The sequence below is a fragment of the Protomyctophum parallelum genome (genome assembly GCF_964188405.1).
Source record: "Protomyctophum parallelum genome assembly, chromosome: 14".
In the NCBI taxonomy this organism is placed as follows: domain Eukaryota; kingdom Metazoa; phylum Chordata; class Actinopteri; order Myctophiformes; family Myctophidae; genus Protomyctophum; species Protomyctophum parallelum.
Window position 1 is genome coordinate 6,384,245 of NC_139709.1, and position 102,500 is coordinate 6,486,744.

A 102,500-nucleotide genomic window follows, 5' to 3' on the forward strand; every position below is an offset into this window, starting at 1 on the left:
GTGCGTGCGCGTGCTAACAGCTTGGTGAGTCATCCCAGCCTGTTGCCACCTGCGTCACCAGAGCCAGTCACAGCGGGGCTGATTTCCCCACAAGGCCTTTTTTTTCCCGCGGCGTGTGAAACGGAGGCGAGAAGCAACACCTTCAGGGTAGAGCCTTTAACGGGAGGCGTGACGAACATGAGACAATGAAATGGAAACCTGATGAACACCACCATGTTCCATCTCTCCCAGTGTGTGTGTGTGTGTGTGTGTGTGTGTGTGTGTGTGTGTGTGTGTGTGGTCAAGGGGAGAGACAGCAAGATCGATCCGTCCGTACGTACGTAGGTCGGTCGGTAGCGACAGATCCTGACCGACCGACGTACGGTACGGTACATTCGATCTCGCGGATAAGTTGACCAGAGTTGATTTTGACGGTCTTTTTAGTCGGCTAAAGTGTATTTTGGCAGGCCTTTATGGCGTCGTAATGTCCATCGTATTTTTATACTTCGTTTGCAGTCCCTCCCTATTTGTTGACGAAACCGTCATACATATTATAGTCTTAGTTTTAGTCATCATATATTAGTTTTAATTTAGTTTTCGTCAGTGAAAAAAGGTAGTTGCCGAGCATTTTTCGTCACAGTTATGGTCAACGGAATTAACACTGAGACGCAAAGAACAACGGCTATGTTCGCTAATATTGACGCACAACAAAAGTACACAATGTGGTTAGGTTAACATATGGATCTGTAGCGCAGCTATAAAGAGCGTGAGCTTCCTGACTGGATGATCATTCCTTCTGCAGAACCTGTAACTCTCTTTCATTTCTTGTCCTGTGCTTTGCTGTTTTCCTCTGACATAAATTAATCCCATTACTGAAGAACAATTCATGCTTTGCGCGAACAACGTGTCGAACACCAAAACTGACGTCAAAACGACAAGTGTTGTGGAGGACGTTTTATTCTCAGAGGGTCAACTCCCGGGGAGACTGCATTCACTTCCTTGTTTACATTATACATGCCGTGGATATAGAGCGCCACAGTCCTGACGTCACTCGCTCATCCCCTGGTTCACGGAGGTTTTTCTCTATGGAGAATAATAACATGGGGTGATTTTAAAATCGTCTCATATAAGAATTGTGATCCGAAAATAAGCAAGCTGTCTCATGCGTTCTTGTCAGGGAGGTGTCTCTGTATCGTTTGCGACAGTCAGTCACTTCTATTTGATACAGTCTGTATCACTAACTAATTCTGGAGCAGTAACATTAGTGTTTTCTCTCAGTCAGTTTTCATATCATATCCATATGAGTGAAACGGCCGGGATATGTTCACTGTTCATATATAAGGCGACGACCTAAAAACAGTACATGAATCCGTCGACTTCTACCGATATTGACATCATACTTCGGTGCTCTATGATGTCGTGGAGTCGTGTGTGAACGCTCAACACTCTGAATGTTGCAAGACACGTAGTGCAACGCGTCGTTTGACACCTGTCGCTCAAAGCATCAATTGACCTTCATAAAGAAGACATCTGTTGTTTTTCTGCCAGTATTGCCCTTTGAGGGTAAATATATACAGTATATATATATTCTTCATACCATTACTTAATTGTAACATTTTGCATTTCATGTTTTCATTTTTAGTTCAAGAACAAGCTTATGTTATTCGCCATAACTGAACACAAATTCACATATACGTGACTCTTTGTTCTGATGTTAAAACAATTAGTAATTAATTACTGGTGGCATCAGTAAATTATTCTCACTTCATTCATCACCTGAACTCGTGAATCAAAACATTCATAAATTATGTATGGATTAACAATGACGGTGAGTCTCTTTTGATTCCTAATGACAGTATGGCTGCTCTTCCATTTCTAAAGCTGTTTCCTCTTACCTTATCTGTTCTTATCTTACCTAATCTTAAGCTTGTAGCTGCTCTGGCCTTTAAAGCTGTTTCCTCTTACCTTATCTTATCTTATCTTACCTAATCTTAAGCTTGTAGCTGCTCTGGCCTTTGCCGGTCTCTCATCATCTTGCAGCTTGCGTTCCTCTAATAGCTGTCTTCCTGTTTTTTTTTCTTTCTACCTGCTTGTCTGTCTGTCTGTCTGTCTGTCTGTCTGTCTGTCTGTCTGTCTGTCTGTCTGTCTGTCTGTCTGTCTGTCTGTCTGTCTGTCTGTCTGTCTGTCTGTCTGTCTGTCTGCCTGTCTGTCTCAAACGTCTCCTCTCCTGCTCCTCTGTCTGTCTGTCTGTCTGTCTGTCTGTCTGTCTGTCTGTCTGTCTGTCTGTCTGTCTGTCTGTCTGTCTGTCTGTCTGTCTGTCTGTCTGTCTGTCTGTCTGTCTGTCTGTCTGTCTGTCTGTCTGTCTGTCTGTCTGTCTGTCTGCCTGTCTGTCTGTCTGTCTGTCTGTCTGTCTGTCTGTCTGTCTGTCTGTCTGTCTCAAAACGTCTCCTCTCCTGCTCCTCTGTCTGTCTGTCTGTCTGTCTGTCTGTCTGTCTGTCTGTCTGTCTGTCTGTCTGTCTGTCTGTCTGTCTGTCTGTCTGTCTGTCTGTCTGTCTGTCTGTCTGTCTGTCTGTCTGTCTGTCTGTCTGTCTCAAACGTCTCCTCTCCTGCTCCTCTGTCTGTCTGTCTGTCTGTCTGTCTGTCTGTCTGTCTGTCTGTCTGTCTGTCTGTCTGTCTGTCTGTCTGTCTGTCTGTCTGTCTGTCTGTCTGTCTGCCTGCCTGCCTGTGGACCCTTTCCGTCCCGTCTCGTCTGTAGATTCAGAACTTAACCCACAAAAAGTTGGACTTCAGCCACATCACGTCCCGCTGTGGCTCCAAGGACAATATGGGATATGTCCCTGGAGGAGGGCACGTAAGTATAAGGGGTGGGGCCGAGACTCTGGTTACGATGGATGGATGGATGGGATACCAAACGACTCGCCCCTTTACCAACTCGCCCCCGCAATCTGTTTTAACCCTCTAACACCCGCATTAATTTCTACTTGCAAAAAATAGATTTCAACCTTACTACTACTTTGCACTACTAGGACTAAGACTAAAAAATATCTTAAAAAAAATAAAAATAAAAAAGTTTGATGAAAAATTTATAATAATTATATAATAATTATATAATAATATAATAAATTTATAATTTACATTTTGGGGATATCTTTCACAATAATGAATAAAACATGTTCTAGACATTCTAATGATCACAAAAAAACATATATTACAATTATTTTACCTACTTTTATTAGGGTAAAGGTCAAAAGTCTTAGGTTAAAAAATGTTCAAAATCGCACAGAGTCCAGACATTTTTTATTTGTGTGAATTTCAGCCTCTGTGGGGGGGGTATTTATATGCCAATATCATGACCAATGGCATTGAAATGGCATTGCAATGAACATCACTGATGACGTTTAGGTGAAAAAAGAACAGAAAAAAAAAAAAAAATTTAGTAATAAAATAAAATAAAATTGTTGCTAAAAAGCAACGCTGGGTCTTAGAGGGTTAATGTAGTTAACAGTTAATCCATTTAGCGCTAGCCACAGTTCCAGACTTCCGGTAGGGAGCTTATTACTGTTTACAATTTGGATCCATGCCAGTGCACTTGGGGGCTCCTCATTGCCGGCTCTGTGCCGTCAAAGAAACGCTGTTTTGACCAAAATGCCACCTGGGACAAGGAATAGGAGATACAGGCGATTGAAAGAAACGGATAGAATGGATTCTTATGGCGACGACGATCTAAGATGGGCGATACAGTGCTGTGCTAACAACACAGCTAGCTAACCGGGTAACGTAAGTAGCATTATGGCTCGATCCATCGAATGCACTATAAAAGCGCAATTGACAAAGGTCTTCGGCAATGGCGTTAAGTGTTAGTATCAAAATTAGGCTTCGGCAATGGCGGTATAAGTGTTTAACCCATTCTGACCGGGCACCCATTTTGGTGTTGGCATCATGTTATGCTTTAGCTATTGAAAAATAGCAGATCTACAAGCTCGTATCGCACCACCGAGTGGCGCGATACGAGCTTGTAGGTCTGCTATTTTTGAAAGATCGAAGACACTTTTAGAATCTGATCTCAGGTCAGAATGGGTTAATAATGAAACTGTCAGGATGTAATAGACATTTTTAGAATCTGATCTCAGGTCAGAATTGGTTAATTTAGTATTTCCCTCCCTCTCTGAAATCTGAAATTATCTTGTATACAGATTTATTTGATAGTATAGTAGTCGATCTCTATACTTTGAAAGAATAACATGACACAGAGAAGGTGACAGCTTAATTAAGTTAATTTAGGACCTTTATAGCAGTTCATTTTGTTTTATTAAACACATTTCTTCCATGTAGCCCCTGTTTTTTTGTAATGGCATCATCATGCCATTATGCCCGTGGATATACAGAGTGAACTTAACAATGACAAATAAATATGATAATACCTTTTATATAATCACCAACATGAATTATGTTTGTTATTTACAGCTAGGTAGAGTAGTGGGGCGAGATGGAAAAGGGGCGACCGTACCTGTTATTCACAGCTAGGTAGAGTAGTGGGGCGAGATGGAAAAGGGGCGACCGTACCTGTTATTCACAGCTAGGTAGAGTAGTGGGGCGAGATGGAAAAGGGGCGACCGTACCTGTTATTCACAGCTAGGTAGAGTAGTGGGGCGAGATGGAAAAGGGGCGACCGTACCTGTTATTCACAGCTAGGTAGAGTAGTGGGGCGAGATGGAAAAGGGGCGACCGTACCTGTTATTCACAGCTAGGTAGAGTAGTGGGGCGAGATGGAAAAGGGGCGACCGTACCTGTTATTCACAGCTAGGTAGAGTAGTGGGGCGAGATGGAAAAGGGGCGACCGTACCTGTTATTCACAGCTAGGTAGAGTAGTGGGGCGAGATGGAAAAGGGGCGACCGTACCTGTTATTTACAGCTATAGGTAGAGTAGTGGGGCGAGATGGAAAAGGGGCGACCGTACCTGTTATTTACAGCTATAGGTAGAGTAGTGGGGCGAGATGGGAAAGGGGCGACCGTACCTGTTATTCACAGCTAGGTAGAGTAGTGGGGCGATATGGAAAAGGGGCGACCGTACCTGTTATTCACAGCTATAGGTAGAGTAGTGGGGCGAGATGGAAAAGGGGCGACCGTACCTGTTATTCACAGCTATAGGTAGAGTAGTGGGGCGAGATGGAAAAGGGGCGACCGTACCTGTTATTTACAGCTATAGGTAGAGTAGTGGGGCGAGATGGAAAAGGGGCGACCGTACCTGTTATTTACAGCTATAGGTAGAGTAGTGGGGCGAGATGGAAAAGGGGCGACCGTACCTGTTATTTACAGCTATAGGTAGAGTAGGGGGGCGAGATGGAAAAGGGGCGACCGTACCTGTTATTTACAGCTAGGTAGAGTAGTGGGGCGAGATGGAAAAGGGGCGACCGTACCTGTTATTTACAGCTAGGTAGAGTAGTGGGGCGAGATGGAAAAGGGGCGACCGTACCTGTTGCCGATGTTGCATGCACGCCACCAGATTCTGACCTTCCTCTTCATACTTGGACACTGGCAAAAAAATGCATATTTTGTAGTTTAGTTTAGTTCAGTTTATTCACACAATAAAAACAGTACAAAAAAGGTATCATCAATAAAAGAGAAATATGTGCAGGTGAGAAAAGAAACCCATGGAGGGCTTTGTGTGTGTGTGTGTGTGTGTGTGTGTGTGTGTGTGTGTGTGTGTGTGTGTGTGTGTGTGTGTGTGTGTGTGTGTGTGTGTGTGTGTGTGTGTGTGTGTGTGTGTGTGTGTGTGTGTGTGTGTGTGCGTGCGTGCGCCCCGCGCGTGCGCACAGTTTCGTAGTGACCGGACACAGACTGTACACAGACGGACGGACAGACACACGGACGGAGTGCATACTCTTCCCTAAGGCCTTCGGCCTGGTGGAGACAATGACAGAATTCCTTCACCCTGTACGGTAGCCCTGGAGAGATGTCTACCTTAAATCGTATATGCTGTGTCCTACAGCGGCTGTCGTTTTTTAGTTGATGCACGTTGCGACAGGAACAGTGTGACTGTGTCGACGAAGCCACACCCCACTGCCACAAACAGAGCATGTACAGCTAATGACATAAATCTGGCAAAAATTGGAATCCCGGCTCCTCCTCCTGTCCACATGTGGAAGTGTCCTTGGGCAAGACACTGAACCCTACGTTGCCTCCAATGAGTGGGTCGGTGTGAGCTCGCCACCATTGGTGAGGACGCTGCCGTCGACTGTTCGCTCGCCGATTGACCTCCCGATTTATGAATGAACCGTTGTAAAGCGCTTTGAGCACTTGGAAAAGCACTATAAAAATGCAATTCATTAAAATGCAAGTCATTATGGTGTGACAATGAATGTCACACGCTGTGTTTTGCTTACGGATTAGAGACAGATTATCCAGGTGGTGTACAAGATAGATAATGGGGCAGCGGCCATGTTTTTGCGGTCTACTATTTTCTAGTTTTTGTGTAGTATTTGTGCCTCAAATCTTTGAATATATATTATTGCAGAGTGAGCATTTTAACTAAAATATTTGCTTCTGCGGAGGTCCCTGGAACAACATATTTTCAGATGGGGGTCAGTGGCCAATTACATATCATTTTTGGGGGTCCTTGACATGAAATATAGAGCACCACTGATACAGAAACATAGGCATTTCAGGAAACTGTCAACACTACAAGATAGATGGACCTTTATTGGTCCTCCATCCATCTTCAACCGCTTATCCATAGTCGGGTCGTGGGGGTAACAGCTCCACCAGAGAGCTCCAGACTAACCTCTCCAGAGCAACATTAGTGACTTCCTCCTGGGGGATTCCGAGACGTTCCAAGGCCAGGGAGTCGATGTATTTCCTCCAACTGCGCCTTGGTCTGCCCCGGGGTCTCCTCTCAGTGGGACGTGCGTCGAGGACCTCCCTAGGGTTGCGCACGAGAGGCATCCTTACCAGATGCCCGAACCACCTCAGCTGACTCCTTTCCAGGCGAAGGAGCAGCGGTTCTACTCCGAGTCTCTCCCGTGTGACTGAACTTATCACCCTATCTCTAAGGGAGATGCCAGCCACCCGTCGAAGAAAGCTATTTTGGCCGCTTGTATTCGCGACCTTATTCTTTCGGTCATGACCCACACTGCATGACCATAGGTGAGAGTAGGAACACTTCATGACCATAGGTGAGAGTAGGAACACTTCATGACCATAGGTGAGAGTAGGAACACTTCATGACCATAGGTGAGAGTAGGAACATTTCATGACCATAGGTGAGAGTAGGAACACTTCATGACCATAGGTGAGAGTAGGAACACTTCATGACCATAGGTGAGAGTAGGAACACTTCATGACCATAGGTGAGAGTAGGAACACTTCATGACCATAGGTGAGAGTAGGAACACTTCATGACCATAGGTGAGAGTAGGAACACTTCATGACCATAGGTGAGAGCAGGAACGAAGATTGCTCGGTAGACCGAGAGCTTTGCCTTCTGGCTCAACTCTCTTTTCGTCACAACAGTGCGGTACAGCTACTGCAATAGCGCCCCTGATGGTATATTGGCCTGATGAGAGGAATGTTGTTGTCACGGCAACGTTCCAGTGAGGATGAAACAAAGTGGTGGACAGGATACGTACAGAATATATGTAGCATATGGTAACACTAATCAAAACAACAGAAAACACTAAAACGACGGAGGAAAAACATTACAAAAGACGACTTCCCATAACATACCAGGCCATCTGCTCCTGGGCTGCATGGCCAGGTTTAAGATAATTAGTAAATAGAAATAGAGGCAAAGTGTGTGCATTCTATCCCCATAAATGTATAGACATATCCACATAACTGTGCCAACATACCAATACAACACAATATTAATAAAGAATAAAAAATAAAGGTAATAATACCGAATTAGATCAAACTAGATAAAGTGCCCCTCGGAGCACAGGTCTCCACCAGGGCAGGTCAGGTTGTGGCCTCCTAGTGGCGCTATAATAGGCCAATGTGAAAAGGGTGCCATTTCTTCTTACACCTTGGATGGTAATTGGATGATTTGTTTTGGCCAATGTGAAAAAGGTGGGATATATTCCCCAGACTAGTAGGGAAGTCCGTGAAAGATTTCACGTAAATTGCACACTGCGTTTATGATTTGAGGCTTTTTGTTCAAAACGGGCCAATCCTGCAAACTTTGAAAGCCAATGTTAGGATGGAATATGAAATATCGGACAGATCCATCTTGAACACGATTTGCGGGATTTTTGGACAGAATCTGGACGAGTAATATTAAAAGAAATGTTTTGTTTTTCAAAAGTCGGCCTCCTGGTAGCGCTATAACAGGCCGTTGTGGAAAATATGGGGCAGAGGTTCATCGTTGGCATCCAGGGAGTGTGCGTGCAAAATTTGGCACCGACCAGGTTAACAGTGCCGGAGATTAGCTGTACACAGAGGACGGACACACAGACACACACACACACACACACACACACACACACACACACACACACACACACACACACACACACGGACGGAGTGCGAAACATACTATGCTTTCGGCCTGGTGGAGACAATAATGAGAATAATAAAAACAGAAACAGTTACTCTTTTGTCTTGTCTTCTCCAGGTGCAGATATTGAATAAGAAGGTGGATCTGAGCAAGGTGACGTCCAAATGTGGCTCCAAAGATAATATCAAGCACAAGCCAGGTCAGAACGAACCTCTTCTCTTCTCTTCTCTTCTCTTCTCTTCTCTTCTCTTCTCTTCTCTTCTCTTCTCTTCTCTTCTCTTCTCTTCTCTTCTCTTCTCTCCTCTCCTCTCCTCTCCTCTCCTCTCCTCTCCTCTCCTCTCCTCTCCTCTCCTCTCCTCTCCTCTCCTCTCCTCTCCTCTCCTCTCCTCTCCTCTCCTCTCCTCTCCTCTCCTGTTTAAAAGTATTTAATTGTATTCCCCCCCCCCCCCGCCCCCAGGTGGTGGAGATGTAAAGATCGACTCCCAGAAGCTGACCATCAAAGCTAAGTCTAAGACAGGATCCATGGACAATGTGGGGCAGGAGTCGGACAACGGACAAGCTAATGGACACAAGGTGGGGCTATAACAGTCTACCATTTAAGAGGCCAGTTAGTTGCTGAGACTGGGAGAGGATGGGAGTTGAAAGTGCTACAGTAATATTAGGTGTTTTTGATTAGACAGTAATGTAAAACAGCAGTACAGTCAAACACTACAGTAAAAGGCATAGCACCAAAAAGAGTGTTTGATTGACTGAATACTTTATTAACTCTTTGATAATTTCAAGTCAAATCAATGTAGTTGATAGACTTCTCTAATTAATTGCGTTTAATTGCGTTTTTTAATGATTTATTGAAAATTATCTGTTGTGACTGTGCGACAACGAAAGACCTTCAGAGAAAGCTTGATTTGTCAAAAAATGAACTGAGTTGATCAAATGTTTAGTTTTTGTGTTGGAAGCCATTTAAAAGAGCCTGCATTTACACTGGGTAGTGTTTCTAGGACAACAAAAAAAGTTATGCCCGGTTGAAGTTTTATTTTCCAAATAACTTTTTTTCTGCTGGGCGTACACACCCATAACATATCTAATTTTAAAGGGTGAGTTGTCTAGTTCAAAAAAGTGTTGTCCACGTGTTTCTTCATGTTCATGTGTTTCTAGGAGGACAAGGCGGACGCCAAGGCGGCGTCGCCCCCTAGTGGCCCCCCCGCAGCAGAGAACGGGCTGAAGGACGCCACGGCCACTCCCTTCGGGGGGGACGGGCTGAGGGAGCCCCTCCTCGCCATGGACAAACGCATCACTGAGACAAGTACGTATGCGCGCACAATTAGATTTGATTTGATTTGATCTCACCTCCTTTGGAGTTCTTGTAGGTATTTGTTGTGTATCATGGATGTCCCATTGTTGTTGTTTATGTGTAATTCTATTCTGCCTCTTGGTCAGTTCTCACTTGAAAAAATAAAATAAAATAAATAAAGACGTTGTCTCAAGGTGTTTTAGCTGGTTAAATAAAACTTAAATAAAACAAATAAAGACGTGTTTTAGCTGGTTAAATAAAAACTTAAATAAAATGTAAAAAATGTCCCTCTGTTTCCTTTCCCTCCGCAGACTGAGTCACAGTGACCCGTAGCTATTGGAGGGAAACGCATGGCGCCCGCCCACCTGCCAATAAACCAACCAACCAACCACAGCGCAGTCATCTCCCTCTGGCCCGGCCCGTCACCTCGCCTGTCGCAGCACCCAAACCGACCCACCGTCGCCTCTCCGTGTTCCTCTGGGGTCTGTCCGACAGCTCCTGACCGCTTCACCTCTTTGGCCTCTTGACAACATTAAGATTAACCCCAATTATACCTTGCCTAATACTTCAAAGCAAAGCACTTCCTGTTTGCTGTGTCTGTGTTTTCTCTGTCTGGGGTGTTTTCCTTTCTTTCTTTCTTTCTTTCTTTCTTTCTTTCTTTCTTTCTTTCTTTCTTTCTTTCTTCCGTTCTTTTTTCCTTTTCGTGAAAAGTCTCCCCCAGTACCTGCTGGCTCTAAAGGAGACCCTGGCCCCACGATTGTTGTAAAGGGTGTATGAAAGTTGTACGGAGCAGTGCATACATTTCCAGCAGTTAATTCTCGGATCCAGCTGCAGGCCTCAATGGTCAAATAATATTAATAATTACCATCCCTGCAATCATCCAAACCCAATTTCCGACCCCAGACATTCGTTTTTCTTTTAAAACTCTGGGCGTATTTCAGAACCTCTGGAGCGATTTTGATTGTCCCGCCTTGTTCCCTGTTAGTTCCTCCAGGGTCCTGTTAGTTCCTCCAGGGTCCTGTTAGTTCCTCCAGGGTCCTGTTAGTTCCTCCAGGGTCCTGTTAGTTCCTCCAGGGTCCTGTTAGTTCCTCCAGGGTCCTGTTAGTTCTTCCAGGGTCCTGTTAGTTCCTCCAGGGTCCTGTTAGTTCCTCCAGGGTCCTGTTAGTTCCTCCAGGGTCCTGTCTTCATCACCAGGCGACGGTCCATGCATGTTCCTTTTAGAGACCCCGGTCCCTTTACACTTTACACTTAGAAGCAGACCACAGGAACCCGCCGAGGGCTAGCTAGTTTCCAGATAGCAGAGGGACAACAAGGACACTTTGAAAAGTTAGCAGAGGGACACTTTGGACACTTTGAAAATCAGCACATTCCAACTTCTCAGCCACCGGTCTTAACCCATTTAGGCCGATTGAAAAAAAAATCCTGACCTAGGTTTTCTGTAAAACGTCAAATATCTATTCAAAAATAAAAACATAAATGTCATGTTGCTCTAATAATACAAACAAGAACCCCAAAAGGGGCTCCTGTCCCGAATGGGTTTCCAATATACTTCACAATAACCTGATCACTATAATATACCCCATTACATCATTATTACAGTGCTCTATTTTCCCCATTATTCATGTTTAAATATGCTATATCTGTGTACAAATATGTCCCATGCAGCTAGCAGTGATGGGCACAGAGGAAGAGGGATATGGTTTGGGTAAGATCACATTGTATGGCCTGATGGAGAGGGGGGGGGGGGGGGGGTAGTACCTATGTTCTGGGTTCAGTGGTTCAGTGGTGTGACCTCCCAATGTGTTGAGGACGGTCCAAAGCTTCATTTATACTCCATGGCAGGACGAGGATGAGGTCGCTTGCTGAAAACAACTGATGTCGTTAGCCAGTGACACCATCGTACTACCGAGTATCAATTGGACTTCATGCCCGTGAAAATATACGCTTGTGTAATCCCCCCCCCCCCCCCCCCCCCCCTCAACGTCTCTGCGTGTCCAAAATGAACGCACGCCTCTAGGTGTGTCAGTCTGAAAAGGCCGATAGGCTAAATAACGTTTCTTCAATCTAGACTGCGACACGGATCACTCTATAGAGAGATGGCCTGGGCTTATAACACACTGATTCAGACATGTCATATAACTTATTGCACGCCACAGTGGATGTATATATACAGTATGACGGACAAAAAACAAACAATACGTGTAAATGTCAGGCTTGGCTCCCGTTGAGTTCCATACATTCCCAAACCATTTTAACCAAACTCTTCTCTATATTTCCAGAGTGATTATAGCGCCCATCCTCACACTCAACCAGACACTTAACAGTATCTAATTTAATCTAACCTAACCTTAATCTATTCTAATAATACTTTAATATTAAATATTAACTTGTCCCGCTCTATAACTGATTACTGCATGATTAACCTTTTATCTTCATCTTTTTGTTTGTTTATACCCAGCTCTCACAACAAGCTCCCAATGCGCCAACGTTTCACCATCTATGCGTCAGAGAGTTAATCCCCAAACGTTCCCCCTAGCTGTCACAGGTCACGCTGGGCCGTAGCTATCATCTGATTGGCCGTCAGAGAGAGATAAGACAGCAGCCGCACCCTTATATGGCTTTTCCTGGGTCACGTGGACAGGATGTGAGGTCACGGAGCCACACCCAAACTTCTCTTAACACCTCCCACTAGCCGACGATGTCATAGACTGCGCTAACTTTATTCTCACACACACACACACACACACACACACGCGCGCACACACATGCACACACATGCACACGCACATACTGTACAAACAAAACGGAAATCTAAACTCCAATAAAATAAACAATAGTCAAATATTTTACAAAACTTTTTTCTGTGTTTTAAAATGAAACCAACCGTGTGTGTTTTCATGGTCTTGCTGACCTTCCATGTTCAAAGCAGTGATGATGTAAAAAAAAACAGAATTAGACATGATTAGGCATGATGATAAACTTATTATGGAAAGGAAAAAGTACAGTGGAGATCGATAAACTTCTATTATTTCAACAGAGAACACAGATTTTCCTTTTGCTCTGAGGTAAAACAACACTGTGATTATAGTTCTGATTGACAGCGCCCGCCCGGCCGGCCGGCGCCCGCAGAGTTGCTATACAGTTAGTAGAGTACGTGTCACTCACAAACCGTAACTTATTGTCATGAATAGAATGGAGACAGTGTCCGCTCTCCCACCACCTCTATATTTAATGTGCTATTATTGTTGTTATTATTATTATTATTATTATGTGACTGGGATGGTTTCAGGTCAAACCGATCGAGGGGCAACAGCGTTTGCAGCCTGTTGCGTTAGCTTGTCAGATGCGTGAAGTGTTGTTACCGGATCCGACCTGTAGAGGGCGCACTTGTAGCCTGTGGAACACTGATAGTCTGGCTTCTTTTTCTTTCTTTTTTTTTTTTTTAGATTTAGACAAAAGCTGACTTTTAAATAATAGAGAATCCCCCGCAGAACATCTTGTTTCCATCTAAACTAGCCTCTACTTCTCAAGGGCCACCGTGTGACGATGTTATTGTGTGTTTAGCAGTGAATTAATACTCAGTATGGCGTGTGTACCGTACAGCTCACCCTTCAAAACATCCAAGACGTCGTACTGTACGTTTCTTTGGTTCGGACACGATCTCGTTCCCCTTTTATGATGCAATAGTGTAACGCAAAGCTGCTTTTACTGTATCTCAGTAAAATATTATCTACCGTGTTTGAATGTGTGTGGCGTGTGGCCAGGATCGAGCAAAACTATTGGTAGTCAAAGCACTGATAATCAAACAGCAAAATGATCGAATGATCAACAAACAAATGTCTATAAAACACGTTATCATCTAAAGTACAGTAAAGTGAATATATATATATAATTCTCCAAGAATGACATGAAAAGCACTTTGAAGGGTCTTATGTAGGATCAGTAGTAGTTTCGATGTGGATCAGCAGATCTTGTACTTCTCCCCCCCCCCCCCCCCCCCCCCCCCGTGACATAGTTTCCTGTCAACTCATTGGTGCAGGTTCGTGGATTTTTAGTGGTTATTGGTGTCGTGCTATTGGCTATGATGGTCTGTCACTCAAACTCTCCGGTCTGCCCTGTCGTTGTGCCTATATTTAGGATTTGCTAAAATTGTTACATTTTCTGGCCAGGGTGCAAAGTCCAAAATCACCGTAACTTCAAAACTTGATCACTTTTTTTCCTCCTCCTCCTTTATCTAAAATGTAGTTTGGGCATTTTAATTTCCCAGTGAGATGACGGTACGGTTAGGTTTGTGATTATACTGGTTGACTAGGGTTAAGTATTAAGACTAGGTTAATAATGTATAACAATCAGGTTAAGCGGGGGTTTGCTTTGCAGCTTGGTCAGAATGTAACAACCGATTCAGTCTAACGTGTTTTCACCACCTTTCAAACCCCAGTTATTGCGCTTCACTAGTCCCTCACACTGTCCCCATGTATATAGACACCACCATGTTTTTATCACTATAAAAGTAACTAAAATAAAATAAATTAAAGAAAACAAGCAAACAAACACACACACACACACAAAAAAGTTACTGACAGGGTAATATGGACATATGAGCCCTGGCGTTCCTAAACCTGTTATCATTATGATTCATATTAGTACTACTATTATTATTGCGATCGAAGATGTAAGGAGTATTGCCTTTTTCCACCAAGAAAAGGGCTGCTGAAGTTTCAAGAATGTTTTTAAAAAAACAATGTATTGTATTAAAGACGCAAGATTATGAGTACTTGTATGAGGTTTGTCTTAAATTTGTTCTGTTTTGGAAGATAGACCACAGAAAGTAAACACTGGCCTCAAGCCGGCGGGGCAGGATCGGGCGATGTGTGTCGGGTTCGTCTCCGTAGGGCGATGTGTGTCGGGTTCGTCTCCGTAGGGCGATGTGTGTCGGGTTCGTCTCCGTAGGGCGATGTGTGTCGGGTTCGTCTCCGTAGGGCGATGTGTGTCGGGTTCGTCTCCGTAGGGCGATGTGTGTCGGGTTCGTCTCCGTAGGGCGATGTGTGTCGGGTTCGTCTCCGTAGGGCGATGTGTGTCGGGTTCGTCTCCGTAGGGCGATGTGTGTCGGGTTCGTCTCCGTAGTCGTCGGGGAATACGAGACTTATTTCCCACGGGCACGCAAGCGATGTTACGTTTTGTGACGCTTGTGACTAAAGTATAAATCAGGCTTGCATTCTCCCTGTGGAGACGACAATGAAAAGATCATCAAACCAAAATGTGTTGCTCTAAATTCCAACTGATCAGACAGTGAGTCACACAGTGCTTCGATAAGCTTCGACGCCACATGGCGCACGCTCAGCGGGGCATAACGGTGCCTGGCACACATGGCCATGCTCCGCCTGCTTGATGCCCTGCCTATGTACCCCTCTCTCTCCCACACACTGTAGATTCAACAGTGACCAGTATCAGTCTTTTTGGCATGTGGTAGCTGCAGGTAGCCAAGGTAATATGTTTTGTATTAGACAGCTCCTATCTATAGACATCTGGACTGGACGTACACCTACCAACACTTGGGACTTTTAATCAAGTGAAAGGATTTGGCACAATTTGACAAAATAAAATAACGATTTCATTATGAGAATTAAGGACACATTGAAATTGTGACGAATGTAACATTCCAAGTCGCGCTCTTTTTAAAGAGACTTAACCAACTAAAATGCTTTAACATTTTACTACATGGAGAAACCCCTGGAACAAACAGGTGGGAGTGTTGGTAGATATATGTGAACATGGAGCCCCCTTTGCTATGCCTCCCACCTACAGAGGCACATTCCAACACCGAAAAGCATGCTCCCTCTGCTCGTCTCCTTGCGACGGAATGGAGACGTACCTACCAAATATCTTGGTGGACTTTAATGTAATGTAACGCGTACTGGAGTTCAGAGGAGGAGACGAGAAGAGGAAGCTACTTCCCAGTGTTGCGTGGCGTGTGTACTATAGCGTACTGTACGTGTATACCGTAGTATTCTGTATATCGTAGTATTCTGTAGGGCACGCCACCTTGGTACGAGCATGCAGAAGACGACACGCCACCTGCTGGTTGTTAGAGGCATCTGATATTTTAGGTAGAGCCCCACCCCCTCTCCCCCTCCCCTGACCTGAGATGAATATTTGGTATGAAAGTGATGTTCATTGTGATTAATTGTTAACCAGTGATGTGAATATTAATCATGAAATAAAAAAGATGAGCAAAAGAAAAGTGCTTGATTGTTTGTTATCAATCGTCTATTTGTTTTTTCTATACTGCTCAGTTGAATCATTATGTATAACTGATCGAAAGTTATATGTTCACTCATTTAAATGGCTGGGTCTCACAGTGGGCTCCGGGAATCCTTGAAGCGTTTCCACAGGGTTCCCAGCTGAATGATAACTCTGTTATGGGTGTCCAAATGGCCCTAATGCATAGTAAAATAAAATAGATTTTTGTAATTTAATTTATTTGAATTAAACATAATTATTTCTATCATGTAGGCTACAGTTTTCTTTACAGAGCTCTACTTTAATCAGATTTGCCTTTTTTGAGTGGTGCAACCACTCCTACAACCAGCAATGTCCGTGTTCACCTATGTATGTATGTATGTATGTATTAATGAGCATGAGTATGACTGAGTACCAGTAGGGGCGCTGTTTGCCAGAAACGGAGAGAGAGAGATAGTATTAGTGCTGCACTGTTTCCTGCTAATGAGAGAGAGAGAGAGGGGGGGGGGGGGGGGGGAGGGGAGTTGCACCACTCAGTTCACATGGGTGTGATTTTTATTTAACATACAGAATGTCAAAATATGAAATGGTTCACTTTGTTACGCATGCATGATGGTCTAGGCCTAGATAGTGATATTGTATGAGGATGCTGTGCAGAAATACAGTAAGTATAGTAAGTAGTAGACAGTAGACACTTTACAGAAGCCAAAGCAAAAGTTATGGAGATATGATGATATATAACATATGATCATCATCATTCTGGACATGTTGATCAGTGTTGTTTTCGTCGACTAAAACTAAGACGAAAAATGTTCGTCGACTACCTTTTTCCACTGACAAAAACAAATGGAAACTAAATTAAAACTAAGCTATGATGACTAAAACTAAGACTAAATATACTGACAATTTCGTCGACAAATAAAAACTAGACTAAAATGTTAGGAAGGGACTAGTGGACAAGAGATCCACTATAAGTCATTTTACACTTGGTTGCATGCTGAAAAAAGCAAGCTCACAAGCTCACAACGCGTCGCAACGAGCTTGTAGATCAGCTATTTTCAGCAAGTGTAAAAACACTCATTACGACGGCATCAAGGCCCGCCAAAATACATTTTAGTTGACTAAATCACCTGTAGATTTAATCGACTAAAATCTATATGTCCTTTAGTCGACCAAAACTAGACTAACACTAAGACATTTCCAGGTGACTAAAATGTGACTAAAACTAAATTAAGTTTCAGTCCAAAGACTATGACTAAACTAAAATAGAAATGTGCTGCCAAAAACAACACTGATGTTGATGACATCACAGTTCTCAAATATGTTTGTGTAAAAATAGCAGATCTACAAGCTTGCGGTGAGGCACAAAGTGACACACTGCATGAGCTTGTAGGTCTGCTAAGCCTGTTTTTGAATAGCCAACATATATGGATATGGACCCCTAGCTGGACTAAAAGGACGTGAAGATCCACTGCTTTACAAGACGAAGAATGTTAACGTTGACTGTCCTAGACCTTAATGTTTTACTTAAGTAAAAGTGTCAGTACTGCAATGTAGAACTATACTCTGTTACAAGTCTAAAAGACCAGAATTAAATTTACTTGAGTAAAAAGGTATTGGCATCAACATGTACTTAAAAGTACCAAAAGTATAAAGTACTCTTTATGCAGATTATGTCTCATTCAAAGTTTTTTCAAATGTAAAAACAATCTTTTTTTCCCTGCTATTTACAAATGGAGTTTATAATTAATCAAAATCTAAGTACCGGTAACTAAAGTTTTAAAATAAATGTTGTGGAGTAAAACAACAATATTTGCCTCTGAGATGTAGTGGAGAAGAAGTAAAATGGCAATATACAATACTTGGAGTAAAGCTCAAATACCTAAGTAAATTATATAGTTACTGTTTACCAGGTTAGCAAAAATGCTACCGTGATTCTAGATTTAACGAGGAAGCTATAAGTAGATACAGTAGTTTAATTTTTTCTTACAAACATTCTTTAATATACAACATTTCCCCTGGACTAAATGGATCCACTGCTTTACAAGACCATGTTAATGTTGACTGCATGTCCTATATGACCACAACACAATTCATCTACAATTCTACAAAACCGAGTAATAGTCACATTAAAAAAATGGGGGGAAAGGTGTCAAAAATACCCTATAAACAAATGGGATTGTTTTTCCAGATAATGCTGTCTGTCTGTCTGTCTGTCCGTCCGTCCGTCCGTCCGTCCGTCCGTCCGTCCGTCCGTATCTTGTGTTTTACATTGAAGACACATTGTGGAGGGGGAAATATGTAAATGTTCACTGGACAATACATCAAATATGTACAGTACTTTCTTTTCTCCAGATGATGGAGACTCGAAGGATGAATGATCAGATCTTTGTACAGGTTCAACAGAAGTGGCTCATGTTCGTCCCAGCAGTTGAGTTCATTGTCTTCCACCGGCCGGGCCTACTCTGTAACGATGCAAGTCAGGAACAATGCACGGCACCACGCCCCACCCGGTTATTTGCACCTCAGGAATTAGCATGACACATGAACCAAGTTCAACATGGCCTCTGGCCTCTTTTGGCAATTTGCCATAGAATGGGCATACATTTTGTCAAAAATATGTGATCTACCATCAGAGTCACACAGTGATGCGTTGTGAGTTTGTAGATCTGGTAGCATACTTGTCATACAATAAAGAATATATGTTTTAAAGCTCTAGCAGTGATTCTCAACCCGTTTAATTTCAAGGACCCCCAGTTTGACGTGCATTAGTCTATGGACCCCCATTTACGGGCATTTCTATCTCATGAAAGGCAAAAGCCAATTTTATTTCAACAAGGCAATTCAATGTGCTTTACACAGAACACCAAGCAAAGGAAACATTTGTGAAATGACATTAGAATACTGAATACAATGCAAACACAAATCACACCCGCGTGAAGTGAGGGGCGCTCTTATCATCATACGTCATACATCTCATTCTGGCCAATCACAATGTATGTCCTCGTCTTCAATGTTTGTGTTAACACAAACACTCAGAACTGGCCATTCGTTGTCAATGGCATTTCATGTTTGTATTCGGACAATGACGTAAAACTGGCCATTCATTGTCAATGGCATTCCATGTTTGTCTGTGACTCTGTGTGATCTTGTAGATTTGCTTGCTATTCTCTAATTTGAAAAAGTGGTTAAAGTTCGTTCTATTAATCAGCATTGCTAGGGGAAAAAATACATTCTGACCCAGAGAATCACAACCTTTCAGATTTACTCCTTTTATGTTGAACTGACATATGCAATACTGGAGAAAGAAAACAGTTTGATCTGCACATCACTGCATTCATTCCATGATGTTAACTTGAGTCCAGCTGTGTGATGCTCCATAAACAAGCTTGTTGTCTCAAAGCCGCCTCACCTAAATATGCACTGCCACCTCTGTCATGAATTCATCCATTACTACAATAATGTACTTTGATATCACTGTTGAGAACAGGTTACATATAAGTAGTTAATTATTGGCCCCATTGATCATGAAACTTAGCTGAATATATATTTAAATAAAGTGTGGGTGGCTCTGAAAAGAATACATATGAAGTAGTGTCCATAAAATACATTCTAGTCTCCATGTTGTCCATAATGTGACACTACAACAAATACTTTTGTATTAATACAAAAGTATAGTCTACTGTACACACTAGTTTAAGTAAAATAATGCATGCCAATATACAACGTTGTTCCAAATGTTCCAAAGTCACATTTGTCTGCTCACATCACATTATTGTTAGTGGTAATGCATTGAAGTAGTTTATGTATAAGTGAAAGTGTAGCCTATGTGTGCCATAACCAAATACACAATGTACCTGCAGTTGATTGAAGATGAAAACACATGTTGATTTCTGTATTTTGATAGCAATACGTTTTTGACCACAAATTATGTATTAGAAGTCTATACATTCTAATCCAGCATTTCTCTCATAGCTAATACATGTCCAAATTGTGCTATACCATGAATCATTTTGGTTCAAATCAACATTGAATAGTGGACAATGAACACATGTGACCAGATTGGACTGAGAGCCTGCAATCGCACGAATAGTTCCAAATCATAAAAGGCCTACATTATCGAAACTGCAGCATGGGAAGATATGAAGTCATCATGGAATGTTATTTATGCTTTCCAAGGGTTTTTACAAATGTTTACATATAAATTATTGTATCAATCTCTTGCATGATAATATTTAATAATAGTATCTCAAACTTTTCTGAGTTGTGAGTACCCAAATACACTTTACAGATGAGGGGCAAGAAGAGGCAACATGTAAAATCAACTTTATTAGGGAGAGAGAAAAGAAATGCCAAGGAATAAAACAAACAAAAAACAGGGAAAGCAATATTGGAGTGCCAAAGATATTGACCAAAAATAACTGCAATTATATGATTATAGAGTTGAATAGCAATATTACTGTAAAAACAAATGGGTGATGTGACCAAGGGGGAGGAGTATGTGTGTGTGTGTGTGTGTGTGTGTAGGGGGGGGGGCGGTGCACATTGGCAGCTCTCTCTGTGCCTGTCCTCCCTTACGTCCTCAGAACACACATAAAAAGGAAAGGCTCTGAGCTCTCAAGTCATTCAATTTTCTATCTTCAACTACATTACTGCTCAAAATGTCAGGTCGAGGAAAGGGAGGAAAAGGTCTTGGAAAAGGTGGCGCCAAGCGCCATCGCAAGGTTCTTCGTGATAACATCCAGGGAATCACAAAGCCCGCTATCCGCCGTCTGGCTCGCCGTGGCGGAGTGAAGCGTATCTCCGGTCTGATCTACGAGGAGACCCGCGGTGTCCTCAAGGTGTTCCTGGAGAACGTGATCCGTGACGCCGTCACCTACACCGAGCACGCCAAGAGAAAGACCGTGACTGCCATGGATGTTGTCTATGCTCTGAAGAGACAGGGACGCACTCTGTACGGCTTCGGAGGTTAAGGATGCTGACTTGATCTAATCTACCAACAACCCAAAGGCTCTTTTAAGAGCCACCCACACCTTCTTTAAAGAGTTTTACCCAATTTTAGACTACCGTTAACTTAGTAGTGTATTGATTACTGTTCAATTATTTGTTAGCGCAGGATCCAGTGGTTAGACTTTGTTGTGGAGCCTCGACCACAAAAGACTTGTTGAACAACGACTTTGGAATAATTTAAAATTTAAACTTACTTTGTGTGGTGTTAAAACACACACACACACACACACACACACACACACACACACACACACACACACACACGCACACAATTGCCCCTGTGGGTGTAACGAATAAAATAGTTTGGATAGATAACATAACAGAAAAAATAATAGCAGACCTACAAGCTGACAGTGCAACACATTGAAGCAGATGCAGGCCTACAGGACATTAAGAGCAGACAGGGTGGAGGAGAACAAGTACAGAGCCAACTCAGTTCAACCTTCCAAATATAGAGGTTAAGAAGACAGTAGCCTCTGACTGAATGTCTCAATCAAATGTTCAAGTTTATTGGTAAACATCATTGCATAACTGAATTTGGATGTTTCTTACAATTCCAGGCAAGAGGACCGCTCTGTATAAAAAAACAAACAAAACATTATCTTTGTCATTGGCGTTTTTAAAACATTGAACTAAAAACAAACATGAATTATCCCTTCATTGTCAATACATGGCGTTTTTAAAACAATTATAAATTATTATAAATTTACCATACATATTAATAATGCATAAAGGGGCTATTATATTTAGCCCCTCACAATGTTACAGGGACAATAGAGCACACGAGCGGGAAAACATAATACAGAAAACAAAGACTCTTTGTGGCAGGATCAGCCAATCATATGCTAGGAGTCCCACGCTTCATTTGGATTGGCTCTGTATAAATAGTGGTACGAGAGCGTCCTCTTACACATTCTTCACTGCAACTGAACTATTCTATTGAATACAATCACGATGCCTGAAGTAGCGAAACCAGCACCCAAGAAGGGCTCCAAGAAGGGCGCCGTCACCAAGACCGCCACGAAGGGTGGCAAGAAGCGCAGAAAGGGAAGGAAGGAGAGCTACGCCATCTACATATACAAGGTCCTGAAGCAGGTCCATCCCGACACCGGTGTCTCTTCCAAGGCCATGGGCATCATGAACTCCTTCGTCAACGACATCTTCGAGCGCATCGCCGGTGAAGCCTCCAAACTGGCTAACTACAACAAGAAACGCACCATCTCATCCAGGGAGATTCAGACCGCCGTCCGCCTGCTGCTCCCCGGTGAGCTGGCCAAGCACGCCGTGTCTGAAGGCACCAAGGCTGTGACCAAGTACACCAGCTCCAAGTAAACTCTTCTGTCTGCTCTAAACACAACGGTCCTTTTAAGGACCACCCATCTTTTCTAAGAAAGGGTTTATCCAAATACTATAAGCAAATGGCCTTTACAGACTGTCTGCTAGTCCAGTCATCTGACGCTGATCTGAATAACTGCTAAAACTAGGCATGTAATTTGCGGCACCTTCAAAACAGCACAGTCGTTGCGGGCATTTGGGCGTTGGTGTGCGTGCAGCCTGTGTATGTAATTCCAAGCCTTGATATATGTACTGTGATGCCTTGTGGAAATTCAATAAAGTACTGTGCATTAATGAGCAACACTTATTGCTGTAAATGCTGTTCAACATTATGAACTTGAAAGAAGTGTCATGTAGATTTCATATTTGCTCCACTACTGCATGATCTAAAAAATAATTTATAATTCTAATTTCTTCATGGTCTTACATCGTTTAAGTGGACATTGGAAAGCAGTGTAATATACCGGTAGGGTAATTTCACCATTACTTAATTAAATAATACTAGGGGAAGTAACTAGGACGTTCAATAGAGCAATTGATGCACTTATATTGTGTTTTAAGGATATTGGACAATACTCTCATATGGAAACAGTGAGTGGCTCTTAAAAGAGCCTTTGTGGGGTTTGGTCAGTCGAAATGAAGCAGGTTTATTTCTTGGCAGCTTTCTCGGTCTTCTTGGGCAGCAGAACAGCCTGGATGTTGGGCAGCACACCGCCCTGAGCGATGGTCACTCCACCCAGCAGTTTGTTGAGCTCCTCGTCGTTGCGGACGGCCAGCTGGAGGTGACGGGGGATGATACGACTCTTCTTGTTGTCGCGGGCAGCGTTTCCAGCCAACTCCAGGATCTCAGCGGTCAGATACTCGAGGACAGCCGCCAGATAGACCGGGGCGCCGGCACCGACTCTCTGGGCATAGTTGCCTTTACGCAGCAGCCTGTGGACACGACCCACGGGGAACTGGAGCCCGGCACGGGATGAGCGGGTCTTAGCCTTCTGCCTGACCTTTCCTCCAGTTTTTCCTCGTCCACTCATTTTGTATTAGGTTAGGTTTATTTCTAGAATGATATGCACTCGAAGAAATGTGCTGGGGTAGAGGCGTGCGAGACTTTTTATATATTCAGCTTAGTAAAGTATAGTGTGGCGTTGTGCGCCCCGCCAATCATAGAGACGGACGAGAGCGCGGGCTGAGTGTGTATGAGTTTCCCACCAATCACTGCTAGTGGTGTGATCGGTTCCTCCCAGTGTAAACTCTGACTCCTCCCAAATTGGGAGGTTCCTGACACACATCTTCAACAACACTGAAAGAGTGTGCTGCACTGCTGCCTCTCAGAGTTACACGTCAGTACAACTGCTTTACAGAGATAAATGTTAAGAACCAAACAGACCACATGTAAATAAGATTAAGAAACCTCAGCTAGCTAGCTGACTGACTGCCTAAGACTATCTTATTCTTGTAAATAAGCATACTTTTATGTACATAATACATTTAGTGTCACAGCATGGATTTCAGTGCCTGCATATAATATTCAAGTCCAAGACACGTTTTAGTTTAGCCGCAATTTGCAACTAGATTTTTTTATAATGGGATGAATCTAGAGTTCCAATACCCTCCATCCCATTATAAAAAAATCTACAGTTGCAAATTGCGGCTAGTTTTAGTTCTAGTCCACAATCATCATTATGTAGTCCAAATAAGTTTGACCACATTAATATGTTGTATGTGAATATGAGTGTTAATTATGTATCAAGACAAGAGATAACTACTTATTTTACACGTGTGTGTGTGCTCTTTCACTGCAACCCAACACTGCCGAAGATGTTGTGGTGATTTTTCAACCTACTGGTGGAGCTATAAAGGGTAGATGTGTACATTTCCAGGCAAAGGTTTTCCCGTGGCCTCTAGGGAGTGTGCATACAAACACAGATCCATGCAGTTAGAGGTGAAAACACTAATCGGCCAGTTATAGCGCCACCATGAGGCTGAGTTGAAAATGTTCCAGTGGTATTTTTTCCTTGGCCTAGTGGGAATGTGCATGCACAATTTCACTGAAATCACAAGATGTCTTCATGATTTGTTGCATTTTGTTTGAAACAGAGCACTCCTGTGAACTTTGAAAGCCAATCTTAGGCAATCAGGATGGATGGAGTCCTAGAAATCTGAAAGACATGTTTCATTGAATGGCTCTAGAGACTGTGTACAAATGTGCATACTGTTTGGACATCTGTAGGTGTACTGTCCAAAAAAAATGTTTTGCACAAAGCGGCCTGGTGGTGGCGCTATAAGAGGCCAATGTGAAAACCTTGGGGCTGAGGTTCAGTGTGTGTGCAGAGTATGGCTGCGATCAAGCCAAGGTGCCGGAGATTAGCTGTCCACAGAGTTTGGCTGCCAGAATTATGTTTTTGTTATTTCTTATTTTCTACCTTCCACTTTGCATTATTTGATATTTTGGTAAAGAGTATTTATTTGTTGCGCCATTTATCTACGTCATTTCCGGTCTCATGACCATATATGGGTTCAAGTCAGCATGGCTGACACGCATTGTACACTTCCTCCTGTGCAGTATGCAGACAGGAGGGTTGTGAAGGCAGTTAAGGTTCTTTTGGTTTCTGTGTCAATATTTTGTGTTTGTCAATATTTAAGTTGTATGTTTTGTTTTGTTATGAGTCTATTTGATCAATTTGTGTTTTTTTCCAGTCTTGATTGTTTTTTATGTTCATATGGGTTCCTTCCTTCATTCCCTTGATCCCTATGTGAAGCCATGAGGTGAATATTGTTTGTACTATATTTTCGTTATGTTTATGTGCGTTATGCTTTGTTCTATTTATCAGTTTTTATGTTGGCTTGTTGATCGAAGTGAGAGAAATAAAGCCACCAGTACCAGAGAAACAACTGACTCGTCAATGGGAGTGACACAGAGGGACACACACACACAAACACATGGACGAACTGAGTGCAAAACATACTCTCCATGCCGTCTGCCTGGTGGAGACAATAATAATAATAATGTAAAGTAGGTTCTGGTTCTTCGAAGATCAATGGGACTGGAATACTAAAGAGAGGGCAGTGATCAAAGCACTCAAAAGGTTAAAATGAGGAGAGTGGATGAATATACATACTTTATTTATAACTTTTATAAATAAAGTACATCTATTTTTATCCACTCTCCTCATTTTTAACCTTTCGAGTGCTCTTGTAGAAATGTTTATTTATTTGCCCCGTGTCATAGAGCAATGTATGTATATTATTTGTTTCAGTTTGCTGGAAACTAGTATTCCATAGTATTTATTAGCTATATTACAGCAGTTCCAGTCAGATTGACGTGTGTCTGCAATGCCCCTGCAATCGGTGCCAGTGATGCATGGTACCTCCCCAAACAAGGAGGTTCCAGAACACTGACCAATCATAGGACGACGGCGTCTCCGTGGCGCTTATAAAAGCAGCAGTTTGCTCTACTTAGTTATTCTATTCTCGACCTCTTTAGAACAGACAATGGCAAGAACAAAGCAGACAGCTCGTAAGTCCACCGGGGGCAAAGCGCCCAGGAAGCAGCTCGCCACCAAGGCAGCTCGTAAGAGCGCGCCGGCCACCGGTGGAGTGAAGAAGCCTCACCGTTACCGTCCCGGTACAGTGGCTCTGAGGGAGATCCGTCGTTACCAGAAATCCACCGAGCTGCTGATCCGCAAGCTGCCCTTCCAGCGCCTGGTGAGGGAGATCGCCCAGGACTTCAAGACCGACCTGCGCTTCCAGAGCTCCGCCGTCATGGCTCTCCAGGAGTCGGCAGAGGCTTATCTGGTCGGTCTGTTTGAAGACACCAACCTGTGCGCCATCCACGCCAAGAGGGTGACAATCATGCCCAAAGACATCCAGCTGGCCCGTCGTATCCGCGGAGAACGTGCTTAAACTCATCTGTCACTGCCACATCCCCAAAACGGCTCTTTTAAGAGCCACCAAATGTGTTATTTAAAGAGCTATTATCCTTTGATATTGACTAGTTATGCACTTTTAACTAACTTCACAATGAGCCTAAAACTACTGAAATTATTCCATTTGGTAATGTGTGCTGAGACATTTGACTAACTCACATGTGCACATTAAAATTCTCTGTTTATTCATCAATGCCATTGCACAATAAAACAATACAAATACTGTATCATTGGAGTTGCATTGTGTGACGGCTATAAGTCATTAAAACTGCTACCTGTGCGTGCTCCTTACTATTAATTATCTCAGACACCCATTCACATGAAATTATTATCATTAGTTTAGCATTAATTTGTAAGTAATAATCACTTTTTGGGGTTACTATGAAAGGCAAAGCCAATTTTATTTCAACAAGGCAATTCAATGTGCTTTACACAGAACACCAAGCAAAGGAAACATATTTGTGAAATGTCATTAGAATACTGAATACAATGCGAACAAATCACACCCGTGTGAAGTGAGGGGCGCTCTTATCATCATACATCTCATTCTGGCCAATCACAATGTATGTCCTCGTCTTCAATGTTTGTGTTAACACAAACACTCAGAACTGGCCATTCATTGTCAATGGCATTTAATGTTTGTGTTTAGGACACACTGTTTACGTGCACACTAATTGCCTTCAGCTCCTAATCCTGTAAATGTTTTAAACCTTTTTGTAATCAGTAGGCTTTTTTGTTGTTTCATGCTCTTTAAATGTTGTAATATTGTATTTTTCTTATATGAAGTATTACTAAACGTTTATTTTAATGTTGTATTTTATGATGTAATTTTTATATGGAAAGCACTTTGGGTCAACTTCTGTTGTTTTTAAATGTGCTATATAAATAAAGGTGACTTGACTTGACTTGACTAAAGGCTCCACATAGATGGGGCTTGTGCCCCACAAATAATAACAATACTGCAAGTCTGTCTGTGACTGTGTGTGATCTGCTATTCTGCTATTAATCAGCATCACTAGGGGGGGGGGGGGAAATACATCCTGACCCAGAGAATCACAACCTTAGATTTACTCCTTTTATGTTGAACTGACACATGCAATACTGGAGAATGAAAACAGTTTGATCTGCACATAACTGCATTCATTTCTTAATGTTAACTTGAGTCCAGCTGTGTGAAGGCTCATACATAGTCTGGATTTACGGTGGTGGGGTGACCACCGAACTACAACATGATGTCACGAGCCGCGGTGAAGAGCAAACCACCGCCACCGCTCCAGCCCTTCTCTCTGTTTTTACTCACCACCGCTCAACGTTATTTCAGCTCCGGTGGTCAGCTCACCACCGGAGCGGTGGTCACCTTACCACCGAAAATCCAGACTATGAATAGGCCTTTAGGCTCCACAACCAACGAACTACAACATGACGTCACGAGGCGCGGTGAAGAGCAAACCACCGCTCCAGCCCTTCCTTCTCTCTGTTTTTAATATGCTGCTTGTCATCATATAAATACATCACATCAAATACATACATGTCATCCAAAACAATCCATTTAGACTAGAGCAAAAACACTTAGACGCCAGAGAGCGTGAGCAAACATCACCATGCTTTGGTGCCATGTGTACTATCCGCACGCACCCCCCAACGTAGCCTGGCTAATAACCCAGACTCAAATCACACGGTCGTGGCAGGCAATTTATTTTGCCAACGGCTGATTCGGTCTGGTTTATTAACCAGGCTACCCCCTAACGCCCAAATGCCTGCACCTGCATGTGCTGTTCTGAAGGTCTCGCCACTCGCCAACAAATAGCACCATGCTTTGGTGCCATGTGTGTCTATCCGCTGGCGTGCAAACAAAACCCTCAGAGCCACACACTCAGTATAAACATTTAAAAGTATAAAACATGTAGACATACCGCGACCGGGAGTCCTCACATCAGAATACTACTCACTGTGGCTGAATAAGGGCAAAAAATATATATACATACGTTACAAAGTACATTTGTCTGGGCTGTGCTAAAATGACTACAGTGCCAAAGTGGGCCAGTGGGGCAGTCTCTTCAGGTCCATTGTTTTTCTCCTTTTAAGTTCAGTTTTAGTTTGTTTAAAAACAGTGTTTGTGTCTATTACCACGTTGTCCATTGCCATTTTGCACCGAGTCTTCCAAATCTTAACAATGGTTACACAAATACAAACCCAAAATATATCAAAATGTTCTTTTCTGCAGTTAAAAATACCGTACAAAATGTTCCTGTGACATGGCACCCTCACGCCTATATCGTGCATCTTGCTCCAGATTGCTTTTGACCTATTGCAGTCTATGAGCAAGTGCCATATGGTCTCCAACTCTTCACAGTCTGGCATGGGGCATGGTCACCTCACCACCGAAATTCCGACTATGAATAGGCCTTAACCAAGCTTGTCTCAGAGTCACCTCACCTACATAATGCACTGCCACCTCTGTCATGACTCCATCCATTACTACTATAATGTACTTTGATATCACTGTTGAGAACGGATTACTTATAAGTAGTTAATTATTGGCCTCATTGATCATGAAATATTCAAAGAAAGTGTGGGTGGCTCTGAAAATAATACATATGAGGTAGTGTCCATAAAATACATCCCTCCATGTTGTCCATAATGTGACATTACAACAAATACTTTTGTATTAATACAAAAGTATACTCTACTGTACACACCCCAGTTTAAGTAAAATAATCCATGCCAATATGTGTCACATGTGTCTGCTTACATCATCACATTATTATCAGTGTTAATGGATGGAGTGTAACAGTGAATGTGTGCCATAACCATAACCAAATATATAATGTACCTGTGTCGTTTTCTGTATTTTGATCACAATACGTTTTTGACCACAAATGGACCAAGTGTTACAACCTCTGTCATTGGAAGTTGGTATCAACTCCACAATGCTGTTGTCAACTGGAGTGTGTTTACTTGTGTCAGAAAACCTTCTGTTTATAGAAAAACGGAAGACAAAGCAAAAGTATAGTTTATGTTATTGCATCGCCATGAATGTCTGCTAAGACGAGTTTGAGTATCATTGTCAATTTATCGTAGTTTAAAATGTTTTATAAGACAAATGATCTAGTAAACACTGGTGTCAGACTGTGGAAGGGTGATGTTTTTAGCACATCACTTAAAAACTAGAGTGCCGTTTTCATATCAGATGTATTGATGTAAGAAAGGAGCATGTGTTTTAACTGATCAGCTCTTTGTTGCATTAAATAATATACCCAGTAGATAGTTATATGATGTTTTAGTCGAGGAGAAAACACAAAAGTGTCACATTAAGATACTGCAGTAGAGCTGCTGTGTGTGTTGAGTCTAGATGGTTCTCATGTGGTGTTTAAGTCCAGCCCCTTCAGAGCGTTCGGCATCACTCTGAGAGTTTACTTTACAGGAGGAACAGCAACCTACTATCCGAGAGAATAATGGCAGAAGTCGCTCCAGCACCAGCTCCGGCCAAGGCCGCTAAGAAGAAGGCAGCTCCCCGACCCAAGAAGACCGGCCCCAGCGTCGCTGAGCTGGTCGTCGAGGCCGTGTCCGCCTCCAAGGAGCGGAGCGGTGTGTCTCTCGCTGCGGTCAAGAAGGCTCTGGCTGCCGGTGGCTACGATGTGGAGAAGAACAAGGTCCGCGTAAAGACCGCCGTCAAGAGCCTGGTCACTAAAGGCACCCTGGTCCAGCTCAAAGGCACCGGCGCGTCTGGTTCTTTCAAGATTAACAAGGCAGAAGCGGTGAAGGTAAAGAAGCCTGCAGTTAAGAAAGCAGTCAAAGCAAAGAAGCCTGCAGCGGCCAAGAAACCCGCAGCGGCTAAGAAATCACCCAAGAAGGCGGTAGCAAAGAAGCCCGTAGCCGCCAAGAAATCACCCAAGAAAGCCAAGAAGCCTGCCGCAAAGAAAGTAGTAGCTAAAAGCCCGAAGAAGGTCACCAAGAGCCCCAAGAAAGTGGCTAAGAAGCCCGCAGCAGCCAAGAAATCTCCAGCCAAGAAGGTTGCCAAGCCCAAGGCAGCAAAGAAGGCAGCTCCCAAAAAGAAGTAAACCGTCTGCTCCATATTTATACCCACAAAAGGCTCTTTTAAGAGCCAACCACATTGTTTTATAAGAGTATCCTATCCTCACTATAATGGTGTTCAACATTGAATAGTGTACAATGACATATGGCAGTTCCAAATAAATAAAAAAAAAGGACTAGGGTTCCCCAATTTGCGGGGCCATCTGCGGAGCGCCCCCTTGTGGCCTGCGGAAGAATCCCCCCCCCCAAATGTTTAAATGTTTATTTATTTTTTGGGGGGGGGTCCCAGCTATACATGGCATTAAATGGGGGTCAGTAGCCTCTGCATGTCAAACTGGGGGTCCTTTTCAAATGGGGTTGCCCTGATCATTAATTTCAGGGCAAGACCTCTACCTTGTGCGTGCCGACTCGGCCCCCAGCCTGGTACCGTAGTCAAAATATGGCCCTTGAGGAAAATTAATTGGGGAACCCTGATAGATGGTTCTGTTATGACTTCTCCTCTGGATGCTGTAGTGTTTAGATGGTTCTGTTATGACTGCATGCTGTAGTGTTTAGATGTTTCTGTTATGACTTATCTTCTGCATGTTGTAGTATTTAGATGGTTCTGTTATGACTTCTCCTCTGGATGTTGTAGTATTTAGATGGTTCTGTTATGACTTCCCCTCTGCATGCTGTAGTATTTAGATGGTTCTGTTATGACTTCTCCTCTGGATGCTGTAGTATTTAGATGGTTCTGTTATGACTGCATGCTGTAGTATTTAGATGGTTCTGTTATGACTTCTCCTCTGCATGCTGTAGTGTTTAGATGGTTCTGTTATGACTTCTCCTCTGCATGCTGTAGTATTTAGATGGTTCTGTTATGACTTCTCCTCTGCATGCTGTAGTGTTTAGATGGTTCTGTTATGACTTCTCCTCTGCATGCTGTAGTATTTAGATGGTTCTGTTATGACTTCTCCTCTGCATGCTGTAGTGTTTAGATGGTTCTGTTATGACTTCTCCTCTGCATGCTGTAGTATTTAGATGGTTCTGTTATGACTTCTCCTCTGCATGCTGTAGTGTTTAGATGGTTCTGTTATGACTTCTCCTCTGCATGCTGTAGTATTTAGATGGTTCTGTTATGACTTCTCCTCTGCATGCTGTAGTGTTTAGATGGTTCTGTTATGACTTCTCCTCTGGATGCTGTAGTATTTAGAATTATCGAGAATACAGCATAGGCAAATAAGCCATGAAGTCATGTAATGTTATTATTTATCTTAGCTTACGCATGTTTTATGATAAATGCTTTTGTGATGTATTCCCATGCTTTTGTTCTTGATTATTGTAAATCGCTCTGGATTAAGAGCGTCTGCTAAATGCCTAAATTGTCAAAATTGTCAATTTATGCTTTCCAAGGGTTTTTACAAATGTTTACATACATTTTTGTCTTTATTGTCTTATTGTCTCTTGCATGATAATAATATTTGATATTTAATAATAATATCTCAAACTTATGTAGCGCTTTTCTCAGATTCTTCTTGCCCCTCATGTGTAAAGTGTATTTTGGTACTGGTATTTGGTTTACACATGAGGGGCAAGAAGAAGCAACATGTAAAATCTACTTTATTAGGGAGTTAAAGAAGATGAATGCCAAGGAATAAAACCAATAAAAACAGGGAAAGCAATATTGGAGTGGCAAAAATATTGACAAAAAATAACAGCAATTATATGATTATAGAGTCGAATAGCAATATTACAGTAAAAACAAATGGGTGGTGTGACCAAGGGGGGGGAGTGTGTGTGTGGGTGGGGGGAGGGTGCACATTGGCAACGCCTACGCAGCTCTCACTCTGCCTGTCCTCCCTTACGTCCTCAGAACACACATAAAAAGGCAAGGCTGTGAGCTCTCAAATCATTCACTTTTCTAGCTTCAACTACATTACTGCTCAAAATGTCAGGTCGAGGCAAGGGAGGAAAAGGTCTTGGAAAAGGTGGCGCCAAGCGCCATCGCAAGGTTCTTCGTGATAACATCCAGGGAATCACAAAGCCCGCTATCCGCCGTCTGGCTCGCCGTGGCGGAGTGAAGCGTATCTCCGGTCTGATCTACGAGGAGACCCGCGGTGTCCTCAAGGTGTTCCTGGAGAACGTGATCCGTGACGCCGTCACCTACACCGAGCACGCCAAGAGAAAGACCGTGACTGCCATGGATGTTGTCTATGCTCTGAAGAGACAGGGACGCACTCTGTACGGCTTCGGAGGTTAAGGATGCTGACTTGATCTAATCTACCAACAACCCAAAGGCTCTTTTAAGAGCCACCCACACCTTCTTTAAAGAGTTTTACCCAATTTTAGACTACCGTTAACTGGTCTAGCTTTGTATGGGGGAAAATGCCACAAATTGGTTTTAAACTTAAGATCAACTATAATGCTGCCATGTACGGGGTGTTCGAAGAAAGAATGTCTGCTGTGGAACAAGATTTTTACTGGTATGTAATTTGCACTGTGGTAAACAAACTGTGGAAAACCAGGTGTGCCATGGTAATTCACCAGGAGACCATCTCGGGAGAGGTGGTCTTCAAACAAATCCAAACTGAACTAAAAAGACAAAGAACTCTTGACACACGAAAAAAGAAACTGACACCATGGCACCTACTAACATTGTAAAAAAAAAAAAAAAAAAAAAAAAAAAAACTTTTGTATTGAAATGCATTGATTTATATATTTTTATATTTTTGTAACTTATGTGTATGTGTAATTTTGCATAAACTGTAAACCCTGAATAATTTTCAATAAAGTATATATAAAAAGCAAGGGAGGAAAAGGTCTTGGAAAAGGTGGCGCCAAGCGCCATCGCAAGGTTCTTCGTGATAACATCCAGGGAATCACCAAGCCCGCTATCCGCCGTCTGGCTCGCCGTGGCGGAGTGAAGCGTATCTCCGGTCTGATCTACGAGGAGACCCGCGGTGTCCTCAAGGTGTTCCTGGAGAACGTGATCCGTGACGCCGTCACCTACACCGAGCACGCCAAGAGAAAGACCGTGACCGCCATGGATGTTGTCTATGCTCTGAAGAGACAGGGACGCACTCTGTACGGATTCGGAGGTTAATAACGCTGACTTGATCTAATCTACCAACAACCCAAAGGCTCTTTTAAGAGCCATCCACGTTTTCTTTAAAGAGTTTATTCAGACACTTTTCTATTAAGATAATACCATATAGCAACTACAGTATTTATAAATTAATGTAACTTGTAGCTATATTTGTAGTGTATTAACTGAACTGCCCCGTGAGGTCTAGCACGCCATGTCTGAAGGCACCAAGACTTTCTAAGTACACCAGCTCCAAGTAAACATTTTTGTCTATCCAAACATTTCTGTCTATCCATCATTTCAAAGCCTGTCAGATAAACCATCTAGTTAAGGTCAGTCGTCTCACGCTAATCTGAATTACAATGATAAAACTAGTTTTTTATTATTATGAACTACTGTGCATTAATTCATAAACATACAAAATATTGCTGTTAATGGGGTTCAACATTTGTATTAATGAATAATATTACATTATCTACACTACATTAGCAATCATGTAAAATGAACACATATGATCACAAGATAAAAAGGTCTATTAATACAATAGGTGAGTCCTGAGTGAGACGTTTATTAAGGGTGTTCTGAACAGGCAGCTGACAGGACGTCAGTTGTGGGTCCTCACAACCCCATAACGTTAACGCGGTGTGAGAGAGCTATGCTCGGCTGCTCACTTGTCATTTGGTAAGCCTATATGTTCTTTTTGTAGGCTATATGTATCTATGGATTGTCATGGGTTTTGTATGATCTAAAATTAGAGTATTTTCATATTGTCAGGTCTACACCACACTTGTTGCAGTGCGCTGTACTCGGATACAGTTCTCTGAAGATATGTTTGGGGCGTGGCTTCCCCAGTACTATCTGTAGTCCCCAGCAAAGTGTTCTAAAATCTTCTAACCTAAATTTATATATATATATATATATATATATATATATATATATATATATATATATATATATATTATTTCACTGACGTGTGCTTTATATTGTGTTTATATATTAAATGCTATATTGAATTGTGACAGTTGTGCATTACATTATAGATTTGGCATACCTGATAATGTAATCTGTATATTATTCAACTGTTCAATGACTGTGAGTCATTGCTTATGGGTGCATGCTATATAGCAGTGGTTCCCAAAGTGGGGTCCGGGGACCCCCAGGGGTCCTTGAGGGGGTAAAGCTAAATGATAGTTTAGAACCAAATGGACCCTTATGGTTCTGTAACTCTGAATGGTACCAAATGGACCCGTTGGTTCCATTCGTACACTCTCAGAGTTACATCAACATTGATTTTACAATATAAATCAGTGGTCCCAGAGATAGAAATGTCATTAAATGGGGGTCTGTAGACTAATGCATGTCAAACTGGGGGTCCTTGAAATTAAACTGGTTGAGAATCACTGCTAGAGCTAGCCGCAATTTGCAACTCTAGATTTTTTTTATAATGGGATGAATATAGAGTTGCAATACCCTCCATTGACTCCCCACTCAACTTTTTTGGTTTGCGATCTGCATGCTTGTCTTAAACGACGTTAAACTCACCAACATTGCAGCTGTAGTACAAGCTTGAATTATCCTCTTTCAATCTGCCGAGCTTGTTTTTCATAAAAATCCACCGTAGAGATGTTATGAGCTACTTTCTGTCAAGACATCCTCTGCAAGTGATTATTTCTCTAAGTGCTGGAGTTTGGAAGCACTCGTCGTAAGTCACTGAACGGCCCTGCGTTCAACCTGTTTCGAATTTGCACATAATGCAGGAGGCAGCAGCACGACCCGTTAATAAAAACGAGTGCTTCCAAACTGCAACACTTGAATCACTTGCAGAGGATGTCTTGACATAACATATCTATGGTGGATTTTTATGAAAAACAAGCTCGGCAGATTGAAAGAGGATAATTCAAGCTTGTACTACAGCTGCAATGTTGGTGAGTTTAACGTTGTTTAAGACAAGCAGATCGCAAACCAAAAAAGATGAGTGGGGAGTCAATGGAGGGTATTGCAACTCTAGAGGAAAATCTAGAGTTGCAAATTGCGGCTATGCTAGAGCTGTCATAATCTTCTCTTATGGAGGTCCCAGGCATATATCTTTCAAATGGGGTGGGCTCATTAGTGTCAATTTGGGGGTCCTTGACATGGCAAAATGTGGGAACCATTGCTATAGAGCATATATGTCAAACTCAAGGCCCGGGGGCCAAATCAGGCCCGTGAATGAATTATCTTTGGCCCGCGGGATGATATTTAATTAGTATTAAAACTGGCCCTCTGGTATATTGCACGGAAAACCATAATACTACATGTCCCACAATGCACTGCAAGTGCATTGTCACATATCGAGGGCCCACAATCGCAAGCATGCCCTTCTCTTCCATATTGATCAGCAGTGAAAGTATATCACTTGTGGTCAACTTTCAGCTACCCATCTCCTCAAAAATGGCACGTGTGTTGAAACACAGTCTGGCCCTCGACTTGTATCAATTTCTTTATTTTGGCACACTGTGTATTTGAGTTTGACATCCCTGCTATAGAGGGTATGCACATGCATAAAGTCAATGGCAAATTGAGTGGCAAAGTGAGTTTAACATTGTTTAACGATGCTTAATGCAATCAGAAAGGACATTTCTGTTTGTCAAGGCCAGAAAGTATTTATTTGTCACTCAGTAGGCCTTCCTGCATAACTTTCGGGTTTGATGATGATGTCACGCGCATACCCTCTATTATTATCTGTACACGACACTGACCTGTTTGGTTGGAATGCACTACCCAAGTGTATAACCAATACAAATACAAAATTCATCTTTAAAATCAAGTTAAAAGAACACCTTATGTAAACCATACTGCAGTAACCCTGGGAAAATAATAATTCAAATGTAAAATGTGTTGAAAGTGATTTTTTGCTATGTTTTTCTTTGTTTTTTATTTCTTATTTTACTATGTTTTATTTTGAGTTAGTGTTTGTAAACAATTGTAAGTATTGCCTTTGTTAAATGTTAAATGTTTATGTTTGTCTGTGTCGGATCCCAGGAAGACTAGCTTTTGTTAAGGCAAAAGCTAATGGGGATCCTTATAAACAATAAACAAAAACAATTGGTTGAACAAACGGCCCTGTAAAGGACCGCTGTCCCTTTCCCTTCCATTTTAGATTCGATTTGTGTTCTTGTGAAATAACCACTTCTTAATGAACATCTAGAATTGATAGACCTTTATCGATGTGGAAAAATATAATAGCCTAATACCCAAAATATCTGTACATTCTTAATTTATATAATGTATATTAACCCCTCACCATGTTGCACGAGCGGGAAAACAGTATGCTTTGTATGGGGGAAAATGCCACAAATTGGTTTTAAACTTAAGATCAACTATAATGCTGCCATGTATGGGGTGTTCGAAGAAAGAATGTCTGCTGTGGAACAAGATTTTTACTGGTATGTAATTTGCACTGTGGTAAACAAACTGTGGAAAACCAGGTGTGCCATGGTAATTCACCAGGAGACCATCTCGGGAGAGGTGGTCTTCAAACAAATCCAAACTGAACTAAAAAGACAAAGAACTCTTGACACACGAAAAAAGAAACTGACACCATGGCACCTACTAACATTGTAAAAAAAAAAAAAAAAAAAAAAAAAAAAAAAACTTTTGTATTGAAATGCATTGATTTATATATTTTTATATTTTTGTAACTTATGTGTATGTGTAATTTTGCATAAACTGTAAACCCTGAATAATTTTCAATAAAGTATATATAAAAAGCGAAAACAGTATGCAGGAACAAAGACAAGACCCTCTTGGGGGAGGATCAGATCAGCCAATCATATATGGGAGTCGCACACTTAATTTGCATAGGCGTGATATAAATACTGGTGCAACTCCGATCACAGATCACTTCTTATCTTCGATCCACTGAGAAAGAAACATGCCTGAAGTAGCGAAACCAGCACCCAAGAAGGGCTCCAAGAAAGGTGCCGTCTCCAAGACCGCCACGAAGGGCGGCAAGAAGCGCAGAAAGGGAAGGAAGGAGAGCTATGCCATCTACATATACAAGGTCCTGAAGCAGGTCCACCCTGACACCGGTGTCTCTTCCAAGGCCATGGGCATCATGAACTCCTTCGTCAACGACATCTTTGAGCGCATCGCCGGTGAAGCCTCCAAACTGGCTAACTACAACAAGCGCCGCACCATCTCATCCAGGGAGATTCAGACCGCCGTCCGCCTGCTGCTCCCCGGTGAGCTGGCCAAGCACGCCGTGTCTGAAGGCACCAAGGCTGTGACCAAGTACACCAGCTCCAAGTAAACTGTTCTGTCTGCTCTAAACACAACGGTCCTTTTAAGGACCACCCATCTTTTCCAAGAAAGAGTTCATCCAAATACTATAAGCAAACAGCCTGTAGCGTAGGCTAAACCAGTTAGTCCAGGTCAGTCTTTTGACGCTGTTCTGAATAACTGCTGATACTGGACATGTAATGGTCTTTTTAATTGGGTACTGCACCTTAATTCAAGCAACAAATGTTTGGTATAAATGTTGTTCAATTTTATGAACTTTAAAGAAGCTTGTCATGTAGATTTCATTTTTGCAATCATGTAAATATAAATGACAAATGGAGCAAAGTTATCATTGCATATAAACTTAATTGAAATGGGCCAATGTGGGTGTCATAACGGCATGATCAAAAAAAAGTATAATTCAAATTTCTTAATCTCATTATTTACATAATACCAGGGGAAGTAACAATTAAATTGGAAATGACTCATATAGAAACAGTGGATGGCTCTTAAAAGCCTTTGTGGGGGTTTGTTCAGTCGAAATGAAGCAAGTTTATTTCTTGGCGGTCTTCTTGGTCAGCAGACCAGCCTGGATGTTGGGCAGCAACATATAGAATCTTATAAATAAGTATTGTGGTTACATGCCGATAGAACATTACTAGATATCATGCAAGCATTACACGAACAGCATTTGGAGCATAAATGTACATTAAACATTTAGGACTGCATGTAGAATAGAGCGGGAAGGAAAACAATGCATTAACTACCACGAAGCAGTGTGGGTTCATTTAACTAATTTTCCATTCAAACTGAAGAAATTAAGCAATACCCCGCTGTATAAATTAAGCTATAAAAGTGAGCATTTAGAATACCGGTATTGGAAATGACTCTTATGCAGAAACAGTGGGTGGCTCTTAAAAGAGCCTTTGTGGGAGTTTGTTCAGTCGAGTTAAGTAGGTTTATTTCTTGGCAGCTTTCTCGGTCTTCTTGGGCAGAAGAACAGCCTGGATGTTGGGCAGCACACCGCCCTGAGCGATGGTCACTCCACCCAGCAGTTTGTTGAGCTCCTCGTCGTTGCGGACGGCCAGCTGGAGGTGACGGGGGATGATGCGACTCTTCTTGTTGTCGCGGGCAGCATTTCCAGCTAACTCCAGGATCTCAGCGGTCAGATACTCGAGGACAGCCGCCAGATAGACCGGGGCGCCGGCACCGACTCTCTGGGCATAGTTGCCTTTACGCAGCAGCCTGTGGACACGACCCACGGGGAACTGGAGCCCGGCACGGGATGAGCGGGTCTTAGCCTTCTGCCTGACCTTTCCTCCGGTTTTCCCTCGACCACTCATTTTGTAGGTTTAGTTGTAGAGTAATAACAGCTCGAAGAAATGTGCTGGGGTAGAGGCGTGCGAGACATTTTATATATTCAGCTTAGTAAAGTATAGTGTGGGGTTGTGCGCCCCACCAATCATAGAGACGGACGAGAGCGCGGGCTGAGTGTGTATGAGTTTGTGTGATCGGTTCCTCCCAGTGTAAACTCTGACTCCTCCCAAAGAGGGAGGTTCCACCACACATCTTCAACAACACTGAGATTATTATTTTTTTAGCCCTCCAAGCAGAACCCAATGCTACTGAAGTTTCTGACTTTTTGACGACACAGAGCATGGGGTCCTGTTCCAGCAGTACCATGCCACCTGGTACGCAGACATACATAAAACATAAACAACGTGTTTATGGCCTGTCTGCGCTCTTTGACGATTTTTTTTCGTGTGAGGGTTTCTGAATATGTGAAGTATAAGTAACCATACATACCGCTGCGAATATCTCCTGTGGCGCGGAAGCCGTTAAGTATTTTTAATCTTTGTTTGACGGATTTGGTCGCTTTGATTCTTTTCTTCCTTCCTTGTTTATTGACACCTCATTGTACCGCCTATCTGGCTAGCTAGTGGCGCTATAGCTATGACAGAGCAGATCAGAGGCAGGGACGTAGCCGCACAAGCCAACCGCACACCGGGAGGCGGTACAATAAACGGTAAACAAACAAGAAGAAATAAAGCGACCAAATCGGTCAAACAACACGGCTTCCGCGCCACAGGAGATATTCGCAGCGGTATGTATAGGTACTTAAAGTTCACGAATTCAGAATAACTCAAACAAAAAAAAGCCGTCAAACGCCGCAGATACGATCTTAGAGAGCATATTTATGTCCGCGTTCCAGAATTCCCATACGAAAATATAGTTATGAACAGGGACCCTATATAAAACTCATCCAAATTTCAGAAAAGCTTTATGGAGGGTTCCGAGAGGGGCTAGATTTTTTTATAATGGGATGAATCTAGAGTTCCAATACCCTCCATCCCATTATAAAAAAATCTACAGTTGCAAATTGTGGCTAGTTTTAGTTAGTCCACAATCATCATTATGTAACCTACTGGTGGAGCTATAAAGGGTAGATGTGTACATTTCCAGGCAAAGGTTTTCCCGTGGCCTCTAGGGAGTGTGCATACAAACACAGATCCATGCAGTTAGAGGTGAAAACACTAATCGGCCAGTTATAGCGCCACCATGAGGCTGAGTTGAAAATGTTCCAGTGGTATTTCTACCTTGGCCTAGTGGGAATGTGCATGCACAATTTAACTGAAATCACAAGATGTCTTCATGATTTGTTGCATTTTGTTTGAAACAGAGCACTCCTGTGAACTTTGAAAGCCTTCTTAGGCAATCAGGATGGATGGAGTCCTAGAAATCTGAAAGACATGTTTCATTGAATGGCTCTAGAGACTGTGTACAAATTTGCATACTGTTTGGACATCTGTAGGTGTACTGTCCAAAAAAATGTTTTGCACAAAGCGGCCTGGTGGTGGCGCTATAAGAGGCCAATGTGAAAACCTTGGGGCAGAGGTTCAGTGTGTGTGCAGAGTATGGCTGCGATCAAGCCAAGGTGCCGGAGATTAGCTGTCCACAGTTTGGCTGCCAGAATTATGTTTTTGTTATTTCTTATTTTCTACCTTCCACTTTGCATTATTTGATATTTTGGTGAAGAGTATTTATTTGTTGCGCCATTTATCTACGTAATTTCCGGTCTCATGACCATATGGGTTCAAGTCAGCATGGCTGACAAGCATTGTACACTTCCTCCTGTGCAGTATGCAGACAGGAGGGTTGTGAAGGCAGTTAAGGTTCTTTTGGTTTCTGTGTCAATATTTTGTCTTTGTCAATATTTAAGTTGTATGTTTTGTTTTGAGTATTTGATCGATTTGTGTTTCTTTCCAGTCTTGATTGTTTTTTATGTTCATATGGGTTCCTTCCTTCATTCCCTTGATCCCTATGTGAAGCCAGTGAGGTGAATATTGTTTGTACTATATTTTCGTTATGTTTATGTGCGTTATGCTTTGTTCTATTTATCAGTTTTTATGTTGGCTTGTTGATCGAAGTGAGAGAAATAAAGCCACCAGTACCAGAGAAACAACTGACTCGTCAATGGGAGTGACACAGAGGGACACACACACACACAAACACATGGACGAACTGAGTGCAAAACATACTCTCCCCATGCCGTCTGCCTGGTGGAGACAATAATAATAATAATGTAAAGTAGGTTCTGGTTCTTCGAAGATCAATGGGACTGGAATACTAAAGAGAGGGCAGTGATCCAAGCACTCAAAAGGTTAAAAATGAGGAGAGTGGATGAATATACATACTTTATTTATAACTTTTATAAATAAAGTACATCTATTTGTATCCACTCTCCTCATTTTTAACCTTTCGAGTGCTCTTGTAGAAATGTTTATTTATTTGCCCCGTGTCATAGAGCAATGTATGTATATTATTTGTTTCAGTTTGCTGGAAACTAGTGTAGTGCCGGCCGCAGCTAGAAGAATATGCAGGCTTTAGACTCTCTTTATAAGGATAGATGACAAGGAGTTTATCATTGGAACGCCACCGGTCGCTCCGTTTATTATTATTCCCCACAACAACTGATCACAGCCAACACTGGCGCATCACAACACTGCGTCATCAAAGCACGCCAGCCTTCAGGCAAAAGCAAACGATCCTCGAGCCTACATACGTCCCCCCTTACAAAAGAAATGTCCCCATTTCGACGTAAACAACAAGGCATATTGAGAAGAGAAAAAAAAAAATTCCAGAACCAGAATTCCAAATTATCAAAAAAACAAACCAAAACAAAATAAAACCACTCAAACAGCGAGAAAACAGCCGCATAATCACACACCACCCAACAATTCTGCATCCCTGAGAACACACCCATGCAATACAAATACAAAATATAGAAAGAAAGTAACACAGAAGGCACATTCACAGTATTTAATCCCGTCAGTCCATCACATAATCCCCAAAACGTACAGGGGCTCGCACCGACCTCCCAGCCCGAGAGACCACAGGCGGAGCAGGCGTGCGCACCGGGGAATTGAGAGCAACATCCCCCCCCCAGGATCACAGTCCACGTCCGCAGGAGGAAGGAACGAGTTTGCATGGTCGTTGTGAGGGACTGCCTCCCCTTGCCCCACAGCAGGTGAGGAAGAGGGAAAGAGACCCTTTTCCGGGGCCCCCAACGGATACGTTACAGGCACGCAGCCTGTCATAATGGACGACCTGCAGAGGGGCCTCCCCGCCAAACGGGCTACTAATCTGATAGGTGACCCCGATCTCCTCATTCCGGTCCATTCTGCAACGCACCAGATAAGGGCCCTTCCAATGTGGAGCCAGCTTACGTCGACTCTCTGTGGGATCATTCAACCACACAAGGTCCCCAGGCACATAAGGCTTGTGCCTCATCCTCCTGTCATAATAATTCTTCTGACTACCGCTCGCTGCCCGGCTGTTTTCCCTAGCCCGGCCGAATGCCGTCTCCAAGGACCCCAGGAGGGAACCGGTGAAGTCCCCTGGGGGACCACCAGCAGCGTTGCCCTGCACTCGTGACCCCAGCAGAACATCCACAGGCGTCCGAGCTTCCCTGCCGTGCGTGAGGAAGAAAGGGGTGAACCCAGCACTGTCATGTACACTTGTACTCTCCTTCATAAGACAGGAGAGTCTTTGCCAACTGATCTATCAGTGTCCGATTAAATCGTTCCACCATCCCATCAGACTGTGGATGGTATGGCGTGGTGCGTGTTTTCTTCACCCCCAACATCTCGCAGAGATGCCGCACTACCTCCGATTCAAACTGGGCCCCTTGATCTGTGTGCAGAGTCTCCATTACTCCATGTTCCAAGACGTACTCCACGAGCATGTGCTTTGCGACTATTTGGGCTCTCTGGTCCGGCATGGCATACAAATTCACAAACTTGGAGAAATAGTCCTGCACAACCAACACGTACCTGCTGCCCTTAGTCGTGATTGGCAACTCAAGTATGTCTGCAGCGACACGTTGGAACGGTCTCTCCACCGGTGTGCTTCTCATAGGAGCATGATGGCGGGGCACCGGGGACTTCCGTCTTTGGCATGCATAGCACTGGTCGCTCCGTTTATTATTATTCCCCACAACAACTGATCACAGCCAACACTGGCGCATCACAACACTGTGTCATCAAAGCACGCCAGCCTTCAGGCAAAAGCAAACGATCCTCGAGCCTACACTAGTATTCCATAGTATTTATTAGCTATATTACAGCAGTCCCAGTCAGATTGACGTGTGTCAGAGCTCCCCTGCAATCGGTGCCAGTGATGCATGGTACCTCCCCAAACAAGGAGGTTCCAGAACTGACCAATCATAGGACGACGGCGTCTCCGTGGCGCTTATAAAAGCAGCAGTTTGCTCTACTTAGTCATTCTATTCTCGAGTCTCTCGACCACTTTAGAACAGACAATGGCAAGAACGAAGCAGACAGCTCGTAAGTCCACCGGGGGCAAAGCGCCCAGGAAGCAGCTCGCCACCAAGGCAGCTCGTAAGAGCGCGCCGGCCACCGGTGGAGTGAAGAAGCCTCATCGTTACCGTCCCGGTACAGTGGCTCTGAGGGAGATCCGTCGTTACCAGAAATCCACCGAGCTGCTGATCCGCAAGCTGCCCTTCCAGCGCCTGGTGAGGGAGATCGCCCAGGATTTCAAGACCGACCTGCGCTTCCAGAGCTCCGCCGTCATGGCTCTCCAGGAGTCGGCAGAGGCTTATCTGGTCGGTCTGTTTGAAGACACCAACCTGTGCGCCATCCACGCCAAGAGGGTGACCATCATGCCCAAAGACATCCAGCTGGCCCGTCGTATCCGCGGAGAACGTGCTTAAACTCATCAGTCACTGCCGCACCCCCAAAACGGCTCTTTTAAGAGCCACCAAATGTGTTATTTAAAGAGCTATTATCCTTTGATATTGACTAGTTATGCACTTTTAACTAACTAAACAATGAGCCGAAAACGACTGAAATTATTCCATTTGGTAATGTGTGCTGAGAAATGTGACTAACTCGCATGTGCACATTAAAATTCTCTGTTTATTCATCAATGCCATTGCACAATAAAACAACACAAATACTGTATCATTGGAGTTGCATTGACGGCTATAATAAGTCAACTGCTACCTGTGTGTGCTCCTTACTATTAATTATCTCAGACACCCATTCACATGAAATTATTATCGTTAGTTAAGCATTAGCATTAATTTGTACGTAATAATCACTTTTTGGGGTTACTATGAAAGGCAAAGCCAATTTTATTTCAACAAGGCAATTCAATGTGCTTTACACAGAACACCAAGCAAAGGAAACATATTTGTGAAATGACATTAGAATACTGAATACAATGCAAACAAATCACACCCGTGTGAAGTGAGGGGCGCTCTTATCATCATACGTCATACATCTCATTCTGGCCAATCAATGGCGAAATTCCGACTATGAATAGGCCTTAACCAAGCTTGTCTCAGAGTCACCTCACCTAAATATGCACTGCCACCTCTGTCATGAATCCATCCATTACTACTATAATGTACTTTGATATCACTGTTGAGAACGGATTACTTATAAGTAGTTAATTATTGGCCTCATTGATCATGAAACTTAGCTGAATAAATATTCAAAGAAAGTGTGGGTGGCTCTGAAAATAATACATATGAGGTAGTGTCCATAAAATACATTCTAGTCTCCATGTTGTCCATAATGTGACATTACAACAAATACTTTTGTATTAATACAAAAGTATACTCTACTGTACACACCAGTTTAAGTAAAATAATTCATGACAATATGTGTCACATGTGTCTGCTTACATCATCACATTATTGTCAGTGTTAATGGATGGAGTGTAACAGTGAAAGTGTATGTGTGCCATAACCATAACCAAATATATAATGTACCTGTGTCGTTTTCTGTATTTTGATCACAATACGTTTTTGACCACAAATGGACCAAGTGTTACAACCTCTGTCATTGGAAGTTGGTATCAACTCCACCAAGCTGTTGTCAACTGGAGTGTTTACTTGTGTCAGAAAACCTTCTGTTTATAGAAAAACGAAAGACAAAGCAAAAGTATAGTTTATGTTATTGCATCGCCATGAATGTCTGCTGAGACGAGTTTGAGTATCATTGTTAATGTATCGTAGTTTAAAATGTTTTATAAGACAAATGACAGATGAAACACTGGTGTCAGACTGTGGAAGGGTGTTGTTTTTAGCACATCACTTAAAAACTAGAGTGCCGTTTTCATATCAGATGTATTAATGTAAGAAAGGAGCATGTGGTTTAACTGATCAGCTCTTTGTTGCATTAAATAATATACCCAGTAGATAGTTATATGATGTTTTGATCGAGGAGAAAACACAAAAGTGTCACATTAAGATACTGTAGAAGAGCTACTGTGTGTGTTGAGTCTAGATGGTTCTCATGTGGTCCTTTAAGTCCAGCCCCTTCAGAGCGTTCGGCAATCGGCATCACTCTGAGAGTTTACTTTACAGGAGGAACAGTATTATCCGAGAGAATAATGGCAGAAGTCGCTCCAGCACCAGCTCCGGCCAAGGCCACTAAGAAGAAGGCAGCTCCCCGACCCAAGAAGACCGGCCCCAGCGTCGCTGAGCTGGTCGTCGAGGCAGTGTCCGCCTCCAAGGAGCGGAGCGGTGTGTCTCTCGCTGCGGTCAAGAAGGCTCTGGCTGCCGGCGGCTACGATGTGGAGAAGAACAAGGTCCGCGTAAAGACCGCCGTCAAGAGCCTCGTCACTAAAGGCACCCTGGTCCAGCTCAAAGGCACCGGCGCGTCTGGTTCTTTCAAGATGAACAAGGCAGAAGCGGTGAAGGTAAAGAAGCCTGCAGTTAAGAAAGCAGTCAAAGCAAAGAAGCCTGCAGCGGCCAAGAAACCCGCAGCGGCTAAGAAATCACCCAAGAAGGCGGTAGCAAAGAAGCCCGCAGCCGCCAAGAAATCACCCAAGAAAGCCAAGAAACCTGCCGCAAAGAAAGTAGTAGCTAAAAGCCCGAAGAAGGTCACCAAGAGCCCCAAGAAAGTGGCTAAGAAGCCCGCAGCAGCCAAGAAGGCTCCAGCCAAGAAGGTTGCCAAACCCAAGGCAGCAAAGAAGGCAGCTCCCAAAAAGAAGTAAACCGTCTGCTCCATATTTATACCCACAAAAGGCTCTTTTAAGAGCCAACCACATTGTTTTATAAGAGTATCCTATCCTCACTATAATGGTGTTCAACATTGAATAGTGTAAAATGACATATGGCAGTTCCAAATAAATAAAATAAAGGACTAGGGTTCCCCAATTAGCGGGCCATCTGCGGAGCGCCCCCTAGTGGCCTGCGGAAGAATCCCCCAAAAATATGTTTTTTAATATGTTTATTTTTTTGGGGGGGGGTCCCAGCTATACGTATACTATATACATAATCAGTAAAAAATAAAATAGCAAATTGTGCCTGATCTGCTGGGACCAGAGTACGTGGTGTGTATGTGTATGACTAGCTCTAAATGATGACGTAAGAAATATGGTCATTTCGTCATCATTGGTCCAGCAACACAGGCACAGATTTGATGTTTTTCTGCGTAAGCCTCAAATGGCGGAACAGCTGTCACGGTTTTTGGCGCAAAGTAACCACAGTATACCGCTAATCAACTTACAACTACACACTTTATACAGTATAGAGTATAGAGTATATATGTATACATATATAGTATATGTGCCTATATACTATATATATACTATATATATTTCTTACGTCATCATTTAGAGATAGTCATACGTATACTATATACATAATCAGTAAAAAATAAAATAGCTAATTGTGCCTGATCTGCTGGGACCAGAGTACGTGGTGTGTATGTTTATGACTAGAAAAACTAAAAAGGGATCCAGAATATATCTACAACGATAAAAAGTATTTCTTATATAGATAGAAACTTGAATCATACTTAATAATACTAGATGTTTATATGTATAAAGTAGGTAGCAAATAGTTACATCTAAACATTAATCATTTCAAACGTTCCTTCACAGAGATACTGAGATTTGACAGTTTACAGCGGTCGAAAGGACTTGCGCTCTCTGCTTGCGCACTAGTTGGCCATTTATGGCCTACTAGTGTGCAACAAGCAAGTATGCACTCGACAGAGTGCAGTTCTAGTTATTTATGCTTTCCAAGGGTTTTTACAAATGTTTACATATACATTTTTGTCTTTATTGTCTTATTGTCTCTTGCATGATAATAATATTTGGTATTTAATAATAATATCTCAAACTTATGTAGCGCTTTTCTCAGATTCTTCTTGCCCCTCATGTGTAAAGTGTATTTTGGTACTGGTATTTGGTTTACACATGAGGGGCAAGAAGAAGCAACATGTAAAATCTACTTTATTAGGGAGTTAAAGAAGATTAATGCCAAGGAATAAAACCAATAAAAACAGGGAAAGCAATATTGGAGTGGCAAAAATATTGACAAAAAATAACAGCAATTATATGATTATAGAGTTGAATAGCAATATTTCAGTAAAAACAAATGGGTGATGTGACCAAGGGGGAGGAGTATGTGTGTGGGTGGGGGAGGGTGCACATTGGCAACGCCATCGCAGCTCTCACTCTGCCTGTCCTCCCTTACGTCCTCAGAACACACATAAAAAGGCAAGGCTCTGCTTCTCAAATCATTCACTTCTTGAACTACTGCTAAAGCAACGATGTCTGGAAGAGGGAAGGGAGGAAAAGGTCTTGGAAAAGGAGGCGCCAAGCGCCATCGCAAGGTTCTTCGTGATAACATCCAGGGAATCACCAAGCCCGCTATCCGCCGTCTGGCTCGCCGTGGCGGAGTGAAGCGTATCTCCGGTCTGATCTACGAGGAGACCCGCGGTGTCCTCAAGGTGTTCCTGGAGAACGTGATCCGTGACGCCGTCACCTACACCGAGCACGCCAAGAGAAAGACCGTGACCGCCATGGATGTTGTCTATGCTCTGAAGAGACAGGGACGCACTCTGTACGGATTCGGAGGTTAATAACGCTGACTTGATCTAATCGAACAACCCAAAGGCTCTTTTAAGAGCCATCCACTTTTTCTTTAAAGAGTTTATTCAGACACTTTTCTATTAAGATACCATATAGCAACTACAGTATTTATAAATTAATGTAACTTGTAGCTATATTTGTAGTGTATTATTAACTAAAGGAACTGCCCCGTGAGGTCTAACACGCCATGTCTGAAGGCACCAAGACTGTACACAAGCTCCAAGTAAACATTTCTGTCTATCCAAATACATTTGTCATGAACGTCTGTGCATTAATTTAAAAAAACAAATATTGCTGTTAATGGGGTTCAACATTTGTATTAAACTACTTTAGAGAAGCTTGTCAAAATGTATAATATAATATATAATATAATATAAATATTACATTATCTACACTACATTAGCAATCATGTAAAATGAACACATATGATCACAAGTTAAAAAGGTCTATTAATAATACAATAGGTGAGTCCTGAGTGAGACGTTTATTAAGGGTGTTCTGAACAGGCAGCTGACAGGACGTCAGTTGTGGGTCCTCACAACCCCATAACGTTAACGCGGTGTGAGAGAGGTATGCTCGGCTGCTCACTTGTCATTTGGTAAGCCTATATGTTCTTTTTGTAGGCTATATGTATCTATGGATTGTCATGGGTTTTGTATGATCTAAAATGAGAGTATTTTCATATTGTCATATTACCACACTTGCGCTGTACTCGGATACAGTTCTCTGAAGATATGTTTGGGGCGTGGCTTCCCCAGTACTATCTGTAGTCCCCTGCAAAGTGTTCTAAAATCTTCTAAACTAAATTAATATATATATATATATATATATATATATATATATATATATATATATATATATATATATATATTATTTCACTGACGTGTGCTTTATATTGTGTTTATATATTAAATGCTATATTGAATTGTGACAGTTGTGCATTACATTATAGATGTGGCATACCTGATAATGTAATCTGTATATTTTTTAGTTGGGTCATTGCTTATGGGTGCATGCTATAGAGCAGTGGTTCCCAAAGTGGGGTCCGGGGACCCCCAGGGGTCTTTGAGGGGGTACCCAGCTAAATGATAGTTTAGAACCAAATGGACCCTTATGGTTCTGTAACTCTGAATGGTACCAAATGGACCTGTTGGTTCCATTCGTACACTCTCAGAGTTACATCAACATTGATTTTACAATATAAATCAGGGGTCCCAGAGATAGAAATGTCATTAAATGGGGGTCTGTAGACTAATGCATGTCAAACTGGGGGTCCTTGAAATTAAACTGGTTGAGAATCACTGCTAGAGCTAGCCACAATTTGCAACTCTAGATTTTTTTATAATGGGATGAATCTAGAGTTGCAATACCCTCCATTGACTCCCCACTCAACTGTTTTGGTTTGCGATCTGCATGCTTGTCTTAAACGACGTTAAACTCACCAACATTGCAGCTGTAGTACAAGCTTGAATTATCCTCTTTCATTTTTTATTTTTTTAATAAGTAATTTATTAAATTTCCACAAAGTTACAAGTCATCACATTACCTATATCATTATCAACGTTTGGAGATCCATACAGAAAATATGCTGCTTGTCATCATATAAATACATCACATCAAATACATACATCATAATACATAATACATACATCAAAAAGCACAGACACCTAGGCGCCAGAGAGTGCGAGCGAACAGCACCATGCTTTGGTGCCATGTGTACTATCCGCAGCACCCCCTAACGCCCAAATGCCTGCACCTGCATGTGCTGTTCTGAAGGTCTCGCCACCCGCCAACAAATAGCACCATGCTTTTATCCTCTTTCAATCTGCCGAGCTTGTTTTTCATAAAAATCCACCGTAGAGATGTTATGAGCTACTTTCTGTCAAGACATCCTCTGCAAGTGCTTATTTCTCTAAGTGCTGGAGTTTGGAAGCACTCGTCGTAAGTCACTGAACGGCCCTGTGTTCAACCTGTTTCGAATTTGCACATAATGCAGGAGCCAGCAGCGCGACCCATTAATAAAAACGAGTGCTTCCAAACTGCAACACTTATAAAAAGAATCACTTGCAGAGGATGTCTTGACAGAAAGTAACTCATAACATATCTATGGTGGATTTTTATGAAAAACAAGCTCGGCAGATTGAAAGAGGATAATTCAAGCTTGTACTACAGCTGCAATGTTGGTGAGTTTAACGTCGTTTAAGACAAGCAGATCGCAAACCAAAAAAGATGAGTGGGGAGTCAATGGAGGGTATTGCAACTCTAGAGTAAAATCTAGCCCTCCAAGCAGAACCCAATGGTACTGAAGTTTCTGACATTTTGTTCGACCCAGTCCATGGGGTCCTGTTGCACCACTACCATGCCACCTGGTACGCAGCCATTCTTAAACATAAACAACATGTTTAGCGCCAGTCCGCGCTCTGTGACAACATTTTTCCGTGTGAGGCTTTCTGAATATGTAAAGTATAAGTACCCATACATCCCGCTGCGAATATCTCCTGTGGCGCGGAAGCCGTTAAGTATTTTTAATATATGTTTGACCGATTTGGTCGCTTTGAATCTTCTCTTCCTTCCTTGTTTATTGACACCTCATTGTACCGCCTATCTGGCTAGCTAGTGGCGCTATAGCTATGACAGAGCAGATCAGAGGCAGGGACGTAGCCGCACAAGCCAACCGCACACCGGGAGGCGGTACAATAAACGGTAAACAAACAAGAAGAAATAAAGCGACCAAATCGGTCAAACAAATATATATATATATATATATATATAACAATATTCGCAGCGGGACGTATAGGTACTTAAAGTTCCCGAATTCAGAATAACTCAAGCAAATAAATGCCATCACACGCCGCAGATTCAATCTTACGCGTTCTTAATACTTCCGCGTTCCGGAATTCCCATAAGAAAATATAGTCATGACCAGGGACCCAACATAAAACTCATCAAAATTTCAGAAAAGCTTTAAAATCTAGAGTTGCAAATTGCGGCTATGCTAGAGCTGTCATAATCTTCTCTTATGGAGGTCCCAGGCATATGTCTTTCAAAAAGGGGTCCGTGGGCTCATTAGTGTCAATTTGGGGGTCCTTGACATGGCAAAATGTGGGAACCATTGCTATAGAGGGTATGCACATGCATAAAGGCAAATTGAGTGGCAAAGTGAGTTTAACATTGTTTAACGATGCTTAATGCAATCAGAAAGGACATTTCTGTTTGTCAAGGCCAGAAAGTATTTTTTTGTCACTCAGTAGGCCTTCCTGCATAACTTTCGGGTTTGATGATGATGTCACGTAACCTGACGCTGCCAGATGAGGGCGGTATTGGGTAACCATGTTCCCCAACATAGCACTCATCTGGGATCTCTCAGGCAGTTGAGCTGACAAAAATCTGTTCCGTACCGGACCAATCAGCGTGAGCTAAGGGCGGGACATGGGCGAAACCGGATGTGAAGCTATATAGACACGTCAATATGATTGGTTGTGTTTGCACGCCCACACGGTGATAGACAGACGGTCCCATCCAATCATCTACCAAGTATCTTGAAAAAAAGGAACAGCCCCGTCATCGAATTTGCTTCCGCAATCCCAGATCCCAATAAGCTGTGAAACAAATTTGTGTAGCAAGCTTCTTGGATCTGGCAGCGTCAGGTTAGATGTCACGCGCATACCCTCTATTATTATCTGTGCACGACACTGACCTGTTTGGTTGGAATGCACTACCCAAGTGTATAACCAATACAAATACAAAATTCATCTTTAAAATCAAGTTAAAAGAACACCATACTGCAGTAACCCTGGGAAAATAATAATTCAAATGTAAAATGTGTTGAAAGTGATTTTTTGCTATGTTTTTCTTTGTTTTTTATTTCTTATTTTACTATGTTTTATTTTGAGTTAGTGTTTGTAAACAATTGTAAGTATTGCCTTTGTTAAATGTTAAATGTTTATGTTTGTCTGTGTCGGATCCCAGGAAGACTAGCTTTTGTTAAGGCAAAAGCTAATGAAGATCCTTATAAACAATAAACAATAAACCGCTGTCCCTTTCCCTTCCATTTTAGATTCGATTTGTGTTCTTGTGAAATAACCACTTCTTAATGAACATCTATAATTGATAGACCTTTATCAATGTGGAAAAACATAATAGCCTAATACCCAAAATATCTGTACATTCTTAATTTACTCTAAATGTATATTAACCCCTCACCATGTTGCACGAGCTGGAAAACAGTATGCGGGACAACGACAGGACCCTCTTGGGGGAGGATCAGATCAGCCAATCATATATGGGAGTCGCACACTTAATTTGCATAGGCGTGATATAAATACTGGTGCAACACGGGCAACAGATCACTTCTTATCTTCGTTCCACTGAGAAAGAAACATGCCTGAAGTAGCGAAACCAGCACCCAAGAAGGGCTCCAAGAAGGGCGCCGTGACCAAGACCGCCGCGAAGGGTGGCAAGAAGCGCAGAAAGGGAAGGAAGGAGAGCTACGCCATCTACATATACAAGGTCCTGAAGCAGGTCCACCCTGACACCGGTGTCTCTTCCAAGGCCATGGGCATCATGAACTCCTTCGTCAACGACATCTTTGAGCGCATCGCCGGTGAAGCCTCCAAACTGGCTAACTACAACAAGAAACGCACCATCTCATCCAGGGAGATTCAGACCGCCGTCCGCCTGCTGCTCCCCGGTGAGCTGGCCAAGCACGCCGTGTCTGAAGGCACCAAGGCTGTGACCAAGTACACCAGCTCCAAGTAAACTGTTCTGTCTGCTCTAAACACAACGGTCCTTTTAAGGACCACCCATCTTTTCCAAGAAAGAGTTCATCCAAATACTATAAGCAAACAGCCTGTAGTGTAGGCTAAACCAGTTAGTCCAGGTCAGTCTTTTGACGCTGTTCTGAATAACTGCTGATACTGGACATGTAATGTTTTTTTAATTGGGTACTTCACCTTAATTCATAAGCAACAAATGTTTGGTATAAATGGTGTTCAATTTTATGAACTTTAAAGAAGCTTTTCATGTAGATTTCATTTTTGCAATCATGTAAATATAAATGACAAATGGAGCAAAGTTATCATTGCATATAGATTTAATTGAAATGGGGCAATGTGGGTGTCATAACGGCTGCTAGCATGATCTAAAAGAAAATGTGTAATTCAAATTTCTTAATCTCATTGTCATTTACATAATACTAGGGGAAATGACTCGTATAGAAACAGTGGATGGCTCTTGTGGGGGTTTGTTCAGTCGAAATGAAGCAAGTTTATTTCTTGGCGGTCTTCTTGGTCAGCAGACCAGCCTGGATGTTGGGCAGCAACATATAGAATCTTATAAATTAAAATATTGTGGTTAGATGCCGATAGAATATTACTACTTACTCATGCAAGCATTACACGAACAGCATTTAGAGCATAAATGACATTAAACATTTACGACTGCATGTAGAATAGAGCGGGAAGGAAAACAATGCATTAACTACCACGAAGCAGTGTGGGTTCATTTAACCAATTTTCCATTCAAACTGACGAAATTAAGCAATACCCCGCTGTATAAATTAAGCTATAAAAGTGAGCATTTAGAATACCGGTATTGGAAATGACTCTTATGCAGAAACAGTGGGTGGCTCTTAAAAGAGCCTTTGTGGGAGTTTGTTCAGTCGAGTTAAGTAGTTTATTTCTTGGCGGCTTTCTCGGTCTTCTTGGGCAGCAGAACAGCCTGGATGTTGGGCAGCACACCGCCCTGAGCGATGGTCACTCCACCCAGCAGTTTGTTGAGCTCCTCGTCGTTGCGGACGGCCAGCTGGAGGTGACGGGGGATGATACGACTCTTCTTGTTGTCGCGGGCAGCGTTTCCAGCCAACTCCAGGATCTCAGCGGTCAGATACTCGAGGACAGCCGCCAGATAGACCGGGGCGCCGGCACCGACTCTCTGGGCATAGTTGCCTTTACGCAGCAGCCTGTGGACACGACCCACGGGGAACTGGAGCCCGGCACGGGATGAGCGGGTCTTGGCCTTCTGCCTGACCTTTCCTCCAGTTTTTCCTCGTCCGCTCATTTTGAAGTAGGTTAGGTTTATTTCTAGAATAATAAGCACTCGAAGAGATATGCTGGAGTAGAGGCGTGCGAGACCTTTTATATGTTCAGCATAGTACATTCTGTGTGTGCGGCTGTGCGCCCCACCAATCATAGAGACGGATGAGAAGAGAGCGCGGGCTGAGTGTGTATGAGTTTCCCACCAATCACTGCTAGTGGTGTGATCGGTTCCTCCCAGTGTAAACTCTGACTCCTCCCAAAGAGGGAGGTTCCTGGCCACACATCTTCAACAACACTGAAAGTGTCTGTGTGCTGCACTGCTGCCTCTCAGAGCTAGTGAGATAAAATTTAGCAGTGCCAGTTTGCTCCCTTTTTGCGACAAGTTACATGTCAGTACAGCTGCTTTACAGAGAGAGAAATGTTAAGAACCAAACATGTAAATAAGATTAAGAAACCTCAGCTGACTGACTGCCTTGTTTGCCTAAGACTATCTCATTCTTGTAAGTAAGCATAATTGTATGTACATAATACATTTAGTGTCACACAGCATGGATGTCAGTGCCTGCATATACTATTCAAGTCCAAGACATGTTTTAGTTCTAGTCCACAACCACATTAATATGTTGTATGTGAATATGAGAGATAACTACTTATTTTACACACATTTTTTGTGTGTGTGTGCGTCTGTGTGTGTGTGTGAGAGAGAGAGAGAGAGAGAGAGAGAGATTTATTCGGCATTTGAGCCATGCGTAAAATGAAACCAAACGGGTCCATTTGGTTTCATTTTAAGCTCACAAGAGTTAAAGATCTAATATGGGTCCATTGGTTTACCAATTTAGCATTATTTAGCTGGGGTCCACCTGAAACCCCCTCAAGGACCACTGGTTGAAATTGAAAACCATGTACTGCCGCATATAGCTTGGCGCGCGCGCGCGCGCGAGAGAGAGAAATAAACTAAAAATATAAATATCATGGGGAGCAGGGGTGCTCATCAGTCCATATGTCCACAATGTCCATGATGTCAAACCACACACAGAATTATGCATTACTGTAAAAATATCGCTTTTACGCACATATTGGCCACCACTTTTATGCCAACCACTGAACCACGTTTACGCGCAGCACCAAGGCAACCACTTTTACGCACAGGCCGCATCCGATTTACGCACCTGTATTCATTAGGAAAGGGTAATCACTTTTACGCACAGCACATGTATTAATTACTATAAGGCCAATCACTTTTACGCAGCACTTTTATTAATTAATAGAGTGCAATCACTTATTCACTTCTATGCAACCACCTGTATTAATGCATATATAAAGGGCAGCACATCGTGGCTTTCTTTGTATTTTTCTTTTGGAATACTAGATGCCATTTTTCAAAGCCAATTGGACACCTTTGTTGTATATTTTTTCATATAGGCCTACTTTGTATTTCGACTGCACATTTAACCCTTTAAAGCCACTAGTAAAGTTGATGGTTGCCGACTTTGGCTCTGTACTTGGTCTGCTATTTTGTTTCCCTCTTCAACAAACGTCTTCACCGAAAATAGTCAATCTCTTTCTTAAAGTAAATCCACTGCAGCCTGCGCAAAAGATGGTTTATTCTGGGTAGCTGTATACATCCTCCTATAGGCCTACCCATAAGGATTGAAACAAATAAATATCTGGTTGAATGCTATATTGATAATAGGCTAAAATGTATAGCTCACACTCGTATCGTATACCTCTTCAGTGGGGTGCGCTGCGTATTGAGCCTTAATGAACCTATCCAGCTACATGGCGCACAGCCTGGCATCCGAAGCACATTCCACCTTTCCAAACGTGATCGCATGCACACTGCACGCACACACACACACACACACACACACACACACACACACACACACACACACACACACACACACACACACACACACACACACACACACACACACACACACACACACACACACACACACGCACACACACACACACGCACAAACGCGTTTGGTCAGGTGTATAGCTCGACCGTTCTACAGATGAATTTAAATAAATATGCGCCATATAGGAATAATCCTATAGCTATATGCGGCAGTAGCCTACATGGTTTTCAATTTCAACCAGTGGTCCGGGGACCACCAGTGGTCCTTGAGGGGGTTTCATGTGCGGCCCCAGCTAAATAATGCAAAATTGGTAAACAAATGGACCCACATTATAGATCTTTAACTCTTGAGAGCGTAAAATGAAACCAAATGGACCCGTTTGGTTTCACACACACACACACACACACACACACACACACACACACACACACACACACACACACACACACACACACACACACACACACACACACACACACACAATCCATAATAAGTTACTGTAACGCGCTGCTGCTGCATGCTGCGACGCAGTTTAATCATTCGCGTTGGTTTTATACACCCATGTATGACGTGGTGACCCATTTTATAATCATAATAGGCTATTATTAGATATAGGCGACGGACGGACGGACGGACGAATTTCCTCTTTACAATTTTAGACCAAATTAGTGAATTCACTTATTTTCTTTAAAAATATATTTTGGGGGTATAGAGATGGGTTGAAATATTTATAAACATTTTGACAACATAACTTTTATTCTACCAATAGGTATAATCTTCATGCATAATTTTAATTTGACTAACAACAACAAACTGGTTCTAATATGTTCTCCTTTGACAAACAACATTGATTCTAAATGTTCTAATATGAGAACTAAGGTAAAAATAAACATGAAATAAACATGGGGCGAGATATCCGTGCTTTATGCTTATAAAGCTAGAATTTGCATTGAATTGGTTTATTTTGGACTGTTTTGTGGTTTTGTGTACGTGTAGTTTACAAAAATAAATCCACTAGGTGGCAGAGTTTCCCCATCGTTTCTGTGGATACACCAAAACCAAGATGGCGGAATGCCGCCAGTCAAAACAAACTTCTGCCAGCAATAACAAAGTTAAATTTAATGTTTTAACACCCCTTGGAAGGCGGAATGAGGTTTGTAAGATGAACATTTCATAGCTCCGAGACCAAGAGTGTGTTTGTTTAAGTTACACGTTTCGTTTTCATTGCTTTAATAATGTAAACACGAGTGAATGGGCAGAATAGCCATTAAGCCATGATGTAGCCCCCCATATGTGCCCTCTCCCTACGCTCATTCTGTAGCTCCGAGATGAGGTCACACACTGGGCCCCTCCCACCGCGTTTCAGAAACGGCGCAAGTTTCCACAAAAAGTGTATCCTTACCAGTTACCACACCATTAATCCAAAACGTGTAGGGCCCATGCAAGTTTACACTAATTAAAACTTAGGATCGGCCCAGAAAATCCAACTCGCCATTTGAACCGAGCCTTTACGTCCCGTCTTTTGTCAGTCGCTTCCATTTTTATCAAGGAAGTGTGCGTGTGCGCGTGCATGTCGAGTGAACTGAAGTCAAATATGATGAATTCCTGTTCTGTTCTTTAGCTACATAGAAATGTCTATTTGTATGTCTCTAAATGTTTTGATGAATTGAACAATGTGGACCCTGTTGTAAACAAGTGTAATGCTTAATTGGGTCGTCCACTCACAGTTAACAGTCTTTGTATTGAGTTTGTGCTTGAAATGTACTGTAAATTCTGCAAACTGTTAATACATATTTCAATCAATCAATCAATAAAGTCAGTTGGAAAATTTCGACCAGGGGAGGCGCTAAAGCTTTTCAATATTATGGCACATATGGGGCTAGCCATGATGATGCTACAGCAGGTGTTTATGTTTAAGCTGCCAGCACCAAAGATAATGAGCATCAGTTTGAAACTGTACTGTGTGTGTGTGTGTGTGTGTGTGTGTGTGTGTGTGTGTGTGTGTGTGTGTGTGTGTGTGTCTATAGTGTCGCAGCAGAGAGATGAGTCCATTGTCTTCCACCGGCCTACTCTGTAACGATGCAAGTTGGAAATGCACGGTACCACGCCCCACCCGGCTAATTAACATGACATAATTACTGCAGCAGAAACAGCAGTGACCGTGAGAGGTTAGATGATCCACACGTGTGCAATTATTGTGTAACGTTGTGTCCCTCTGTCAATGTACCTTTTGTTTGTCACTGATGTTTTATGTGTGGCTGGCTGCAGCTGGGGTGAATTAAGCCCAAGACAAATCTACCTTGTAGACAATAAAGTTCACCGTGACCCTGTCCTTGATACTACAGAACTGGTCAAATTGATATGAGAAGGAGGCAGATTTGAGACGGGGTGCCACAGCAGCAGCCAGTCAGGGAGAATGACAATGTAGGCCTACAGTGTACTACCATTCAGCAGACACTAGCACACAGGGGTGCCCACACTTTTATGACATGAGAGCTACTTTCAAAATTATCAGCTCAACAAGATCTACCCACCATTGCTGAAAATAGTTTAAATGTGTACCTATGGGGGCTTTAGAATAGCGGCGCTGGCATTACATATAGGACAAATGCACTTGGAATGGGAAGTAGAGGGGGAGAAATCTAATAGTTATAGGGTTTTTTTGTATTTAATTTGTAATGCTACAGACATTTGTGCACAGCAACACTGTTGAAAACAAAATATTGCATTGTGAGTTTGAGCTTACATGCCCCCTTTTGTCAATCAATCAAGTCACCTTTAACTCAGACTGCAAAAATAGCTTTTTAATAATTAAATTTTCTTTAGGGACATGTCCTGTGATCTACCTGTACAGCCTTTGTGTTCTACTGGTAGATCGCGATCTACCTTTTGGGCACGCCTGCATCTTAATCCAAAGGTAAACACAAGGTAATACATGAAACGCGTAGAATGCAACCCAGGATAGGATTTATGTAGCAGACCAAGCTGGGTAATGATGGTGGTTCTTTATTAGGAGAGCACAAAACCCTTTTGGATGGGGTTTCCGTGGCCAAATACATATAATTGTGGGGGTACTTTGTAGAATCGGCTTCACCAAGCAGCCTATATTTCTCTGAGAAATATAGGTTATTTGAGAGTTTCTTTCTGTCCAGAGTGTCCACACCTAACCTTTCATGTTGTTTAATGTGCAACGACTCCACAGTCAAGTCCACGGTGTTGAAGTATCACTCTAGCTCTCCTTCCGCTGTCCCTCATCGTGTTAATGCCACTTAAAGAGCTGGCATTATCCGTGTGGCTTCCAGCCAGATAAGAGGCTGAAGATGAATGGCAGGCCAGCGGACCCAGAGGACCCAGCGGTTGCATGTATGATCTCCATAAAACCCAGGCTGACAACATAAGCAACCCCACTCCCAATCCTTATTCTGCTCTCATTTGTAAAGGTACGCGAGGCGCTGTGAGCTTGTCGTTCGGCTATTTTCCACAATATGTACAGTGTCTGTGGGACGGAGTTGACGATAATATGATAGGCGTTTGTGAACCCTTGCTCTGGCAAATGCCCTAATCACCTCTCAAGCTGTTATCAGGGGTGTAAATGTCACCGAGTGGGAGCACTAAACAGACCCCAGCCGTGTTCCTCTGTGCAGTATCTATCTGAAGAGGCCGCAGTGCTCACTAACGGGGCAGGTCAAGGTCAGGCCTGGAAATAACATCTGTTTTCAACTTTGTGAGATATGAAATTATCCAAATTAAGGGTTTATACAGCATTACGCACACGCGAACAAGCAACAAGCACATTTCACATGCTTGTTTGCAGTGTTGAGTTCGTCGACTACCTTTTTCCACTGATGAAAACTAAATGGATGATGACTAAAACTAAGACTAAATATATTGACAATTTTGTCAACAAATAAAAACTAAAGACTAAAATGTTAGGAAGGGACTAGTGGACAAGAGATCCAGTATAAGTCATTTTACAATTGGTTGCAAGCTGACAATAGCTGACCTACAAGCTCACAACGCGACGCGTTGTGAGCTTGTAGATCAGCTATTTTCAGCAAATGTAAAAACAGTCATTACGACGGCATCAAGGCCCGCCAAAATACATTTTAGTCGACTAAATCACCTGCAGATTTAGTCGACTAAAACTAAACTATAACACTAACACATTACAGGTGACTAAAATGTGACTGAAACTAAGTGAAAACTATTCAAGAGACTATGGGCTGTATTTTGCGTGTCTTAACCCATTGACGCCTGGTGCAACGTATACGTTGTTCTACCCTTGATGCCGGCGTGCTCTCTGTGTCTCATCAGCTATTGCTATACATGTAGCAACATAACTATTTAAAAAATAATCATCAGAATTTGAAGGTTTTCAGAAACCTTAGGTCAGGCCCTAGAAGGCGTTCCCAGATTCGGCCTCAGGCATCAATGGGTTAAGTACCAGGTCTTATTCCCTAACTTGAGTAAACTAAAGACCTGGAGGCGTGATCAATGCTCTTTGGCTATTCTGAGTGGCCAAAGAGCATTGATCACGCCTCCAGGTCTTTAGTTTAACTCAAGTTAGGGAATAAGACCTGGTACTTAAGACACGCAAAATACAGCCCTATGACTAAAACTAAAACTAAAATAATGAACTGCTTGTGTGTCTGTTTTCCTACTAGATACACAGCCATATGAACCTGCATTGTGTTCCTGTTGGCCATCATGGCTTCACTCAACGTTAAACCCTCCAATACAAAATGTCTGAAGATAATATAGCAGATTTACCAGTATAAGACCAGACGCCCTAAAGGGCGAGGTTGCCTGCTGTCCGCTGTCCTGTGTGCTATAAGGACTTTTGAAGGTAGACTTGGAGATCTATCATTCTGTTGAGCTGGTCGAGTCATCATTGTGATCTCAGCACAACATTGTGATGTCAGAACAGGCCAGCTCCATATATGGAGATCTAAGGATTTGATGAGGTCAGATCAGCATATGGAATGAATTATGTACTGGCCATATATGGAGCGTGTTTTGAGTGTACAGGGTTTGACGAGTTCAGATCAACATATGAAATGTCAGAACAGGTCAGCTCCATGTATGGAGATCTAAGGGTTTGATGAGGTCAGATCAGCATAATGGAATGAATTCTGTATTGGCCATATATCTATGGAGCGTATCACGAGGTGTGACGGACGCCTCATGCAGGTTTTCATAGTAAACTGCGATCTATGGTTGACACAAGCTCACAAAACAGTCAATGCGACACATTGTGAGCTTGTCGATCTGTTATCTTATTCTAAAAATAGGGACGCGAGGGTGAAAGTGGTGCAGAGTTCAACTCTTGAGACACCCATTGTTGAATGCTTCGTTCCAACCAAGCATTCAACAAATTGCATAGTATAACACAGTGTTGTTTTTGGCAGGACATTTTTGTTTTAGTCATAGTCTCTTGAATAGTTTTCACCTAGTTTGAGTCACATTTTAGTCACCCGGAATGTTAGTGTTAGTCTAGTTTTAGTCGACTAAATATCATAAGATTTTAGTTGACTAAATCTACAGTGGATTTAGTCGAACAAAATGTATGTTGGCGAGCCTTGATGCCGTCGTAATGACTGTTTTTTTTCTCTCCACTTGCTGAAAATAGCCGATCTACAAGCCCACAACGTGTCGCAGCGTGACGCGCTGTGAGCTTGTGGATCTGCTATTTTCACAATGCAACTAATTGTAAAATGACTGGATCTCTTGTCCACTAGTCCCTTCCTAACATCTTAGTCCAGAGTTATGTATTTCTGAGGGGATTCTTGGCACCAGTCCCAAAAAAGTGCAATTTCTTTGGGCCTGGGAGGAGGTAGAGATAGGGAAGCTGAGAGGGCAGCCAGACATCAAGATTGAACTGTCATTCAGGGATCACAAGTGGTGTGAGTAATTGGCACGCTGTGTGTGTGTGTGTGTGTGTGTGTGTGTGTGTGTGTGTGTGTGTGTGTGTGTGTGTGTGCGCGCGCAGCGTGCATGTGTGAACAGGTCATTGGCCATGGCCTTGTACGGCAGGAGCATCAGAGGATATAAGGTGGACACTCCCACGCAGAGTCCCCAGACAGCAGAAAGGTCAGCCGCTGGACAGAGTCCCCAGACAGCAGAGGGATCAGCCGCTGGACAGACGTCTACTCATCCACTTGGCTCATCGACTGTAAGTGTGAAACAGGACTGTACATGCATGCTCACACTGTCAGATTATTGTCGTTTCATGGGGGGGTCTTGACTAGACATGTCCCGATACTGTATCGGTATCGGAAAAGTATCGGATTGGGTCATATCGGTATATCGGCAAATATGCCAGTCTAACCACCGATCCAACACAGGGATAAGGGGGTTGACACTATGCCAGTCTAACCAGTGATCCCACACAGGGGTAAGGGGTCGACACTATGCCAGTCTAACCACCTATCCGACACAGGGGTAAGGGATCAACACTATGCCAGTCTAACCACCGATCCCACACAGGGGTAAGGGGTTGACACTATGCCAGTCTAACCACCGATCCAACACAGGGGTAAGGGGTCGACACTATGCCAGTCTAACCACTGATCCAACACAGGGGTAAGGGGTCGACACTATGCCAGTCTAACCACCGATCTGACACAGGGGTAAGGGGTTGACACTATGCCAGTCTAACCACCGATCCGACACAGGGGTAAGGGGTCGACACTATGCCAGTCTAACCACCGATCCAACACAGGGGTAAGGGGTTGACACTATGCCAGATTAACCACCGATCCAACACAGGGGTAAGGGGTCGACACTATGCCAGTCTAACCACCGATCCGACACAGGGGTAAGGGGTCGACACTATGCCAGTCTAACCACGATCCAACACAGGGGTAAGGGGTTGACACTATACCAGTCTAACCAGCGATCCAACACAGGGGTAAGGGGTTGACACTATGCCAGTCTAACCACCGATCCAACACAGGGGTAAGGGGTTGACACTATGCCAGATTAACCACCGATCCAACACAGGGTTAAGGGGTTGACACTATGGCAGTCTAACCACCGATCCGACACAGGGGTAAGGGGTTGACACTATGCCAGACTAACCACCGATCCGACACAGGGGTAAGGGGTTGACACTATGCCAGTCTCACCACCGATCCAACACAGGGGTAAGGGGTTGACACTATGCCAGTCTAACCACCGATCCAACACAGGGGGTTAGGGGTTGACACTATGCCAGACTAACCACCGATCCGACACAGGGGTTAGGGGTTGACACTATGGCAGTCTAACCACTGATCCAACACAGGGGTAAGGGGTTGACACTATGCCAGACTAACCACCGATCCGACACAGGGGTTAGGGGTTGACACTATGGCAGTCTAACCACCGATCCAACACAGGGGTAAGGGGTTGACACTATGCCAGACTAACCACCGATCCGACACAGGGGTTAGGGGTTGACACTATGGCAGTCTAACCACTGATCCAACACAGGGGTAAGGGGTCGACACTATGCCAGTCTAACCACCGATCTGACACAGGGGTAAGGGGTTGACACTATGGCAGTCTAACCAGCGATCCCACACAGGGGTGAGGAAGGGGTTGACATTATGGCAGGTAAATATAATGTTGGGGCATCATGTGGAGTTTGCTTTGGAGTTGCCCCAAACGGCAAGTGCACATACGAGTGAGGAGTCTGCTATATAAACACGAGATATCTTCCCAGTCGATGGACTTAAAAATGTAATAAACCAGTGGTCCGGGGCGGCCGGGACCACCAGTGGTCCCTGAGGAAGTTCCATTTATACGTCAACAGATCCCAGCCGTGTTCCTCTCTGCAGTATCTATCTGAAGAGGACGCAGTGCTCACTAACAGGGCAGGTCAAGGTCAGGCCTGGAAATAACATCTCTGTTCAACTTTGTGAGACGTGAAATTATCCGCAGCTAAATGATGGACAGTTGGTAACCAAATGGACCCTTAAATAGATCTCGTGTGTGTGTGTGTGCCTTTCACAGCCACCATGGGGGACGCACAGATGGCCGTGTTTGGCCTCGCCGCCCCGTTCCTGAGGAAGTCGGACAAGGAGCGCATGGAGGCGTCCACGCGTTTCTTCGACATGAAGAAGGAGTGCTTTGTTACCGACGCGGTGGAGGAGTTCGTCAAGGCGTCCGTCACCAGCCGCGAGGGAGACAAGGTCACCGTGGAGACGTACCACGGCAAGGTCAGTGATTAGATGCTTGTATCAGGGCTGTGTTCAATTCATCCATACGGCAATAATCATAGCGTTTTCTGTCCGACAGTTACGATACATATGATTAAATCTTTTGCATTTATACGTCAAAACTTTTTTTTCCTTTTTCTTGCTTTTTGTTTAAATGTTATCAACTACGTTTTTCAAATTGATTTGGAAACGTAAACATTTCGGACAATATTATTTGTCAAAACATCGGTAATCGGTGGTCTGGGACTTTTAGTACGCCACGCGGTCATTATTCAAACCCCTATAGAAGGCCTCTCGACGCACCTCAAGGGGTCCGCGCGCCACAGTTTGGGAACCCCTGCGTCAGACGGCTGAGCGATGAAGCATCACAGACATGTGGCTTTAACTTTCTCCAGCGAGCTTCGGAAGGAGTGGCAGCATGTTGACAAGGTTAATAATATCACAGATTTTACACACAATTAACTACTATCCAGTGTTGATTTTGACAGCAAGTTTTAGTCATAGTCTCTTGAATAGTTTTAATTTAGTCACATTTTACTACTTTTAGTCGACTAAAATGTATTTTTGTGGGCCTTGATGCCGTTGTAATGGCTGATTTGACACTTTCTGAAAATAGCCTACAAGCTCACAATGCATTTTCAGAATGCAACCAATTGTAAAATTACTTATACTGGATCTCTTGTCCACTAGTCCCTTCCTAACATTTTAGTCTATATTTTCTTTTTTTTACGAAATTGTAACCATGTTTTGTCTTAGTTTTAGTCATCATAGCTTAGTTTTCATGTAGTTTTCGTCAGTGAAAAAAGGTAGTCGTTTTTTTTACAAAATCAACACTGGTACTATCACACATTTCTGGGTAACTCGTTCATAGAAATCCTGTTTCTAAAATGGCTCACGTGACCTACAATAATAATACAATGACAGCACTTTGAATAATTACTTATTGCAGTGATGCAAAGTACATTTATGCAAGTACTGTAATTATTACTATTACTATTTGTTTTAGTTTATTGGAATATTTAAAATTTTCTATGCTTTTACTTATACTCCACTACAGACAAATATTGTACTTTTTACAATTATTTGAAATGTTCAGTTATACTACTGTACGGTAGTTACATTGTAGTTTTGGATTATTATTACAAAACATGCATTTGCCTCTTAAGCCCTATTGAAACTTTGGCTGTTCGAAAATAACCGATCTACAAGCTCGCGACACGTTGTGACCTTGTAGATCTGCTATTTTCTTAAGATTTCTGTTTTTACATTTTGATCACCAGACTTTTAGTTGCAGTATTGATATTGATATATATATATATATATATATATATATATATATATATATATAAAATAAAAACATTTGAGTACCTTAATTTCCCACCACTATGATTCCAATATGTGTTTGAAATGTTCTTTCTTGGCATGTTCGCCAGACGGTGGTCGTCAAAGAGGCCGACGTTCTGCAACAGAACCCTCCAAAGTTCGACAAGATCGAGGACATGGCCATGTTGACCTTCCTGCATGAGCCCGCCGTGCTGTTCAACCTCAAAGAGCGCTACGCAGCATGGATGATATACGTGAGTAACAGCATTATAACGTGATCTATAACGTGATCAATGTGAGTACAGCATTATAACGTGATCTATAACGTGATCAATGTGAGTAACAGCATTATAACGTGATCTATAACGTGATCTACGTGAGTCACTGTTTCTTAACGTCCTTAAAGAGCGTTACACAGCATGGATGATATACGTGAGTAACAGCATTATAACGTGATCTATAACGTGATCTACGTGAGTCACTGTTTCTTAACGTCCTCAAAGAGCATTACGCAGCATGGATGATATACGTGAGTAACAGCATTATAACGTGATCTATAACGTGATCTACGTGAGTCACTGTTTCTTAACGTCCTCAAAGAGCGCTACGCAGCATGGATGATATACGTGAGTAACAGCATTATAACGTGATCTATAACGTGATCTACGTGAGTCACTGTTTCTTAACGTCCTCAAAGAGCGCTACGCAGCATGGATGATATACGTGAGTAACAGCATTATAACGTGATCTATAACGTGATCTACGTGAGTCACTGTTTCTTAACGTCCTTAAAGAGCGCTACGCAGCATGGATGATATACGTGAGTACAGCATTATAACGTGATCTATAACGTGATCTACGTGAGTCACTGTTTCTTAACGTCCTTAAAGAGCGCTACGCAGCATGGATGATATACGTGAGTACAGCATTATAACGTGATCTATAACGTGATCTACGTGAGTCACTGTTTCTTAACGTCCTTAAAGAGCGCTACACAGCATGGATGATATACGTGAGTACAGCATTATAACGTGATCTATAACGTGATCTACGTGAGTACAGCATTATAACGTGATCTATAACGTGATCAATGCGAGTACAGCATTATAACGTGATCTATAACATGATCTACGTGAGTCACTGTTTCTTAACGTCCTTAAAGAGCGCTACGCAGCATGGATGATATACGTGAGTTACAGCATTATAACGTGATCTATAACGTGATCAATGTGAGTACAGCATTATAACGTGATCTATAACGTGATCAATGCGAGTACAGCATTATAACGTGATCTATAACGTGATCAATGTGAGTACAGCATTATAACGTGATCTATAACGTGATCAATGTGAGTACAGCATTATAACGTGATCTATAATGTGATCAATGCGAGTACAGCATTATAACGTGATCTATAATGTGATCAATGCGAGTACAGCATTATAACGTGATCTATAACGTGATCAATGTGAGTACAGCATTATAACGTGATCTATAACGTGATCAATGTGAGTACAGCATTATAACGTGATCTATAACGTGATCAATGTGAGTACAGCATTATAACGTGGAAATGTCACTGAATTTGATGCTCCAAAACCAGAGTTTTAACGGTTAAACTTTAACACATTCTGGACGGGGACACCTGTTTTAAGCATTATTTTATACTTTAGCTATTGAAAAATAGCAGATCAACAAGCTCACAGCGCGACACTACAAGCTTGTTGATCTGCTATTTTTGAAAAATTGTGAAAATGTGGCGCACATCTTTGAATATATATATCTCTGCTGTTGGGAGGAAACCTCATAACTCCAAAATGTTCATTTTTCAGGAAATTAAAAATATACATTTTTCAGGAAAAAAAACAAATCTACTGCCTCATCAAAGTTGGTGTTGCAACTTTATATATTGTCAATTACTTCCATGAGATGGGGAGATGTGGTGGAGTTAGTTTCTTTAGCAGACAGTTAATAATACATATTCTGTGTTTCTCAGACCTACTCTGGGCTGTTCTGTGTGACTGTAATAATAATACACATTCTGTGTTTCTCAGACCTACTCTGGGCTGTTCTGTGTGACTGTCAACCCCTACAAGTGGCTGCCGGTCTACGACTCGTCCGTGGTGACGGCCTACCGCGGAAAGAAGAGGGCAGAAGCCCCTCCTCACATCTTCTCTATTTCTGACAACGCGTACCAATACATGTTGGCAGGTATCTATACCACTGTTGTACCAGTACTGTTGTACGAGTACATGTTGGCAGGTATCTATACCACTGTTGTCACTGCAGACAGGCAGGGAACTCCTATCTCTATAGAGCCGGACCCGGAACATAATTCCCTGTTCATTTTCCTAGTATTTATTTAATGACGTTTACGCTGCGGACAAAGCCATCTCGAGTTGTGAAGAAAAACAAAGCATTGTCTACTAATACAACTAGAAAGTTCCCTTTAGGTTAGCTACTTTAGTTCTCGTGAGTGACAGCAGAGCTGCAAGCTCACATGCGTCACAGTTGTGAGCTATTTTCTGCTAGTAAAATAAAGAATGAAGTCTGCACACGTTTTGAAAGCTCCCCAAAAACTTTATTTAAGGCCGGGGAAAAAAACACAACGTTTTGGCCTCTGTGGCCTTCGTCAGGTATTATTCCTTGACGAAGGCCACAGAGGTCGAAACGTTGTGTTTTTTTACCCCGCCTTGGTAAATAAAAGTTTTTGCAGAGGTTTGAAAACGGCGTACAGACATAATATTCTTCCTTTTGCAGTCTGTTGTTTCTGTTCGAGCACCTGTTGAATTAGCCTGGGGTGTGCGTGCACCTCCTGACCTATTTTCGGCTAGTAGCAGCTCTACAAGTTAGCGACTGTTTTCTGTTCGTGACACACCCACGTGCGACTAAATATGAATCAATCCTAAAGAAATACTTTTATTGCACTGTATACCTTATGTGTATTAATGTATTAATGAAGCCATCCGCTCTCCTTGTCTGTCTTCCAGACCGTGAAAACCAGTCAATCCTGATCACGTATGTAAAATATTATATCCACAATCCACATACATTCAAGGTAGTGAAGGCACTTTGAAATTAAGTGTATTTTATGTTAAGTTGTGCAGTGTAAGCAATTATATTGGATATTAGAACACTGGTTCTCAACCTGTGGGTCGGGATCCCTAGGCAGGTTCCCACATGCTTTTTTTATTTTCATTTTCTTTTGTCACTTCACTGCCATCCCCAGATGGCAGTGAAGTGACAATTGAAGGACTTTTAAGACTGTTTAAATACCTCAAAAAAGAAAGAAAATAAAAAGCCATTGCTGCATAAAAAGTCATCAACAAACTATACTATAAAAGATGGTCAAACATTGGCCAAATTGTCAAATACTATACTAAAGAGGCAACAATTGTGAAAATAGCCAATCTATAAGCTCACAACGCCTCACAAAGTGAGTTGTTGAGAGCTTGTAGATCTGATATTTTCACAATATTTGTTGGTGGAACCAAAAGAAACCTCAACTAACCACTGTTAATTTGAATAAGAAAATGACGGAGCGTGTGATTGATTGCAGCGGGGAGTCTGGAGCAGGGAAGACCGTCAACACCAAGAGAGTCATCCAGTACTTTGCTAGCATCGCAGCTGGAACTATCAAAAAAGACGCAAAGGTAATTTCTGTTCCCAACTAGTTTGCAATGTTTTTTTGAAAACCTTATGCACATACCCGTAACCCCATAATACCATGCCAAACATCTAAAACTGGTCCCAGAGTGCATGAATTGTTTCTTTATGTTACTGTTTTCGTAGCTAAGTTTGATTGAGCTGTGTTTTTCTTTTTCGACAGGGTACCCTGGAGGATCAAATCGTCCAGGCTAACCCTGCTCTGGAGGCCTTCGGTAACGCCAAGACCATCAGGAACGACAACTCCTCCAGATTCGTGAGTTACAGAATAATAAAAGAGTATTCTGCATATACCTTTGGAGCACATTGAAACGGACAGAGATTTTAAGAGATTTCTTTTCTCAGGGTAAATTCATCCGAATTCATTTTGACACGAGAGGAAAATTGGCCTCCGCTGATATCGAGACATGTAAGCATAAACATTGTTGTTTATACTATTTATATAATATATGTGGTTATAAGCAAATATACTTTCAAGCTACAACTCAGACAGCTTAACTCAAAGCAACACTTTGGCGCTCTGTGGATCTTTTCAGATCTTCTGGAGAAGTCCCGGGTGACCTTCCAGCTCAAGGCTGAGAGAGATTACCACATCTTCTACCAGATTCTCTCTCAGAAGAAACCAGAGCTTCTAGGTGCAGTATACACTATACAGCGATGCACCCCACTAACCAGAGCTTCTAGGTGCAGTATACAGAGATGCACCCCACTAACCAGAGCTTCTAGGTGCAGTATACAGAGATGCACCCCACTAACCAGAGCTTCCAGGTGCAGTATACAACGATGCACCCCACTAACCAGAGCTTCTAGGTGCAGTATACAACGATTCACCCCACTAACCAGAGCTTCTAGGTGCAGTATACAACCATGCACCCCACTAACCCCAGCTTCTAGGTGCAGTATACAACGATGCACCCCACTAACCAGGGCTTCTAGGTGCAGTATACAACGATGCACCCCACTAACCAGAGCTTCTAGGTGCAGTATACAGCGATGCACCCCACTAACCAGAGCTTCTAGGTGCAGTATACAGAGATGCACCCCACTAACCAGAGCTTCTAGGTGCAGTATACAGAGATGCACCCCACTAACCAGAGCTTCCAGGTGCAGTATACAACGATGCACCCCACTAACCAGAGCTTCTAGGTGCAGTATACAGAGATGCACCCCACTAACCCCAGCTTCTAGGTGCAGTATACAGAGATGCACCCCACTAACCCCAGCTTCTAGGTGCAGTATACAGAGATGCACCCCACTAACCAGAGCTTCTAGGTGCAGTATACAACGATGCACCCCACTAACCAGAGCTTCTAGGTGCAGTATACAACCATGCACCCCACTAACCAGGGCTTCTAGGTGCAGTATACAACCATGCACCCCACTAACCCCAGCTTCTAGGTGCAGTATACAACGATGCACCCCACTAACCAGAGCTTCTAGGTGCAGTATACAACCATGCACCCCACTAACCCCAGCTTCTAGGTGCAGTATACAACGATGCACCCCACTAACCAGAGCTTCTAGGTGCAGTATACAACCATGCACCCCACTAACCAGGGCTTCTAGGTGCAGTATACAACCATGCACCCCACTAACCCCAGCTTCTAGGTGCAGTATACAACGATGCACCCCACTAACCAGAGCTTCTAGGTGCAGTATACAGAGATGCACCCCACTAACCAGAGCTTCTAGGTGCAGTATACAACGATGCACCCCACTAACCAGAGCTTCTAGGTGCAGTATACAACCATGCACCCCACTAACCCCAGCTTCTAGGTGCAGTATACAACGATGCACCCCACTAACCAGAGCTTCTAGGTGCAGTATACAACCATGCACCCCACTAACCAGGGCTTCTAGGTGCAGTATACAACCATGCACCCCACTAACCCCAGCTTCTAGGTGCAGTATACAACGATGCACCCCACTAACCAGAGCTTCTAGGTGCAGTATACAGAGATGCACCCCACTAACCAGAGCTTCTAGGTGCAGTATACAACGATGCACCCCACTAACCAGAGCTTCTAGGTGCAGTATACAACCATGCACCCCACTAACCCCAGCTTCTAGGTGCAGTATACAACGATGCACCCCACTAACCAGAGCTTCTAGGTGCAGTATACAACCATGCACCCCACTAACCCCAGCTTCTAGGTGCAGTATACAGAGATGCACCCCACTAACCAGAGCTTCTAGGTGCAGTATACAACGATGCACCCCACTAACCAGAGCTTCTAGGTGCAGTATACAACGATGCACCCCACTAACCAGAGCTTCTAGGTGCAGTATACAGAGATGCACCCCACTAACCCCAGCTTCTAGGTGCAGTATACAACGATGCACCCCACTAACCCCAGCTTCTAGGTGCAGTATACAACCATGCATCCCACTAACCCGGGCTTCTAGGTGCAGCATACCGCACCAACGTGTCTAACACTGTCTCTCTCCTGTCTCCGCTCTGCAGAGATGCTACTGATCAGCAACAATCCCTATGATTACCCGTTCATCTCCCAGGGGGAAACGCAAGTGACCTCCATTGACGACTCAGACGAACTGATGGCAACCGATGTGAGCCCCTCTCCCATATTGTTCTCTTCTCCGCCTGTCCTTTAGCTAATGGGCCAAAATAATGTGTATAAAGCCTAAAGACACTCATAGCATTAGTGTTGATTTCGACAGCTAATTCCTATGTAGTTTTAGTCACATAGCCTTTTGAACTAAATCACATTTGATTTCAGTCGTAGTCTTTTTTAATACGTTTCTATTCAGTTTTAGTCATATTGTAGTCATCTGAAATGTTGCGGTTTTAGTCTAGTTTTAGTTGAATAAATATCATAGTCGACTAAACCTAGCTGATTTAGTTGACTAAAAACTAAATTTAGTCATAGTTTTCATTTCCTTTTTATTTAGTTTTCGCCAGTGAAAAAAGGTGGTCGACGAACATCTTTTGTCGCAGTTTTAAGTCAACGAGATGAACACTGCCTGACGAACAGTATTATTATTATTATTATTATTATTATCGTGAGCGATTCAATCAAACCCATTGACTGGGGCTCAGGAGGTAGAGCAGGTCGTCCAATGATCCATGGGCCGGCGGTTCGAATCCCGGCTCCTCCTGTCTACATGTCGAAGTGTCCTTGGGCAAGACACTGAACCCCAAATTGCTCCCGATGCAATCGGTGTGTGAATGGGTGAATGTAATGCACAATCTATGTAAAGCGCCTTGGATAAAGGCGCTATATAAATGCACCATTTACCGTTTAACTGTAGGATGCTTTTGACGTGCTGGGCTTCACTCAAGAAGAGAAGAACAGTATATACAAGCTGACCGGTGCCATCATGCACCACGGGAACATGAAGTTCAAACAGAAGCAGAGAGAGGAGCAGGCCGAATCCGACGGCACCGAAGGTGAGGCTGATCGACTACAAATGTTTCACTAAACAAATGTTTTACTAAACATTTGCACTCCTCCTTTTGCAACCAGATCTTATTTTAATGATGTTTGGGAGACAAGAAACACTTTCCAGGGTTTTTTCTTTTTTGTTGGCAATTTAGATATTTTATTATTTCAAAGTTCCAGTCATGGTGACTGTTCTGACTTCTTTCCTGGACTACATGTTGTCTCAGTAAGACAGTACTCTCCCTGTCCACAAGGTGGGGTGAGTGCAGCAATTTCCAGCAAAGCATGTTGGTCATACTAGCAGTGGTTTTCAACCCTTCTCATATCAAGGTCCATTATTTATTTGGCATTTGAGCCACGGACCATTTGATGACATTTAGCCTCTCAGACCCAAAACTAAATAATATTTTGTTGTCGTCGGATAAGATTATGTCTACAATTCCATGCTTTTGGCCAACGATCAAGATAACAATTCTTCTACATTCTCTAATTGTGTTGACTTCTTGTAAATTAACTCGAGTCCATTTGGTTTCATTTTAAGCTCTCAAGTGTTAAAGATCTATTAGGGTCTATTTGGTTACCGACTCTCCATCATTTACTGGGGACCACCTGGAACCCCCTCAAGGACCACTGGTGGTCCCCGGACCACTGGTTGAAAACCACTGATCATAGAGTAGTAAAATCCAGCAGTTAGACCAGTGCCCATGACATCACAGACACAATATCTAAAAATCACCCCCATGTGAAGTGAGGGGCGCTAATATATTAAAGTCTAACTCATATTGATTAGGTGATGTAATGCTGATGTAAAAACAATGGTGACAAAACAAACATTAAATTATCTTTATTGTTAATGTTTGTGTTAGGGACAAGATGACGTACATTTTCCCTTCATTGTCAATATGGCATTTTAAAAACAAACATTGATCTAAACCCATAGGAGGGGCCAGCGCCCCTCAGAAACAGAAAGGTGTTTCTTGTCTCCCAAACATCATTAAAATCAATTTCATACGTTTTCAAATGAATACAAAACTTTTGTATAAAAAACTTTTGAAAATGGCAGATCTACGAGCTTGTAGATCGATTGGCTTTTTTCAAATGGCCAAAATGCATTCTATGCTTAATTGGTTACTGTATGTTTAAGGATATTCAAAATCCACAAAGTAACTATTAACTCATTTTTTTAATAATTGTAGTGGAGTAAAAGTATAATATTTGCCTCTGAGTTGTAGTGGAGTAGAAAATTGGAAATTATCCAGTAAAGTAAAAATACCTCAACATTGTACGTGAGTAAATGTACTTAGTTACTTTTTAACACCACTGGAGGCAGATCATGCCCCGTTGCAGTGGTTATGTAGGTTGGGAGTGGGTCCTTTAAGGGTCCTTTAAGAACCTTTAATACCTACAAAATATTAAAATAATATATTTAGCCTGGCTCCAGTGCACATACCCTGCTCCCACTGAGTGGACTGCCTCTTCAGTCTGATAATCAGGCTACAAATTATTAGTTGGCCCAGGAATCTGACAAAAAAACGAATGGCTTCAAGGCTTCGTGGGGTGTGTTGACTAAAGGCCTATTCATAGTCTGGGTTTACGGTGGTGAGGTGACCACCGCTCCGGTGGTGAGCTGAAATAACGTTGAGCGGTGGTGAGTAAAAACAGAGAGAAGGGCTGGGGCGGTGGCGGTGGTTTGCTCTTCACCGCGGCTATCATGCTGTAGTTCGGTGGTCACCTCACCACCGAAAATTCAGACTATGTATGAGCCTTAATTGAATTGAAAATAAGTCATTGTTTGCTACAACTACTACTTTAATCTCATGAGCTTCTCTCTCAGATGCTGACAAAATTTCGTATCTGATGGGCTTGAACTCTGCTGACCTCATCAAGGGTCTCTGTCACCCCAGAGTGAAAGTGGGAAATGAGATGGTCACCAAGGGACAGAGTGTTGACCAGGTCAGTGAAATTTCGTTCACGAAAATATATATATGAAGATTTATATTAGGATACATTTGCGCAATACATTTGACGAACGGAAGCGAAGAGGATACTTCACGTGTACGCTTTCTCACTTGCTCATGATCAGAGCTTCCGGTCTCTATAGTGTAACAGAAGCATTTGAAAATTGCGAGAGGTGACATTCTGGCCACGTGAGACTAGGCATGGTTTAGACTGGAAATACTTTTCTTAAATAAAAACTGGTTCAAGTAGGTGGTTCAGTTTTTTTTTTGCCGTCTCTTTGTTGTGGTCTCCGTTTCTCCGCTCGGCTCCCGGTTGCTGCCCGCAGAGAATACAAAACTCTGATGCTGGCCTTGAACGCAACCCAAGAAGCTGGAAGAACATGAACTAAAAACAAGCCCAAATTGATTAAATCAATTAATTACCAGCTGCATTATTATTATCTGTGGGTCTGCTGCTGACGTTATGCCACTTTTTAGCTGTGCTCCGCTGTTATGCTTATATTAGTGACCCTAAATAATTCTGAGGCAACATGGCTGGAGACGAGGCAGCCAATCAGAACTGCTCGACTAGCCATGCCGTGCAGACGATGGGATGTTATGGGTTGTTGCCAGTGGTGGCAACTGTCGTGACAGAAATAAGCTAAGCAGCCTCCAAAAACCAAACCAGGCAAGCAAACTGTGAATGAATCCACGTTAGGCTGGAAATATGCAGGCTTGGCAACCAGTGTTGCAAACTGGTGACAGAGCAGGCTCCGCAGAAAATGATCTCCTGTCGATCTCCTGTCGGGACTTTCACAAGCTAATATTGACCAGCTTGCAGCTGGTAAAAACGCATGTGGGACAACTCTCCACATGTTACAACTAATGTGTGTAGGTGCAACAGCTTAAACTTTAGTCACGCGTAAGTCTTGACGCTATAACTAGGCTTAGTTTGAACTTCCGTTGTGGTGGTGCGACCGCCTCCAGGTGAACTATGCCATCGGAGCGCTGTCCAAGGCTGTGTATGAGAAGATGTTCCTGTGGATGGTGGTGAGGATCAACGAGACCCTGGAGACCAAGCAGCCGCGGCAGTACTTCATCGGCGTGCTGGACATCGCCGGCTTTGAGATCTTTGATGTGAGTCAAAGTCACATCGTTTTGGATTTGAATGCCATATACATTTAACCCATTTTGACCTGAGATCAGATTCTAAAAATGTCCTGACAGTTTTCTGAAAAAGCTATGTTTCTATGTCAGTCGAAACATAGCCACTTGGTGGCGCACTATGAGTTTGTAGATCTGCTATTTTCCAATAGTTAAAGCATAACCTAATTCTAACACCAAAAGGGGTTAAAGGAGTAGTTCACCCCAAAAACAATTACTTATTTTCTATCAATTAGACGCCCCGTGACGCCTTGAATTCATGAAGATTATTATACATTTGTATTATTTATTTATCGCATTCCTAAGCCAATAACTTGAGCAGCCACCCATCACATTTTTGGTTTAGGAATGCGACAAAAACAAACAATGATGTCAAGGCCTCATGGAGTATGTAATTGATAGGAAATAACAACATTGCTTTGTGGAAAACAGTGAACACATGATGGGTATTTTGTCCTTTTGCAGTTCAACACCTTTGAGCAACTCTGCATCAACTTCACCAACGAGAAGCTGCAACAGTTTTTCAACCACCACATGTTTGTGCTGGAGCAGGAAGAGTACAAGAAAGAGGGCATTGAATGGACTTTCATTGACTTCGGCATGGACTTACAGGCTTGTATTGACCTCATCGAAAAGGTGAGGGCTTTGAAATATACAGTCAGAACTGCAGCCTCACTCCCAATCTTCCGCCGTAGTCTGAAAACCCACCTCTTCAGACTCCACCATGGCCCGTAGCACTTGCCCTAGCCCCTTAGATAGCATTTTATGTCGACTTAGATAGTATTTTAGACAGACTCATAGCCCGTTACGTAGACGGCACTAGAATTGCATTTTATGTAGTCATAGCACTTTATAGTACACATGTATATTGTATAATATATAATATAGTATAGTATGTATAGTTGACATAGATACTCCACTGTTACGTTCTTAGCTTATACACGATTCATGATAACTACTTTTTATATTATGTAATGTATGACATGCTTTTGTTTTTGCTTAAATGTACCGTAAGTCGCTCTGGATCAAGAGTGTCTGCTAAATGCCTAAATTGTAAATTGTACTGTTTGTGGATGAGCAAGGCCTTAATTGAAAGACATGTTAATGATTATTGTGTTTCTTCCAACTTATTTCCTTCTCCTCAGCCCATGGGTATCATGTCCATCCTGGAAGAGGAGTGCATGTTCCCCAAGGCCAGTGACGCCACCTTTAAATCCAAGCTGTACGACAACCACCTGGGGAAGTCCGGCAACTTCCAGAAGCCCAGGATTGTCAAAGGAAGACCAGAGGCTCATTTCTCCCTGGTTCACTACGCTGGCACCGTGGACTATAACATCAACAACTGGCTGGTGAAGAACAAAGACCCGCTGAACGAGACGGTCGTGGGACTTTACCAGAAGTCCTCCGTGAAGCTGCTTTCCATTCTGTTTGCTGGCTATTCTGGGGCAGACGGTCAGTGATGATTTCCCTATATTATCATTGTGGTCTTTAGAAGAAAACAATATACTTTGGTTAAGATTGGGATACATTTTCGTCTGATTCTGAGTTTGTGTAATTCTTCCTTTAACAGCTGCAGAAAGTAAAGGGAAGAAAAAGAAGGGGTCAACGTTCCAAACAGTTTCATGTCTTCATCGGGTATTATTATTAGTATTAATATTATTATTCATCGTGTATGAATGTTCCTATCCAGCGTATGCTCGGGCAGCGGTGGCCGAACGGTTTGCGGAGCGGTCTTGATCGGAAGGTCGCTAGTTCGTATCCCCGGACCGGCACGTTAAAATTAGCACCGCTGAAGTGCCCTTGAGCAAGGCATTGAACCCCTACCATGAAATGTTCTATGAGCAGGGCCTGGCTGTAAACAATTTATTGAGCTTAGTCCAGTTACCCTGGGTAAATATAGTAACTTTTCTTTGCTTTGCTCTCTATGCAACACAGTCCAAAACATACGGTAACTGTATGTATTTGTCGCTTTATAAACAGGAGAACCTGAACAAGCTGATGTCCAACCTGAGGTCCACTCACCCTCACTTTGTGCGCTGCATCATCCCCAATGAGTCCAAGACTCCCGGGGCCATGGAGAACCCTCTGGTGATGCACCAGCTTCGCTGTAACGGCGTGCTGGAAGGCATCAGGATCTGTAGGAAGGGCTTCCCCAACAGGATCCTCTATGGAGATTTCAGACAGAGGTAGCATTAAAAAGAATATATATATAGCTAGAGCATGTCTGGAATAAGTGTCAGAGCTGAAATCAACATGTAAATATGAAATAAATGCTTAATCATGTAGCTAGGTGTAATGTTAGAGACCACATAAGTGAACCTTTCAAGCCTGTTTTCTCAACTCGCTGTTTTCTGCAAGAAACTGGTGGGTCAAACTGAACAACCAATATGTCAATTTGAAGCTATGATTCCCTGCTTTCATATGACGAAAATGTAAAAAAATCCAATGGCAGTCTCTCAGTCAAATTTGGTCACACATATATATAAAATAACATCCAAATCTAATTGACTGATATTTAATTTTCAAATGTTTATTTTGCAGATATCGCATCCTGAATCCTTCCTGCATCCCCGACGGCCAGTTCATTGACAGCAAGAAAGGAGCTGAAAAACTACTTGGCTCTCTGGACATTGATCATAACCAATACAAGTTTGGACACACAAAGGTAACAAAGTCTGTTCTGAATCTATTATTTTCATAAACATTTACTCTCATATAAAAACTTCAAATGTCAGATACACACCAGACGTCACACCTGTCTCTCTCTCTTACATAAGTAGGCACACACAGCCAACTGTCAGTTGCTAAGGAAAAGGAAATGTTGTTTCTCCCTATATCTTGTAGGTGTTCTTCAAGGCCGGCCTCCTAGGAACACTAGAGGAGATGAGAGATGATCGTTTGTCTCTCATTATCAGTGGAATACAAGCCAAATCACGAGGAATGCTGTCAAGAGCAGAGTTCCAGAAGATGGTAGAACGAAGGTCAGACATGCAGTGTGCCAAATTACTGAAATGATTATCATTTTCTGGTTGTAGTCAAACCTTCATCATTGGCTTGGTATTTGACTTTGTTTCTCAAGCATGCTTTCGTCATTCAATGATTAATCATTTTCAATTAGCAACATTTTGCAGGGATTTATTGAGAATATCTTTGAATTTGCAGGGATGCACTGCTGGTAATCCAGTGGAATGTCCGTTCCTTCATGTCGGTCAAGAATTGGCCCTGGATGAAGCTGTTCTTCAAGATCAAGCCTCTCTTGAGGTCTGCTGAAACAGAGAAGGAGATGGCCAACATGAAGGACGAATTTATCAAGTTGAAGGAGGCTTTCGCAAAGTCTGAAGCCCGTAGGAAGGAACTAGAGGAGAAAATGGTCACTCTTCTCCAAGAGAAGAATGACCTGCAGCTCCAAGTCCAGTCGGTGAGTCGGTGTATTCTTGAGCCAAATGTTTCTGACGAACGCTTCATTGGTGAAATATCAGTACAGTACAGTACAGTACAGCACAGCACAGCACAGCACAGCACAGCACCACTCACTTCAGACGGGTCTGATCTTTTGAATACTCTTTGGCAGGAGCAAGACAACCTGTGTGACGCAGAGGAAAGGTGTGAAGGCCTGATCAAGAACAAGATTCAGATGGAAGGAAAAGCAAAAGAGTTGTCAGAGAGGTTGGAGGATGAGGAGGAGATGAATGCAGAACTCACTGCTAAGAAGAGGAAACTGGAGGACGAGTGTTCTGAGCTGAAGAAGGATATTGATGACTTGGAATTAACTCTGGCCAAAGTGGAGAAAGAGAAGCATGCCACCGAGAACAAGGTATTTCATAAATACGCTGCCGTTCTTTTGTGAAATATATCAAGTGGTTAATGAAGCATGTTGTAACGCCACCGTGCTCAAATCGTAGGTGAAGAACATGACAGAGGAGATGGCTTCCTTGGACGACATCATCGCCAAGCTGACCAAGGAGAAGAAGGCGTTGCAAGAGGCTCTTCAGCAAGCACTGGATGACCTGCAGTCGGAGGAGGACAAAGTCAACTCCCTGACCAAGATCAAGATCAAGTTGGAGCAGCAAGTGGACGATGTGAGAATCACAATAAAGTTTAAAGAGCCTGTAAACGGGAAACTAGGCCTATAAGCAGTATTATGTATTCAAATTTTGTCCCAGCCAAATTATAATGTTTTAAGTAGCCTATATAAAGATCCACTGACAGCAGTGACAGCAGTGCAATAAGTATATTTAGCCAGAAGATGCCGATGCACTCTAGGGTATATCATCAGAAGACTGATGTACCATGGCATAATTCCTTCATGCCAACGTACACCGTCCTTCTAGTTACACCAGACTCTGGTGACATGGCTGAAAGTCACCTGAGTGTTTCAGCCATGTCACTAGGTGAGGTGGCATTGCTGAAACCAGGCCATTTCCTGTCAAACAGGGCTGAATATGATCTCTGGGTAATTCACTCACAAACATTATCACGATGACCCTTTGAATTTCCAGCTTGAAGGCTCACTTGAGCAAGAGAAGAAGACTCGAATGGACTTGGAGAGAGCCAAGAGGAAGCTGGAGGGAGACTTAAAGTTGACCCAGGAGTCCATAATGGACCTTGAGAATGACAAGCAACAGCTAGAGGAGAGCCTGAAAAAGTATGATTCCACAAACACAGAGGGTTGACATCAACCCAATTATAGTATCCTGGATTCAAATCTGTGCCTGGACCTGTATTGCTTGTCCACTTCCCTTCCATCTCTTTTATTTCTCTCTCCACTATTCTGTCAAGAAAGCAAACATACTGTGAAATAGTCTTAAAATGTATACTTCAACAGGAAAGACTTTGAGGTCAGTCAGCTCAACAGCAAGATTGAAGACGAGCAGGTCATGAACGTTCAACTTCAGAAGAAGCTGAAGGAACTGCAGGTAATGAACAGTCATCCGAGTTAGATTAGATCTTTGTTTTGTTTTGTTGTACCCTTTGCCAAAAGCTTGACGAAAAACATGTATGCTGGTGCTTATAGGCCCGTGTAGAGGAACTGGAAGAGGAGCTTGAGGCAGAGCGAGCTGCCCGGGCCAAGGTGGAGAAGCAGAGGTCTGACTTGGCCAGAGAGCTGGAGGATATCAGTGAGAGGCTGGAGGAGGCTGGCGGGGCGACCGGCGCCCAGATTGAGATGAACAAGAAGAGGGAGGCAGAGTTCCAGAAACTCCGCAGAGACCTTGAAGAGGCCACTCTGCATCACGAGGCCACCACTGCCACCCTGAGGAAGAAACAGGCCGACAGTGTGGCGGACCTGGGAGAGCAGATTGACAACCTGCAGAGAGTCAAACAGAAACTGGAGAAGGAGAAGAGTGAACTCAAACTGGAGTTGGACGACGTGGCCTCCAGCATGGAGCATATCGTGAAGACAAAGGTAGTTTATTTCAAGTTAAGCCTGCGTATAGTAGTCTTAACGAGTATCGTTCTTCCCGCATAATAAAAATGCTACTACGTAATTATGAAACGATTCTGACGATGACTTGTGAACTGTCTTGAAGACCACCTTGGAGAAAACCAGCAGAACACTGGAGGATCAAATGAACGAATACAGGAACAAGAGCGATGAATTCCAAAGATCCATCAATGACTTCACCACTCAGAGGGCCAAGCTTCAAGCTGAAAATGGTCAGCAGTTTGTTCTTTTCAAATAATTAAGTCAATGCACTTTTTTTTTCTTCCTTTTTTTTTTTCCTTTTTTTATAACCTTTCAATATTTTCAGGTGAGTTTTCAAGACAACTGGAAGAGAAAGAGTCTCTGGTTTCTCAGCTCACCAGAGGAAAGAATTCCTACACTCAGCAACTTGAAGACCTGAAAAGACAACTAGAGGAGGAGGTCAAGGTATAGAAGTCAATCATCGGGGTATTTATTTATCTCCGTTTCTCTCCGTGCAACAGAGGCCGAGCCACGACGGACATTCCCCAATTTGTGTTTATTTCACCAGGCCAAGAATGCGTTAGCCCATGCACTGCAGTCTGCTGTGTTTATTTCACCAGGCCAAGAATGCGTTAGCCCATGCACTGCAGTCTGCTGTGTTTATTTCACCAGGCCAAGAATGCATTAGCCCATGCACTGCAGTGTGCTGTGTTTATTTCACCAGGCCAAGAATGCATTAGCCCATGCACTGCAGTCTGCTGTGTTTATTTCACCAGGCCAAGAATGCATTAGCCCATGCACTGCAGTCTGATGTGTTTATTTCACCAGGCCAAGAATGCGTTAGCCCATGCACTGCAGTCCTCTCGCCACGACTCTGACCTGCTGAGGGAGCAGTATGAAGAGGAGCAGGAGGCCAAAGCCGAACTGCAGCGAGGCATGTCCAAGGCTAACTCTGAGGTGGCTCAGTGGAGAACCAAGTACGAGACTGATGCCATCCAGAGGACTGAAGAGCTGGAGGAGGCCAAGTGAGCACACAATCTTCTGTTAGAAAAGAAATAGCTGATCTACAAGCTTCCGGGAGGATTTGGTTGTGAAACCATGTTAACATCATTTATTTGGGGGTTTGCTTTGGTTATCTCTTGTGGTGTTTGAATTTTAAATAGAATAACCTTTAAAACTCAGCTTCCCTGAACTTCTCTAAACTCATCGTAATCCAGGAAGAAGCTGGCTCAGCGTCTCCAGGATGCTGAGGAGGCCGTCGAGGCCGTTAATGCTAAATGTTCCTCCCTGGAGAAGACCAAACACAGACTGCAGAATGAGATTGAAGATCTCATGGTGGACGTGGAGAGGTCTAACGCTGCTGCTGCTGCCCTGGACAAGAAGCAGAGGAACTTCGATAAAGTACAGACTTTTTAATGAATGATCAGCAATGATTCTGAGCCAAATATAAAGAGAAATAATTATTAAACGTCCGTCCTACCTACATACCTATCTAGCTAACGGCTGCTAGTGCTAATTTATACCATTTCAACAACATATCAGATGTTTAAACGTATTAACTTTCGTCCAGGTCCTGTCAGAGTGGAAGCAGAAGTACGAGGAGTCTCAAGCAGAGCTGGAGGGCGCCCAGAAGGAGGCCAGGTCTCTGAGCACTGATCTCTTCAAACTGAAGAACTCCTATGAAGAATCTCTGGACCACCTGGAGACCCTGAAGAGAGAGAACAAGAATCTACAGGGTAATTTATCAGAATACTCTTGGTGTTGTGAAATGCGTTTTCTTCGACGGGTGGCTGGCATCTCCCTTAGAGAGAGGGTGAGAAGTTCAGTCACACGAGAGAGACTCGGAGTAGAACCGCTGCTCCTTCACCTGGAAAGGAGTCAACTGAGGTGGTTCGGGCATCTGGTTAGGATGCCTCTCGGGCGCCTCCCTACGGAGGTTCTCGACGCACGGCCCACTGGGAGGAGACCCCGGGGCAGACCAAGGCGCAGTTGGAGGGATCACATCCACTCACTGGCCTTGGAACGTCTCAGAATCCCCCAGGAGGAAGTCACTAATGTTGCTCTGGAGAGGGAAGTCTGGAGCACTCTGGGGGTAGCTGTTGCCCCCGCGACCCGCCTACGGATAAGAGGTTGAAGATGGATGGATGGGTGGATAGACTCTTGGTGTCAGGCAATGCATGCATGTGCTATTTATTTTATAAAGGCCAACATGTCTGTCTAAATGCAGTTGCTTCTGTTCTTTTTTAATAGACGAGGTTTCCGACATCACTGAGCAACTTGGTGAGGGAGGAAAGACGATTCACGAGCTGGAGAAGCTCCGTAAACAGCAGGAGCAGGAGAAGTCTGAGATTCAAGCTGCCCTCGAGGAAGCCGAGGTAACGATGAAACCTCAAGGCTTACTTCCGTAAACTGAACTATATATGCTGAAAATCTGACATTACAAATACTAGTCAATGACTCTGTTAATTAACTCTGTTAATGGCTCTGTTGCACCACTAGGGCTCCCTGGAGCACGAGGAGGGCAAGATCCTGAGGGCCCAGCTGGAGTTCAACGCGGTCAAGGCCGACATCGAGCGTAAGCTGTCGGAGAAAGACGAAGAGATGGAGCAGGGCAAGAGGAACATGCAGAGGACCATTGACGGCCTGCAGGCCGCCATGGAGGCCGAGTGTCGCAGCAGGAATGAGGCCATGCGCCTGAAGAAGAAGATGGAGGGAGACCTGAACGAGATGGAGATCCAGCTCAGCCAGGCCAACAGGCAGGCGGCTGAGGCTCAGAAACAACTCAAGTCTGTTCATGCTCATCTGAAGGTACGAAGAAAAAACACCCCCGTGTGTGAAGTGAGGGACGCTCTTATCATCATGCGTCATCTCATTCTGGCCAAACACAATTTGCGTCCTCACTTTTGTTTAGAATGTTTGTGTTTACACTAGGGCTGCAACTAACTTATTTAGCTATTACCGTAAAAATATATATATGTTCTAACGTTCTAATGTTGATAATTCATTCAAAAATACATTTGATTAGCTGCTGATTAGGCTGCTATTCAAATAAAAGACAAACTAAATTACCGGTAAAATGAATTAAAGCAACTCATGGTGTCTTTAGGCTTATTCTGACTGTATACATTTGATTAAAGAATAGCTACACATGTGTCAGTCTAAAAGGAACAGTACTCTTCTGAACAAAAAAAATATGCTTTGTTCTTGATACTATAATCATTGTGTCATTTTGCTTTGCAGTCGCTACTGTGCAACTGTCATCAGATTGTAAGGGAAGAGCGATGGCTCACTATGGTAAATTGCAAAATACTCCGGTGATTAGTTGCCGATTTGATTAATCGATTACTAAATTAGTTGACAACTAATTGAATAATCGATTCGATTACGATTCATCGCTGCAGCCCTAGTTTACACAAACCCTCAAAGCTGGACATAGTGGCTAGCACCCCTCAAAAACAATGACTGTCGTCGGGTGTTTCTGATTTAACAATGTCTGTACGCTCAACAATGCATTGTTCTCCATTAAGGACGCCCAACTCCAGCTGGACGATTCTCTTCGATGCAGTGACGATCTGAAGGAGAACATTGCCATCGTTGAGAGACGCAACAACCTCATGCAGGCCGAACTGGAGGAGTTGAGAGCAGCTCTGGAACAAACCGAGAGAGGCCGCAAGCTGGCTGAGCAAGAGCTGCTGGACGTCAGCGAGAGAGTGCAGCTGCTGCATTCACAGGTATTCTTATTATTATATTATATAGAGAGTGCAGCTGCTGCATTCACAGGTATTCTTATTATTATATTATATAGAGAGTGCAGCTGCTGCATTCACAGGTATTCTTATTATTATATTATATAGAGAGTGCAGCTGCTGCATTCACAGGTATTCTTATTATTATATTATATAGAGAGTGCAGCTGCTGCATTCACAGGTGTTTTATCCATTCTAATAATTATCATTATGTTGATTGCACTTTATTAGACACAATGTAACTTTACATTATCATTTGTCTAGTTCACAGGATTAGAAATAATGTAGCATTCAAATATAAATTTATGTGACTATTTAGTCACATAAATGTGATACTCACAGGCACTACAGACAGAGGGAGCCCTACTGATTTTAAACCCTGCCATTTTCACAGCAATATGGGGAAAACATCATTCCTGTACTCGGCAGCAGTTCAGTGGAATGACTTGCCTTCCAGCCTCAAGTTGATCAGTTCCTTTGAAAACTTTGAATCCACATTGAAAAGATGTTTGGCCGATAACATGACCTATTTTTTTTAAATTCATGTTTGTATGTTGACCAGCTCAGTGCCCTTGTGGTTAGAGTGTCAGCCCTGAGACTGGGAGGTCGGGGTTCAATCCCCGGCCGGGTCATACCAAAGACTCTAAAAATGGGACCCAGTGCCTCCCTGCTTGACACTCAGCATCAAGGGTTGGATTGGGGGTAAGTCCCTGCGACATACTATAGCGTCATGTCCAGGGGGTGTACATGTACATCAAGCTGCCTCACGCTACAGAAACAGGAGATATGCTCCTGCCCTATGGGCCTCATGGCTCGGCAAGGCTACTTATGTCGACCTATAGAGTGTAGAATAGATAAAAAAAAGGTTTTATGAAATTGTTTTGTTTTTGTATTTTATGTTTTCTTGTCTCCTTTGTCTTTGTCTCCTTGTCTCCCCCTTTCCAAAATTGAAGGGGGGAGGGGGGGGGCATGGCAAAATACAGAGCTCTGTTTGCCTGTTTTGTATTGTTGCTCCCCGTCCCCTTTCCCCAAGAGGACCACAGCGGAAACACTCCTTTCTTGTGTCTCTGCTTTCTTGTGTCTCTATCCTTTTTAATGTATTTTCAATAAAGGAAGTAATCAATCAATCAATTTATGTGAAATCAATCAGAACACCAGCCTGATAAACCAGAAGAAGAAGCTGGAGGCCGATACGTCCCAGCTTCAGTCAGAGGTGGACGAAGCGTTGCAGGAGTGCAGAAATGCAGAGGAAAAGGCCAAGAAGGCCATTACTGACGCTGCCATGATGGCAGAGGAGCTGAAGAAGGAGCAGGACACCAGCGCTCACCTGGAGCGCATGAAGAAGAACATGGAACAAACCATCAAGGACCTGCAGCACCGTCTGGATGAGGCGGAGCAGATCGCCATGAAGGGAGGCAAGAAGCAGGTGCAGAAGCTGGAGGCCAGGGTGAGTGTTTTAAATGTTACTGTAAAAGAGCTTGATGTGTACTTCATTGCGTACGGTGGCCCCCAAAATAACGGCAGATCTACAAGCTCACACGCTACAAGCTCCCCGCTGCAAGCTTGTAAAATGTGACTTAACATCCACTGATTGTCTTCACGCACTGCCAGGTTCGGGAGCTGGAAAACGAGGTCGATATGGAACAGAAGAGAAGTGGCGAAACCGTGAAGGGCGTCCGCAAGTACGAGCGCCGCGTCAAGGAGCTCACCTACCAGGTGTGTATAAAGCATAGCGTCATGATTCAAGGAGCTCACCTACCAGGTGTGTATAAAGCATAGTGTTATGATTCAAGAATGAAAATACAGTATAGAACTCTTCCCAACGAGAGAATGACAGTTTCTCCTCACACTTACAGACCGAGGAGGACCGTAAGAACATCGCCCGTCTCCAAGATCTGGTGGACAAGCTGCAGCTGAAAGTCAAATCCTACAAGAGAGCCGCCGAGGAGGCTGTAAGTGTACACTCCATAAGCGGCCTTGATCTGTGCAGTCGTATATTCTCTTATAAGTGTACACTCCATATAAGCAGCCTTGATCAGTGCAGTGATTTTCTCTTGGATCCGTGCGCTTGTACCTCTTTGACGTGTCGCTCTTCGACAACAGGAGGAACAGGCCAACGTTCACCTGGGAAAGTTCCGTAAGGTGCAGCACGAGATGGACGAGGCCTCGGAGAGAGCCGACATCGCTGAGACTCAGGTCAACAAGCTGCGAGCCAAGAGCCGCGACGCAGGCCCAAAGGTTGGTGGTGCTAGCACCGACACAGCCTCTCTTACCCTCTGCTGCCCCCCTGTGGCTTTCTGTCTGGGCTGCTCTTCTTTCTGTGCTGAAACTCTCCCACATATCATAGTATAAGTAGCTGTTTATGACTACTTTGATCAGTGGTACTAAATTGTTGAAACAAGCAACACTATAACACTTATAGTATCTGATAACTAAGAGTTTCTTTCTTTCTTTCTTTCTTTCTTTCTTTCTTTCTTTCTTTCTTTCTTTCTTTTCTTTTCTTTTCTTTTCTTTTCTTTCTTTTCTTTCTTTTCTTATCCCCACAGAAAGGGTTTGAGGAAGAGTTTTGAAGCTTTGGACCCTTGAGAAAATCATGTGTCCACATCGTGTGTGTGTGTGTAGTAGAGTTCAATCAGAAAAAGATTGTAAGGACAGTGTGAAATAGCCGATCTACAAGCTCTCAATGCGCCAAAGACACATTGAGAGCTTGAAGATTGGCATGCTTCCATAGAAGGCATGTTGAATTCTATGGAATCTAAATGACTGAATTGAGTTAACTTTTATCCACGTGATAAAAAATAAATAAAAATCAAGCTGTCTCACAATACTGTATCGTGGCATTTTTCTGAGCGTGAATCGAATGAATCGCGAATGAATCTTAGACTGCCGTTGTGTGGCTAATGTTGAAGCTATTATGAGCTGATCTGAGACGTGCACTCTGGTGCACTCTGGTGTGATGATGACCACATGACCACATGCACTCTGGTGTGATGATGACAGAGACGGCTTGAAACGGCAGAGAGGGCAGAACGTGGACGAGAAAGAAAAATCACACATGTGTGAACTGATTAGTGCAACTCCGTGTGGGGTTTCCCCGGTGGGTCCCCAGAACTTTCAGACCCACATGAACTCGTCCAGGGTGCTGGCCCGGTTCTGGAGAGACGCCCTGCGTCCGAAACGGTCGAGAAATGACAGAGTTACTGTGTGGGGGAATTAGGAGACCTCTCTCTCTCTCTCTCTCTCTCTCTCTCTCTGTCTCTGTCTCTGTCTCTCTCTCTCTGTCTCTCTCTCTGTGTATCTCTCTCTCTGTCTCTCTCTCCTCTCTGTCTCTGTCTCTGTCTGTCTCTCTCTCTGTCTGTCTCTGTCTCTGTCTCTGTCTCTGTCTCTGTCTCTGTCTCTCTCTCTGTGTGTGTGTGTGTCTCTCTCTCTCTGTCTCTCTGTCTCTATCTCTCTCTCTCTCTCTGTCTCTCTCTCTCTCTCTCTGTGTCTCTCTCTCTCTGTCTCCATTGTTCTTAAAATAGAGGCATAAAGAATGCAGAGGAGGTTAACAATAAGCCAGTGCTCATATCCAGCCTTCTCATAATGCAGTGCAGCTGGTCATCATGAATCCATGTCCACGTTGAAGTGTGTCTGTTCCTCCCAAGAGCTGGGCTGGATTCCACTGAGGGAAGTGTTTAGGGGAAACTAAAATTAACTCAACTCTGTTGGTGTAATCAGAGAAAAATGTTGAATGGTATAATATTGTTTATGTCCGGACACTTTGTCCAGGACAGGCTTCAGACGCGCCTCCTCAGGAGACTTGACCCATTTAGGCCTGACGTCAAAAAAGATTCTTCAAAATCCTGACAATTTTCTGAAAAACCTCATCTTTCTGTATCACTGTTGCTCAATATTTAATGTCAAGGACCCAGGGGCCGTGGCCATGGGGCCCTTGGCTCTCAGGGGCCCTTCAGGGAAATTGGACCACGCAGTACTAGGTTTGAGGCCCTGAAAAGGACTCCTGGGGCCCTTCATTGGCCATTGATTTAGTTAAATGTAGGTGTTGCGCGCATGCACACTATGGGGACCCTGCAGAAATGACCGGCCCAGGGGCCCTCGTGGGGGTTAATCCGTCCCTGCAAGGACCCCAAAATGCCTCCGCCCCCCATCTGAAAATATGTTGTTCCAGGGACCTCCCCAGAAGCAAAGATTTGAGTTAAAATGTTCACTCTGGGCCTGGGCCGTGGCTCAGCGGTCCAGGCACCTTGGCCGGTAGTCCAAGTCTGGCAGTGTGCCGCGGGTTCGACTCCTGATCCCGACGTCCTTTGCTGCATGTTACCCCCCCATCTCTCTCCCCCATTTCCTGTCAGCCTACTGTCTGTCCCTCTATACAAAATATAAAATAATAATAGTTATCTCTGCCTATAGGTATATATTAAAGTAGCAATGTAGAAACACTCTACGAGTAAAAGTATGGTAATCAAATGCAAAAGTATTGGCATCAAAATATACTTAGAAGTCCCAAACATACTCATTGTGCAGAATGTCCCGTTTCACAAGTTATCATATGTGTAACACATTTGGAAACGAGCAGATCTACAAGCTCACAATGCGCCACATCACGACCCATTGTGAGCTTGTAGATCGGCTAATTTTCAAATGGCCGAAATGTATACACGGCCGCTGATTGAAGTGGTCAATGTATGTTTTGTGATAATCGAAATATACAGTACAGCAAGAAAATTAGACAGACCTAGTATATAAAATTGGAAATGCCCAGCAAAAACTGCCTAACACTTTTACTTAAGCACTTGTACTTGGGTCAATGTACTTATTTACTTTCTACCACTGTACCTGGCCTTGACCTACTGTACATATCCGCCGAGTCAGACAAAGGGTATGTTGTTTTTGATGTCTGCAGTGTTGCTACTGTTAAAATGAGGCGAGGGGGGTGGAGGGAGAGAGAGGGGGGGGGGGGGTTGGACTAATGAAAACCTTGGTGTGAATACCAGGAGTCCTCGGTGTGAATACCAGGAGTCCTGTATGTTCTCTCATTACATGTCTAGCCATGCTAACCTCCCTCGCTAGGCGTGTAGCTCGTACTGCGACATGTAGAATGTTATGTATTATGACGAGCCCATACTCTCCGAAACATTTACACGTGATGAGTTTAAAGAGGTCGAGCGTCGATACGCCTCGAGGATTATCGTCGGCCTAATTAACCCATTCTGAACGGGCACCCATTTTGGTGTTAGCATCATGTTATGCTTTAGCTATTGAAAAATAGCAGATCTACAAGCTCATATCGCGCCACCGAGTGGCGCGATACGAGCTTGTAGGTCTGCTATTTTTGAAAAATCGAAGAACGACTGACATTTTTAGAATCCGATCTCAGGTCAGAATGGGTTCATCAGACCAGTGTGTGTCCAGTGGAAACCTCGTAATGAATCTGATCTCAGGTCAGAATAGGTTAAAGAGATCGAGCGTCGATACGCGTCGAGGATTATCGTCGGCCTAATTGATTACGTGCACATCCGACCCACGTGGCATTATCGGCACATGTTGCAACTTCACGTGGACGCTAGCTGTAACCAGATTATCTTTGATGTTGTTTTATGATGCTCAATGTGAGAAAACAGTAACATCATATGTACAGTAACGTATTTATTTGTTGTTGCACTCATACTCCTACAGACCTCAGAGCAGTGTTTTTGGCAGCAAATTTAGCCTTTAGTCATAGTTTTTAGTGGACTACATGTTGTCTCGGTAAGACAGCCCTCCCCCTATCCACAAGGAGGATCAGTGCACCAAAGCATTATGGGAATTGTAGTCCAGGAGTGAAGTGAGCCCAGTGTCCATGACAGCATGGACACTTTGAAATTTGAAATAGTAAAATATCGTAAAAACACATATATTACCCACATAAAACCCCCAGGAAAGTGTGTCTTGTCTCCCAAACATCATTAACTCATTTTGACCTGGGAACGATTCTACAAATGTATTCTAAATCCTGACAGTTTTCTGAAAAACCCTATGTTTCTATGTCAGTCGTTCTCAAACATTTTCATGTCAAGGACCCCCAAGATTATATGGCCACCGACCCCCATCTGAAAATATGTTGTTCCAGGGACCCCCCAGAAGCAAAGATTTGAGTTAAAAACGTTGGCTCTGAAAGATATAATCAAAGATTTGCTCCACATTTTCACAATGAAAAATAGCAGACCTAGAAGCTCGTAGCGCGGCACTCGAGGAGCTTGTAGATCTGCTATTTTTCTTTGGCTCAAGTATAACATAATGCTTTAAAACACCAAAAGGGTTTGGGTTCCCACCCAAAATGGCTTAAAATAAGATCTGGTTGCAAAAGGGATGAAGTGTACCTTTAATAAACGGAGGATGGAATGGTAGGGCGAGTCTTTAACGAGCCATGGCATCTCTCACGTTGACACCCCGCCTCGCCTCCGGCTGTCAACTGACTGTTTACCTTATCACAATGGAAATGATCTCAACACTTGTCACCAGTTGTTGACCTTCACCTTATCTCTTGACCTGGAGTGGCTGCCATTATTAATGGATGTGGAAGTGACTGCTGAATATATGCTCAAATAGCAGATTTAATCGTGCATATAAGTGTGTGTGTGTGTGTGTGTGTGTGTGTGTGTGTGTTCTGAATGAAGAAAAGCCGGCCAGCTATTATTTATTTTCAATTTGTACACTGTTTAGTGTTTACAGTGTGCAAAGATTGAGGCCCATGCAGCTAGCTCAAGTCAAGACTCCATGCATGTCACTCCATGCAACCCCTTTTGGCGTTAGCATCATGTCATGCTTTAGCTATTGAAAAATAGCAGATCTACAAGCTCATAGCGCGGCACCGAGTGCCGCGCTACGAGCTTGTAGGTGTGCTATTTTTTGAAAAATTGAAGAACGACTGACATAGAAACATAGCTTTTACAGAAACCTGTCAGGATGTAGAAGACATTTTTAGAATCTGATCTCATGTCAGAATGGGTTAACAGTACATTAAGTTTCATGGGCCACGCATACTTGCTCTACAACTGTCAACCCCGTGTTGATGTATTTGTGAGAAACACTGCTGTTCTTCACGGCAGTTAATTTACAACAGTTGATCCCAGGCGTGGCGCTGCATGCGGGCAGCGGCAGGACCGTCCGTCCGTCCGTCAGCGCCGAGGCGTCTCTGTAGGAATGTCACAAGGTTATCTTTGTCCCCCCGAAGACACAACGCTGCGTCAACAAGCCTGCAGTGTGGCCGAGAGGCCATGATGTGCTTCCACTGGCTGCAACGCTGCGCTGCATGTCTGGGTGATAATAGGGCTTCTTTAAGTGACCTTGGCGTCACCATGATGGACCACTACGTCGCACCGGCAAAACGCTCAGCCATGTGTTGCCGGATTTTGCGACAGAAATAAGCAACGAGGTCTGAAAACGCCACACGCCCCAAACGAAGCGACTAGGCCACATGAGCAGCGGAAATGTGAAAATAGACAATCCCACAAGCTCACGACGCATCGCAATGTGACGCGTTGTGAGCTGTTTTTTATATATATATATATAAATATATATATATATATATATATATATATTTTTTTTTAATATATTTTAACACACACAACTCTGGTACAGACAGGGGTCACACCATACGTCTACATGGAGTCCATGGCGTGGAAATGTTTTAGAACCACTGGTTTAAACATTAGGGTCATTCCAGAATTCCTAATTAGGAAAGCAGGCCCAACTAATTGAGCAGCTACACGTTTAGAAACGAGCCCTTAATAAGCAGCTACACTTTAGAAACGTTCCCAAATAACCACAACCCGCAAATAATTTACAAGTGCAGAAAACTCAGACCAGTCTGAAGTGAGTGTTGCAACAGCGCCCCCTGTTGGTACTCTAAACATGGGGACATAGGTTGGGACCAGGGGGGCAGTCAGACAGATATTTCGTGAAGCCACTAAGGAAATCGGGACTTCCTGAAAGTTCATGTAAACCGTTACAGTCTATGATCGGGAGCCACCCCCCGTTCAAGTCAAAATAAAAACCAACGAAGAAGAAGGGGGGAAAGTCCCGCCTCGTTGTCTGGGCCAGCCAATGGCCATCTGGGCCCAAACGGATCTAGAAAGATGGCGATTTACAATTCAAGGACTGACTTACGTCCATATCAGACCAGGAGAACGCTTTGTCCATATTTATTTACAGTCTATGGTTGGGACATTCATGTTCCTTGGAGTGGTTGCACCACTCAAAAAAACAACCCCTAATAAGTAGCTTATTATAATAAGCGGACGCGGCAACACAACTCTCTCCATTATACTGCTGCTGCATCATCATTGCCTTTCAGCTGAATGTAAAGCACGTCACCCGTTGACAGACCTATGACTGTGAGGGCCTGACACTTGCCGCCTCGCTAATCTCACAGGCTAACCTAAGCCTTATTTAGACCGGCCCCTTTGGTATCTGATACTGTGTTTATGTTACGCACAATTTCCAGCCTAAGTGAACACAATAAGTTACCAATGTCACGCATTAACTCCACTTAAGCCCCTCTGGGTAATGGAGAAGCAAGGCAATGACACGCTCTTCCAAAATAACACTGCAGAGAAATATGCAATGTTTTTTTGTTTTTTTTTGTGTTTATGCGAAACAAATGCCCAGTATAGCTCACGTCTGTGGAATGTTCCGTGTTAATCCATTTTGGGCGGGAACTCCTTTTGGTGTTTTAAACATTATCTTATAATTTAGTTATTGAAAAATAGCAGATCTACAAGGTCATAGCATGCCACAGAGTGTCGCGCTACGAGCTTGTAGGTCTGCTATTTTTGAAAAATCGTTCAAATGTGTCGCAAATCATTGAATACATATTTCAGAGCGAACATTTTTAACTAAAATATTTGCTTCTGGGGGGTCCCTGGAACTACATATTTTGAGATAGGGGGGGGGGTGTCCGTGGCCCAATAGAGATAATTCTGGGGGTCCTTGACATGAAATCTTTTGAGCACCACTGACATAGAAACATAGGTTTTTCAGAAAATGTTAGGATTTAGAAGTCCAAAATGGGTTAAAAGAGCTGTGGAAACAAAAGCTGAATTAAATTATGCCTTTATTCTGGTATATACCACACAGAACATAATGCACTGACGGTATTTATTTGTTACTCAATAACATTATTGCTGTGTTACAATTTGACATTCTGCCAATACTGAGCTAATTAGTTTCTCTTGACCTGCCTTGTTTAATCCATTTTGGACTGAGGTCGATAAAAAAAAAGGCTTCTAACATTTTTCTGAAAAACCCATGTTTCTATGTCAGTGGTGCTCAACCTTTTTCATGTCAAGGACCCCCAGAATTATCTCTATTGGGCCCCCATCTCAACATATGTTGTTCCAGGGACCCCCCAGAATCAAATATTTCCGTTAAAAATGTTCGCTCTGAAATATATTATATTCAATGATTTACGCCACATTTTAACAATTTTTCAAAAATACCAGATCTACAAGCTCATAGCACGCCAGCTATGAGCTTGTATGAGCTATTTATATGAGCTATAAACCTCTTAGTTTAATGAGCTCTTTAGTACATAAATATCTACAACATATATATATATATATATATATATATATATATATATATATCACCCATTCTTGAGATAAGGGACAAAACTTTTTTCAAACTGGATTTTTTTTTTTTTTAAGATACATTCAAATCAAATGGATGTATTTGTAGACACAGGTCTCAACTACCAATATTGAGAAGGAACAGGTTTTTCGCATAACATTTCTTTCTAAAATGGGACATTTATGCACTTAATACCTGATTCATGTCAACTCCGTCAGACACACTAAAATATTTTTTAATTGAATTTGATAATTTCAACAATAATATAAAGTCCTCAGTTATCTTATACTGGCTTTCAGTAATCAAGTTAAGTAATACAATTATTTTAATATTGTTTTTTTCCAATATCACACTATTATGAAATATCCAATTTCTCAAATCCGTCATTTCAACCTCTATTTTCAATATTATAACATGAAAACCATGTAAAAAAAAAAAAAAATCATCATTACGTATCATTTCAGTTGGTGTTTCAATACATATGCACAAAATATTTAACATCGAATTTTCTATTTCTTTGGAAATTAACAAAAACATCACGGGACGAACGTCTGACGGAGTTGACGAACATCTGACGGAGTTGACAAGTTTAACTGATTTAGGTTCTAGACCACCTAGGATCTTGATTCTGGTGACTAATCCCACATTTTCAAGGATGAGGAATACAGTGGTACTATTTATATTGGCCCTGTGACCATGGCAGCCATTTTCAAAATGGCCGCCACCTGCTGTTATTTTACAATAACTCAAGTTCTACACCACCTAGGATCTTGATGCTGGTGACTAATCATACATTTTCAAGGATGTGGGATACATTGGTACTATTTTGATTTGTCCTGTGACCATGGTAGACATTTTTAAAAATGGCCGCCAACTTTTTGTTATTTCCCAATAACTCAAGTTCTACACCACCTAGGATCTTGATTCTGGTGACTAATGCTACATTTTCAAGGAGGAGGAATACAGTTGTACTATTTAGATTTATCCTGTGACAATTGCAGCCATTTTCAAAAATGGTGGACCTGCTATTATTTTACCAATTTAGTCAGGGAATATTATCAGAATAATGTCAAATCTGTGATTACATTTCTTACCAAGAATTTTTTCACCAATGTGTTTGTAAAGGTGTCTACTAACATATCCCACATTGGTTTCTATTGAACCACCCTAGGGGCATTTTTGACAGCTGCTGAAAGTTGGGTACCATACCAAGTGGCTATGGCCAAACTAGGGAGTCTATGGCCAAACTAGGGGTCAAACCCCTTCGGCTAAATTCGGCCATATATCCACTGGCCCAAATGTGCTGACCTCATTTTGTGATGACGGCTATGGCCGTTTTCAGCCCAAGGAGTGTTCTTCGTGCATAGCTAATGCTTGGAATGCATTCAGAATCATGCAAACTCCCTAGTTTGACATGTCACATGCTACTTAAAGCATAATGAACATTTTGCCTTATATAGGTTGTTGATGGTACCCCAACTTTCAGCGGATATGTTAGTAGACACCCTTCCAAACACATTGGTGAAGAAAATTCTTGATAAGGAATTTATTACCAGATTGTATTAATAATCCCCTGACTAACTCATCTTCTAGACCACCTAGATCCGACTTCACCAACAGAGACCCGATTGACACCTAAACAACAAGTTTGGACAGCCCCACCAATTAGTGTTACGGAAAATAGCAAGTGTCTACCCTAGGCCCAGAGGGAGACACAGAACTTTGATGCGGCTCAAATGTTGCACGACTCCTCAAAAAGCTGCCACCAGAGATGAGAGCTGAATTCTGCCGCACAATGCTCTGCGGCCCAGGAGCAACCAACACCATGTTGGAGTTCTCTGAGTGGTTGAAGCACGAGTCCTAGCCATATAGCCTGTGCAAAGGCAAACACCTTGAAGACCTGCTTGAGGTGAACAGTGAGCAGTGAACAGTGAGCGAAAGACTGAAGACAGAAGATCTGCCTTCAGGACTATCAGGCAGGATGTGCAGACACTGAAGGCATCAGTGTCGTTCTGTGTCCCCAGCATGTCAACCAAAGCAATGTTACCAAATCAAAGGAGCCTTCACCTCAAGTCACCTGGGGCTGGGTGAGCAATCGTATCCTGTATCTAGCCTCACAACTAAATACAGACACTTGGCCAGACTGCCGTTTGAAAGGGTCAAACCCTTCATCCTGATTGGGGAAGACCACCCCACCTAATCACACCAACCGAACAAGTGAGGTTGGGGCCTCCAGGTGGGCCAGCAGCCATCTGCACAAGACTGGGCTGGACCCTGCAGGAAAGCAATCTCCAGCCAAGACAATGTAAGTTGACTATAACAGAGCCCCAGAACACAGAGCTCATGAGAAGGATGGAGAAACACTGGCAGGAGGCCACCAAGATACAACGCCACACTGCAGTGGCCAGTGAAGTCAAACTGTGCGTCTTGTGTACCTGGAAGGGACAAGTCAAAGGCCAGAAAGCCCACCTCCTTTTAATGTCCTGTCAGTAGCAACTCAACCTGCAGCTGAAATAAGCCCCGACCCCTCCCAGAGAAAGTTCATCCTTGAAAATGTAATGATTAGTCACCAGAATCAAGATCCTTGGTGGTCTAAAACTTGAGTTATTGGTAAAATAACAGCAGGTTGGTGGTCATTTTGAAAAACAATGGCCTCCATGGTCACAGGACAAATCTAAATAGTACCACTGTATTCCTCATCTTTTAAAAATGTATTATTAGTCGCCAGAATCAACATCCTAGGTGGTCTAAAACTTGAGTTATTGTAAAATAACAGCAGGTGGCGGCCATTTTGAAAAACAATGGCTGCCATGGTCACAGGACAAATCTAAATAGTACCAATGTATCCCACATCCTTGAAAATGTATGATTAGTCACCAGAATCAAGATCCTAGATGGTGTAGAACTTGAGTTATTGTAAAATAACAGCAGGTGGCGGCCATTTTGAAAAATGGCTGCCATGGTCACAGGGAAAATCTAAATTGTACCACTGTATCCCTCATCCTTGAAAATGTAGTCTTAGTCACCAGAATCAAGATCCTAGGTGGTGTAGAACTTGAGTTATTGTAAAATAACATCAGGTGGCGGCAATTTTGGAAAATGGCTGCCATGTTCACCACGAGACAAATCTGTGATGGCCCTATAGCCAAAAATGTTCCTTAAGGCATGCTCTAACTGTGTGCCAAATTAGAATACGTTTCATTATTCAAAAACTATAACTTTATTGTTTTAGGAACACTTTTGTCAACTCCGTCAGATACATGTCAACTCCGTCAGACACAAAACCTGACGGAGTTGACGTCTGACGGAGTTGACAAAATGTCATTTGTTTTCATCTTAACCCTCTGTAGTACAATGTAGCCATTTTGTTTTTGCTTCATTTGTTAGCTAAACCTAACCCTAAACTAAAATAATAAACATTATTTTGGAATTCTTAACAAAGATCATAATAATGTCCTGACGGAGTTGACATGTAAAAGCTGTGACCACCCTGATATCAACATTGTTTGTTTAAAATATCAAACAATTGAATGCTTGTCAGACCAGGTGCTCCACTGTTGCAACAAATACAAACGGGACTTGGAAAAGGAGTCTTCAGGCTAAATCTGTCGACAATATTTTCTGATTAATTTAAGACTTTTAAAAAACCTGACGGAGTTGACGGGAGACGTGGGACACACATTTGATATGAGATAACTAATGGAAAAAATAAATTAAAATTATTGTGTATATTGTTTGCTATGTTGTTGACAATCTACTTTAATTTAGTATGTATATTTATGTGATTGTGACAGTATTAGACACTTTTTTAGCAGTTTGAAATTATGACCACTTGCTGGGGACAGGCTAAATACAGGCGTTTTTGGGTACAGTGCCTGCTTTTAACTAATTCAGATGGCATATGAAAACAATTATAATGAAATGAATGGCATAATAATGCACAACTGTATTACATGTAACTTTGCAAGTGCTTTTATTTTTATTAAATTAATTTATTTTTAACAATAATAAGGCTCTTATGTGTGGGACATGTTTTTTCCACTTTTGTCCCTCATCTCAAGAATGAGTGATATATATTCCCTTGAGCAGAATGTCCACTGCAGACAGTGACAATGGAATTCCTCCCCGTTGTCTATTTAAAGATGAATACTTGAAGATAGCAGTGATTAATCACACATAGCACATTAGGAGCTCCTAATATGGTCCACGGTCAAGTCACCGATAAGACTCCTGCCCCGCTGCTTTCTATATTGCTTTCCGCCACTTATTGACCCCCCCCCCCCCCCTCCCGGGACCCCGACTCAGCACAGACACAATAACATTCCTCGGCCCCTGAAATGCACGTCCATATTTGGCCGAGGGGACTTGGTTTATAAAGAGGGAACACATGGCATGGACCCCCAATAGGTCGTCATTCTATCCCAAGGTAAGATATGCTATGGCTGTACATCTGCCTCTGAGTTTGAATACTGCAGCTTTGTTTGTGTATAATGAATGAACTCCATGTGTCTCACTGGTCTGGTCTGTCTCATTCACGTCTTACAGGACCTGTCTACACACACTGGTCTGTCTCATTCTCATCTTCCAGGACCTCTGTCTACACACACTGGCCAGTCTTCTCAGTTAAGCGTTGATAAGGTAGGTGTTGTAGAATCTAATTGGACCCTCGTCTGGTTCTGGCAGACCGTAAGAAATAAAGAAATCTATATTATTAATCAGAATCAGAATCAGAATATCTTTATTGTCATTGTACGAGACAACAAAATTGATTTGCAAACCAGCTCAGTGCATTTAAAACAAAATACATAATACTCTATATAAAACACAAAATACAAACGTTTAACGCATATTGCACAGCAAGTCCTTTCAGTTCATAAAGTGTCTAGTGTCAGAGTTCAAGTGTCAGTGTTTAGAGCTATGACTGCTCTGGGGTAGAAACTGTCTGATCGAATAGCTAATTAAAGTTACATTACAAAATGTTATGTTACAGCTTGGCAAAACATAAATATAGCCATAGACAATCGCTGCCATTTCCAAAATGGTTTATCACAATGGCTTATGCCTTATATCCTTTGATCTCCCACGCTGTTAGATGTCATGACATGGCTTAACCCATTCTGACCTGAGATCAGATTCTAAAAATGTCTTCTATATCCTGACTGTTTTCTTGAAAAAGCTATGTTTCTATGTCAGTCCTTCTTCGATTTTTCAAAAATAGCAGACCTACAAGCTCGTAGAGCTCCACTCAGTGGCGCGCTATGAGCTTGTAGATCTGCTGTTTTTCAATAGCTAAAGCATGACATGATGCTAACACCAAAAGGGGTTCCCGCCCCAAAATGGCTTAATTCTAACGAAACCGGTTGTTTCCGCAGAGAGGCTGAACAAAGATGGGCGACGCTCTGATGGCTGAGTTCGGGCCGGCCGCCTGCTACCTGAGGAAGTCGGACAGGGAGCGCCTGGAGGCCCAGACGCGCCTCTTCGACATGAAGAAGGAATGCTTCGTCCCCGACGCGGAGGAGGAGTACGTCAAGGCGTCCATCACCAGCCGCGAGGGAGACACGGTCACCGCCGACACCGAGAGGGGGAAGGTATTTAACCCGCTGACATCTGCAGTGATTGATTGATTGAATAGTGTATTAGACATAATGTATAAACAGCAACAGAGTGCAGTCAAAACACTCAGTCAAACACAGTCAAAACACACAGTCAAACACAGTCAAAACACTCAGTCAAACACTCAGTCAAACACAGTCAAAACACACAGTCAAACACTCAGTCAAACACAGTCAAAACACACAGTCAAACACTCAGTCAAACACAGTCAAACACTCAGTCAAACACAGTCAAAACACACAGTCAAACACTCAGTCAAACACAGTCAAACACTCAGTCAAACACAGTCAAACACTCAGTCAAACACAGTCAAAACACACAGTCAAAACACACAGTCAAAACACACAGTCAAAACACACAGTAAAACACTCAGTCAAACACAGTCAAAACACACAGTCAAACACTCAGTCAAACACAGTCAAAACACACAGTCAAACACTCAGTCAAACACTCAGTCAAACACAGTCAAAACACACAGTCAAACACTCAGTCAAACACAGTCAAAACACACAGTCAAACACACAGTCAAACACTCAGTCAAACACTCAGTCAAACACAGTCAAAACACACAGTCAAACACACAGTCAAACACTCAGTCAAACACTCAGTCAAACACAGTCAAAACACACAGTCAAACACTCAGTCAAACACAGTCAAAACACACAGTCAAACACTCAGTCAAACACAGTCAAAACACACAGTCAAAACACACAGTCAAACACAGTCAAAACACACAGTCAAAACACACAGTCAAACACTCAGTCAAACACAGTCAAAACACACAGTCAAAACACACAGTCAAACACAGTCAAAACACACAGTCAAACACTCAGTCAAACACAGTCAAAACACACAGTCAAAACACACAGTCAAACACTCAGTCCAAAAGGACTCGGTCCAAAAGGACTCAGTCCGAAAGGGACTTGCGGTCCTGTTTCCATTTAGGCTCTATTCAATCAATTAAAGGAGAATTCCATGCTAGAATGCTTTCTTATCTTTCTTACCTTTCTTTGTAGTTGTTACGTCCCCACCAAAGAGGTCCAGGTGTTTTTTTTGTGCAAAAACTCCTTATTGGCTATTTTCCCTACCATAAACCCTAAATGAATTGCATTGCATTGAATGGGAATTGAATGGGGCTATGGGGTGTTATGCTAATTCGCTTATTTCCATCGAAAGAAGTAGTAAAGTGTGCCGCTTGGGATATTATTTACATTATGAAGAGAGGATATATACAAAGAAATTATAATTTTGAGCGATGGAAATAAGCGAATTAGCACAACACCCCATAGCCCCATTCAATTCCCATTCAATTCAATGCAATTCATTGAGGGCTTATGGTAGGGGAAATAGCCAATAAGGAGCTTTTGCACAAAAAAACACCTGGACCTCTTTGGTGGGGACGTAACAACTACAAAGAAAGGTAAGAAAGCCTTTTAGTATGTAATTCTCCTTTAATACATCATGACATGAACAATAACACAATTCTATATCATCAGTTCATCAAAGGTAAAATAAAATAAAAACACAAAGCACTGTATATACAGTACAAGGAGGGGAGAGAGGACTGGGGGGGGGGGGGTGATAATTTCCTCTCCCTTGGGCCTGCAGCTGAAAGGTGGATTTCCAGGCCTGATTTAAAAGATGCAAGTGATCTGCATTCTTTTGAGGGAGGGGGTCAGGGCATTTGGCGGTGTTGTAGAAGGATCATTTACGCATAATTGTTTTGAAATGGGTTGCAAGGTTGCATTTACAACTTTGAATGTCAATCCCATTTTCAATTGATCCCATTGTACACTATCAGAGTTAAATAAACACTGATTTTACAATACACGTGACATTGGGGTCCCAGAGATATAAATGCCATTAAATGGGGGTCTGTACTCCGTAGCCTAATGCATGCCAAACTGGGGGTCCTTGTGTAAAATGGTATCACTGCTAGAGCCATAAACATCTTCTCTTGTGGGGGCCCTTTGGCATATATTTTCTAATCCATGAAAGCAATATAATGTACTGGTTATTATGCACTGTAAATACTCACTGAACTCAGTCTGAAAACCCACCTCTTCAGACTCCATCTTAGCCCCACAGCACTTGCCCTAGCCTCGACGACCTACAGGCGTATATGCATAGGCTCAACTTATGCAACTTAAATATCACTTTATGTAGACATAACACTCTATAGTGTATACGCATGGTTTCATTATTTAGATATTCCACTGGTTCTTAGCTTATGTATGATTCATGATGACTATTTTTATGTATTTGATGTATTAGCATGTTTTTTATTTTGTTCTTGCATCGGTCTGGCATTTAGAGTGTCTGCTAAATGCCTAAATTGTAAATGTACATAACCATACTGGGATGCAAACATGTATAAAGATATGTGTACACAATAATGCACATGCAGCGCACACACATACACACATGGCTAATATTTAGAAGTAGGACACATGCACACCTCCAGTGTACCGTGGTCCGTGACCAATGTCACCTCATA

The 102,500-nt window shown here is 42.9% G+C and overlaps 16 protein-coding genes across 16 annotated transcripts in view; 13 read left to right on the plus strand and 3 right to left on the minus strand.

The window, feature by feature from the left end:
* Positions 1–20,662: 20,662 nt before the first annotated feature.
* On the plus strand, positions 20,663–20,974 carry LOC310870588 (histone H4; the record flags this gene model as incomplete). The annotated part of the gene is made up of 1 exon (XM_083781833.1): positions 20,663–20,974. The coding sequence occupies one exon, from the start codon at positions 20,663–20,665 to the stop codon at positions 20,972–20,974; it is 312 nt and encodes a 103-aa protein (XP_083637959.1).
* Positions 20,975–21,776: 802 nt separating this feature from the next.
* On the plus strand, positions 21,777–22,491 carry LOC310870584 (histone H2B 1/2-like). The gene has a single exon (XM_083781829.1). It carries the CDS (start codon positions 21,966–21,968, stop codon positions 22,341–22,343), a length of 378 nt encoding a protein of 125 aa, XP_083637955.1. The 5' UTR covers positions 21,777–21,965; the 3' UTR covers positions 22,344–22,491.
* A 502-nt stretch (positions 22,492–22,993) lies between these two features.
* On the minus strand, positions 22,994–23,377 carry LOC310870577 (histone H2A-like; the record flags this gene model as incomplete). Its single annotated transcript, XM_083781822.1, has 1 exon — positions 22,994–23,377. The coding sequence occupies one exon, from the start codon at positions 23,375–23,377 to the stop codon at positions 22,994–22,996; it is 384 nt and encodes a 127-aa protein (XP_083637948.1).
* Positions 23,378–25,835: 2,458 nt separating this feature from the next.
* On the plus strand, positions 25,836–26,246 carry LOC310870572 (histone H3.2; the record flags this gene model as incomplete). Its single annotated transcript, XM_083781813.1, has 1 exon — positions 25,836–26,246. One exon carries the CDS (start codon positions 25,836–25,838, stop codon positions 26,244–26,246), a length of 411 nt encoding a protein of 136 aa, XP_083637939.1.
* A 3,478-nt stretch (positions 26,247–29,724) lies between these two features.
* On the plus strand, positions 29,725–30,330 carry LOC310870570 (histone H1-like; the record flags this gene model as incomplete). The annotated part of the gene is made up of 1 exon (XM_083781811.1): positions 29,725–30,330. One exon carries the CDS (start codon positions 29,725–29,727, stop codon positions 30,328–30,330), a length of 606 nt encoding a protein of 201 aa, XP_083637937.1.
* A 1,901-nt stretch (positions 30,331–32,231) lies between these two features.
* Positions 32,232–32,543, plus strand: LOC310870587 (histone H4; the record flags this gene model as incomplete). Its single annotated transcript, XM_083781832.1, has 1 exon — positions 32,232–32,543. The coding sequence occupies one exon, from the start codon at positions 32,232–32,234 to the stop codon at positions 32,541–32,543; it is 312 nt and encodes a 103-aa protein (XP_083637958.1).
* A 525-nt stretch (positions 32,544–33,068) lies between these two features.
* On the plus strand, positions 33,069–33,456 carry LOC310870685 (histone H4-like; the record flags this gene model as incomplete). Its single annotated transcript, XM_083781954.1, has 1 exon — positions 33,069–33,456. A coding segment is annotated over one exon (318 nt), but the record flags the coding sequence as incomplete, so codon positions are not given.
* A 3,825-nt stretch (positions 33,457–37,281) lies between these two features.
* LOC310870583 (histone H2B 1/2-like) lies at positions 37,282–37,672 on the plus strand (the record flags this gene model as incomplete). The annotated part of the gene is made up of 1 exon (XM_083781828.1): positions 37,282–37,672. The coding sequence occupies one exon, from the start codon at positions 37,282–37,284 to the stop codon at positions 37,657–37,659; it is 378 nt and encodes a 125-aa protein (XP_083637954.1). The 3' UTR covers positions 37,660–37,672.
* A 915-nt stretch (positions 37,673–38,587) lies between these two features.
* LOC310870578 (histone H2A-like) lies at positions 38,588–38,971 on the minus strand (the record flags this gene model as incomplete). The annotated part of the gene is made up of 1 exon (XM_083781823.1): positions 38,588–38,971. One exon carries the CDS (start codon positions 38,969–38,971, stop codon positions 38,588–38,590), a length of 384 nt encoding a protein of 127 aa, XP_083637949.1.
* Positions 38,972–43,449: 4,478 nt separating this feature from the next.
* LOC310870573 (histone H3.2) lies at positions 43,450–43,860 on the plus strand (the record flags this gene model as incomplete). The annotated part of the gene is made up of 1 exon (XM_083781814.1): positions 43,450–43,860. The coding sequence occupies one exon, from the start codon at positions 43,450–43,452 to the stop codon at positions 43,858–43,860; it is 411 nt and encodes a 136-aa protein (XP_083637940.1).
* A 1,688-nt stretch (positions 43,861–45,548) lies between these two features.
* On the plus strand, positions 45,549–46,154 carry LOC310870569 (histone H1-like; the record flags this gene model as incomplete). The annotated part of the gene is made up of 1 exon (XM_083781810.1): positions 45,549–46,154. One exon carries the CDS (start codon positions 45,549–45,551, stop codon positions 46,152–46,154), a length of 606 nt encoding a protein of 201 aa, XP_083637936.1.
* A 1,523-nt stretch (positions 46,155–47,677) lies between these two features.
* LOC310870585 (histone H4) lies at positions 47,678–48,045 on the plus strand. The gene has a single exon (XM_083781830.1). The coding sequence runs from the start codon at positions 47,720–47,722 to the stop codon at positions 48,029–48,031; it is 312 nt and encodes a 103-aa protein (XP_083637956.1). The 5' UTR covers positions 47,678–47,719; the 3' UTR covers positions 48,032–48,045.
* Positions 48,046–52,421: 4,376 nt separating this feature from the next.
* LOC310870582 (histone H2B 1/2-like) lies at positions 52,422–52,799 on the plus strand (the record flags this gene model as incomplete). Its single annotated transcript, XM_083781827.1, has 1 exon — positions 52,422–52,799. One exon carries the CDS (start codon positions 52,422–52,424, stop codon positions 52,797–52,799), a length of 378 nt encoding a protein of 125 aa, XP_083637953.1.
* A 915-nt stretch (positions 52,800–53,714) lies between these two features.
* LOC310870575 (histone H2A-like) lies at positions 53,715–54,098 on the minus strand (the record flags this gene model as incomplete). Its single annotated transcript, XM_083781816.1, has 1 exon — positions 53,715–54,098. One exon carries the CDS (start codon positions 54,096–54,098, stop codon positions 53,715–53,717), a length of 384 nt encoding a protein of 127 aa, XP_083637942.1.
* Positions 54,099–62,057: 7,959 nt separating this feature from the next.
* LOC310870568 (myosin-7-like) lies at positions 62,058–87,449 on the plus strand. The gene is made up of 38 exons (XM_083781809.1): positions 62,058–62,113; positions 63,937–64,142; positions 65,576–65,719; positions 67,521–67,677; positions 68,457–68,484; positions 69,026–69,119; positions 69,296–69,388; positions 69,478–69,541; positions 69,669–69,767; positions 71,597–71,700; positions 72,403–72,541; positions 74,368–74,486; positions 75,458–75,607; positions 76,100–76,270; positions 76,780–77,086; positions 77,205–77,269; positions 77,615–77,820; positions 78,176–78,299; positions 78,479–78,615; positions 78,797–79,052; positions 79,206–79,448; positions 79,537–79,713; positions 80,134–80,279; positions 80,460–80,550; positions 80,649–81,038; positions 81,163–81,289; positions 81,385–81,503; positions 81,867–82,063; positions 82,256–82,439; positions 82,609–82,774; positions 83,289–83,413; positions 83,538–83,846; positions 84,566–84,769; positions 85,935–86,231; positions 86,396–86,500; positions 86,641–86,736; positions 86,888–87,022; positions 87,331–87,449. The coding sequence occupies exons 2-38, from the start codon at positions 63,942–63,944 to the stop codon at positions 87,352–87,354; spliced, it is 5,793 nt and encodes a 1,930-aa protein (XP_083637935.1). The 5' UTR covers positions 62,058–62,113; positions 63,937–63,941; the 3' UTR covers positions 87,355–87,449.
* Positions 87,450–99,777: 12,328 nt separating this feature from the next.
* Positions 99,778–102,500, plus strand: part of LOC310870589 (myosin-7-like) — a gene marked incomplete at its 5' end in the record, with an annotated part of 30,539 nt that continues 27,816 nt past the window's right edge. Inside the window, one exon of the mRNA XM_083781834.1 lies at positions 99,778–99,978. Within this exon, the coding sequence (XP_083637960.1) occupies positions 99,778–99,978 (201 nt within the window). The remainder of the gene's footprint in view (positions 99,979–102,500) is intronic.

Excerpts from the sequence above, each read along its gene's own strand:
- LOC310870584 (XM_083781829.1), top strand. The coding sequence starts at position 21,966 with ATGCCTGAAGTAGCGAAACCAGCACCCAAGAAGGGCTCCAAGAAGGGC.
- LOC310870585 (XM_083781830.1), top strand. The coding sequence starts at position 47,720 with ATGTCTGGAAGAGGGAAGGGAGGAAAAGGTCTTGGAAAAGGAGGCGCC.
- LOC310870568 (XM_083781809.1), top strand. The coding sequence starts at position 63,942 with ATGGGGGACGCACAGATGGCCGTGTTTGGCCTCGCCGCCCCGTTCCTG. Across the intron at positions 64,143-65,575 it reads TGGAGACGTACCACGGCAAG|ACGGTGGTCGTCAAAGAGGC; the intron begins GTCAGTGATTAG and ends CATGTTCGCCAG. Across the intron at positions 69,542-69,668 it reads CTCCGCTGATATCGAGACAT|ATCTTCTGGAGAAGTCCCGG; the intron begins GTAAGCATAAAC and ends GGATCTTTTCAG.